At 49.2% G+C, this 141,953-nt stretch overlaps 3 protein-coding genes and 1 non-coding gene across 10 annotated transcripts in view; 2 read left to right on the top strand and 2 right to left on the bottom strand.

Annotated features, from left to right (window-relative positions):
* MAPK9 (mitogen-activated protein kinase 9) overlaps window positions 1-42,516 on the top strand; it is a 47,834-nt gene extending 5,318 nt beyond the window's left edge. Inside the window, exons 1-12 of one of the 5 annotated variants that reach the window (XM_027604802.1) lie at window positions 10,585-10,722; window positions 11,144-11,379; window positions 20,986-21,115; window positions 23,556-23,614; window positions 25,841-25,979; window positions 32,436-32,601; window positions 33,856-33,927; window positions 37,211-37,393; window positions 38,432-38,556; window positions 39,374-39,437; window positions 40,426-40,497; window positions 42,112-42,516. In XM_027604802.1, coding sequence (XP_027460603.1) covers window positions 25,851-25,979; window positions 32,436-32,601; window positions 33,856-33,927; window positions 37,211-37,393; window positions 38,432-38,556; window positions 39,374-39,437; window positions 40,426-40,497; window positions 42,112-42,254 — 954 coding nt within the window. In that variant the 5' untranslated portion in view covers window positions 10,585-10,722; window positions 11,144-11,379; window positions 20,986-21,115; window positions 23,556-23,614; window positions 25,841-25,850 and the 3' untranslated portion in view covers window positions 42,255-42,516. Of the gene's footprint in view, window positions 1-10,551; window positions 10,723-11,143; window positions 11,380-20,985; window positions 21,116-23,555; window positions 23,615-25,840; window positions 25,980-32,435; window positions 32,602-33,439; window positions 33,512-33,855; window positions 33,928-34,974; window positions 36,205-37,210; window positions 37,394-38,431; window positions 38,557-39,373; window positions 39,438-40,425; window positions 40,498-42,106 lie in introns of those variants that run through there. The other 4 variants (XM_027604801.2, XM_027604800.2, XM_027604799.2 and 1 more) reach the window with 4 other exon arrangements.
* Window positions 42,517-55,156: 12,640 nt separating this feature from the next.
* On the bottom strand, window positions 55,157-83,475 carry LOC113928649 (translation initiation factor IF-2-like). Its single transcript, XM_027604496.2, has 8 exons — window positions 83,395-83,475; window positions 82,958-83,008; window positions 82,679-82,855; window positions 81,245-81,322; window positions 58,370-59,293; window positions 56,454-56,585; window positions 55,779-55,925; window positions 55,157-55,204 (listed from the first exon to the last, which is right to left on the bottom strand). The coding sequence occupies exons 1-8, from the start codon at window positions 83,473-83,475 to the stop codon at window positions 55,157-55,159; spliced, it is 1,638 nt and encodes a 545-aa protein (XP_027460297.2).
* On the top strand, window positions 58,717-140,506 carry RASGEF1C (RasGEF domain family member 1C). Of its 3 annotated transcripts, none has more exons than XM_027605915.1 (14): window positions 58,717-58,848; window positions 106,584-106,766; window positions 106,923-107,045; window positions 108,230-108,367; window positions 114,283-114,483; window positions 115,569-115,643; window positions 124,605-124,694; window positions 126,223-126,325; window positions 126,807-126,886; window positions 126,969-127,064; window positions 131,723-131,818; window positions 133,596-133,719; window positions 139,247-139,319; window positions 139,828-140,506. In XM_027605915.1, the coding sequence occupies exons 2-14, from the start codon at window positions 106,590-106,592 to the stop codon at window positions 139,850-139,852; spliced, it is 1,401 nt and encodes a 466-aa protein (XP_027461716.1). In that variant the 5' UTR covers window positions 58,717-58,848; window positions 106,584-106,589; the 3' UTR covers window positions 139,853-140,506. The 3 variants fall into 3 exon arrangements, with proteins under 3 accessions (XP_027461716.1, XP_027461718.1, XP_027461717.1); XM_027605917.1 differs by lacking the exon at window positions 58,717-58,848 and adding an exon at window positions 59,182-59,278; XM_027605916.1 differs by lacking the exon at window positions 58,717-58,848 and adding an exon at window positions 85,973-86,074.
* LOC113930015 lies at window positions 63,397-63,500 on the bottom strand. The gene has a single exon (XR_003522400.1). It is a non-coding gene; the product is annotated as a U6 spliceosomal RNA (small nuclear RNA).
* Window positions 140,507-141,953: the final 1,447 nt, after the last annotated feature.

Genomic DNA, 141,953 nt, shown 5'->3' with positions numbered 1-141,953 from the left:
CCCTCTTTAATACCCACCACCAGGCTAACCCATCCCCCACCCCCTCCCCTCTAGAACCCTCAGTTTGTTTCTCAGAGTCCATCGTCTCATGGTTCCCTCCGATTTACCCCCCTTCATTTTTCCCTTCCTACTATCGTCTCTCTCTCTCTTTTTTTTAACATATAATGTATTACTTGTTTCAGAGGTACAGGTCTGTGATTCAACAGTCTTGCACAATTCACTGCGCTCACCATAGCACATACCCTCCCCAATGTCTATCACCCAGCCACCCCCTCCCTCCCGTCCCACCCCAACTCCAGCAGCCCTCAGTTTGTTTCCTGAGATTAAGAATTCCTCATATCAGTGAGATCATATGATACATGTCTTTCTCTGGTTGACTTATTTCGCTCAGCATAATACCCTGTAGTTCCATCCACGTCATTGCAAATGGCAAGATTTCATTTTTTTGATGGCTGCATAATATTCCATTGTGTGTGTGTGTGTGTGTGTGTGTGTGTGTATATATATATCACATTTTCTTTATCCATTCATCTGTGAATGGATATCTTGGCTCTTTCCATAGTTTGGGTATTGTGGACATTGCTGCTATAAACATTGGGGTGCACGTACCTCTTCAGATCACTGCATTTGTATCTTTGGGGTAAATACCCAGTAGCAACTGCATCTTCTTTATCCACTCACCCATTGATGGACACTAGGCATCTTGGCAGTTTTCTGCATCTTGGCAATTGTAAATAATGCTGCAGTGAACATGGGGGTGCAGGTATCTTTTCAAGTTAGTGTTTTTGTTTTCTTTGGATAAATATCCAGAAGCGGAATTGCTGGATCAAATGGTAGTTCTATTTTTAATTTTTTGAGAAAGCTCCATACTGTTTTCCATAGGAGCTGCCCCAGCTTGCATTCCCACCAACAGAGACAAGGGTTCCCTTTTCTCCACTTCCTCGCCAACACTTGTCATTTCTTGTCTTTTTGATATTATCCATTCTAGTGGGCCTGAGGTGATATCTCACTGTGATTTTGATTTGTGTTTCCCTGATGGTTAGTGATGTTGAGCATCTTTTATGTACCTGCTGGCCATCTGCATGTCTTCTTTGGAAAACTGTCTATTCAGATCTTCTGCCCATTTTTTAAGTCAGATTGTGTTTTTTTTATGTTTTTTTTTTAAAGGTTTATTTGAGAGAGAGCGCGTGAGCAAGGGTGGGAAGGAGGAGTCCGGGCGGGGCGGGGGGGGGGGGGGGCGGGAGAGGGAAAGAATCTCAAGCAGACTCCCTGCTGAGCATGGAGTCCTACTCGAGCTCAATCCCACGATCCTGAGATCAGGACTTGGGCCAAAACCAAGAGTCTGACATTCAACCCACTGAGTCAACCAGGTACCCTAGATTGTTTGTTTTTTGCCGTTGAGCTGTATGGGTTTCTTATATATTTTGGCTATTAGCCCCTTATCAGATACATGATTTGCAAATATTTTTTTCCCGTTCTGTAGGTTGCCTTTTATTTTGTTGATGGTTTCCTTTCCCGTGAGAAGCTTTCCAGTTTGATGTAGTTCCACTTGTTCATATTTGTTTTTGGTGCCAGATTAAAAAGATCATTGTCAAGATCAATGTCCAGAAGCTTACCATCTATGTTTCCTTCTAGGCGTTTTATGGTTTCAAGATTTATGCTCAAGTCTTTAATCAATCTTAAGTTAATTTTTGTGTATAGTGTAAGAGTGGCTGAGTTATTCTTTTGCATGTGGCTGTCCGGTTTTCCCAGCACATTTATGGAAGAGACTGTCCTTTCCCCATTGTATATCATCGGCTCCTTTTGTCGTAAATTAATCAACCATATATGTGTGGGTTTATTTCTGGGCTTTCTATTCGGTTCCATTGATCTGTGTGTCTGTTTTTATGCCAATACCATACTGTCTTAATTACTATAGCTTTGTAATACTTAATTACTGTAGCTCTGAAATCAGGGAGCATGATGCCTCCAGCTTTGTTTTTCTTTCTTAAAATTGCTGTGGCTCTTCAGAGTCTTCTGTAGTTCCATACAAATTTTAGGATTATTTGTTCTATTTCTGGTGGAAAATGCCACTGGAATTTTTTTTTAAAGATTTTATTTATTTATTTGACAGAGAGATGCAGCAAGAGAGGGGACACAAGCAGAGGGAGTGGGAGAGGGAGAAGCAGGCTTCCTGCTGAGCAGGGAGCCCCACGCGGGGCTCGATCCCAGGACCCTGGGATCATGACCTGAGCTGAGGGCAGACGCTTAGTGACTGGGCCACCCGGGCGCCCCGCCACTGGAATTTTGATAGGAATTGTATTGAATCTTTAAATTGCCTTGGGGAGTATGGACATTTTAACAATATTGATTTTTTTCTAATCCATAAATACAGAATATCTTTTCATTTATTTGTGTCTTTAATTTTTTCCATTAATGTCTTCTAGTTTTCAGTATAGAGATCTGTCACCTCCTTGTTTAAAGTTATTCCTGGGTATTCTATTCTTTCTGATGCAGTTGTGAAAGCATCATTTATTTATTTTTAAAGATTTTATTTATTCATTTGACAGAGAGAGAGAGCACAAGCAGGGAGAGAGGCAGAGGGAGAGGGAGAAGCAGACTCCCTGCTGAGCAGGGAGCCCGATGTGGGACTTGATCCCAGGACCCTGGAATCATGACCTGAGCTGAAGGCAGACACTTAACCGACTGAGCCACCCAAAGCATCATTTAATTTCTCTTTCTGAGAGTTCACCAGCATATAGAGACACCAAAGATGTTTGTGCATTGAATGTGTATCCTGCATCTTTACAGAATTTGTTTTATTCTAACAGTTTTTTAGTGGACTCTGCCCAGGAGCCTGCCCTCTGATTCCTGAGCCCCGATGCTAACCACGGCACCCACTGCCCTACCACGTTTCTTCTCCTGCTTAGTTTTGCCTTTAACAGACATTTACTGGACACCCATTGTGTAGTTAGTAGAGGTTTAGGAAGTGAATCAGACACATTTTCTGCCCTTAAGGAGGGCAGAAAGTGGAGATAGACATGCAGTGCAATATAAAAGGAATATAGGTTGTGGTGCCAGACATGGGGGCATGCCCAGCACCGTTGGAAGGGAGAGGCTGCAGAGGAAAGCTTGTGAGAGAAGCAGGCGCATGCACGAGACTTTGAAGGGGGATGAAGGTTGGCCAGGAGAACAGAATGGGGAGGGGAGTCGCTTCAGGCAGATGAAACAGCTCAGGAAGAGGCCCGAAGATGTGCAGGAGCCAGGGCGTCAGCAGGGTCTCAGGTGGTTCTGTATTGCCTGAGAGTGGGCCATGGGCCCTGTGAACTCCTCTGCTGCACTAAGGATTCAAGCTTTACTCTCCACGCAGTCGGTCACTACCAAAGGAATTTAAGCCAGAGAGCAGTATGATCACTGCGCATGTTCAACAAATCCCTCCCTCTCTCTTTTAGTTCCTTATTTTGAAATAATTCTAAGTTCATAAGGAATTGTAAAAATGGTAGAGAGTTCCCATGCATCCTTCACCCAGTTTCCCCCATTGGTTGTGTATTTCCACAACCGCAGCACAATAACAGGGCCAGGAACGTGGTATGGGTGGTGTGTGCGTACAGTGCTGAGGCATTTTATCACACGCAGAGTTTGGTACAAACACCACCACCGTAGTCAAGATACCGAACCGTTTCATCATGCCAGACATCTCCCTTGTGCTACCCGGTGCAGCCACACACACACCCCCAGTCCCCACCATCATAACCCCGGCAACCACTAATCTGGTCCACAGCTCTGTAATTCTGTCATTTCAAGAATGCTGTGTAAATGGGATTATACTGTATGGACCCTTGGAGATTGGCTTTTTCACTTAAGGATAATGCCCTTAAGATCCACCCGGGGTTGTTGAGGGTATCAGTGGTTGATTCATTTCTCTTGCTGACTGGTGTTCCATAGTATGGATGGACAGTACTTTGCTTAACCATTCACCCCCTGAAGGACACCTAGATTGTTTCCAGTGTTGAGCTGTTAAAAATGTAGGTGCTGTGAGCATCCATGTACAGTTTTTTGTTTTTTTTTTTAAGATTTTATTTATTTGGTAGCGAGCACGACAGGGGTGGGAGAGAGAGGGAGGAGATTCCCTGCTGAGCAGGGAGCCCAACTTGGGGCTCGATCCCAGGACCCCGGCATCATGACCTGAGCCGAAGGCAGACGCTTAACTGCCTCCCATGTAGTTTTTTATGCGGGCAGATCTCCCTTTCTAAATGGCGTGTGTACAGTGGTTTGGAGGTAGCAGGAATGGAGGCGGGGAAGGCACTTGGGCGGTTGCCATGGTGAGAGAGCACTGAGAACACCTTAACCAGAGCACGGGGAGGGGGCACGGACAGGCCTGGGCACCTGCAGGGGGCCTATGGGGAGGAGTCCTCAATGGACCCCTCCTCCGGATCCATCCGTGGGTGCTGTGATCACCCAACACGAGAGGTCATCCTCTGTCATGGTTTGTAGTGTATTTTGAGAACTGACGTCCAGAAGGATGACTCTGGGAGGCTGTAAGGCTCCTGAGTATCAAAGAAGGTGGAGTTGTTGTGCTATGCCGTTTTTGATAAGAATTAAAGGAGGAAAAAAGAACAATTTGATTGAAAACTTCAATAGCAAGTATTGAAACCAAGAGGATGACTGTAAAAATTTGCTTTTAATCACAGCAGTCAGTTAATTTAGATTTTGCATGTCCTGGGTATCCTGAACCATCGTGTGGTTGAAGGTTGGCCTGAGTCTGTGGGCGACTGACTCATCATCATCATCCAAAGAAAGTGTCTTGGTGGAGTGAAGCCAGCAGGACGAGATGTAAAGGCCTGTGTTTTTTCCTGGCCTGGGCCTGACCAGCCCTTGGCCACATCACTTCACTTTCTAAATACAGTGACAGATATTAGTTAGAATGGTGTATTGGGGAGGACATGAATAGTGTCGTCAGACACACCTAAATTGAGACCCGGGCCATGCCACCCTCCAGCTGGGGATCTGGGCAGCTCCCTGACTGTCTTCTAGCTCTTGTCCTCATCTGCAGTGTGGGGGCAGTACTGCTCCCCTGACGGGCTGTTAGGGGGGCGTTTATAACCCTGCAGCTCAGAGCCTGGCCCACCCTCCTGCCTCCAGTCTTGGCTGCCCCAAACCTTCCCTACAGTTAGGTCTCAGCTTTTCATTTACAAGGGTTTAATTTGGGTTTTTTTTTTTTAATGTGGAATATGTGCATGAGTAAAAAAAACTAACAAAGTTATAATGCGAAGAGTGAAAGTCTTATATCCCCCTACGTCTCTGCGCTTGCTAGCATATCGCGTGTGTGCGCGCGAGGGGCCCTTCCCATAAACTGACACTTACTACATGCTCTCTTCAACTTGCTTTATTGCCTTTATATATCTTAGACATCATTCCTTTTCAGTACACAAAGTCCCTGCATTATTTTTAATGGCTTTATTGTGCTTTTATGCCATAATTTATTCACTCATTCCAAGTGTACATTTTAGGTTATTTCTCATTTTGTTTTGCCAGTCACAAGTGCCACAAACATTCTTGCACAAATATCTTTGAGCATTTATACATATATGTTTGGCCGATACGTTTATAGAATGGTAGTTGCCAGGTTAGGAGTCATGTACCTTTAAATTTTTCATTAGATATTACGTAGTCTCCTCCCCAAAAATGTATTGCCAATTTACAGTGCTTGCCAGCATGAATGAGAAGGCCTGTTCCCGCACCCCTGGGTTGATATTGTGAACAAACTTGCACTCAGGTCTTGACTCCTGGAAACCTTCCTTTATATCCATGTCTCACTAGCACACGCCCTTCTCCTCCTTCACTGGCTCCCCCGCAACACACCACTGTGCTGGGCCCCTGCCCTTGGGCCCACGTCTACCCCTAGGACACTTCCTAGGCGGTGTGATGATTATGCTCTTGGCCGTTCAAGGGAAGGGACTATCTGGTTAGTGCCCTCTTGACACCCTTTACCTTGTGCTTGGTACACAGGAGGCCCTCATGAAATGTCAGGAGGTCTCAGCGAATGGTAGCTGATGTCCCCGTAGGCCTCGGACAGTAATATCATATTTACAGTAGTTGAATTGCTTGTATCTAGAAGAATACTAGAGTTAGAGAATTTTTTTTTTTAAGCATTTCCTATTCTAGGCTCTAAACAAATAGGAATGTTCTTCCTACCCAATGTTTATCTGTAGAGTGGGTCGATTTTACTCCAGAATTCCTAGAGGGGATTCTACAAGAGTCTTCAGTCTTAGACAAACAGGGATTTTAGATCAGAGCATTTCATTCAACAAGGATTCACTGAAGCAGCACGGTGAAGGGGGGAGGGCATGGACGTGAGCCAGACGCCTTTAGCAAGGCTGGGCCAACTCCTTCCCTTGAGGTGGCCGCCCAGCGCGTGCAGGTCTGAAGAACCCAGGGAGCAGGGTGTGTCCCCTTTGTCCCCCAAGGAGCTTTTTCAGTGGATCATTGTAGACATTGGACACTTCCTTAAATTTCTCGATGTGTGAGAGGGAAGACAGACCCTCCCTGCTTTTGATGTGTTCCCAGGCTGGGGGAAGGAGACACAGGCAGACCTGCAGAAACTGAGTGACCGTGCAGAAGCAGCGCAGGTGGGGATTGGGTCCCACTGCGGGGAGCCCAGGGGAGGAACCAGCACCCACTGGCGAGGGAAGTGAAGGCAGTGAGTGCACCTTCAGTGTGTTGATAATGTGGTTGTATGAAGAATTCGTGCACTTTCCAGTTTGTAAACTTTTTTTTTTTTAAGATTTTATTTATTTATTAATGAGAGACAGAGAGAGGGAGAAGCAGAGGGAGAAGGAGGCTCCCAAGCAGCAGGGAGCCCGATGCGGGACTCAATCCCAGGACTCCGGGATCATGACCTGAGCTGAAGGCAGATGCTTAACCATCTGAGCCACCCAGGCGCCCTGTAAACTGTCTTCTAAAACCCAGCTCACGTCCATTTTGTTGAAATACAATCTCAACCGAGTTGATTTCATTAATAGCTAAATGACCGGAGGTGCTTTCTAACGCTCACGAAGCCCAACGTTGACAGAGAAGGTGGCTTTGACAGCTTCTCTCTTAGGTGATTCTTTTTTTTTTCTTTCTTTTTGCCTACAAAGCACAACGTCCTTTAATTTAAAAATTATTTTAAATCTTGAGATGAAACTCTATCAGTTCTCGAACCGAATGACATGATGTTCTCCCCAAATCCACAAAAGCTAACCTAACAGTGTGGCAGTCAGAACACAGGTCCCAGCAACTGTAGCAGGGAGAGTTCAGGGTCGCTCAACGAGGGGGACGTTAGTTCGCACCAGCCTCCGTGTGGGCAGGTGGACCGCGGTGGGGGGCGGCTCTACCCTCTTCACGTGACTGCCATCTCTGGGTCTACGACAGCTGTCCCCCAGCCATCAGCGAGGGAGAAAGATGCTTTGGACAGCAAGCAGCTTTCTTTAAAAAAAAGAGAGAAAGAAAGAAGGAAAGGAAAGGAAAAATAAACTGCTGTTGAAGTAGCGTCCATCGCTCTGCTCACAGCTCAGCCGTCACAAGCTGGTCGTGTGACCCCACCTGGCTGCCAGGAACGCAGTCCGACGTCATCTCGGGCTGGGCAGCCATCTGTCCGGGCCTCACCTGAAGGACGGAGGAGTGGGTCCTGGAGCTCGGCGGCGGCCAGTGGCTGTACTGCCGGTCCCTCAGGCACCGCGGAGGCGCCCGTCCGAAGCCACACTCGCAGACTGCGCGTGCGTGCGGGCCCGCGGCCCAGCTGCTTCCCCAGATTTCCCCTCATGTTCTCCAGCTCGTGTATATGCTTCCTCCGAGCCGTGCATCCCCTTCTCGCCCACACCCGCCGTGCCCCTGCCCTGTTCTGCCAGGTCTCCCTGTCTTCAGTCCTGCCCGCCCCGAGCCATCCCTCTCTCAGCTTCCCGAATGACCACTCTGAACAGCACGTCGGAGCACGTGCCTCTCTGCCTCGATGGCTCGGCAGCCCCCAGGCCCGGGCTCAGACGGCTCCCGGCGGCTTCCAGGGCCCGTCGTGATCTGGCCTGCTTTTCTCTCTCCGGCTTCGTTCCCCCACTGCCCAGCAAAACTAAATCTCCGGTGACTGGTCACGCTCCGCCTCTCTGCACAGGCTTCCTCCCTTCCCCGCGGCCCAGGCCTTCTCTGTCGTCTGGGGCTGGGGGTCCCCTTGTGTCGGGGTTCTTCCTGAGCGGGCCCGCAGTGGCAGCTCACCGGGGGCAGGCACAGGACTGTGTCCACGGTGGTGTCAGGAAGTGCTTTTTGAATGACCAGTAGGGCTGAGAAACAGCAGGTTGTAGTGCTCCCTGCCTTTTCCCCGAGTCTGTCTCTGATCCTTTGCATTCGCCCCCCAATAGCCAATTTGAGCAAGTCACCAGGTCTGAGCACAGTCAGCTCGAGCTCTGTGCCTCTGCTGTCTGTCTCTGACACTAGTCCAGGGCAGATACCACCTCCTCCAGGAAGTTCTCCTTGTCTTCTGCACCCCCGCCAGTGCGTAGGGCCTCTGTTGCCTTTTGACTTGGTTTCCTTTTTGCTTATGCCCTTATGGTTCTGTAACGTGTGTTATAATATAGATAACAGACTCATTCCTCACACTTCTTCCCTCAACTAGTGAATTATATGTGGCTTTGAGACTAGCTGATTTTGGGGTGCTTGGGTGGCTCTGTCAGTTAAGCGTCCGACTCTGTTACCCGGAGCCCTATCGGGCTCCACACTCAGTGGGGGATCCGCTTGACATTGTCTCTTCCTCTTCCCCCTCCCCACACTTGCTCTCTCTCTCTCCCTCTCAAAATAAATAAAATCTTAAAAAAAAAAAGGTGATCTTCCCCTATCACCTATATTACTTAACACTGTCTTGTACGAAGGCACCCCGTAGGTGTTGAGTTGAATTGTCTCAGCCTCCTAAAAACTATAAAAAAATTAATCTTTAGAAATGGATATTCCTTCAGATGTCAGTAAAATGCAGCAGCATCATGAGGGAATCATCAGATACTGTCGGAGCAGTATCTTTATCTATTTATTTATCTATCAATAAACTTTTTGAATGCTTCTACTGTCGCCCCATCCCAGCAGTGTGAGATGCCACAGGAAGCAAGACAGACCGGTCCCCACCCTCCTGGAGCTTAGGGCCCCTTCCTCACCACAGCATGGCATGGCCAGGCCATAGCTCGAAGTGTACCAGGGGCTGGTAGTCCTGCTGTGGGTTGTCATGAGCCGTGGGTCGGTTCGTCTAGTGCAGGCCGGAGGTACTCCCCGCCTGGCCAGTGTGCAATGGGTCTCAGCCGCTGCCCTGAGAATTGGTGTAAAAAAAAAAAAAAAAAAAGCTGGGAGGGAGGAGTGAAGGAGTGGTCAGTTGGAGAAACTATTCACTTGATTTAAATTCTTTGTTTAGGCTTGTTATTAATCAACTTATCTCCATGTTTAATGGAAATTCCAGGCATCACTCTACCGAAATACAAATTATCACTCCAGAAAACTCAGCGGGTTGCCATCAAACATTAGACGGTAGAACAAACAAGAATTTGTGGGAGCTGGGCAATAAAATTTTAAATTCCCGGTTTTTAAACCGTATAGTGTTTACCTCTAGGATTTGATTGTTAGCTGTTCAATTTTTTTTAAAAAGAGCAAAATAAATAGCTTGCTGACTTTTAAATAAATGTCTTCAGCCAAGAGCCAGGGAACCCAGTCAGTGTAGCTGCCTGCTGATTTCTGTTTGCTCGTTTTCTGTATAAAATCACACAGGCTGCTGCAGGGTGGGCATCTCAGCCTACTGCCTAAACCACCAAAAGGCCGCTTGGGACTGCCAGTTTGAACTAATTTATCATGAATAAATGTCAGAGCATCCATGCCATTCACTGTAGGTTACCACGTTCTCTGTATTGAGCCTGAGAGGGATGTGGGGTTTGGGGAACGCAGGCCAGCTCCAGGACACGCACGGGCACACACACACACACACACACACACACACACACACACACACCCACCCCTACGTCACCAGGCCCAGCACCCTGTCGTTCTGTAACTTCCCCCGTTTGCGGTCACTTTGGCCTAGGACTTGCTTTCTGCTTCACTGCTTCACCTGAATTTGTGGACTTAGAAGAAGACTGGCCCTTTTGCGGTTTTAGCAGGAATCATAGACAGGATCCCTTTGAAACCTCTCCCGAGTGCCTTCATCCCTGAGACAGCCCAGCATACGTCTGTCCGACAGGAGGCCAGCTGAGGAGAGCCCCATAGTGACATAATCTAGTCCTGGCTGGCAAACTGCACAAGTACAAGAAAGGCTGTTATTTCTTGTCCGTTCCCTTAAAATGTGGTCATGCCGGGCCTCAGCGTTCCTTCCTTCCATGGTGGGCTCAGTACCTGTAAAATGTTGTTGCCTTTTTTTTTTCTTTAGCATGTTGCTGGAGTTCAGAACTTGGTGCAACCGAGTTTATCAGCTTACAGCCCCCTTGTCTCACACACCAGTCAATTTGCAACACTCTTGAGTGAGCCACGCACATGTAATCTCAGAATGCATGTTCATTCTGTTTTTCTTTTAAGGAACCCGACAACCATACCAACTCTCTGGAATATTCTATGATACTACATCATGAGTGACAGTAAATGTGACAGTCAGTTTTACAGTGTACAGGTGGCAGACTCAACCTTCACGGTCCTCAAACGATACCAGCAATTGAAGCCAATCGGCTCTGGAGCCCAAGGAATTGTTTGGTAAGTAGAGTTTGTTTCAATAGCGTGGATTGAGTTTTTGTCGTAATAAAAACTAAATTGTCAGAACTTAGAAACACTGATGATTAAAAAAAAAGAAAACTCTTTTCTTTGCAATAGGTTTTTGAACTAAATTGAGTCAACCTCTTGCTCTAGTTATATGTAGTCCTGTTGTAGGATACAAACCTAAATTCTTAGAATGCTGCATAAATGTAAATAGGTAGCAGCTTTTCTTTTTTTTTTTTCTTTGTTTCTTTTTTCTTTTCTTTTCTTTTTTTATTTTCCATTCCCTCCTGTCATTAGATACTAGAGTAATAGGTGTGACAGTGAGTTGTAACAGAAATTTGGAGTTTTATTCATTTCTTCATCCTGGCCACCTTTCCCCCTCCCCCTTTTACCCCCAATCACTCCTATTCATTTCTAGGCGCCGTCACTGCAGTGCCTTGCCCTTCGTTGGCAGGACGAGGCCAGTCAGTGTCATTATCACCCCATGGATTAACCAGGAAGGGATGCTGTGTGAGGGGTTGGGCTGGCCGTCTCTTCCTTGGTGTCTGACTTCAGCCATGTGTCCAGCCCGTCAGAACCGTTGGTCTGACCCTGAACCTTAGTCTCTTGCATGGTAAGACAGTCAGCTGCCGCGACATCACTGGCCAGCTAAAGGTAAAGTCTTTCACGTGTTTTCTAGACTACAGTTATCAGCACTTCCCAGACTTTTTCTCCCGCAGTTTCCCAGGGCAAGACTTTTATTTTTTCTTTTTCCTTTTTTCTTTCTTGGGTCAATAAAAACAAGATGGTCTCTGCCTCTGAAAGGAACTGTGATAAAGCAAAATACCCCGTGTTTACCCCTCATAGGCAGAGGGGATTCAAAAGCAAGAGACAACTCTTCTGGGATGGGAGCTTATGTTTTCAGTAGAGATTGTGAGTTTAGAGCCTCTGCACTGGTGGTTTGAAGGGGTCCTCGGTTTTAGAGACCTGCGATCAGGGAAGTCAGGTGTTTCCTTCAGCCTAGGCAGTTGGAGGCTCTGGGAGCTAAGAGGAGATTGCAATTCAGACCCTCGCAGAAAAACTAATGCAGGAGAAGGGGCTGTGTGGAAGGAATGCAGGCGTGTGTCTAAAATAATGGTGACCTCAATTTCCAGGTAGCACACTGTGTCGGTACTTAAATCTAGGGTACCAAGAGAAATTTGGATGGTCCGAATGAGGACACTTCGATACGTATAAAAAGTTCCAGACAATAAAACATTCTTTTGATTGGGAATTGGGTGGTCATTTGACACAGGTAATTTGGCAAGACTGTTATCAAGGACATTTAATGTAGTAACCGCAGTGAGCGGCTGACTGGAAGTTCATAAGTCATTGTAAAATGGAAGGTTTTATAAACGGTAGGCAGTTAAAATTAATGACTTCATTACAGCATGGTAAATAACAGTAAAATCACATGCTACCTGATAAAATACTCTTCTACAGAGATTGGTTTTGACTTCCAGGTCGCATGTGCTCCTTTTCATCTTTATTTTTTAAAGAGGTGTTTAATAATGAAATTATTCGTTATGGATGTGTATTTTTCATTAAAAACTTTTTAGTTTTGAAGCAAAAGTTCCTAGTATGCCATTATAAGCTAAACTTCCTCTGGGAAAAGCAGTGACAGAATTATAGGATGGAAAATTTGGAATTAAAAAAGTTTTTAAAAACTCAGAGTCCAGAAATAAACCCATACATTTATGGGCCGTTGATTTAGGAAAAGCATGCCAAGGTTATTCAACGGGGAAAGAACAGTGTTTTCAACAAATAGTGCTAGAACAGCTGGATATCCACATGCAGAAGGATGACGTTAGACCCTTACTTCACATCATGTAAAAAGTTACCTCAGAGTGGGTCATCAACCCAAATATAAGAGCTAAAAGCACAAAACTCTTAGAAGAAAACGGGGAAGTTTCATGACTTTGGATTCTTAGAAATGGACACCAAAAGCATGAGCAACAAAATTAAAAATTGGACTCCATCAAAATTAAAAACTTTGGTGCATCAAAGGACACTGTCAAGAGAGTGAAAAAAACAACCTGCAAAATGGGGAGATGTTCGCAAATCATATATCCGCTAAGAGTCTAGTATCCAGAATGTATAAAGAACTCTTACAACTGTAAAAAAGACAACCCAATTTTTTAGAAAACAGGCAAAGGACTTGAACAGACGTTTCCCCAAAGAAGATATGTAAATAGGTGATAGGCCCATGGAAGGGTGCTTATCATTCGCCATTAGGGAAATGAAAGTCAAAACCACAATGAGATACCGCTTAATACCCACTGGGATGCCCATGGTCAGCACAACAGGAGATAACTAATGTTGGCAAGGATGTGAAGAAATTGAACCTCATACATTGCTGGTGAAAATGTAAGATGGTGAGGCCACTTGTGGAAAACAATTTGATGGTTCCTCCACATAGAATTACCACGTGACCCAGGAAATACTCCTAGAAGTAAAGACAAATGTTCAGAGACTTGTACACAGATGTTCGTAGCAGCAGTATTCGCAGTAGCCAAAAGGTAGAAACAGCCCAAATGTCCATCCGTGGATGAATAGATGCACAAGTTGTGCTGGATGCATACACGGGATGGTACTCACAGAAAGGAACGGAGCTCTGGGACACGGGACAACATGGACGATCCTTAAGAACATGCTACATGAGAGAAGCCAGACGTTTACATGAAATATCCGAAGTAGGTAAATCCACAGAGGCAGAGGCAGATTGGTGCAGATTGGTGGTTAACAGAGGCAAGAGGGGTGGGGAGCAACTGCTTAGTGGGTTTGGGGTTTCCCTTTGTGATGATGAAAATCTTTTGGAATGATCTAGATACAGAGGTGGTGACTGCACGACATTATGAATGTACCAAACACCACTGAATTGTTCACTTTCAAATGCTTAATTTTATGTGTATGTGAATCTCACCTCAAAAACTTGTTTTTTTTTTTTTTAAGAAAACTGGACAGTGCTTTAAACCAAGGATCTTTGTCGTTAGTAATGGATATTTAACTCCTGATACTATAGTATCCTATATAATGACATTTTCGTGCTATATTATATATAAAATACATTGTCATTTTCTTGTAGTAGCTTAATTTATGTATTCACAGAATCTTAACGGTAATTTCACTTAACTCCTAATATTTTCCTTTACATGATTTTATGACAATTTTATTGATATTTGTAGGAGCAACTTTTATCTCACATGCAGAAAGGTAGGAAGAAAGAAGTATGTCGTGGCTAAAATTTTTTTTTTAAATATTTTATTTATTTGAGAGAGAGCACAAGCAGGGGGAGCAGCAAGGGGAGAGGGAGAAGCAGACTCCCGGCTGAGCAGGAAGCCGGATGCGGGGCTCGATCCCAGGACCTTGAGACCTGAGCCAAAGGCAGTCGCTTAACCAACTCAGCCATCCAGGCGCCTCTGGTGGCTAAAATTTTAACAACATTCTAAGTCTCATCTCTTTGATTCTAAGGAAAGATCAAAGACTGGGTTTCTGTTCTTTTCTGCTCAAGAAAGAAGTCATTACTTAGAACTGATTAAGTTTAATTAATTAATTAAAATTTAATGAGCCCATGCACAGCCAACAGTTTATTTCACCATCTTGGATGTCAGTATTCTCTTACCTTTGTAACCCAGCCAGTTAATCATTACCAAGTCAAAGCCTGTTAGCTGGGTTAACTTTACTGGAGGCATGGAAATGGGATTAGTTAACTTGGCTCAGATTATTGATGTTTTCTTTTAGAAATGTTTGTACAATTACGAAAATCATGCTTAGACTTCTGGGATGTTTCATTTTTCAGCCTTTAGATGAAGTGGGTATTTACTTATTTATTTAGATGAAGTGCCATCCAGGGAGTTGGGCGTACATGGCTGGAGACCTGGTTTCTGTGATTACTCCATGGCTCCTCTCTCCCAGAGCTGGTGCGACTTGCTGTCAGCCAGGTGCTCCTCACCTTCCTGCCGGGCTTGAGGCTTTGGGGTCCCATTGAGCCACAGCAGTGGTGATCCTTAAATTGAGAGGAGAGTACTTTTCCCATGAGACTTCCCCCATATCTTCTGGGGACTTTTTCCTGGCTCTGTTTTGCATAACATCTTGGATATTGGCATTTTGCTTTAAGGTCCTCAGAAGAAAAGTGGGTCTTACCCCATTCCATTGTTTGAATAGAGCAAGAAACTACTGATGATGCCAGAGAGACCCCTTTCTTCCCATCAGTGACAGAAGGGCCCGAGTATCCCCACCATCAAGCCCTAACTTCTAGATAACCAGTTCTTTCCAGTGCTTCTTTCCCTGCAGACATAGCAGGTTCTTTCCCATGGCCATCACTTTTGTCCCCACTGCATGTCCTGGTTGGATTGTCCTCAGAAACCCGCCAGTCTTTCAAGACACTATATCTTTCAAGACTGATCTCGTCCATGAAACGTCCCCAGGTAATCACAGCTCGTGTTTAGAATAGAGCCTCCTGTGGTGGCTGGGTGGCTCAGTCGGTTAAGGGTCTGCCTTCAGCTCAGGTCATGATCTTGGGGTCCTGGGATCAAGCCCCGCATCGGGCTCCCTGCTCAACGGGGAGTCTGCTTCTCCCTCTCCCTCTGTCCCTCCCCCTACTTGTTTCTCTCTCTCTTACTCACTTTCTCTCGAATAAATAAAATCTTTTAAAAAAATAGAATAGAGCCTCCTCTCTGATTGAACCAAATGCTTGATTGATGTGCATGTGGGTGCAGGTGCGTGCACGCGCGCGCGCGCGCACACACACACACACACACACACACACACACACTCACACACTCACACACTCACTCACCCTCTCTCTCTCTCTCTCTCTCTCTCATTCCAGAACTGTAAGGTAGCAAACCTGTGTTTTAAACTAGTAAATTTGTGGTAATTTCTTATAATAGCAATAGAAAACTAACACAGGGGGCATGCATGTTTTTACATTTTGAGAAATAAAATATAGTAGCAATAGTGTATGGTTTATAAAATTTGTTCATTGTCTGTTTAAACTAGAGCTTAATAAAGGGACCTAGTGCCTGGGGTGCAGGCAAGCAAGGTGCTGGTACTTACGGGATTAAATGGAAGAGCTGGGGTCAGAGTAAAATGTTCTGGCTCTTTAATTTTTAATTGTTTTTGCAACTGTGATTTGTTTCTATGTCTTTGCTGTTCATTAAAAATATTAGTAAAATAAATTAGGAAGTAAGTTTTAAAATGTTTATCACTTTGGATTATTCACAAGTATTTCGTAAAATTAAGTCATTGCAAGATTTCAAAGCTGTAGTGGGAATTGTGTGTACATTTCTTTCGTATCTATTCAGATTTTTCTTTCTCCTTCTAAAATCTCAAGTTGTTCAGCCAAAGTATTGAAAATTGTTTTATGGATAGTTGTATGAAGTGTCTAACTTAAAAAAAAAGTGTTTAATATTGGATCTGGCAGTCCCTAGAAGTGACCGTTAACAACCTGAGCATGAAGTGGTTCGTCTAGCTCTTACTTCTTTTTCTCTCTCTAGTTCCGTGCACCCGCTAATGTCGGCCTGCTCTTACACCAGTTTATTTTCTCTCTAGTGGTCTAAGTAAGTAAACGTATGACGTGTATAACAACATTTCTGCGATGAAGGAGGTCTGTAGCATAAAGTGCAGGAAGGCTGTGATTCGGGGGTACTGAGTTCTAAGGCCGGCTGTGATCCACATCGCAGGAGTTCTCCGTGACCTTGGGCAAATCCTTGTGTCTTTGGGGGTCTTAACAGTTTCACCTCTAAAATGAATGGTTTAGAGCTTCTGGATTAAGGTGATGGATCAGATACCTAACAGAACAGGAGGGCAGTAGTCAGTGCAGGAGAGCTTTTAACAAGTTTCTCTAATGTAAAAAGTAATTGGAAACTTGACGCAGATAAACAGAGCAGAGAAGATGAGAATAAGTAGACGAGACATTTGCAACAAGGAAGAGAACCTATCTATAGTAAAACCCCAAAGAGGCTGTGGGTATGGAGATAGAAATACAGAAAATGAAGATGACACGAGTGGCTAGGAATAGGGGTGTTAATTATGAAACAATTGTGCCAGTTGGCTCCTAGCATTCCCGCCCTCACCCATGTGCCCAGCATTTGCACCTAGAGTGCAAGTAGCTGAGTGAAGAATTACTAGGGCCAGGATCCAGGGAGGAGCAGAAGCCTGGAGGGGGGAGCCCAGGATTTGAGGCTCTTTCCTCGGAGGACATTTGACAGTTCTAGAGTGGGCAGCTGAGGGATTGAGTAATACTTTGGATTGCCTTGGGGGACTAGCAGACAGGGCCCTGTGGGTGGCCTGGTGAATGTCCTTAGCTTTGAGCTGGGGCCAGTAAAGGACTGCATCCAAGAGGTGAGAATGAACCAGAAAGAAACAGATCCTTGAAGGCACTGCCACTCAGCCTCAGATCATCTCAAGTTGCTGAACTTGAACTGAATTGAACCCAGATTGCTAGTGCCTCCCCCCACACACACACCAGGTATCCAGCAGAAGTGAATTTAAATTCTCCCTAGAGGAAGACAGCATCATACTGGATATCAAATTATTTCCAGATAGCAAGGAGTCTTGCAAGTGTGGGGTCCCATGCGTAATCACAAATAACTAGTCACAGAGGAGATAAGACAACATGCACACAACCCAACACAAACAGAAAAGAAACAGATGCACAGGGGAAATTGGCATTCTTGGATCCAGACTTCTAAATAGCTCTGATGTTATATCCAGGATGGGTGGGTTTGACGGCATATTAGATGTAACTGAAGAGAGATTTAGCGATCTGAAAGATGGGTCAGGAAAAAAATTCAGGATGAAGCCGGAAGAGACAGACGTGTAGAAAAATACAGGAGAGAGGATGTATTAGTTTTCTACTGCTACATAACAAATTACCACAAACTTGGTGTTTTAAAAAAACAAAACAAAACACCCATTTATAATTTCATAGTTCTGTAGGTCAAAAATCTGCACAGCCTTGCCCGGGTTCTTGCTCAGCATCTCACAAAGCTGAAATCAAGATGTTGGCTGGGCTGTGTTCTTATATGGAGGCTCTGGGAAAGAACATGCTTCCAAGCAGTCGCAAGACCCAATTCCTTGCAGCTGGAGGTCTGCGATCCTCATCCCTTGCTTTCTGTCAGCCAAGGGCCACTGAGCTCCGTGAGGCTCCCACATTCCTTCTCACATGTCCCCCTCCATCTTAAAGGCAGCAGTGGCATGTCTAATCCTTCTCAGGATAAAAATCTCTCGGACTTTCTCCCCTTCCCACCAGCCAGAACAAACTCAGCTTCTGAAGGGCTTTTGTGATTAGATTAGCCCCTCAGCTCCTGTTTGTTAATGAGTATGCTTTACCCTCATGTAGGACACAGGGTCAGTATACATAAAAATCAAATGCCTAGAAATTGGTAGAACAAACCACTTTGACAGTGGTTTGTCATTATCTGCTAAAATATGTGCAGTCCCACACTTAGCTATCTGCTCATCAGAAATGCATGCAGAGGGGACTCCAAGCCCTGTGTGAGAACATTTATGACTATGTTTTTTTGTAATCAATTGCAAACTGAAAACAGCCAAAGTGTCTATCAACATTATGTCATATAGTCATGCAAAGGAATATTATAGCAATGACACAGAATGAATCATAGCTACACACAATGACAGATGAGTCTCATAAATGTGATGTTGAGCGAAAGAAGTCAGACACAGCTGATTTCAAAAACCAGGCAAAAATAAACTGTGGGGGCTGTGGGGAGGGAGCTTGAAAATTCATGTTTTGCTGGTAAAAGCAAGGAAGTGATTATCATAAGAGAAGTAGTTATCATCTTTGGAGGACAGGAGGGATAGTGATTAGTAGGAGATGTTGGGGGGCCTGGGGGGATGCTGACAAAACATGGCTCTTTGTGATTAATCATTGAGCTGAGGAACAGGAAGGGAAGTCAGGGAATGAATATCAGACAGGCATTGCCTTCTCACCAATACTCCATGTTGGAAATCCATGGAGTTCTGAGAAAATTGAATTTGAAGTCAGAAGACAAACTATCAGTCGAGGCCAAGGGCAGAATGAGATCATTTATCTTCCATGCACTTTTTCTGAGGAAATTCCTTGAGGATGTACTCCACCAAGAAAGAGAATTCAAGAACATGTACGACCAAAAGCATGGAGGCCAGTGAAGAGAAATCCCAGGGTGGTAGCTGTGCAGCAGGCCTTGAAAGGAACTCCAAGAAAAAAATACCGTCAAAAAGAATGGAATAGACTCCAGACAATAATGTGAGCAAGAATGTAGGAAGTGTTGGGGGGAGGCTGCAGAAAGGGGTATTTTTCTTCTCTTCAGAAGAAAAATGCTTATTAGAAACTTACGGTGGAAAAGCTAGAAAAGTCACGGTCTAAGCGTCAAACAGCTTTAAAAGGACACGATGTTTGAGCAATTGATGGAATATAAGAGAAGAAAATCCATCTGACTTCGATGCTGGAAACAATCTTATTCTCTTGTGAGCAGCTACAAGGGTCACTGATCCTTAGAAAATGAAATGTCATCCCGGCTCTGCGATTACGAACACTGACCTGTATGCACACACGCACTCTCTGTGTCTTGGTTTTCAACGTTTAGACACGTCCGAAAGAAGAAACATGGAAGACTTAGCTGTAGCGGCCGCATAGATATGTCCTCTAGGTTGCCCATTGAGACAGAGTTTGGAGGAAGGGAAAATGAGTAGAGCACTGGAGGCCAAAGAGATGGAATGTGATGGTCTTGTCTTACATGCTGGGAGTCCGGAGGTTCCCTGGAAAGTTGATGGAACAAGAAGTTTAGGCACGTTGTTTAAAGTTACTAAGATAACCAAGGGAAAGGTTTAAAATAACACGAGAGCAAAAAACTGGGAGGAAAAAAAAAACTGGAGGAGTTGGGGGTTTCAATAAAGTGACTAAGTCTTCAGTTTTGGGGGAGTAGATAGGCAATTTCTGAAGTTGAGACATGAGGAAATAGTGATAGAGGTATATTCTTTGGAGTTGAGAAGGGACCACAAGAATTAAAACCAGAAATAATTGAAGGTGGTTGCTCCAAGGGTTGGAACTAGGAGTGGAAGTGTGTGCCTGCTCAGAGGCTCAGAATTAAGTCCATTTGGCTCAGTTTGGACAAAAACTTTTGAGATCAAAAAAGGTGTGTCTGTTTTCAAATTCTTAAGACTGAGAAATAAATGTAGGTACAAATACATGTGTGTATATTATTCGTTGCACAAATAGATTTATCTTTAACATTTTATAATTCATGTGACTGTTACATTTGCATATGGGCATGTGGATTTACATATGTGTATACATGTACACGTAATGTGACCTGAAGAAGTAATTACAAAATAACATGGGGTTTCTAGCCTTCAATCTAAAACAGATTGAATTAGGTGAGGCTTGTTGGCAAAAAAAAAGGAAAGAAAAATAATAGATGTGAATGAGTGGAAACAGTGTTACAAACAGAATAGAATAAATACATAGAAACAATATTTTAGATGGTGCTTGGGTTCTCAGGTGGTCCTTAGCAGCTTTTAACCTCTGGTGAGGAACCAAAGGGCAATAATAGCCCCAACAGTACCATTAGTACTGGTTTGTAAGAAATGCACAATCAGTCGGCTCAGTTTGTCCTGTCTGTTTTCTGGAGGAAAAAAGGAACAGTGAATTTCAGTTGGGAACTTGAGATGGCAGAAACGCAGCCTCTGCAAGATTTTTCTTCTTACTATAATAGTACAAGGAGTTATTTCTAGTCGAATTTTATATATAGCCATTGCTTACATTAGGGGTTTTGTGTCGGGGATTTACCATGAGCTGAGATCTTAGCCTTCTGTTTTCTTTTTTAGATTCTTTTGTCTGGGAAAAACACAATCAGAGCTTGTATTTGTTGTATCCATTTCTCATGAGCTCCACCATTTCCTCCACAGTGATATGCCAGATTATACTTATATTGTATTCTGTGATTTGTATTAAATTACTTGGTTCTGAATATAATAATCTCAGCTCACATAAGGAGAAGTCAGTGTGCATCCTAACTGCAGCTGCCGTCTTCGCACCTCTGCAGTCAGTCCCTCCCACACCCTTAGCCAACTTAACCTGGCTCTTCATGTGTAGAAGTACCTCGAGTGGAAACAAGCAGAAAGACATTTCCTTATTTGTTACTCATTTAAAAAGGGAATGCATTGAATGGACATTGTGCATTGCAGTCTTTTCCAGAATCATCCTAATGGGTCCCTTATTGTATTTCCTGATTGTAGTGCTGCTTTTGATACAGTTCTTGGGATAAATGTTGCAGTCAAGAAACTAAGCCGTCCTTTTCAGAATCAAACTCATGCAAAGAGAGCTTACCGTGAACTCGTCCTCTTAAAATGTGTCAATCATAAAAATGTAAGTTATGTCTATGTTTCCTCTATATAACGCAGTCCACGGTGTGGTCATCTTGTGGGTCTTTGGAAATACACTGAGTTCAGACCTCGGGTAAACTAGCTGTAACAGGAACTATTTAAGTGGTTCAAGTTTCTTGACAAAATTCTTAATAAGCATTGGGGAAATTGAAGTCAGCAAGAAGCATCATGGTCCAGTCTAGGTCTGACAGCAATATCCATTAACCCTGTAATCATTTGATTTTCACCATATCTGTTTCTATAAAATGGCAACGGTATTGACCTAAAAAAATGAGAAACAACTAGATAATTTTTTAGAAAAACATTGTTCTATGAAGTAGCTTTTTACCTTGTACACAACGGACATTTCAGTTCTAAGTAAATGTGATATGCAAGATGGCTGTGCTTGGCATCTCCACAGAAATCAAAGCACTGTGAATTTCAAGGAGAAATTGTATTTCTCCAGAAAATTTCTGGAGGCCCATTGTATGTCCACTACTGGTGTCTGAGCATGAACGTGAGCATGATTTTGATAATCTTGCCATGTTATAAAAAAATCATACAATGTTATGTCTGAAAGGGGCTTTGGAGATCACCCCTTGTGACCCCTTTTTTGTTGTGGGGGAGGAGTATTTAAGACTACACTCAACTCCACGTGGCTCCCTTTGTTTTAGCATTTTTGCTGGCTCTTTCTGGTGAAGGGATATTACATACAAAACTAAGATAGGTTTATTCTTTTGAGTCCATGGTTTGAGTTTGTTTTTAATTTCTCCAACGCATGCTTTATTTTACTTATACATTTAAATTTTTTTTCAGGTTACACAGAAGTATGGTTATTTTTTTTTTAATTCAAACAATATAAACAAGAAGGCAAAAATCCTTGAATCTCTCAGATCATTATCATTAACATTTTGGTGAGCATTCTTACACGTGCATGTACATACATACATGAACACGATCAGCTATGTTATCGTGCATCCTGCCTTCTCCCTCGTGGATTGTGTCTGGACCTCAAATACATTACATAGTATACATGCACAATAATTTATTTAACAGTCACCTGTTACTGGATATTTAGATTGCTTCCAGTTTTTGCTATTATAGCCAGTGCTGCAACAAACATCCTTGTACATGCATCTTTGCCCACCTGTCCAGGTGAACTTCTTAGCCAAAGCGTAAACTACACACTTCTGGCTTTAATACATGCTGACAAATTGACCTTAAGAAAAACTGTCAATTTTACACTTTCATTAAGACTATCTGAGGAAAAAAAAAAAAAAGAATGTCCAAGAATGTGTTTTATTTCAGAATCCCCCAGCACTATGTACATATTGTTGATTTTTTTTTGTTGTACTTTGCCAATCTGAGAGATGAAAAATGATATCTTATTCTCACTTGTGAGGTTCACTTCTTTCCATACTTTACTAGCCATGTATTTTTGAAGAATTTGTTTCCCATGGCCTTTGACCATTTTTCTCTTGGGCTGTCGGTCTCTTTTATGCATTTGTAGAGGATCTTTGTATATTAAAGCTATCAACCCTCACTTCTTTTCCATTTGACCTCATTTAGGTTACTTTTGCCATACTAGGTTTTTGTGTGTATGTGGTTTTGTTGTTGTTGTTGTTTGGTTTTTTGGTCTTGGTTTGGGTTTAACCATAACACATGTTCTAGGTTTCCTGTCATGCTTAGAAAAGGCTTTTCTACGCCAGGATTACATAAATGTTTATCCACATTTTAATTTTTGTGGTTTCATGGTTTACATTTAAATCTTTGTTCCACTTGGAGTTGATGTGAAGATTAAGTATGGATCCAGTTTTATTTTGTAGTTGGTTAGCCAGCCACCCCAATCCTATATTCTCACTCATCTTTTCCTTGGTCATTTGAAATAATTGAGGATGTGTGCTTGATGCTCAAGCGGTGGGAGTCATTGTTTAACTGTTGGGGTGCCAGGACCAAGGCCTTGCAGTAGAGGCCTTTCTAGAACCCTCTTAAAGTAAATACCTAACACTGTGAGGGGTTCATCTTCATCAAACTAGAAATATAAGTTTTGCCTTCATATTTCAACACTACAGAAATTTGTAGATCATATCTCAGTTTTCATAGTTAACATATTGCTTTGGTGTTTTTCTGCCCGTAATGTTCTACCTTTTTATGTTTAAAGCCCGAAAGACATTATGTGTTAAAGTTCTGTCATAATAAGTTACTAGAGACACATAAAATGTGATTTGGTTAAAAGTATATCTTATTTCCAAGGTGAGAATCCTAATCATTTAACTTTTCTCAAATACCATGTAATAGGATGTTTTGGTAAAACTAATAACAATAATAAATACTGAGCTCTGGTATGATTTTTCAGTTTTAATGCATTTTAATGTTAAACTTAATTTTTATAATTAAGTAGAGTTACCTGACTTGCTGAGGAATAATAAATCTTCTCTTTTCAGATAATTAGTTTGTTAAATGTATTTACACCACAAAAGACTCTAGAAGAATTTCAAGATGTGTAAGTATCACTTTTACTCAGTAATGCAGTATGTATCAAAGACTAAAAATTTAGAAAGGAAAAATTGCTTTTTTTACTTAGGAAATGTAGGTAGCAATATATTTAGCCACTTTTTTCTGTGGAGGAGAAATATTAAGGAAGATAGATAATAATATTCAACTATTTGTGCCTAGATATTATCATCTCCATAACCGATAAATGATGACTGAAAATAATTCTTCGGAGCAGATGGTGATCACTAATGTTGTTGAGTTGCTCTGCTGAAATATAAAATGTTGTTCTCCAGTCCCCCAGAAAGCCAGGATGATAGTGTTTATAATTATTATTTGAAATCATTATGACACTATATGTTGTGCGATTCCAAAATCTGAAATAGAATTTTCTTGTGGACAATAAACTATTAACTTACCATATTGAAATACAATGCCCAACTCATCCTAAATTGACTGGTGCATTCGTTCAACAAATATCTGATTGCCACTCATGTGCTAGGCACTCTCTGGGACTTGGCATACTTCAGTGACCCAAACAGGCAAAGATTCCTTTATGATTAAGAATTGCAGGTGGTCACACTCGCTCTTAGAGCTTTGTGAAAGCCAGAGAAGAGAAGATACGCGGTTAACATAAGTAAGGAAGTGCCGCCATCATAAGGATGTCGCAAGTGTTCTGGAAGAAGTGAGCTGGTTTAGGGAATCAGAAGTGCCAGGGGTTAGGGGACAGGCCTGGTGCATCCTAAGCAGGGTGGGTGGAGAAAGACCTCACTGGACCGGGGATGAAGAAAGCCTTGAAGGAGGCTCGGGGTTGGTCCTAAAGATATTTGAGGGAAGGTGGGATCGAGATAGAAAGGAGTGGAAGTGGGGCCATGCCCACTGTGCTCTGAGAGCCATAAATGGCCAGTGTGGCTGGAGAAGGGGAGCAGAGGAGAAAAGTGGGTGGGTTCCGAGAAGTGATGGGGCCAGGCCCTCCTGGGCCTCGAGGCCTTTTACTCCAGGGCAAGGCAGTAAGACTCAGCAGAGGAGTGAGCTTCCCTGACTTACATTTTCAAAGAATAACTTTAGTGGCTGTGTTGGGAACCCACCGTCAGGGGTGGAGACACAGAAGCCCCGTGAGGAGGCTGTTGCAGCAATGTAGGGGAGGGGTGATGGTGGTTGCATTTAGACCAGAGGGTACTAGTTAAAGGGAGAGACTAGAGGCCGAAACTGTCCTGAAGGGGGAGCCACTGTTAGAGGACTGCAGTGTGAGGAAGAACAAGCTGAGGGCGACGCCTGGTGCTGGCCTGAGTCCCAGCTGAGATGAGGAGGGCGACTGGAGGGGGAGATGGAATTGGGGGCTCAGTTTTGGATGTGGGCCTCGAGGTGCCTCTTGGATACCCAGGTAGGCCTGGGACGTGGACAGTTAGATACATGAGCCTGGCGTGCAGGAGAGAGGTCTGGGTGGGAGGTATGAATTTGAGAGTTGATGGTCTGCAGATGGTGTTTAAAGTGTTGAGACCGGAGACCAGAGGAGATCCCCAAGACTGTGATAGAGAAGAGAAGGAGGCCAAGGACCGGGCATTGGCACCCCCAACAGTAAGAAGTTGGGGAGAGGAGCAGGGCACAACCAGCCAGGACCGTAGAACAGGCCATTCGATTTAGCGACATGCAAGTAAGTCATCGGGGGCCTTGGCGAGGGCAGTGCAGAGTGGTGGGGCACAGGCCCCATGGAAGTGGGCTTCAGAGAAAATGGAAGAAGAATTGTAGATGCCAAGTATAGGCACCTCTTTGGGGAGTTTTGTTTGCAAAGAGAGCAAGAATATGGGGCATAGCTGGTGGGGGCAGAAGGTCAAACATTTTCTTAACATGAGAGGAGTAACAGCATGGTTTCTATATTGGTAAGTATGACCCAATAGCAAGAAAGAAAGAAAAAAAGAGAGAGGGAGGGAGGGAGATTTCAGAGAATTTGAATATTTGAGATTGTGTTTACTATGATATAAAAATTGTTTTAACTTGAAATACATCATGTTGATAGGGTTTTTTTGAAAACTTCTAAGTTCCATTATATGTTTGCTTTTTTTTTTACAAGATACCTTATAAATATTTAGAGAAAACAAGTTATCTTTTTTTTTATTTTAGCCAGTGCAGCAACTAAGTAGTAAGTTATACTGTTTCATATAAATGTAGAGTTTAGTAACCATAAAGGAATTTTGGGTGATTTTTATGTGTACATGATTGATCTTTTTTCCCCCAGGTATTTGGTTATGGAATTAATGGATGCTAACTTATGTCAGGTTATTCACATGGAGTTGGACCATGAAAGGATGTCCTACCTTCTGTACCAGATGCTCTGTGGTATTAAACATCTGCATTCAGCTGGTATCATTCATAGAGTAAGTAGTGACACCACGTCAGTTTTATTTTTAAAATCACAATCATTTTGTTATCATGATTCTCCAGGTACAGAAGAACTTAATATTTTTTAAACAGTTGCCAGTGTCAAGAATCCAAAGAAATGATGGGATCATGTTGAGTTCCCAAATACCACTGAGATTAGAAGACATTTGTGGAGCACCTCGTTTGCGCAAGCCCACACGAGCCACTCGGGATGCAGGCTTGAGCTGCTTGGTTTGATGCTGCAGAAGGAAACTTTTTTTTTTTAACCTTTCATTTTAAAGTAACTTAAAATTTAAAAGTTACAAGAATAGAACAGAGAACTCCCAAATATTATTTACCCAGAATCATCTATTTGTTAATTGTTAATGTATTTGCCATATTTGAAATCCCATTTTTAATGAGGCAGGAATTTAGGTTTGGGGTGGGGAAAAGTTAGAGGCTAAGTAGTAAGTGATACCGTTGCTTGAGAAATCATACATAAATTAGGCCCAAATATCTATTTCTTAGAATCATAGAAGTTGGCCACTCCAGCATCCCGGCCCCCCTGGTGGGAACTTTTGGAATGGCCCTGGGTGGGCATCTTGAGCCTAAACTTGGATTTGAATGACAAGAGTTGCCTGTACTCTGTCAGGAAGCAACATTTAAAAACCATTGAGATACAGTGTAATTCTCTAAGCTGGTTTTATGAGTTTTTATTTTTTTACTTGTATCACTGTGCAAGCAGAACGTCACGATAGAATTTTCTTTGACAACTAAAATGTTGAGTGAGATTACAGGCAGAGATAATAGAATTGTGTTGGAAACATTCTTAGCATTCCCTAAATTATTACCATACTAATTTTGTCGACAGACTGTCTTTAGATATTATAGTCCAACATCAAGAAGTTGTCATTTCTCTGAACCACAGTCTTTGTGGGCAGAAAGATAGTGAGACCAGAACAATGAAGCCTATTCATAGAGAAAAGAATAGAGAGATTTTCGATGGTGCAGTAGATCTGTTAGGTGCCAGGAAATGTTGGGCGCAACCGCACAGCCCGCCAATCCAGAGAGGACCCAGCTGCCCTTGCCCCTGGCCATGAGCCTCAGGTCTGGGACCCCAAAGCCCACAGGCCTGGGCGGCATACCTGGGGTCTTGCACACCAGTAAGCACCCAGCTCCTGATCCTGTGCGGTTACTTAAAATACGGCCTTTGCTGCCACCAGGTGTCTGGTTAAAATAATATAAATTCTGTTGACAAATTTGCTTTTAAAATTATACTGTTCATTTTTTTCTTTAGTTTTTATTTAAATTCCAGTTAGTTTGCATACAGTGTAATATTAGTTTCAGGCGTACAATCGTGATACGACACTTCCAGACACCACCCAGTGCTCATCACAGGTGCCCTCCTTCCTCCCCACCACCTGTTTCCCTCCACCACGTTTCCCGTTCTCTGACCTCCGGGTATTTGCAGTGTCATCAGGTTTGGACCAGTGTGGATGGTGTGTTGTCTATCATCATGACACCTAAACACTCTCTCCTGCACAGCCTTCTGTTTACACTATGATAGAATTTCTTTTCCCTTCAACTTTTTGTTCCTGGAGTTAATGCCACTTGTCATTTATTTGTTTGCATTGGTGCTCTTTGTTGTTTTGTTTTTCAAGGAGCGAGGAGTTTTCTCTGCTCTCCTTGCTGAGTTAACTCGAAGCTTTCTGCCAGGCATCTAGGTTTCCTCTCAGCGTGTCCAGGGATGCACTGTTTCCTCGTCGGTGGGATCTCGCTCTTGGAGCCTCAGCGCTGCTCCCCAGCGGGATTGGCCGCCTCGTACCTGATGCAGATGGGTTATCCTGGGCCCGGCCCTAGCATTTCCCTGCAGCTTTCCTTAACTTGCTTCCAGACCTCTTTCTGTCTTTCTCAGTTTACTCCCTTGTTTTGGTGGGACGCATCCTCCAGCAGCTTCCCCAGAAGTGGTGCATGGGAGGCAGACTTTTTTGCGGCCTTGGACAGCTGAAACTCTTTGTTCTGCCCTGCCTGTCACGTGATTCATAGTTTGGTTGGATATAGAATTCTTAGTTATATAAATCAGTTGCCCTACGAGTTGTAAGGGCAGTACCCTGTTTTAGTGGGGTGTAGTTTGGCTTTTGAGGTTTCTAATACCATTCTTATTCCTGATCCTTCGCAAGTACCCTGTTGTGTTTTATCTCTGGAATCTTGTAAAAATGGTTCTTTATTTCTTGCATTCTGAAATGTTATGAAGATATGCCTTGATATGGAAATTTTTTCATTAATTGTGGTGGGCACGTGATGCCCCTTCAGTCTGAAAGGCCATGGCATAGAGTTCTGGGAAATTTGTATTATTTCTTCCAGAATGCCCAGATTGCCTGGTGTCAGAGGCTGTATGGGGTGGGGTCGGGATGCAGCCCTCTGCCACAGAGCCCTGTCTTTAGCCTGGGCCCCTCACCCATGCCCTCCCTGTGCCTCATGCCAGCACATCTGTTGCTAATGTGCCTGAGGCCCAAGTCTAGAATCTCGATTTTAGTTTTTCTAGACTATGTGGGCCTGTAGGAATGAAGAAGGAGCCCAGCCAGGCCTTTCTTCTGGGGTGGAGCTGGAGAGGTCTGCCTTTACCTTTAGGTTGACCTTCCCAAACCTCCCTCAGTGTCCCACCCCTGCTTCACCCTGAGTGTTTCCTGGGCGTCATGGTTCCCCTTATCTTGCTTGGGCCACTTACCGAGGTTGGAATGTACTGCACTCAGCCAAGTCATTTCCTGCCTCTCTGCCACTCTTTGTCCCCAGAGAGTACGTGGGGCTTTTCATGGGCAGCATCGGCATGCCGGGATGGGGTTGGACGTGCGAGACCTGTACTGGGAGAAGGCCTGTGAGGAAGGACCGAGGAGAGGGCTGCAGGGGGTGGCGGGGCAGGGGGAAGGCAGCAGGGGTCTGAGCCCTTGGAGGGGCTGAGGGCAGAGCCGCAGGCTGTGGTACATCTCTCAGAGAGCCTGGCCCACTGCGCAGTCCATGAGCCGCCCACCAGTGGATGTCTCACAGGGATGGGCTCCTGCCCCACGCTGCCACTGACCAAGAGCCACACAGGTCGGGAGGAGCTCCCCGGTGCTCCCCGAGGGGAAACTGAGAAGAGGGAGGCCACACGCCATAGCTCCTGTCAATGCAGTTGCTCGCAGGGCCACAAAAGATGCTCACTTGCCCCTCTCCGCTCTCCGTGCCCTCGGCCATCACCTTGGCAGGTCTCCATGGCTTGCCTGCATGTGACCCAGACCTTCATATCTGAAGGGTCTAACTCTGGCGGCTCTGAGCGGGAACGGGGTCCACAGACCCAGTCATCTGGCAGTCATCTCCCCAGTCTCGCGAGCGTGTGACTGGAACGGGTACCTTTGGCAGTTGGAGTGACCCCTGCGCTGGTTCCTTGGCCTGCAAGCTAAGAGGGGTCACGATGGTGAAGGCCCCGAGGAACCATGAAACTGTGCCCTCAAGATAAGCCAGAAACATGATTGATCTCCGGGGAGGTGGCAAGGATAGAGGACTTAGTACCACCATTGAAACTCAAGGAGTGCAAGGACAGTGCTCCGTGCCGTAGTCCAGTTTGAGTCCCCAGTGCAGCACTGGAGGAACCTAGGTGGTCCTGGGGAATGCAGATGACCGAGGCCGAAGCGGCTAGTAGTCCTGGTTGCCACTGCTGTGCTGGTCACGGGAGAGCTGCTAGAGCGATTAACAGGGCCTCCGTGCGGCGTGAAGCCACTGACGGGGCAAATGCATTCTTCCGTTCTGGCTGGGAAAGAGGGTCAGAAACCGTTCACGCACAGGTGGGATGGACAGCAGTGGTATGGAGTTCCACAGTGTGCCCGGGCCTATGTCGTCGTCCCAGCTGGAATGATGGTGCTTTGGGTCGTCGAGTTTCAGGGTCCACTCAGAGCTTGGGTCCCATAGTCCTCCAGACGACTGCTTAGCCTCCTGTCGCAGGGTTCAGTCACCCAGGTGAGTGCCTGAGGCTACCTATAGGGCAGAAGCAGGGAAATCAAAGCAGCGGATGCTTGTCACCATGTGCAGGGTCCTCCTTGCTAGGACGCCGCCTCAGGCAGTGGGCCCTGATCTGAGAACTGACTGGGGCTCTGGGCCCCTGGCTCCTCTGCCCTGGCCCTGCTTTGGCTACAGAGGTGTCACACACCCTCCTTGTCCGTGCCAGGGACGCTGCACTCTCGTAGCCGTCCCCTCACTGTGTGGGTCAAGCCCGAAGGTCGCGTATCCTTTGTATTTTAACGTCTATTTCTTGTTTTCCTTGTTGGGGGTGTTCTTCAAGCATTGAAGGGGCAGAACTGTCTTTCCTCGGCCACCTTGAAACCCTAAGTCCAGTCTGTTTTGGAAAGCTGCCGGTGGCTGTGTGTGGAGGCTGAGGACAGAGTGCCGTGGAAGTGGGGAGCCCGCAGGAGCCCCGGGACCTTTTTCAGCCTCTCCTGTGGGCAGGCGCCCCGAGGCCAGCGCCTCTCCCAGGCCTGCCGGGGCCGGTCCACAGCGCAGACTGCCAGCTTTGCATTTTGTTATCACAGTTTTCCAGCAGATGGCAGTAAAGGGGGTTCTTCCCACCAAATCCAACCAAATCCAACCAAATCCGAGCAGGAGGAGAATTTTCAGACCGGTGGAAGGGGCTGGAGACAGGCATGTGTTCTACCTCACTCTGCGGTTCACTGAGCGGGCCGGGGGCAAGCTGCTCTACTAACCCTTATCCCTGTGGCTTTAGATCAAGGCCAGGGTGGATTTCAGGGGCTGCTGGCTGGCCAAGTAGAGACATTTCAAATTTTTAAGAAATCAGCTTCCTCAAAAGAAAGCACCTATTGACATCCCAGCCAACAGCGTCAGGAAGGCTCTGTGTTGGCCAGCCGGGGATGTTGTCATTCTTTTCCTCATTGCCACATGGGGGACCAAAAATAGTTCCTTGTCATTTGGACATTTAAAAAAAATTTTTCTTCACAAAGTTGAGCATTATTTCACCTGTTAGCAATCTGTATTCTAACATGCCTATTCTTGCCATAGTATTGGTTTTTAAAAAAGAAGCTAGAAACAAATTGGTTCTTTGCCTTAGCTGCATGACTGCTTCCTCACAGGGCAGGGTCACTGGTGTGCGTGAGGGGCTTACTGAGGAGTGGGGGCGCTCCCCCAGGTTCCCCCACATCAGGACACATGTCTGAGAGGGTGGTGGCCAGCGAGGCCAGGGCATCTGCATGGAAATTGGTGGGAATTTTCATTGCGTTTTTCACACCTTACATATTTCTACTGAATCCAGGAAGGTGAGAACATTCAACAGTAATGAAACATAACTTTAGCTGATGTAAGTTTTAACTGTCTGGAGGCACACCTGCGTGCGCCCTTGGAAAGCATTAGTCAGGTGCTGGGCCTGACACCTCACACTGAGTCCTCCCAGGTCCTCCTGTGCTCAGCGTGACTTGTGAAGACAATAGACAGGGGTCGCTGAGAAGGCAGTTTCCAGGGCGCGTGTGCAGGCTCCCGTCCCAGGTAGAAGTCAGATCCCTGTGGCCCGAGGAAGGGTCCGGGGACAAGAGGGTCACCGTGAAGAAAGGCCCAGGGTTGTCGGGGAGGAAACTGTGGAATTTGTGTTCACATGTCCAGGGTGCAGGGTCGAGGGGCTGGTGACAAGTGTGTTCATGCTGTATCAGGCTGGGCTCTGAGAGCTGGGAGCACAGCCAGGGTCTCTGGTCACGGAACTGGTGCTGGCAGGGGGATGTGGGGGTGCCTCCTGGGTGGTGTGTGCGGTGGGTGGGCTTGGTGACCATGGAATTCCTTCTCTGAGAGAAGAAGGCGCCCTTCGAAGATTGCCGAGTCGGAGAATTCTACCCCCGTGCTGAGCGGTATGGCGGCCACGAGCCACATAGGGCTGTCGAGCACTCAGAATGTGGCTCTGATTGTAAATACACAGTGGATTTCAAAGACACTACCAAAAAAAGAATGTGAACTATCTCATTAGTAAGTTCTCTGTGTTGCTTCACATTGTAAAATGATAGTGTTATGGATATATTGAGTTAAATAAGATTATGAAAATTCACCTAACCTGTTTGTATTCATCCTTCCTAAGATGGCTACTCGAAAATGTAAATGACGTGTGTGGCCGGCATTATATTCCTGTGGGACAGCTGAGGACTGAAGGATGCGCAGGTGTGGAGGAGGGATAGGTGGTTAGCTCCGAGGAGATTTTAAGCAAAGGGATGTCGTGAAGTTTCCCATGTGGGGATGAGGGCGACCATCTGGCTTCCTGAGGCTGATTTGTATTCGTTCCAATTTGAGAGAGTCGGGTTTTCCAAAATCCCAGTGTTCAGTTCTAACCTCCCTCGGTGTCCCAGGACACAGATACTTCCGCAGCCCCCGGCCTCACAAATCCCTACCAGTGCGAAGTTGTCCATTTAGCATGCTCTGTGTTGTCTCGCTCATTTAAACCATTTCTGCCCTAGGACTTGAAGCCTAGCAACATCGTAGTAAAATCAGACTGCACGCTTAAGATCCTTGACTTTGGCCTGGCCCGGACAGCATGCACCAACTTCATGATGACGCCATACGTGGTGACGCGCTATTACCGGGCGCCCGAAGTCATCCTGGGCATGGGCTACAAAGAGAACGGTGAGTGCAGGCGGCACTCCCACGTGGCCGCAGCTCCCCACTAGCGTTGTCCCCTGAGCCACAGGAAACACCATGTGGGGGCTGTGTCACACACAGGTCATCAGGGCCACAGACACGAACTCATTAATCTCATATCTCCACTGGCAGAAGTCACCCACTTATACAAATTCACTTTCAAAATGAATATTTTCGACCATCTCTTCAAGTTAAACATACATAGTTTGGGGAAGTGTGCAGACCCACCACACCAGCAGTACCGAAGACCTCCCCGGGCCCCCTCCTCGATCTCAGCCCCCAGAGGGAGCCATTATCCTGATTTCCGGTGCCAACACCTGGTTTTGCTTATTTTGGGACTTGGTAATAATTGAATAATACACGTTCTCTTTTGTGTAAAACTGGGTTTTTAACATCAAAACTTAACTTACTCTAACAATATCAGAGCCCTTTGTAACTTAGCCGCTGACAAATTTGTCGAAAAGAACTCAATCACAGTTAAGACTTGCTAAGAGTCTGAAAGTTTGCGCAGGTCATATGGAATGTAACCAGTGCCCCCACTCTGAGAGACGCCATTCTGTGGCTTCCTGCTGGCCCCATCAGCTCCTCCACCAGCACTAAGTATGGGCACAAAATAGCCCTCTGTCTGGCCATCGGGCCCCCCGGAAGCCCAGACCAGCACACCTGCCCTGTAAGGTCCTGCCGGCCTGGCAGTTTAGCAGAGGGTCGCTCAGCAAGCGTTGTGTCCATATTTTACGAAAGCTGGGTTTGTCTTTGTTGGGAGGGGGTTTGAGGAAGCTGCATGGGGGTCTCTGGCTGGTTTTAATCACCTGGTGTTTGGTAGTGGACATCTGGTCTGTCGGGTGCATCATGGCAGAAATGGTCCTCCATAAAGTCCTGTTCCCAGGAAGAGACTGTATCCTTCACAGGGAGAGCCCCCAGCACTGGCCATGGGGGAGGTGGTGGGGGTGGGCACGTGGCCTGCACACAGCTTTGTGGGGACAGGCACCTCTTCTTCCGGGGGGTTTGTTTGTTTCTCAAGCTGTAAAGTCCTGGACTCTTGGGCACTAAAGCCCAGATTGCTGGAAGCCGAAGGCCACAGCGGAGGCCAGCAACCACTCGCACCGTGGAAAGAGCTCACCCTTAGCTAGCAATTTATTTTTCCATATTTGTGTGTTTAGTACACTGTTAGAATTCCTTTTCCTCACCTTTGTTTTGTTCATGGCACTTCATAATTTTATCATTTCATTTTATTTTCAGTTGATATCTGGTCAGTGGGTTGCATCATGGGAGAGCTGGTGAAAGGTTGTGTGATTTTCCAAGGCACTGACCGTATCCTTCCCGGGACCTTCCCGGCCATGCTTTCCATAAATGCCAAAGACAGCAGGAGCTTGAAAGGAAAATGTTGCAATTCTAGACTGTGTGTCCTAAGGGGGTCTTTATTATGTTTGTTAAAGTAGTGTCACAAACCAAATGGTTCAGTTTTACGTTTTCTTTTTCACTTGACTACCTGCAGTGACTTTATTGAGGCTTAGAGTTACGTTAAACCAATGATATTAGTTCTTAATTTTATCAAAAATAGCTTAGAAATTGATTTACTCTTTGTCAAATGTATTCTGATATTTAAATGAAAACACTATTTAGTTCATTCAGTTAATTTAACAAGGAAAGTTTCTGTCTAAATTTAATAGGCTAGTATTGCTGTGTCATTCAATTAATATACCATTTTGTTAGCTGTCGGTATGATCTAAAATATTTTCCCCCAAAGCAAGAACTGAAGCACACTGCATAAGACCAAAGTAAAGAGGTGGAAAGGAAACGTTTGTGAGGAACAGTATATGTTAATTTTCTTGCCTGTTACTCTGCTGACATTTTGTAGAAATTTTTAAAAGATCCATCTAAAAGGTTCTTTTGTGACATACCTGGAGAAGTCTAAATAAATATAAAATGCAAAAGATTAACTTATACTGTCAGCAAATCACAATGACATACAGCATAAAGCAGAAGACAATATAATAGTTAAAATAGCTTTCTTTCATCGTGGTCCTCATATTCTTCCATCTTTAATATTTTTCACTCTAACATATTCCCTTTTTCATTTGTGTTCTAACCACTTACGATTTTCATTAGTCTTTGATTTTGTTTTTTTCCTTATGAAAGCTTAAAGTGGTCTCTGTTGGCAGATTGATGGTTATTTTTAAAGGAGTTCAAGCTGTGTAGTCAGTGTTTTGTATGTATTTTATTAAAGTTATTTTAGTTTTTTATAATTTTATGAGGGTGATTTTCTTGTAATACAAATTCTTTACAACACAAACATGGAATGAAAAGATTTTGTTCTTATCATTTTATTTGCCTTCCTTGACATTTTTCACATCACAGATTTTATGTGAAGTTAAATACAGCATTTTATTTTGTTCTAATAAATTTTCTAGCAGTTTTCCATAGCCTTTCCTTTGATTCACTTGTTCCAAACTATAAATAAGGAGGTCTTTATTTTGCAAACAGATTCAGCTTAAAAGGGAAAAGTTGATATAGTCTAAAGATAAATAATTTAGAAGGATCTACTTAACATTTCATTTGTCTCAATTCTTATTCATTTTGTGCCTTTCCTTTTTTGAATTAAGAAATGTTTTCTTCAGAAAGTACAAAAACTGTGGATACCTTCTGGTGCATTATGAAGTTAATTTAAAGTTCCTACCTTACATACTAACATCTTGCAATGTCAGTAACTAACAGTTTTATATATAAGGCCACCTGAGGTCATTCTCAAAATATAGACACAGAGCTAACATCATTTTTCAAAGGCAATTTTTGCCCCCTCTTGCAAACATTAGATTCAAAATTACTAGGATGGAAAAAGATTCTGGCAGCCAAACTGCAGTTCTCTGAGATGTGCTTCAGATCCGTGACCTGGGTAGAAGAGGGCCTCCTGTGCCCACAGCAGCCCATCAGAGACAGGGAGCTGCAGCCAGCCCTCCTCGGGCTCACAGGAGTCCGGGCCTCCCCGACCCTTAGTCCCCCTTCAGTACAGTTGAGAGGCCCGTGGGAGCCGAGAGACAGGGACGAGCGCACACACCCGGAGGCCAGCCAGGCCTGTTGGGGGTGACGTTCCCTTCCCACCCCCACCCCCCCGTTAGTCTACAGAAATGACCCTGTATCATGAACACACTAGACATTTACTGAGCACCCTCCCTTTTCTAGGCTCCTATCTGACTTACGTTGGGAAAGGTCGTCCCAGCTGCTGAGCCAAGGCAGACAGACTGTCATGGGCAAGAGCAGAAGCAGAGAGACGAGGGGCTGTTTCGGATGATCAGTGGGAAGCGAAGGTGGTGAGCAGGGCTTCCCGATCCTGCTTCGGCAGCACATTAGGAACGCAGGGGTGAGGGAGGAGAATATGCTAGTGACTCCAGTGGCCAGAACCTGTCTCCCGAGCCTGTTCAGCTCTCCCAGGTTCTTCCACAGTGATATGATTGCATTTTTCTAAGACAAACCTCCATTAGATTTTTTTTTAAAAAAATTTGAAAACTGCGCCTGGGTGGCTCAGTTGGTTAAGCGACTGCCTTAGGCTCGGGTCATGATCCTGCAGACCCGGGATCGAGTCCCGCATCGGGCTCCCTGCTCGGCGGGGAGTCTGCTTCTCCTTCTGACCCTCCCCCCTCTCATGTGCTCTCTCTCTCTCTCTCTCATTCTCGCTCTCTCAAATAAATAAAATCTTTAAAAAAAAAAAAAGAAAACTGTTTTCTAAACGTTGTTTACATGATTTTTTTTTCTGGCCTACATTCTCTTGTATAATTGTTTACGGTCTCAGAATCACTTTCCAGCTCATGATGCCAGTTTTTCCAAGCCCCCTGTAAACTATAAAGCTGGTATTTTCTGCATCTTACCAACAAGTAAGTTGAGAGCCAGGGGAGATTGAGTGCCCGGCACCTGCTGCATGGCTAGGAGCACAGTGGAGTCTGAAACCCAGGTCATAGACTTTGAAAGGAAGTAAGATGCGCTCCAGGGTACTGCAGTGATGGTCAGGGTCAGTGCCGAGTGAAAGAGAATGACCTCCCAAAGCTGTCAGTCTGAGCCCCATTTCAGGCAAGCCCATGGTCCCGTGGGAGGGGACGAGGCCTGGGCTCAGAGAGCCCCGAGCCCCGGCTCATGCACTGCACCCCGCGGGGCCTCTGCGTCCCCAGCTGTGAGCCCAGGACTCAGGTCTGTCTACTTCAGGGAGTTTACAAATCTAAGTCGCTTTGGTGTGAAAATTGATTTTGGTTTGCCTAAGTAATATTTATCTAATTTCATCTTCAATCACCTCTGTCATGTCATGGGTAGTCTTCAGTTCCAAGATAACGGTCTCTTGGTCTAGAAGTGGAAGGCATACATCCCTCAGTGTATTGATCTAATAAACTGCGATCAGGGTTTAGAAAGGCGCAGAGGTTTTAAAACTAGTCTCAACTTTGGAAACCCACGCCGTATTTACCTATCATTTCAAAACACCTGTGGGATGGCCTCGTTCATTACCTGTCAGTAGGTAGAAAGAGGATTTCAGTGCTGCTTTGAATGATGCTACTCCGTGTAACGTGACTGTAAGGCCCTTCAGTGGTATTTTCCTCAAGAGACTCCTTAGATATTGATCAGTGGAATAAAGTCATTGAGCAGCTAGGAACGCCGTCTGCGGATTTTATGAAGAAACTTCAGCCGACTGTGAGGAATTATGTAGAAAACAGACCGAAGTACCCCGGCATCAAGTTTGAAGAGCTCTTCCCAGATTGGATATTCCCATCAGAATCCGAACGAGACAAAATTAAAAGTAAGATGCCCTTTGTTTCCCTCATCCCTGTTTCCGCAGTCTAGACGCTGCTCTCAGCCTCTTCAGGTTCGCGTTCTGACACCGCTGGACGTGGGGAGATAAAATAGGGGAAACCCTCAAATAAAGTGAGGTACAGGCCAGCCTGAAGGCTTAGCGACCTGAAAGTTCTGTCCTCAACAGAAGGGCCGCACTGAAGCCTTTGGTCAAAATGAAAAGGTTTGCGTCAGTCTCAAAGACTCCTATGTTAATTATAGCTAATCGGGATTCACACAGTTTTCAGGTACACGGAACACTTGAATTAAGATTCTAGCCCATAGTTCGATTACAAAAAGCTCCTCCCCCCTTCTCCGGTGCCCGTCACTAGAACTGTGATTTAAGGAAAAGAATAGATTTCTCCCCACATCAGGGTAAACTTGTGCCTCCATCAGAAAAGCCCCATCTCTCCTTTGCCTACCCATGTGAACTTTAATTGCCAGAACCTAGGTGAGTCACTGAGCTTGTTGGGTTTTTTCCTAACAAGTGATCTCTAGATTTTTTTTTTTTAAGTGTATATTGCTAGCACTACTTGCAGGTAGGCATAGTAGAGGCATCTGTGAAGTGTTCGTGAGATTATTGTATGGCCGAAGAGGTCCGTTCTAATTTTGTTTGGATGGGACATCAAGAGAAGAGCCTGCCCGTGCTCTGTGCCTGCATTTCGGGCAGTGGTGGCCCTTAGCTCAGTTCCTGTGCCCTCCCTGGTGGCGGCTCTCCCTGGGCACTGTGTCAGCCTCCCTTTGGCCTGCGTCCACCTGCTACCCTTTCCCCAGGCCCTGTCCCTCCGCCTCCCGTCCCAGAGCCAGAGGCAAGACACCGAGGTTGAAAACCTGATTGATAGTGAAAGTGGCTTATTCTTAAAGAAAAAAGCCTCGATTGATCTGGAACCTGTCAAAAATTTCTCAAAGTTAAAACATCTGTGTTCTATCTGCACTGTCACATTTTCTCTCTGATGTTCTATGCCTCAGCATTAATTTATTCATCTAATATTTGTTTCCACCCTAGCAAGTCAAGCCAGAGATTTGTTATCGAAAATGTTAGTGATAGATCCCGACAAGCGAATCTCTGTCGACGAAGCTTTACGTCACCCTTATATTACCGTTTGGTACGACCCTACTGAAGCCGAGGCGGTAAGCGTCTGTTTTGGAAGGACTTGTGCCTAAGGGCAGGGCGTACATTTCCTTAGATCTTCCGTCCATCCTGGGGCTGTCGCTCAGTGTACCTCAGGAGTGTGCCCTGTGTTTTGCTTATAACACCCTGTTTTAGGCCACCCCATCAGAGAGGCTAAGAAACTTGCTGAAAATCCCAAGTTTATCTGTCCTTCCCCAGAGGCACCTGGGGAGTTCCCAAGGGGGTTCCACTTCTGAGTGCGGCGCTCAGATGCATTTTCCCTTAGCAACACTGGCATGGATGATCTCTGGCTATAAGACATAACCTCGTGGGGGCAGGTTCATTTTCGGACTGGCCTGTAGGTTTAACCACCACAGTGAACACTTTCATATGAAAGGAGTCCCATTTATCAACATGTGATTTTGAAGCAGATTTTTGGAAGAGACCGGTGTGAGTTGGGGATTGGGTATGGGGGCTTCAACATGAAGAACTACAAACCTGAGCCAGCACGGTCCTTGTCCAGGGCAGGTCTCTAGGAAGTGGCTTGTGATTACTATTTTACAGTTACATCTGGGCAGGTGCCCTGAGACTGTTTGGAGATTATGTAATTATTAAGAGGACCGTAATGGCTCCTTTTTTTTTTTTTTTGGTTAATTTCCCCCTAATTATTTGGATTCGGAAAGTGATGTAATGTCACACTTATGAAAAACCTTTAAGAAGCCATGTATTGAATGAAAGCCACATGATAAATAGATTAGAATCTCCCCAGTGATTTTACCGTCTTCATGCCTCGTTAACATTTTTAACTGTTGACTTCACATGTAATTTAATTTTCAGCCACCACCTCAGATTTATGACGCCCAATTGGAAGAAAGAGAACATGCAATTGAAGAGTGGAAAGGTAAAGACAGCTGATTTTGCCCCTTGCTCACTCGCGGCATGTCGCCTGTCAGCGGGAGTCTTTTTAGGGGAAAGGGCTAGAGGCCCTGCAGCCCCTTTAGCCCCTGTCTTCCCACTCCCTAGTAGAGAAGGAACTTGCAGATAACAGAATTAGAGAGGAGCAGGTATGAACCGCATGCTGTTTGCTTCTGAAGATTGTAAGATTCACCAAACAGCCCACAGCAAACTAAGCCTGTAACCAGGAGGTCGAAGAACAATTCTCCATTAAAAATCAGAATCGGTAGGAATTGAGAACCTCAGTGAGTGCAGGTCAAAGGTGGCAACGTGCTCTGCCCAAGCAGATTACATCTGCTCTCCCCGGGGCCCCGGAGAGCTGGGACCTGCGTGAACATGTGCTCAGCAGGGGGACGCATGCAGCCACACTCCGTGGCCAAGGAGATGCTCGCAGTGTTCTCATCTCGGTTCATGAATGCCGAAATTGTAGGAACCCCTAATGCTTCCTTAGGTTGTTAGTTTTACTTACAAGTCAGAATCAAGGAAACTAAGGTTGAAGGCAAGAAATGACTGAGGAATGTGGATTAATTTCTGGCCAGTCTGGAGGGGCTTCTCACCCACAGATGGATACCAGCTCCATTTGGAGAATCCCGAGTAATGAGAGAGAGAAACACATGCAAACAGTGCAGAAGCGTCTAGTACTTTAAAATGCTCCACGAGAGCCACTTTGCTGGTCCACTGCCCCTTGTAGAACCCCCTTGTGGGTTTAGAACTGCCTGGGGTTTCGGCCGCCCTCACACATTGGGTTAAGAAGAGTAATGGATCAAAAACATGGATGTTTTGGTCTAGGCAGATGGTATTATTGAATTAACCGTATATCACAGTTAAAGATAAGGCATCACAGTGCCCTTAGAGTGGTCCCGATTGATTAGGAAGCAGGGTTCAGAGATGCAGAGAAACTGATGGAGCCGCTTACCTTGCGTTTCTTTTTGAAGAGCTGATTTACAAAGAAGTGCTGGACTGGGAAGAGAGAAGCAAGAACGGTGTGGTCAAAGATCAGCCTTCAGGTTAGTGATTGCTTTAATAGCTTGATTACAATTTCCTTTTCCCCGTCCAACTTTCCTAAATGGTAGAGGGGCCTAAAGTACCAGCTCGACGGGCACTGGGTCCGAAAGCTCGTGCTGTAAGATCGGCTCCCTGTCTGGGGCATCGTGCTGGCGGCAGCCAGCAGGTTTCTGGTGCGTCGGGCGCTAAACTAACTGCGTCCGAGCCATCCTTGTCCCGTGCCTGCCTCTGCTCCTGCCAGCCCCACATGCAGATGACGGAGCCAAGTTTAAAACGTTGCCAAGGTGCGTGACCCTCTCTGGACTGGCCCCACCCGGTTACAGAGGAAAATCCGTGCAAATCTAAGTACAGTGGAATTTGGCTTCCTTTTGAGAAAGCTGTTCATAAAATTCTCCCACATTTGTACTTGGTCTGCCTGGTGGTCGGTTCCCCGGGCGACTGTTGGAGACATAACACGTGTGGTGTTCACTCAGGTCCGTAGGATCCCACCTGCATCCTGAGTGAAATCCTTCCAAGGTATATTTATTGGCTCGCCTCCTATCCCCCCAGAAGCCCGCACACATGCACACGGAGGTGCAGACTGCACCGCGTACTTTCTCTTGAATTTTATATTCAGCATGACGTATGTGTCAAGCATCTAGAGATTATGTAACTTCAGCACAGATTTAGGTGCCTGTGGTTAACGAGGCACATGTTTAAGACGGCAAGTACTGGCCTCTGGGAGCTCAGATGTTTTATTTTTGCTCAAGCCAGACTAAAATACGGACCATAGGAAACAGGGTAGTTTCGTGTACCTTAAAAAACCAAAATGTTAGTTTTCAGGATGTATAAAACAAAAATAAAATGAACAAGAGGCCACTAAACTTTTTCCTCTCTGTTTGTATACAGTCTTTATTTTAGCAGGGTTTTTTTTTTTAATTTAAATTCAGTTATACCATACATACATATAGTACATCATCAGTTTCAGATGTAGCACTCAGTGATTCATCAGGTGCGTATAACCCCCGGGCTCATCACATCATGTGCCCTTGTTAATGCCCATCACCCGGTTACCCCGTCCCCACATCCTCCAACCCCTCCAACAGCCCTCAGTTTGTTTCCTATGATTAATAAGAGCCTCTCATGGTTTGTCTCCCTCTCTCATTGTTTTCCATTCCGTTTTTATTACAAAAGAATTCTTCAAAGGTTGCTGCTTTTCTCCCTCGGACCAAGTGTTGATGATTATAGCTGAAATGTCTGGTGACCCTTGAACCCTATTTGGGCTTCAGCCTTTTGTGACACCGATAGATGTAGGATAAATTCAGCAGTTTTCTACAAATATCTTTTTTAAAGAGGCAGGTATTTTTCAACATGATTATACGCATGCACAGATAACGATGTTTAGCCACTGGGAAGAAAAGGAGAATGTTGTAGGGAAAGACCAGGAATGTTTGGGATCCTGGGCCCGGAGAAAGACTCCAGGAAAAGTCGGGCAGCCGACTCACTGCTTGTTCATACTGGTAGTGAGAGCAGAGAGCCACAGGAGCCGGAGCTGAGAGACGGCCCCAGGTCTCAGTGCCTGAACCCGCGGCACTGTCGTGCCTCAGATTTTATTCTGTTTGGTTTTCTTAGCACAGATGCAGCAGTAAGCAGCAACGTCACTCCTTCCCGGTCGTCATCCATCAATGACATCTCATCCATGTCCACTGAGCAGACGCTGGCCTCGGACACAGACAGCAGCCTCGATGCGTCGACGGGACCCCTCGATGGTTGCCGATGATAAGTCACGAGCGGCAAGCTCGCCATCAGTGAAGGAACTCCCGCTTCCATGAGCCTGAAAGGCTTGGGGGTTGATGGAACCAAATAGAAAAAAACTCCATGTTCTGCATGTAAGGAACACGATGCCTTGCCCCTGCTCAGTTCCAATAGGATTGCCTGCCTAGATTATACAATGAAGCAGACTATGTCTGAAGAACACAAGTGCAAGCCACACTCGTAGAGATTTTGTGCAAGGTCATTTCAGGTGAGCAATTAGAATAGATGATTTTTTTTTTTTTTAAGTTGTACGGTAATAGTAGTGACAATTTCTCATCCTCAGTAACTGTTGGGACATATATGCATGTGACCACATGTGCTTGCTCAGGCTTGCCATCTAGCACTTTGGAAATCAGTATTTAAATGCCAAATAATCTTCCAGGTAGTGCTGCTTCCAGAATTATCTCTTAATCCTCTTAAGTAATTTGGTGTCTGTCCAGGAAAAAATAGATTTATGTGTATTAATTGGCCACCATCATATTATCATATCTTACCGTCTTTTATGGTATGATTTATTCTATCTTTTGTATTTCAGAAGGAATATAATTAAATCTATTTAATAAATAAAAAATACAACTTTTCTTAAATTTGTCATGTTTTGGGCTGAGGATTATCACTGCTAAAACCAAGAGACCTATATGGACACTTTGTTTCTTCTAAATTGTCTCAGTCTGGGATGACTGTACGTTCAGCTTTATTGCATGATAAAATTTTAAGTTTTGTGCTGCTTAAGACATATATGCCTTTACAGTCCTAATCTGCCCTCACTCTTTTCTCCTGGTCTTCTGGACTCGTTAATTTAAAATGCCACCTAAAACTTCACCGTCTTTATAAGGCACCTAACACTCCATGTCAATAACACAATGGCAGATTCTCAAATCCATTAGAGGCAAGGGTAGAATTTGACAAAAACAGTCACTGAAGACAACGGCAGTGACTTCCTCCAAGCGCTTGCTTCCCCTGAGACTGGTCAGGGTCATTCCCGGGGGAGGCACCATCTCCCAGGGCAGCATTTCCGGTTTCCAACCTAACGTTCTTCCTCAATTTTCTTTCTTTGCTGAAAGAAACCCCATAAACCACCCCCCCCCCCACCCCCGTCTACTCCACTTGGATCTGTTTTAGGAAGGAAGGCGATTCAGGACGCCTCTGTGATGGTGGTGTTTTCCAGTTTGTGGAGCATTTCCTTTTCCTGAGGGAAACCCATGAATTTTCTGGGAAACCTCCTCACAGGGTTATGGAGGAAGCACCCTCAAGAGTAGTGATTAACTATTGAGTATTTTCTGATTTAAAACTGCTCACCTGAAATTGATGCTTTCAGACTTTCTGATGTGGAAATCAGAGTTCCCGAAGTTACTGAGTATTGAAGTGTCACTGCAGAAATGGGGTTACGATGGTCACATTTTGGCTTCCTGTGCTCATAATGCTTATCCCTTGAGCTTATTCTATTATAAATTCATATCTTGTGTTTAACTGTTTTGGAAGCTATTGGGTCAACATTCTATAGAATGTGTTTTAGAGGAGGAACTTTGACAAGAAAGTTTATTATAAATATTATCTAAAATATATGATTCTCTCTGCACCAGTTGTATCATTGGTTGGTCTTATCACTGGAAACTGGAACCCTTGATGAACAAAATTAGTATTGAAGTACTAGTTTTATATTGTGAGGTTTAGACGCATTCAAGTACAAGAGGAAATGCTGACTTGGATTGAAGCAGAAACACCTATGATATGGCTTAGGATGGTTTTGGAGGCCTGATGGTACAGTGAAGAAAGTTACCATTATACATATATAAACATCTTAAAACAGCCTTCTCTCTAATATACATTCTTTAACAAGACTTCACTAAATCTATCTTTAAAAAGAAAAAGGAGAATTTTCAAAATGCATCATCTGCCCTAGGCTTCTGTGAACACAGCACGGGGATGCTGAGGGCACATTAAGCTCCTGCTTGTGAGGTGCCCTTTGTGAGTGGAGCCGGGTGCCACTCGCAGTCTGGCTTTCTGCTCAGTTCTTCCTCCATGCATTCACGGGGGGAGCCTGTGTCGGTGTGGACGGGCTTCCTGCCATGCCCACCTTCCATCGGGGAGCAGTGAGCACACCTAGGACAGGCCACGGGGCTGCAGACAGCAGAACTCCGTAGAAATACCTCACCCCACGTCAGGGTCCTCCCTCCTGAGCTGAGATATGCCAAGGTCCTGGTGCAGTGTAGACAGTTTCAAACTGCTCTCGATGGGTGAATGCTGACGTTGGAAAAAGAACTAAAATGTGCTCAACTTTTTCATCTTTTCTATTTTATTTTTGTAATTTATATTGTACACAACCCTGGAAGTAACTATTTTGGACACATATTTTTATAAACCAGGTAATTTGTCATTAGCCTGGAATTTGGACTAGGTTTATTTTATCTGTTGGCTTCGTTTTCAGTCAAAAAGGAAATAACTGCCTCCCCTAGGTTGGGTCTTGACCTCAAGTGCAGGTTTTGGAGAGCAGATAGGGTCTCTCGGAGCAGGAGAACATTGTGGAAACACAGACTGCTCAGTATTGATCAGTCGTGGTCATGGAAACGGCAGCGGGGCTCTGTTCTCCTCTGTGGGACGCAAAACCCAGAGCCTCCGTGCTGGAAGGAGAAAAACCTTGGCAGGGCCCCCTTCTACACCCAGAGCCCCTGGTTGAACTGCTGGATGGGATCCCGGTGGAATCCAGATCTGATGCCTTGTAAGTCATGGTAACGATGTAGGAGTTCATCCGGTTGATTTCTAACGTCCTCCTCTGGTGTTTCATGCTGGTAGCAAATACAGGTGTGACCTTCAGATTGCAGATCTCAAAAGTAACATTGCCTAATGTTTTATAATAAAATATATTATGTGTGTTTTGATTGGTGAAAATAATACAGATACATTTTAAAAGAGAAGTGTATAGCATGTCCAGTTCTTTTGTGTTTTTAAGTGACGCTTGGCTATATTTCTACTTCACCATCTCTGATTACAGATTTAACATGAACACAGGTCGATGTTGGAGTGTCGTCATTTCCATCAATATTAGCAAATGTTTTTAATTGACAGGCAAAACATTTCTTTTACGTCTCTGAAGATGTTCTGCAAATTTCTGATTCTCAGTTTTCAAAAATACGCAAGTATACAAGATGGAATATTCCTAGTGTTGGTGTAAGCATTTTTCTCACAAGGCGTGGCCGATGGGTCTTTACTTGTCTTAGAATCGTTAACAGTGCCTGTGTGCTTGTGGTTTTGTGGATGGAATGAGCCACTTTGATTTCACTTCTGGGTACGAGGCACTTTAAGAAGTTCACTACTCAGGGGTGCCTGGGTGGCTCAGTCGGTCAGGCATCCGACTCTTGATCTCAGCTCAGGGCTTGATCTCAGTTCAGGCCCCACATTAGGCTCCACACTGGGTGTGGAGCCGACTTAAAAATAAGATGTTCACTATGTAAAACCACAGGACTGGAAGGGCCCTCAATGGCTCACTTTCTCTTCTCTGCTTCAAAGGGCTAGAATCATTCCAGATAGATGAGTATCAGTCTGATTTGTAAAGTTCTCTAGAGAAGGAAAACCTTCCTCTTGATACAGGTCTGGGTCCCGTTTCTCTATCTTACCCCCTTCATACATTCGATGCAGACAGTACTAAAATGCTTTTTATTTATTGACTGAAACGGTAAGTGTAGTGGGGTGGGGGCTTTTTGGTGGGGGGAAGGGTAATCTTTCAAAATAACCTAATATTGTCCTGATGTTCCTATGGCTGTTTGTATGAATTTAAGCATAAGGTTCCCTTTGGCAATAAGGCAGTTATTCAGTAGTCTGTTTTTATTTTTTTATTTTTTTTAAAGATTTTATTTATTTATTCATGAGAGAGAGAGAGAGAGAGAGGCAGAGGGAGAAGCAGGCTCCCAAGGAGCAGGGAGCCCGATGCGGGACTCGATCCCAGGACTCTGAGATCATGACCTGAGCCGAAGGCAGACGCTTAACCATCTGAGCCACCCAGGCGCCCTCAGTATTCTGTTTATAGATCAGGAAAACCGGTAACAAACTAAGAGTGGTCAGTCATGTCTCTTTGAGACCATCTGTGACCAGGATTTAGAAAGGATGTGCCTGTCATGGGCATGGGGAACTTAGCGTTCACGGCGTTCTCAAGGCCCTGGGCCACACACTCCTTCACGGTTTGAAAGAGTCAGGCTTTGGGGGCCCGGGATCTTTGTGAGCAAGGGTGTTTGCTACCCCCCTCTCTCTGCTGGTGCTTTAAAGTTGGAAGGGAAGTTCAGAATGAATTCTCGAACACAGCCCCAGGCCCGCACCACACTGAGGCAGAGGACGGATGGAGCTCAGGCTTGCGTCCTCACACTGCCTTGTGTTCCTGCAGGTGCACGACTCACTCTTCTTTAGTCATAAGCCCCACTGGGGGGGCTCTGAGGCAAACGGTGCCCCTCCCCAAAGAAAAATGCCATGAACACAAAATTCTGCCACACTTTTCGAGGAGTCCTGGCCCCTGGCAGATACTGTGTGAAGAGCCCCATTCTAGAAGCAGCTTCTAGATGCTTCATGTGCGTAGAGGGAGGCCGAGCCTGCAGAAGAAGCCTCTTCTGCTCTCACCAGCTGGAACACTTGCACACGGATGTTGGGGACGTCTTCACTCCAAGCCCCAGCACTAGTCAGTAGTCTCAAAAAGTAAAACAGAGGGGTTCAGGTCCAGTGAAAGGGATCATTTCTGTTGTTCCTTCCATGTGGAATTTAAGTGCAAGACTAAAAGGAGCTTATAATACAGACTTCATGGTGACATGGACAAAATTAAATCCATCTCTTCATTTTTCAAGAAGTAGTTCATGCTGCGGTTTGAAATAAACTCTGAACTTGCCCCTGAAATCCCTATTTTAAATTGTCGGTTCCCCAGTAATATTTTCTGCCCTTCTCCCAAAACTTCCCTGACTTTCTTAGAATTTCTATAAGCATGCTTTCACCTTAATTGCATTTACTCACTTCGCTTTCATAAAGCCTGATGATGGAGAGACCCTCGTTCAGGGCGGGAATGCACCTGAGGAGGCCGCCCAGCCTCTGCTCAGATGGCTTCAATGAAGGAAAGGCCCTCCCCTCAGAGTTCTGTGTAGTTTTGACCATCAGGAAGTTCTTCCTTACACAGAACTGAAACCTGTTCCCACAACTTCCACACCTGGGGCCCTCGGCCTTTCCCTCGGGTAAAATAGAGGGAGTCTGATCCATCTTGTGAGACAAGCTTTCCTCTGTTGGTTGAAAAGGTAAGCTGCAAGTCTTCCTTTTTCTAGCTTCAACTCAAAGTTCCTCCAGCCCTCTCCCACATGAAAAAGCCCCCAGAGCTTTTTCGTGCACCACCTTGGTGCACCCTATAAATGTGGGCCCGGGAGTGAGCGGAATATTCCAGATACAGCCTGAGCAGTGTGCCCGGCAAGCAAGGCCTCCCCAGCCAATTAACACCATCTCAGGGGCCTGAGCTTTCCCAGCCACGTCACCCCCGACGCCTGCAGTCCATCAGAGCCCCTGGATTCTGTGCTGTGGCACTTAATCCTGATTCTGTCAGCCTCCACGAGCGTTCCGTCTGCCAGCTTGTGACATCTGTCAGTTTTAGGAGCACATGTGTGCCTTCTGAAGATTCATCCAAGTGGTGATCAACAGCCTTGAGTGGCAGGACAGAGCCTCAAGGCGGACCCCGGCAGTCACAGAGAGGGGCCCGTGTGGCCGGCGCATCGTCCCCTCCTCAGCGGGGGCCCCTCCGCTCAACAGCAACGTTGTTCAGCTGGTGCGGCATGTTATCTTGCCAAGGAGGTCAGGAGGAAGCATCTGGATGGATGCCACACAGAAATCCTGAGAGCACTTTGGCAGCATCCTCCGAGCTACTTCCTCGTCACATCTCAAGAAGAGAAAGGAGTCTGTCACCACGCACTGGTGCTCAGAATATATGCCTTGGTTTTCTCTTGGGAGGAGCAGGTGGGGAGCGCGCCAGCTTCACCTTCTAGATCTACATTCTTGATAGCTTGTGGCCACTTAGAAGACATGGCCAGTTGTTGTCCACGTCTGCGGGTCAGGGAGTGGGTAGCGGAGCAGGGTGGAAACGCGTGTGGCCTTACTCTGTTTCTGTGTCCAGCCCCGACCCCAAGCTGCTCTCCCGTGGCCTGTCCACAACAGAGCCTGGCTCGAGCTGCGTACATCCTCAAAGGTTTATCACCTTGAGTAGGCCTGCCTTTTCGGAGAAGCTTCCTTTGTTTTCTTTTCAAGGAATAACCACCATGCTGCCCTCAAGAAGCTGTAAGAAATAAATACTGGAGCAGCAACACTCACCTGTGTTTATTCTCACGTCCCCTCAAAGGTGGCCCCCTCACCGGACGTGCTGGAAGGCCCACGCGGCCTGCCTCCCTGCCCTGCCAGACTGTCGCTCCCACAGGAGCTCGATGCTGTGTGGCCTCTCTCCGTCCCTCTGCTCGGTTCCCCCGCCTCTGCTCATAACCCGACATCACCCTCGAATCGCTCCCCTTTGCAACAGAAATCAAGAGCAGTCTATACTCACTTTCTCCACCTCCTTGCCTCCCATCTGCTCTCTATTTCTAAAAATGCAAAATATATATATTCTCTCTCTCTCCCTATATATATATATGTTAGAAAGAATAATCAAGGATGAGAAACTAAACATGCCATATTCCCCCCTTCAGAGATGACCACTGTTAATAACCTTATGATCTATCTTTCAGATGGTTTTCTATGGACATATGCACATCTAGATGGTTTTTTTTGCTTGTTTGGGGTTTTTTTGTTGGTTTTTGCCCAAATGAGGTCATACCATACGTGCTTTTATAACCTGCATGCTTCATTTACCGATCTGCAGCTGTGCATGTCTGTAAATTCTCATCTGGCCTAATAGCTAGGCCTTGGGATTTCCCCAGTGTCCCCAAAGTCTTTTACCGGTGTATCCGGCCCTTACGTTCCTGGTGCCCAATTTCTGGTTGTCATGTCCTTGAGAAACTTCTAATCCCCATGACCCCGGCCCGTGGTACCCGGCATGCTGTCCCCACGGATGTGGGCCCCCTCTAGCACCATGTGGCTGCTTCCATGGGGGTGCACTGACCGCGCTCCCCATCTCCAGCATTTGCTGGATCTGCAGGCTTTATCTAAAGGTTTAATAGATACACATACATCTTTTAGTTATAATACATTTAAGTGATATTTTGTCCTTTGTACAAACTCCCATCAGAAGATACTTCATTCTTTTTAACCCACTGTCAGTGATGCTAAAACTGCCCTGTGGATTCGGGGTCTCCGGCCCAGTCCTGCCTCATTACAGCCACGTATAGTCACAGTATTTCTCCCTCTGACCAGAAAGTCGGCATGGTGCCCCATCCACGACATACCATGTGCTAATCCTTGCTATGAGTAGGAGTCTCATGAGAGCTTAGGGGAGAGGGAGGTCATTCATTCTGCCATCCCCCCGATGCCATTTCTGGGACTGTGCTGTCGGGGAGCCTCGTGGCATCAGCCGGGGCTGCTTGGTGGCCCCCAGGTGAGGCCTGGCTGAAGGGGGACTCCACGCCGGTTCCTTCTCTTCAGCCACCAGTTTTCAGAGTGGGATGTGGCTTCAATCGCTGCCTCACGTGGTATCACAGGAGGATTTGTTTTCTCGTTAAGTATTCCAACCATTCTTTTTGAGACTTAACTTGTGGCCAGGGAAGCTCCTCAATTCCTGATTCCCACCAGTGCTCTGAGCTCATTAAGCTTTTAACTTTTTATTTTGGAGTAGTTTCAGAGTGGGCGCTCCTGGCTGGCTCAGTCGGTAGAGCGTGCGACTCTTGATCTCAGGGTTATGAGTTCAAGCCCCACATTGGGCTTGGAGCCTACTGAAAAAAAAAAATTGTACTAATGAAGTAGTTCCAGGGTGACAGAAAAGTTGCAAACATAGTTCAAAGGATTCCTAGATACCTTTCTTCACCTGGGTTCCCCGGATATTAACATTTTACCACATGCATGTTAGCCTTCTCCGTCTGTGTATGTACATACTTACATTTATGCATGTATATGTAGTCACAAATCTCTCCCTCCTGATTTTTACATATGAGCAACCAGACTTTTTAATGTCTACAAACTCATGCAGAATGCCTTGTAGACTAAAGCACAAGGACACATAGACACGTATGCACATAAGCACCTATATATCAAAAGCGGACATGTTCATAGTGTTTATAATAGGAGGTTCATGTGGGTAAATGCATCCACATGACTTGAGAAAAACCTAAAGAATCTGTGTGTGTGTGTGTGTGTGTGTGTGTGTGGAATGACTGACAGTACCACAGAGAGAATACAAAGTGGAGTTGGAATGCACTCCTCTCAGAAACTGACAGGTGAAGCAGGTGAAAAATGAGCAAAGATCTAGAAGATTGGAATGCCACAGTTATTTAATTTGGGCTCATACAGAATATTATACCCAATAGGCAAATTCCCTTTCATCATGCATAGAACTTAAAGGAAAACAGACTACGTACGAAGCCACAGAGGGCACCTCAGTAAATCCCGAAGTCCCTAATACACAACGGTTTTTCTATGATAATGCAATGAGATTCAAAATAAATTTGAAAAGATCGCCCACATCTGGGGACTATACAGTGCACCTAAGCAACCTACATGAAAGAAGAAATCTTAAGGAAAAATTGAGAAATTCCTAAAAGTGCACGGACCCTAAAAAACACGACATACCAATTTTGGTAGTCCCCAGCTAAGGCCTAAATACATGTATCAAAAACAAGACAAATTGTTAAAATTGAGTTCAGTATTCAACGCGGGGGATTGACAGAAGAGCAACAGATCAAGGCCAAAAGAACAAAAAAGAAGAATAAAAATAAGGACAAGAACAAGAAACTAGAAAATAAAGATGAGAGAAAAAACCAGCAAAACCAAAAAATTAATAAGGCAGACAAACCTCTGGCAATACTGGCCACGAATAAAAGAATATACAAGTAACAGCAAAGAGAAAAAGAGAAGTAATCATAGACGCGATATTTACAACATTCTAATGCACGTGATAATCTGCAAGAATCAGATCATTTTCAGTAGAAATAAAAAGGACTGAAAATGTCTCAAGAGTGATGACACTAAGTACATCGTACATGTGAATTTATCTAATCTTAACAGTCCCCGTGAGCTCAGCATGATTTTCTCCATTGTGAAGGTGGGGAAACAGAGGCAGGGAGACAGCTTGAGCTCCCCCAGCCAGTTTATGCGCAGACAGGGGCTGAGGCTGGACAGGCTGGTGATGGCCCCATGCGTGTTGCTACTGTGTGTTCAGAAAACTCCACTGGACCAGTGGCCATCAGAGAAAAGGAAGTGCCAACTGAAGGCCACCCCCAACCCCCAAAATCTCTCCAGGACAAATCAGTCTACGAGTCAGTTTTTACTAAACTTCCACACAACAGAAAAACCCTCTCTTAACCAAGATTTTCAAACCAACCCTGACTCCGTTTGGAAGGTTGGTAGAATCTTGATTTCAGAATTGGAAAAAGATCAAGATCACATGCCCTTTTCACAGATGCTAACTGAATCCGACATTGTATGGTTTCCAGAATGCAAGGGTGACTCAACACAACTGTTTCAATAAATAAGCTATTTTTGTTTTTAAAAAGACATGCTCAGAAAACTCTGAATAGAAAAGAGCTTCCTTTGGGGAGTGGCGGGGCTTATTCAGGGAAGAGCAGGAGGAAGCAGAAAATGTCAAACATCCTGAAGCCACAGCCTGAAGCCACCTCCCAATGGGGACTGGCAGGCGTGTGCCTGTGCGTGTGTGTGTGCGCGCACACGCATGCAAGCTGGCCAGCAGAAATGCACGGTGCACCAGTGAGGGACCACCTGGCACCCAACCAGGAGAAAGAGGTATTGGCTGCACCCACTAAGAGGACATAGACCAGGCCTCGCCCTGCTGAAGCTCGGTGCCTATGTCTCGTTAGCCTGCCGATCCTCCGCAGCGGAGTTGGGCACAGCCAGCCCAGCTGGAGGCAGAGAGCACGGATCCCCAGGCAAATCCTGCCGCCTCTGTGCAAATCAAAATGCATCCTTCCACAGGACCCCGCCCAGACTCCTCACCAGGGCCACCCTGCTTCCCGGGCTCCCCTTCCAGGCCCCCTCCCGTCCCCTCTCCTCCGCATCCAGCCACAGGCCGTTCCTTCATTCATTCCAACCAATGCTCGCTCCCCCAGCAGCTCATACATAACCGGACCATAAATCAGACGCACAAGCCCCTGCCTCTGGAGACTTGACTCCGTGGTTGCAATCACATACTTAATGCAGGTGAGCTGACAACTACAAGGAGAAGTTGCCTAGGGGAAGGAGGCTCTAACCCCTTTATCACCAAAAGGTAGGTCAGCTCTGCCCCCCCTGGTCCCGTCTCCACCACCACCCGACGGCAAACCAGCCCTTACGCACGGGGACAGCGGCTGTAGTGACCCAAGGGTCTCCTGGCTACCGCTCTCGTCCAGCTACCCCTGTCCTGCCCCCGACCCTGGAGCGAGCCTCCCGGGATGCCACTGTGACCACCGTGTCTCTGCCTCCGTGGCCACCTCCGCGGGTCCCAGCTGACCACGTGGCTGTTCTTCAAACTCAAGCTCCCACCACCACGGGCTCGCGCCACCTTTATATGTACATTATCAAGGTCACCAGCATCACGGTTAGGACAGATGGATGTCCGAAAACCACAATGTGTGCTTTTCCTGCTGGTCCACTGTGAACAACTGAAGGCCGGTAAACCATGTTTACCGGTGTGGTGATGGTACCGTTGCTGCAAGAGGCAGATTCCTGGGCCCACACTGACCCTCTGATCCTCAGGTCTTGGCAGGGTTTGGGGCCCCTGGGTGGTAAACGAGCTCTCAGGGCAGGCCGAGCACACGTCCACTCTGCACAGGCAAGCAGGGGCCCTGCGGACGGCAGTTCCCTGTCTCAGCCATGCTGCCCCCAGTACCCCACACAGGGCAGCCAGGGGAAAGCAGGGAGGGCTTGCGCGCTGGGTCTGCTGAGCCACCCGCACATGCCGCCTGCCCTCTCTGATCCTCTTTTGTGGACTGGTGTCTTAGTCTCCTATTGTTGCTGTCTCTAATTACCACAAACTTCATGGCTCACAACAACACAAGTGTATTATCTTGCAGTTCAAAAGGTCAGATGTCCCACACGGGTCTCAGGAGGCTTGAAGCAAGCTGTCCTCAGGGCCAGTTCCAGCTGCAGGCTAAGGGGAGGGCGGGGGTGGAGATTTGTTCCTTGCCTTTTCCAGCTTCCAGAGGCCGGCCACATTCCTTGGCTCATGGCCCCTTTACTCCATCTTCAAAGCCAGCAGCGGGCATCTCTCTGACCCTACTTCCATCCTCACATCTCTGCCCATCTCCCGCTTTTAAGCACCCATGTGATGACACTGGGCTCACCCAGATCATCCAGGGTAGTGTCCCCATCTCAGAGTCCTAACTGAATCACACCTGCTGTGAAACGATCACATATTCACAGGTTCCAGGGATTCGGATGCGAACATCTCGGGGGAGGGACCGTTATTCTGCCCCACAAAAGGGAGTGATCACATTACACCCCTTTCAGTCAGCATTTCTCAGAGTGTGCCCCATCTCCTGCTTGCACCTGCATCGCCTGGGGACTGGGGGACCACTCAACACCCAAACCGGAGTCTCAGTGGGGGTCTTGGGGTGCCACCTATCCTCTGGTTCCGGGTGATGCCTAATGCCCAGTGACATTGGACAGCTTGGAAAGGTGAAGTCTCTGGTGTGGCAGGTGCCCCCAGTGGCCACCTAGGCAGGTGGAAGGGCTGCCTGCAGGTGGGGAGACTCCGGGGGAGTGGCAGAGGAGGGGGGTGACCCTGTGAACTTAATTGGGGACGTGAGGGAATCTGAGTGTTCCAAGGGGCGGCACTGTTGCGTGCAAGCTTCGCACACTGTGCCAAGTCTCGCCCACCTCAGAGCTGGGTGGATGGCTCTGGGCACGTGTCAGGAGTGGCCTACCTCACACTCTGCTTTTCTGCCTCAGGAATTTTGCTTGAGTTGCCAAGCCTGCTCAGCCATCATGCAGGAGCCACCTGGAAGGATAGGGGACGTAAATAAGCTCTCTGCCCTGCAGGAGAAGCTGAGACACTTGCCACACAGCTCCCCAAAGTCTGAACCCATGCTGGCCAAGATGGTACCCATCCTCATAATGTACCCTTTGTAGGCTGTCCCCCCTTCCCTCTTTCAGTTTCTCTGTCTCCCTGGCTCCCTGGGATCCCCACCCACATAGACCACCTGTGCTAGAAACTCAGGCTCTGCTTCCGGGGGACTCCTGCCTCTGTCCTCACAGCAGCCCTGCTTGGAACATTGTGCTGGGGGACCCAGATGGGGATCAAATCCGCACTCACCAGCCCCCACGTGCATACCACATACACACACACACACATGCACCATGCACATACATGGAGCACACACCAGAAGTGCACACACATACATGCGCTCTCTTGCTCTCTCTCTCTCTCTCTCTCTCTCTCTCTCATCCTCACCCAATGGGAATCAGTGGGTAGTCAGCGCCCTGGTCTATAAACAAGAATCAAATGTGACTGTCTCTGTCCAATCAGGCCACTGGAGCAAAGCACCACAGACTGGGTGGCTCATAAACCACAGAAACTTATCTTTCCCAGTCCTGGGGGCTGGAGGTCCAAGATCAGGGTGCCGGCATCACTGAGTTCTGGTGGGGGTCCACCTCCTGGCTCATAGATGGACATCTTTGCCCTGTGTCCTCACATAGAAGGGGCAAAGGAGCTTTCTGGGGTCTCTTTTTTATAAGGGCACTGATCCCATTCATGAGGGCCCACCTGCTTGAAATAGTCACCCCCTAAGGCCCGCATCTTAATACCATCACCTTGGGGCTGAGGATTTCAACCTGTAAATGGGGGGGGGGGACACAATCAGTCCATACAGTGACCCTCGCTAGTGGCTGGCTCTCTGATGACTTCCTCCTGGAGCTTTGCCCTTATAGTTTAGCTCGCAGAGAGTTTTCACCAGACCCAGGAGCAGATGAGTTATGAGTTGCACTCATAAAATGCACTGGCCAGAGCCCAAAGTTCTGTTCTCACCATTCCCTGATGTTACTGGTGACACTGCGTGGCAGTCCCGCGTGGTGTCAGCTTCCTTCCTGAGTCCCCTGCCCTGGCTGGGCCAAGAGTTGGGACCGACGTGCCGCCAGGTCTCGCAGGCTCCTGGTGCCGAGTGTCTGCACCGACTGGAAGCCCAGTGTCTCCTTCCTTCACCCCCACGGCCCACACCAGGCCCTGCAACCCGAAGTCCAGCCACCTCCAGGCATCCTCCAAGTACCCTCCTGGCCCCACAGCTGCCACAGGCCCCCTGTGCACTCCGGCCAGGCCCTCCTCACACATCCGTCTCATCTTTCTGTCACCCAGTGGCTTCTCCCCCAGCAATAACCCTTGGGGCTGCCCCAGTCCCCTTCCCCTGCCCACCGCCCCCTCCCGCTCGTCCACCTTCAGGACAGCAGCCCCAGGAGCAGCCTCCTCAGGGGACGGGGACCCCAGTCCTGCCGTCCCAGTGCTAGGCTGCTGGAGCAAACTCAGGTCGCCTCGGAATCTCTTGTGTTGGGGAGGTACCATCTGGGCCACAGGCAACCAGGACAGGGGCCAGGGGTGCTGGGAAAGGGCTCGTGGGTGCCAAGAGCATATCCACTTCCCCTGGGCCCTACCCGGAGGACAGAGTCCCGGCTTCTCTCACCCCAGCGCCGCCTGACCCGACCTTGCCGCCGCCACCTGGGCTCCCGCGCTGTCCGTCCCCCTCCTCCTTCCTTCCTCACAAAGGTGTGAAGCACATGCTGTCCACAGGGCCTTTGCTTCTGCTAGCCCCTCTGCCCAGGATGCTCTTCCCACTGACCTTTGGGGCTGCTGGCTCCTCATTCAGATCTCAATCCAAATCCCACATGCACCGGGGAAGGGGGGTGCTTTCCCAGGCCTCCCATCCAAGCCCCAGCCACACTCCACCACCTCACCTGCCTTGGTTCATTTATAGCACTTAAGCGCTCTCCGAAAAGATTGCTTTTCTCATTCTTTTGTTTGTATGGTTAGTTTTCAGTGTCTCCTCTCTAAACCACGGGCTCTGAGGGGGCAGCAAGCCCAGATCCTGCTGACAGCTTCGTCTGCACCCGGCCTGGTTCGGCGGCACACGGAGGCCCTCAGGAAGTACCCGCTAGATATCTCGGGGTGGGCGCGGGAGGGGGGCCGGGTAGGCTGAGCTGACAGCTCCCAGGAGGGCCGCACACTCTGGGGAGGAGGCCCCAGGGGTGGGGGGGTGGGAAGGGAGGGGGCGGGGCAGGCTGAGAGGCAGGCTGGGGAGGGGCTGGGGAAACTGGTGGAGGCTGGGCCAGACCTCCCCGAGGGCCCAGACACAGCACCAGCAACCAGCGTCCCCCGCTCCCCAGGGTCGGCCCAGAGCGGAACCCCATGCTGGCCTCGGGACTCGGCCCAAGGGGCTGCTGGGCCCTGCGGCAGCTTCAGCCCCAGCCTGACCTCCCGTGCAGGGGGCGAGGACACAGCACACCTCAGGGGACACAGCCCCGCCTACTCATTCAACGGGCAAGGTTGCCCTCAGGTTCCCGCTGCTCCCCTAAGCACCGCCCCAGTCCCAGCTCCCCACCCTTCATTCAGCATGACAGTCATGCCTCAGTGGCCCGCAGGCTTTTGCCCCAAAAGAGGGGGCAGGGTGGGGAGAGACTGCCCTGCCTGAGCTACATTCAGTGGGGAGGTCCCGCATTCTGGTCCCGTCACGTCACAGGTGAGCGGGCCACAAGCTCTCACAGGTTCCCTCCTGCAACCTTCTCTGCCTAGAAACCGGCGCACCTCTGGGTAACGCGCTGGGCCAGCCCTAAGGACTCGGGCTGTGGGGTGGGAATTGGAGAAAGTACACCAGCCTAAGGATTGGCCCCAGCACCTACCCTCATCCCCTGCCTGCCTCTGTTTCCCCTCGCTTCTCCACCCCAGCCTGACCCTGGACATTGGTCTTGGGCGTCACCCTCGCTGGGGCCAGCCTCTGGTCTGGTCCTGTCCCAACGTCCTGTTGCCTCCCTGCCCAGTCCAACCAACCCACACTGGCCCTGTGTGTCCCAGGCAGACACCTGCTCACTCCAGGCCTCAGTTTCCCCAACTATGCAAGCCTCAGGCTGGACTCTGTGGTTTTCACTTGTCCAGTATTCTGCAAACAGCCCTCAGGGCGTGCTTGGAGCAGAGCCCTACTCCATCCATCCTCGGGGTTGACAAAGAGCTAACTTTTACCCGAGCTCCAGGGAGGCGACACCCAGGCCTGTAATCCTCACTGTCCAGGTCTGAGGAAATGGCCTGAGCCAGGCTCCTCAGAGCCTGTGTGTGGCAGCCCTAGGCTCTTGCCAGAACTATCAGGCAAGTGTGCTCTTTCTGAGGGTGTCAACCCAAGGCTGCTGGGGGCCGTTCTGGGGGATGGGGGAGGTAGATTCCCATTTATGTTGTTTCAGCACCTGGATCTAGCTATTCCTGAAAGCAGCATGCCTTGGCTTTTTTTTTTTTTTTAAATGCTTCATGAGCCAATGACTTATTTTTGCTTATGCTGTATGGGTTGGGTTTCCTGCCACATCTCACTGGTCAGGTTCTGACCCATGCCGAGGACTGATGTCCTGACCTCTATGCTGGGATGAACCAGGAAATTTTAAATGTCCAGGTGGAGCCAGTTGAGAAAGGGCACCGAATCTAGTTCAGGCTTCCTCCTCCATTCTAAAAGTGAAATAGCACAAGGTGATCCTTCTAGCACGCGGCGTCCTCAGAGTGGTGACCCACCCTCCCTGTGGGCCAGTTCCTGGGGCTGCCATCCCTCCCCGCACGGAGGGCAGTCGGGGTTGGGGGAGGGATGTCCTGCCTTCCCCGCCCCCTTGATGCCCACTCTGTGCCCACAGGACTCAGGGACCCTGACGAACCGCAGTTGAGTGGCCATCGCAGAAGGGGGAGAGGCCAGAGGCGCGACCAGGGCCCCACACTGAGGAAAGGGGTGAACCAGGGTCTTAGGGTTGCTAGGGGTTTGCCTGGTGAGAGAGCCGGTGGGGGTAGTTCCGGTACCGAGTCCCGTAGGAGCCACGCTCAGGGGAGCAGCCAATGACGCTCATAGTGGGTCCCAGCCACGGGGCCGGACGCTGAGCCGAAGCGGAGGGCCCTGCTCGGCCTTGACCCTGAGGTCTGGAGCGGAGGAGAGGCGCGTGGGCAGGGCCGCCCGCGCAACAGGAGGCCCCAGGAGAGGAGCGGGAAGGGCGCGCAGCGCGGCCAGAACGCCCGCAGCCCCACCCCGCGGCCCGCGCGCCCCGCGCTCCTCCGTGCGGCCGCGAGGGGGCGCCGCGCCGCGCCGCGCTGCTCCGGGGCCGGTCGCCAGCGCACGGCGGGCTGCGCCCGGGACCGCGCTGACAGCGGGCGGCGGGCAGCGCCCCGGGTCCAAGGCGCCGCGACTCGCAGCGGGCGCGGCGGGCGCTGCCCATGGGCCGGGCCCGGGGTCCGGGCGCGCCGGGAGCCGGTGAGTGGGGGCGCGGCCGCGCGGAACACGGGCGCTGCAGGCAAGGGCGCGAGGCTGCGGGCGCCGGGGAGGGGCTGCGGGCGGCGGCGGGGCGCCGGTGCCGGGGCGGGAGGTGCGGGACGGTGAGCCGGCGGGGACGGCGGGCGTCGGGGCCGCTGCGCGGGGGCGGGGGTGGGGGGACGCGGGCCCGACCCGGGGCACAGGTGCGCGCGCGGCTGACTGTGCGCGTGGGCGGCCGGCCGGCGGGCCGGGGAGACGCGGCGCGCGGGAGTGTGCGGCCGGCGCGGCGGAGGCGGGGGGCCGCGTGAGGGGGCTGCGGGTGCGTGCGCCGGGGTGGTGGCGGGGAGGCCACCGGCGGAGGGCACACCCCCCTGGCCGCCGCCAGAGCGAGACACAAGCCCTGCTGAGCGTCCCCCGCCACTCCACTCGGGTGAGTAGCAAGCTTCTGCGGCCACTCGAGGGGCAGGAAAAGCCCAGCCTGCACCCAAGCCCTCCCCACCCCGCACCGGACCTCAGTTTCCCGGTCTATGAAATGGGAACAGTTTGCTTGCTGGGTGCTTGGGAAGAAGGAGGGGTGTTGTCTCTGAAGCTGGGCTGGGACTGAGGAAAGAATGCCACCATCAGAGAGCCTGCAGGGACCGTGGGGTCAGCTCGGGGATCTGAGTGTGTGCCTCAGGCAGTGGCAGCGGACAGAGTCAGGGGACCCCTCGGCAACTCCTCTCTGAGTTCAGGGAGGGAAAGGCAAGCCTGGAGGGGAGGTGGTGAGGGGTGCTCCCAACCCTGCCGCATGCTGTGCGCCCGGGGCAGTGTGGAAAGGGCAGACGGGGCAGCTCGGGGAGGTGGAGGGGCTCACCCCAGCCCCTTCCCTCCTGCCTCCTGGGCCCCGGGAGGCAGATGTTCTGCTGAGCCTCAATACCCACAGAAGTGCCCTGGAAAATTTACCCGTGGGCAGGACCTGTGTCTCCATCTTTCAGTAGAAGTAACTGAGGCTTAGGGAGGTGACAGGACTTCTTCAAGGTCACAAGACCAGGAGGTGACAAAGCTGGGTTTCCCGCCGCGGTAGGACTGGCTCTACAAGCCATAACTCCAGCCATTGTGCCAGGTGCCCACTCACTCACCCAGAACATTCACGGAGCCGCAACTGTGTGCTCTCTGCTCCCAGCCCCAGGAAGTGCTTAGGGAAGCTGAACAAGAATCAAAGAACAACCCGAGCTCCTGGCAGAGGATACCTGCTAGGAAGAAAATAAAACAGGGTTACTGGGGGCAGAGGGAGACTGCGGTGGGGGCCTAGCCTTATCCTGGTCAGGGAGGGTCAGGGAGAGTCCCTGACCAGTGACCACTGGCTGGGATGCAGGCGCAAGGGCAGAGCCCACTGGAAATGTTTGAGGGAACAGCAGATGCGAGGCCCCTGAGGCAGACACAGGTGGTGGGTGGGAGGAGCTGGGGCAGAGCCAATGAGGAGTTCGGTGAAGTTTGGATTTTCCTCTGGGTGCCGTGTGGTTAGAGTTTGTGTGCAGAAAGGATTCCCCGGAGGTGGGTAGCGAGGACTCATGGGGCAGGACAGGGAGCAGGGAAGAGGCTGCTGGAGTCCGCTGGGGATCTTCAAGGAAGAGCCAACGCACCCGATGTGGAGTCACCCCCATCCCCGTGGGGCTGCAGCTGCCTGGAGGCTAACTTCCTCTTCACAGGGCCAGGAGGCTTGAGGAGGGTGGTGTGTTCTGCAGGTGGTGGGGTCGTCCGCTCTGGTGGACAAGAGAGCCTGGTTTGGGCTCCAGCATTCAGTGCCCCACTCCCTGCATGTCCCGAGTGGGTCCCTGTTGCTCTCAGACCTCCCTGTGCCCAGTGGGAGAGGGGCGCCCGCCCAGGGTTTGCAGAGATGGGACGGGATACTGCTGAATGTTTGGGCTGGGTGTGCAGGCTGCTCTCGGCGCCCATTTGACATGTCCCCAAAAGTCTTTGAGCAACGTTCCATCTCTCACTCGTATTTTGACCCAGATCTAGAGTCAGCTCCAAGAAGCCTCCACATGCCTTTTAGTGGGGGGTGGGTTTCAGAAACTACTATCTGGACGTTAGATGTGTTCACCTTGATGTCATTGTCTCTAGGCCATCTCAATGCACCGAGACAAGATATCTTTTTTTTAACTAAAAATTAATATTTTCATCTTCCTCCTACACTAAGAACCTGGTTCTCCCCAAACATCAATATATGTAATCATCTGCATGGTCTTAGAATACACCCCATAGAGTTTTAGAGTCACTACCTCCAAACCACTGCCTCCCCAAACCTACCTGGTCAAGTTCAGGATGTCTTTGGGTGCGTAGTCAGCACTGTGCCAGTGTGTTATCAATTTGATTATACCAATAGCTTCATCTGTTTCTGTCTGAGTGCAACTTGTTTTTTTTTTTCCTTTTAGTCTTTATGATACCATTTTATTTTTTGGGTGTGTAAAACATTTACATACTTTTTTGCTTTTTGCAATTAAAAATATCTCCTTCGCAGTCCATAGAGATTCTCCTTATTCTTTCAGAGAGCTACATCACACTTAACTCAGCCCGTGCTCCACGGAGGGACGTTTGGCCTTTTTCCAGGGTTTTGTTATTCCAAACAATAGGGGAAAGGATAGCCTTGCACATATGTTGTTTGCATTTGCGAAGGTGTATCTTTAATTCCTAGAAGTAGGAGTTAAGGGCGCCTGGGTGGCTCGTTATTAAGCGTCTGCCTTCGACTCAGGTCAGGATCCCAGCGTCCTGGGATCCAGCCCCGTGTCAGGCTCCCTGCTCAGCGGGGAGTCTGCTTCTCCCTCTCCCTTTGCCCCTCCCCTGCTCGTGCACGTGCTCGCTCGCGCTCTCTCAGATAAAAAAATAAAATCTTTTAAAAAGATAGAAGTAGGAGTTAATATGTATTTATTTGTTAGCTACTCCCAAATTCCCCTCCCCCCCCAGCAACCTATGACAGTGTGTGCTTCTCCCACAAACTGGCAATTCTCAGAGCCCTGGGAAATAGGATTTCAGTGCATTTTAATTTACATGTCTATAATGAGTTCCACTGGACATCTGGCATATGTGTTCGAGTCATTTGATCGTGTTTTTCTGCTAACTGACTGTCCATCTATTTTGCCTGCTTCCTATTGGATTTTGGGTCTCTTTCCCCCGCCCCGGATTTAAAAGTTTGTTTAAATACATATTAGGGAGATTCATGTTTTATCTTTATTATCATTGCAAATGTGTCTCCCAGGTTTTTAAAATTTTGTTTCTGATAGGTTTTGCCGTTAAAAGCTTTCTATTTTTAATCTATTTGATTTAATCTTTCTTTTATTGCATCTAGATTTTAAATCCTAGTTAGAAAGGCTGTTCTTACACCCAATGGTATGGAATCTCTAGTTTTTTGTTTTCCAGCGCTAGTTTGGTTTTGTACTCGGCTTATGGGTCCAATTGACTCTTTTTCCAAATGTCTCTCTCTCTATCCCGTCTTTTTGAAGAGGCCATCTTTTCCCCAGTGATCTAAAATGCACCTGTATCATATAATAAACCCGTGAATGCACTGGACCTATTCTGGGCTCTCAAGTCTGTCTCACTGCCTCTCTCTCTTCATGTGCTGGTCCCCCGTGGCAGAAATTGCAAAGGTGCATCGAGCGTGTGTGCACGTGTGTATGCATGTGTGTGCAAACCGCAAGGGAGGCTTTATCCACAGTTATTGCAATAGGAGGGAGAGATTGAACTCAACTCCCATTCCTGGGTTTGACTATCTGGTAGGGCTGGCTAGTGGTCCTTCCTCTCTGCTTTTGTGTCGGGGTACCCTAGCTATTCCTGCATGCGGACACTCTTTTTTTCTTGGGATCATATTGCATTTACAGATGCTCTTCAGGGTAATTGACACCGTTATCAAGTGGAGCCATCTTATCCATAACCAAGGAATATGTGTTTAAGACGACTTAGTCTTTTATTTGTTCAAGACCACCTCTGGGAGCATTTTGGAATTTTCCTCACTTTTTTTTTTTTTTGGTTAAGTTTATTCATGGGTACTTGGCTTTGTTTGTTGCTATTATAAATTTTTTCTTCTGTCATATCTTGAACAAGTCATTGTGTGTGTTGTTTTGTGTCCATCTACCCCATTTGTTGTTAGTTTCATCAGTTCTTCTAGAGAGTTTAGGTATGCTGTCATCTGAATATTGAAATAGTTTTACTTCTTTACTGATTTTTATGCATCTACTTGCTTTCTCTAATTAAATTGGCTAAATACCTCCAATTCAATATTGAATATTGAATATAAAGGAGCCTCCTTCCCTTGTTCCTGAGCTTAGTAAAAAGGCCTCTAGTCTTCCCCCATTAGGAGAGATGTTGACTTTAGGATAGGGAGATAGATGTATATGTGTATATATTTGGGAGTATACCTTAATTCCTATTTTATTGGGTGGCTTCTTAAAATCAGGAATGAATATTGATTTTCATTGAAGACATATATGGAGATAGTTATATGGTATTTTTCCTAGCACTATGAATGAGCTGAATCATATGTATTTTTAAAATATGGAATGCTTCAAAAATAAAATAAATAAGGAATGCTTCACAAATTTGCGTGTCATCCTTGTGCAGGAGCCATGCTGATCTCTTTATCGTTCCAACTTCAGTATATGTGCTGCCGACACGAGTACAATAAGATGAATCATATTAATGGATTTCCTAATTTTGGGTCCAGGATGAGAGGATAAGGCAAACAATAAGACACAACATTTATTAAATATGAACATTAAGCCATCTTTGCCTTCCTGAAATGGAAGCCACTTGGGCATGATATATGATGTTTTAATATGGTTATGTGAGCCATCCATTTGCTGTGTAATAAGTTACCATAAACTCAGTAGCTTAAAATAGCACACGTCCATTATCTCTTAGTTTCTGTGGACCCGAAGTCCACGCACAGCTTTGCTGGGTTCTTGCTGGTGTTGGCTAGGACTGGGTCCTCATCTAGAGGCTCAACTAGGAATGGATCTGCTTTTCTCTTCATGTGGTTGCCGGCAGCATTCACTTATTTCCACGTGCCTGACTGAGAGCTTAAATGTTTTGCTGGTGGTTGGCTGGAATCTGTCCTCAGCTTCTGGAAGCCTCCTGCAGTTACTAGGGACCACCTGTCGTTTCTTGCCCTGTGGGCTTCCTCGACACAGCCTCTTGCTCCATCAGGCCAGCAAAGAATCGCTAGAGTAAATCTAGCAAGACACAGTCTTATATAACAGAATCACAGAATTGACATTCCATTGTCTTTACCATATTCTGTTGGTTAGAGGAAAGGTTCCATCCAAACTCAAGGGCATAAATGCCAGGAGATAGGGTTAGTGGGTCCTTGAGAGTCTGTCCAGCACAATGGTGTTGGATTCGACTTGCTACTATTTATTTTCACTATAAATATTTTCACTATATATTTATTTTCACTATAAATATTCACTATTTTCCCAGTCATTCCTTGGTCTGATATAGCGTTGCTTTTGATGGCTTCTTCCAGAAGGACTCGTCAGTACACCATTCCCTGGTTTCTTTCATGTTAAAATGGTTTTCTGTACCCTTGGTAGCTGAAGGATAGTTTGGCTGGTTATAAAATCCCAGCTCATACTTGCTTTCCTTAATTCGTTATAATGTTGCTCTGGGTTGTATTGCTTACACGTTGTTAAGAAGTCTAATATAAACACACTCTCCTTCCTTTTATGAGAGACTTGATCATTTTCCCTGGAGCTCCAAAGGATTTTTTTTTCTTTACCTTTAAAGTCTAATCATTTCACTAAGAAATATCTTGGAGTTGCCCATTCAGTACCGATTTTGTGGTGCATTCAGGGGAGCAGTTGAATATGCAGATTCAAGTCTTTTTATTTCCAGAAAGTTTTCTTGGAAAATGATTATAATGTTAATTATGTTGTTTTTCTTCCAATGCTATGTCTGTACACTAGATCCCTTTTGCCCATCTTCTGTATCTATCACTTTCTACATAATCCTCTTCACTCCTGTCTTTATTTCATTTTGGTTTTGTGGTTGTTTCATTCCTCTCCTCAATGAGCTTTATTAAAATTTCAGTCAAATCTATTCTCCCTAAGAGAGCGTCTGGTTTAGTCTTCATTTCTGAGATGATGTTGTGTTTTTTAATTTCTCTCCTGAGTTTGGGCAATTCTGGTTTCATGTTTACCTTTTTTTCTGTGTGTGTGTTCATCTGTGTTTTGAGTTTTCAAATTTATGCTTAAGGTGTTTTGTCACGTCTCAGAATGCTTTCTTAAGGCTGCTCAAGTCAGGATGCTGTGCCACATTGTTCCCCTGTAAAGCGGTTTGTGGGGAGAATGATTGTCAGCTCCTTGTATTGCTTTTGTATGGATATTGTCTGTTACCTTTTGTTAACTTACAATTGTCTTTATGTTTGCAGGGACTGCTAATAATAGACAAACGTAGGCTGGCACTGGGTTTTGGGTAACGTCAGGTTTCTTAGTTCAGGAGTGCCCTCTTGTGTTGGTTTCAGGAACTGCATACCCTTATTTAGAGTGTTACGGGATGCAGGATGGTGAGCTGTCTGTGAATTTCCCATTTGCTTTTGCCTCTGTAGGCCCTTGAATTCCCCGTGCTACTCCCTCCTGTCCATTTACCACCAACCCTCTAAGGGCCTACACCTCTGAGCCACATCCTCAGAATCTGGGCGTTTCTGAGACAGCCAACACTGGTCCTACACACTTTCTGTCCCTTTTGAGCTCTAGGCCTGAGTGTGGCCCATTTTATTTGCTCTCCTGGTCGATCTGCATTTAGGTGGCTGCCATTATCTGCAGGGACCTGGAGATGTCCCCAAGCTTTTTACTCGGAAAGCTTCATGCAGAATGGTGCACCCCCCACCTAGATCCATTCCTCATTATCTCGGCGCTCACAACTTCTGCTGAACCGTGTGAGAGCAGGTATAGCAGCATCTCCTTAGAAGAAGGACGTTCTCCAGAACCTTAATTCAGGTATCACGCTCAAGAAACGATGTTAACACAGAAACCTTTCTCATATACAGTCCGTAGTCAGCTCTCACCAGGAATGTCCTTTGGGGCCTTATCTTTGCATCTGGGATCCAGTCGATGATCATGCATCACACGTGTTTGTGTGTTTACTAGAGTCTTTCCATCCACCACCGTCTCTCCATGTTGTCTTTCCTGATGCAGGTCTTCATATCAGTTTTCTCCCATAATCTGGATTTCCTCAAAACTCGATTCAGGCTCGGTGTTTTGAGTCGACGTTGTTTTAAAATTACAGACAGGGATGTGTATCTGGGAAGAGAAGCCCGCCTTCCACCAGCCCATCCTGTGCCCTCCTGGGGACCGGGCAACTGCCCGTGGTGGCATGGAGAGGGGCTGTGGGGAGAAGAGGCCGGGGCCCTGGGGCTGCAGGCTTTCCTGGGGTGTCCTATCTCAGTTTCCCCTCCCACCCTCCAGTCATCCCTCCTGGTCCCCTTCCTATCCCTGTCACTGTGCCCTCCCACTGCGCCCTGGGCTGCCTGGCCTGTGCATCTGGCTCTGCCTCAGGGGGGTGGCTTCTTTCAGTAAAGGTGCCCACCATGCCCCTTCCATGCAGAGCCCCCCAGAGATTCCTCAAGGAACCCAAGGTAGCAGAAGGCCTGGGATTGAACCCGCTGCTTCCTCGCTGGGGGATGCCTCTGGGTTCCAGACACCAATGGGGCCCATGATGCCAGTGTCTGGTACAGAGTAGGCATCCAGTGTGTGTGTGCATTTCCTTCGCTTCTTGGGGACCCAGCGTGCATCCCTCACTTTCAGTAATGATAGCAGGAGGGGGGCCTGGCCCTCCCTTGCCCAGCAGAGCTCCCTGGGCTCGGGCCCTGCCAAAGGGAGCCTTCTCATGCATGCCATATCTGCCTCCATGACTTCCTTAAGGCCTCACTACCCAAGCCACCACCACCAAGGATGCCCCACACCCCTGAGCCACATAAACTCCGCCAGGAAGAGTCTGATGGACTTGTCTGTGAAAGGCCCGTGACTGGGGATGGGGGCTGCCTCAGTTGTATTCATTTTGAAGAAAGCTACCACAAGCCCCAGCATTGCCAGTTAAAGGCCTTTCCATCCTGCCCCATGGGTCATCCTAATTGGTGAATCCCTGCTTTACGTGCACCAGATCTCCCCAAGGCGGGGGAAGGAGCACAGCCTCTAAAAATCAACGCAACATTGCCCCTGCAGCATAAAGATCTCCTTGATTTATTTGGTCAGCAAATGGTTCATTTGTTCCAAAGAGCATTCAAAAGCAACAGAGTTTGGCCAAATAATAATAATAATAATAATAATAAAATGAACACGTCTCTCTGATGGTTCAAGCACCTTTGTGTAGGGCCAGTAGCCTCAGGAACTTCTCCCAGCAACTTCCATCTCCTTTTCAGATGAGAAAACAGAGGGTCGGGGACGTAAGGGGACCTCACAGTGTCACCCAGCCCAGGTGGGCCTTGAGCTCAGTTGATGCTGTTTACAGTCAGGGCTGTCTTTGGTGGTGTCACCTGTCTGCTCCTTTTGTCTTTATGGGGCCCCACTCTCTGCTCGGCCATCCATCTGTCCATCCATCTGACCACTGGACGGACATGTGCTAAGCAGCCAGGAGGCCCTGCCTGTCTGAGTGCTTACTGTCTCTTTATACACATTATCTCACGAGAAAGGAAAAATAAGTAAAACCGAAAACAAGAGAGAAAAAAACCCTTTGAAAGAATTAATAACATTGATACATTCTTAGCAAGGATTAACTAGGAGAAAACACAAGCTACCAAAACCCTGCAGAGTTAAAGGGATAACAAGGGATTTTTATGGAGAACTTCAATACCCATACCTTTGATAAAAGGGACACATGCCTTGAAAGACATAAATTCCTGAAACCGACACAAGGAGAAATAGGAAATCTGAGCACGACTCTTTCTGTTAAAGGATTTTATCATTAAAAAGCCTTCCCAGATGGGGTGCCTGGGTGGCTCAGTTGTTAAGTGGCTGCCTTTGGCTCAGGTCATGATCCCGGGGTCCTGGGATCGAGCCCCGCATCGGGCTCCCTGCTCAGCAGGAAGCCTGCTTCTCCCTCCCCTCCCTGCTAGTGCTCTCTCTCTCACTATCTCTGTCTCTCTCTCAAATAAATAAACAAGATCTTTAAAAAAAAAAAACCCTGAGAAGCAAGCAAGCTATACAATAGATTGCTTAGGGAAACATACTTCTGAGATAATTTTTTTTCTTTAGGATCTACTCCCTTAATCACATCCAAATCTATAATACAGTGATACCGACTAGTCACCATGCTGTACATGACACCCCCAGGACTGACTTAGGTTATAACTGGAAGTCTATACCTTTTGGCCCCCTTCCCCCATTTCGCCAACCCCCAGCTCCCCTCTGGCCATCATCTACCTGTGCTCCGGATCTATGAGTTTGGTTTTCTCAGATTCCACATATAAGTGAGATGGTGTTTGACTTCCTCTGCCTGACTTATTTCACTTAGCATAATACCCTTGAAGTCCATCCACATTGTTGCAAATAGCAAGATTTCGTTATATGTTTATGGCTGAATACTACTCCATTGTCTACATATATAGACCACATCTTCTTTATTCACTCATCTATGGACACTTGGGTTGCTTCCATAATTTGGTAAATAATGCTGCTATAAACACAGGGGTGCGTGTATCCCTTCGATTTAGTGTTCTTGTATTCTTTGGGTAAATACCTAGTAGAGTGATTGCTGGATCATAGGGTAGTTCTGTTTTTAATTTTTTGAGGAACACTGTCTTTGAGGATACTTTTTTCACAGTGGCTTCATCAGTTTGCATTCCCACCAACAATGCACAAGGGCTCCTTTTCTCCACATCCTCGCCAGCACTTGAAGGTTCTTATCGTTTTGATTTTAGCCATTCTGACAGGTGTGAGGTGATATCTCATGGTGATTTGCATTTCCCTGATGACGCGTGATGTCAAGCATCTTTTCATGTGTCTGTTGGCCATCTGGATATCTTTTTTGGAGAAATGTCTGTTCTTGTCTTCTGTCCATTTTTAATTTGTTTTTGAGGTGTTGAGTTGTATCAGTTCTTTATATATTTTGGATACTAACCCTTTATCAGATGTGTCATTTGCAAATATCTTCTCCCATTTTGTAGATTGCCTTTTAGTTTTGTTTATTGTTTTCTTTGTTGTGCAGAAGCTTTTTATTTTGATGTAGTCCTAATGGTTTATTTTTGCTTTTGTTTCCCTTGCCTCAGGAGACATATCTAGAAAGAAATGGCTCTGGCTGATGTCAAAGAGGTTTCTGCCTGTGTTCTCTCCTGGGATTTTTATGGTTTCAGGTCTCACATTTAGGTCCTTAATCCATTTTGAGTTTATTTTTGTATATGGTATAAGACACTGGTCCGGTTTCCTTCTTTTGCATGTAGCTGTCCAGTTTTCCTAACACCGTTTGTTGAAGAGACTGTCTTTTTCCCTTGGCATACTCTCTCCTCCTTCGTCAAAGATTAATTGACCATATAATTATGGATTTATTTCTGGGCTTTCTATTCTGTTCCATTGATCTATGTGTCTATTTTAGTGCCCACACTATACTGTTTGGATTATTACAGCTTTGCAATATAACTTGAATATAACTGGGATTGTGATACCTCCCATTTGGGTTTTCTTTTTCAAGATTGCTTTGGTATTTAGGGTCTTTTATGATTCCATACAAATTTTAGGATTGTTTTTTCTAGCTCTGCGAAAAATGCTGTTGGTATTTTGGTAGGGATATTTAAATGTGTAGATCACTTTGGGTAGTATAGACATTTTAACAACATTTGTTCTTCCAATCCATGAACATGGAACATCTTTTCATTTCTTTGTGTTGTCTTCAATTTCTTTCATCACTGTTTTATATTTTTCAGAGTGCAGGTCTTTCACCTCTTTGGTTAAGTTTATTCTTAGGTATCTTATTATTTTTGGTGCAATTGTAAATGGGATTGTTTTCTTAATTTCTCTTATTGTTGCTTCATTATTAGCGTATAGAAATGCAATGGATCTGTACATTGATTTTATCCTGCGACCTTACTGAATTCATTTATCAGTTCTGGAATTTTTTTGGTGGAGTCTTCAGGGTTTTCTCTATACGGTATCATGTAATCTGCAAATAATGGAAGTTTTACTTCTTCCTTACTAATTTGGATGCTTTCTATTTCTTTCTCTTGTCTGATTGCTGTGGCTAGGACGTCCAGTATTATGTTAAATAACAGTGGTGAGAGTGGAGATCCCTGTCTTGTTCCTGACCTTAGGGGGGAAGCTCTCAGGTTTTCACCATTGAGGATGATTTTAGCTGTGGCACATCACATTTTCTTCATCCATTCATCCATCAGTGGACACTTAGGTTGTTTCCATATCTTGGCTGTTGTAAATAAGGATACAATGAACATGGGGGTGCAGATATCTTTTCAAGTTAGTGTTTTTGTTTCCTTTGGATAAATACCTAAAAGTGGAATTCCTGGATCATATGGTAGTTCTATTTTTAGTTTCTTTTTTTTTTTTTAAGATTTTGTTTATTTATTTGAGAGAGAGAGAGAGAGACCACATGAGAGGGGGGAGGGTCAGAGGGAGAAGCAGACTCCCTGCCGAGCAGGGAGCCCGATGCGGGACTCGATCCCGGGACTCCAGGATCATGACCTGAGCCGAAGGCAGTCGCTTAACCAACTGAGCCACCCAGGCGCCCTCTATTTTTAGTTTCTTGAGGAACCTCCATACTGTTTTCCACAGTATGGAAATTCTACCAATTCACATTCCCAACAGTGTAGGAGGGTTCCCCTTTCTCCACATCCTTGCCAACACTTGTTTCCTGTCTTGTTAATTTTGGCCATTCTGACTGGCGTAAAGTGGTATCTCGTCGTAGTTTTGATTTGTATTTCCCTGATGATCGGTGACGTTGACATCTTTTCATGTGTCTGTTGGCCATCTGGATGTCTTCTTTGAAGAAATATCTATTCAGATCCTCAACCCATTTTTTTTTAAGTCGAGGTATAATTAATTATTAACCATTAATTAATCATAATTAATGCATTTTAATTGGATTGTTTGGGGTTGTTTTTTTTTGTTATTGAGTTATATGAGTCAGATAAAATATTTTTAATGAATCTTTTGAAATTCCAGATAGTGGGAATGGTGAAAGTGGGGTGGGTAGGGAGGATAGCACAGGTGGAAGAAATGGAGGGCTGAAGATCTTTCACAGCCTGACCGGGTGGAGGGGCGCAGGCATCTAATTTGTCATCATGCTTCATAACTTATGTGTTACCAGTAACCTTTTCATGTGGCGAACATTACATAACAAAAGCACTTTCAGTGAAAGCTAAAATGTTACAAAGGAGGTCTCATATTTTCTTCCCACACTGCTCATGTTGGTCTGCACTCTGGGGACACACTGTCCCCTTGGAAGACCACGAAGTCCATCAAACTGCGGGGCACCAGGGCACTCCCCTGCAGCGGGCCCTGGTGTGGGGCCCAGGGTATCCCTGAGTTCATGCCTGAGTGAGGGAGGGCTGCAGCTGGGGTCAACTCAAGGGAGGCTCCCAGGAGGAGCCCATGCCCCTGCTGCTCTAGAAGAGTCAGTCAAGAGTTGTACAGAATGTGTGTGGTCAAGTAGAAGGGGAGGAAGGAGCAAGGGTCCAGGCCCCCCCACTCTCAGAGACCCTGGCAGCTCAGTGTCTGCTCTCTCCATCCTGGCTGTGAGCATGCTGAAATTGGTTACAGCGTCATAACCTAATTTGTCCCCCCTCCTTATGCTCGCTGTTTGCAAAATATAAGGGCAAGGGGGATTGTGGACAGGTCCTGGACCACTGTCACCGCCACAGGCTGGGCGTGCAGCATGGGGGTGGCCGGTGTATGGGAGTCCTCTGGGCCTTCTTCCCCTCTTAACCAGCAGACACAAACACAAGAGAAGCAGGCAGAGGGGCCAGGAGGGAGGAGCTGGGGCTCTAGACTGGGTCGCACGTCCAGACCCACCCTGGGCAAGTGACTCGGGGGGGAGAGGTGGCTGGTTCTGATCCTTGGAGAAGGCTAACCACGCATCGAAGCCCCTGCTGGGAGGCAAGATTGCATTGTGATATATCCCCAGGAAAATGGTGGAACTCCCCAGACCTTTGAGGCTTAGCAGTGGTGCCCATGAGTCCCCCAAGGGCGCCGTGTCTGGACCACACCGGGGGTGGTCACAGCTCGGCGGTTCTGACGCCGGGACTGTTCTGACAAGCCCCTTCAGGATAAGATATTGCACACTTGGCGGTTTGTGTGAGTGCGTGCAAGGGGGATTGTGGAAAGCGTTAAAGACCCCGAGACGACAGAGTGGCCCGCGGCTTGAAAAACAGATGTTTCTGTATGAACGCAGCCAAATTGTATTAGCACTTTGGATGATGAAAAGGGCTTTAAGTGTCTGCATGTTGCAGTTCTGAAATGTTTGCCGGGGAAAGTGCCCTTATATTTTGCAAACAGCGAGCGTAAGGAGGGGGGACAAATTAGGTTATGGCGCTGTAACCAATTTCGGGAGCGGCATCGTTGACAGATGCACATTGCGTGTAATAAACTGATCAGCGCAGTTGCCAGTCACCTTAATGAGGAAGCCTGCATCCCCTCCTGCTGCGTCTCATCCCCTGTGCAGCCAGGGAGGGCAGCCCAAGGTCACCCGGCACCCATACCCTGTGGGACTTTCAGGGAGAAAGTCACAGACTTTCCGTTTGTCCTTTTTTTCTTTTTTTAACTTTTTCTTACAGAAATTTTCAAAAGCTTAAACGTATAGAGAATAGGGCAGGGGCGCTTGGGTGGCTCAGTGTGACTCTTGATTTCAGCTCAGGTCATGATCTCAGGGTTGTGAGTTCAAGCCCCGTGTTGGGTTTCATACTGGATGCTGGGTGGGGAGCCTACGTAAATAATAATATTATTAATAATAATAATAATAATAATGTATAAAGAATAGGGCAAACATGAACCACCACCATGTCCCCAGCTCCCAGCTCCCCTACTATCAGCTCATGGCTCATCTTCCTCGTCTGTGCCCTCACCTTGTCACTTCCTGCCAGGACTCTGATATGGACTGCTTGTATTAGAAGCATCATGTCATTGATACACCTAATCATGAAATGGGTAACAGTTTCATAATGTTGTTGAATAGCCAGCCCATAATCAGATGCCTCAATTACTTCAAAGGTATCTTTTCACACTTGGGTTGTTCAGGTCAGGACCAAAGCAAGCTCCACACGTTGCATTTTCTTCTAGAATAGTCCTTCTTTCTTCCCCACTCCACTTTTTTGTTTGTTTGTTTGCTTGCTTTCCTTTGTTCTGTTTTGGTTTTTTGGGGTCTTCGATCCATTGATTTCCTAGAGAAACGGGGACATTTGTCCCACAGAGTCGCCCTCGTTCTGGATTTGGCTGTTTGTCTCCTTGTGGCATGTGGAACTTGTGGGTAGTCTGTTCTAGAACAGCGCTGCCCGGTAGAAATATCACAGAGCCCTGTGAGTAATTGGAAATTTTCTTGTGGTCACATTTTTGTAAAAAAAGGTAAAATTAAGATTAATAATCTATTTTATGGAACCCAGTATCTCCAGAATATTATCATTTCAACCTGTAATGAATATGAAACTTACTCATGACATATCCTTTTTCATGCTGTCTTCAAAATCAGATGTGCAGGGGTGACTGGGTGGCTTAGTTAGTGAAGCGTCTGCCTTCAGCTCAGGTCATGATCTCAGGGTCCTGGGATTGAGTCCGGCATCAGGCTCCTTGCTCAGTGGGGAGCCTGCTTCTCCTTCTCCCTTAGCCTGCCGCTTGTGTGTTCTCTCTCCCTCTCTCTCTCTGTCAATCTGACAAATAATTAAATAAAATCTTTTTAAAAAATCAGATGTGCATTTTGTGCTTACCACAAATCTGTTTCAATGTTAAGTTTTCATCAGAAATAACTGACCTGTATTTGAATTTCGTAAAAATTATAGTTGAAAAGTAAAAAAACATACTTTTCTGAGAGCTGTATCAAATATCAGAGGTTATAAAGTTAATTTTTAAACATCTGTATAATTGACATACAATAAGCACTCAGGAGTCACATATGTAAACATATGTAAACACTCATGAAACCATCACCACAATCAAAATAATAAATATATCTATCTAGCTACTTACACTCAGCATAGTTATTTTATTTATTTTTTTTATTTTTAGATTTTCTTTATTCACGAGAGACAGAGAGAGAGGAGTGGAGGCAGAGGGAGAGGGAGAAGCAGGCTTCCCGCTGAGCTGGGGGCCCGAGGCGGGGCTCGATCCCAGGACCCTGGGATCATGACCTGAGCCGAAGGCAGACGCTTAACTGACTGAGCCACCCAGGCACCCAGCATAGTTATTTTAAATTACATCCATGTTGTTGTGTGTATTGAAAGCTTTGTCCCTGTCACTGCTGAGTGAGATCCCTGTTGTATGGATATACCACAGTTTGTTTCTGTGGTGGCAGCATTCTAAGATGTCCCCCAGGATTTCTACCCGAGGTATACACACACTGGATAATCCCCACCCCTTGAGTGTAGGAGGGACCTTTGAATATGATGAGATTTTAGGTGATTAGTCAGTTGACTTTGAGTTACTGAAAAGGGAGATTCTTCTAGGTGAGCCTGACCAAATCAGGTGAACCTTATAAGGAGAACAGAGTCCTTCCTGAAATCAGACAGGTTTGTAGCCTGAGAGAGCTTGTTCTTTTGGCTTTAAAGAAACAGACTGTCATGGTGATTAGAAGGTGGGTGGCCTCTTAGAGCTGAGGGTCTCAGTCCTACAAGTGCAAATTCCTTGAGGGTAGAAGAGGATCCTGATACTCAGATAAGATGAGAGCCCCTGGTGAGTCCCGGAACAGAGGACTCAACCAAAATGTTCCAGAATCCTGACCCAGAGAAACTGGGAGATAGTAAGTTTATGTTTATTTAAGTGGTAATTGTAAACTAAATTTGTGGTATTTGTTACACAGCAATAAAAAACTAATACATGTATCCCTTGCACCTGCTGATGGACAGTTGGGTTGTTTATGCTTTGGGACTATTATAAATAAAGCTGCTATGAACATTTATATGCAAGTCTTTGTGTAGATATATGCTTTCATTTTTCTTGGGTAAATATCTGGGAGTGGTATGACTAGGTAATATGGTAGGTTCATGTTTATTTATAAGAAACTGCCAAATTCTTTTTCAAAGTGGTTGAATCATTATACATTTGCACTAGTGATGTATGGAAGTCCCACTTGGCTCCACATTCTGTAGCTTTGCAGTAAATTTTAAAATTGGGAATGTGAGTTGTCCAGGTTTGTTACTCATTTCAAGATTCTTTTGGCTCTTCAGGACCCCTTGCAATTCCATATGAATTTTAGAATGGGTTAGGATTTCTGTTAAAAAAAAAAAAAGTCGTTGGAATTTTGGTAAGGATTGCATTGTATATGTAGATTGCTTTGAGTAGTATTGTCATTTTTTAGGATATTAAGTTTTCTAATCCATGAACATGGGATTTTTTTTTTAATTCAGACTTCCTTTCATTTCTTTTAAACAATATTTTATAGTTCACAGGATATAAGTCTTCCACTTTCTTGGCTAAATTTATTCTCATATATTTTCTTCTTTTACGATGCTATTAAAAATGGCATTGTTTTCTTAATTTCATTTTCAGAGTGTTAATTTCTGGTGTATGGAAACACAACTGATTTCTGTGTCTTCATCTTGTACCCTGCAAATGTACTGATTTTGTTTATTAGCTCTAGTAGTTGTTGTTTTTTTTTATGGGTTCTTTGGAATTTTGTCTATATGGGATCATATCATTTGTGAGTAGAGATAGTTTTACTAAAACCTTTTATTTCTTTTTCTTGCCCAATTGCTCTGGCTAGAATTTCCAATAAAATGTTGACTAATAGTGATGACAGCAGGCATCCTTGTCCTATTCCTGATGGGAAGGTTTTTAACTACAATTTCCATTTCTTTGATAGATATAGGGCTATTCCAGTTATCTGTTTCTTGTTTCCTGGGATTGGGTAGTTTGTATCTTTCAAGAAAATTTCCCATGTCATCTAAATTGTCAGTTGATTGGCATGAAATTGTCCATGATATTTCCTTATTATTCTTTGGATATCTTTAGAACTTGTATTAACATCCCTCTCCTGTTTGTGATATTGGTAATTTGTGTATTCCCTCTTTTTTTTCCTGATTAGTCTGCCTAGAAGTTAATTAAATTTGCTGATCTTCTCAGAAAACCAGCTTTTTGTTTCATTGTTTTTCTCTATTGTTTTTCTGTTATATACATTGATTTCTGCTTTAAATATTATCAATTTCTTTCTTCTGCTTATTTGGGTTTCATTTGCTCTTGTTCTAGTTTCTTAAGGTAGAAGCTGAGGTCGTTGATGTGAGTCTATGATTTGAGGTCTATTTTTTCTAATATAGGCCTTTACTGCCGTAAAATTTCCTGTAAGTATCACTTTAGCTGCATCCCACATATTTTGACATGTTGTGTTTTCTTTTTCATTCAGATCAAAATATTTTTTAATTCCTTTATTAATTTTTCTGTTGCCCCAATAAGCTATTTAGAAGCATATTTTTTAGTCCAAAATGTTTATTAATGCTATCTAATTTAACTCCACACTGGCCAAAGAACATACTTTCTATGACTTGAATCCTTTTCAATTTACTGAGATTTGTTTTATGGTCCAGAATATGGTTTGTTTTGTTAAATATGCATGTGTATTCTGCTGTTGTTGTGTGAAGGGTTCTATAAGTATAAATCAGGTTAGGTTACTTGGTAATGTTGCAATGTTTAATATTCTTCCTGATTTTCTGTCTACTTCTTCTGTCCATTATTGAGTAAGGGGTGTAAAAATCTCAACTGCAGTTGTCATTATGAAATGACCCTCTTTATCTGTTATAATAGTCTGTGCTCTGAAATCTGTTTTGTCTGATGATAATGTAGACATACCAACTTTCCTTCCTTTTCTCATCTTTTTACTTTTAACCAATTGTGTCTTTATATTTAAAGGAGGGTTCTTGTAGACAGCATCTATGTGGTTCTTGCTTTCCTATCCAATCTGAAATTTTCTGGCTATTAATCAAGTTGTGTAGACCATTTACATTTAATGTGATCATTGACATTATTTCATTTAAATCACCTTGCTATTTATTTATTTTTATAAGATTTATTTGCCCATTTAAGACAGAGAGAATGAGCAGGGGAGGTGCAGAGGGAGAGAGAGAATCCCAAGCAAACTCCCTGCTGAGTGCAGAGCCTGACATGGGACTCGATCCCACAACCCCAAGATCATGACCACAGCCAAAACCAAGAGTTGAAAGCCCAACTGATGAAGCCACCCAGGTGCCTCGTATTTTTTGTTTGTTTCCTATGTTCTTTTTTTCCTTTTATCTTCTTTTTCTGACTTCTTTTAAATTAATTGGGTATTTTTAATAATCCCATTTTACCTCTTTTGTTGACTTATTAGTTATATTCCTTTGTTGGTATTATTTTAGTGCTTGATTTAGGTATCATAATATCCATTGTATTACTTTGCTGCTGCCGCCTGAAACATTAAACCAATCTGGGCAGCATCGACAATAAATATTTATTATTTTAGAGTTTCCATGAGGCAGGTTCCAAGGACAGCTGAGCTGGGTTATCTCCTCAGAATCTCACAAGTCTGAAGCTGGGGTCTCACCTGAGGCTAAGGGTCCCCTTCCAAGCTCATGAGGACGGTGAGAGAACTTATTTCACTGCAGCTATAGCTTCCATAGCAGCTCACCTCTTCAAGGACCCCAGGAGAGCTGTCTTAAAAACACCTTCTTTTAAGGAGCTCACCTGATTAGGTCAGGCTCACCAAGGGTAACCTTGATTTGTTCAAAGTCAACTGATTAAGGGCCTAGTTATCTGCAGAATTCCCTTTACCTCTGCCATGTGACATAAATCAGAGGAATGCCATCAATCACTTTCACACTCAAGGAGATGGGAGGGGTTATACCAGGGGGGTGGGGATTTGGGGGAGGAGTATGCATCTTAGAATTCTTGTCCCTGCAACAGTTTTAGCTTACCACAGTCTACCATCAAGTGATATTATACTCCTTCACACGTAGGATGAGGACCTTATGCCCGTATGCTTCCGTTCTCCCTCGGCCTCTGTGCTCACACTCGTGTAACAATGCACCACAAACTGCGATGGTTTAAAACCCCAGAAACTTCCTCTCTCATAAGGTAGAAGTCCAAAGCCAAGGTGCCCGAGGGCCATGCTTCCTCTGAAGCCAGGCCTTCCCTGCCCCCTCCTGGTTTTCTTGACCAGAAGTCTGACATTCCTCAGCTTGAAGCTCTTACTTGTATCTTCAAAGTCACCTGATGTTCTCCTGGTGTATCGGTGTCTTCAAATGGCCATCTTCTGAGAAGAACACCGGTCCTATTGGATTAGGGGCCCATCCTACTCTAGTATGACCTCATCTTAGCTAATGCCATCTGCAGAGACACTGTTTCCAAATAATGTCACATTCTGAGATACTGGAGGTTAGGACTTCAACATATTTTGACTAGGGGGGCAGTGGGGGAGGAAAGACACAGTTCAACCCATAACAGTGCTGTATTGTTGTTATATATTGTTGTCCACATATTTATAGACCCCCACACTACATTATTTTTGCTTTAAACAGTCATTTATATTTTAAGATATTTAAATGAAAAGAAAGTCTTTCTATTTACCCATGTGGTCCCACGTTCTTGATCCTTTGTGTAGATCTGGGTGGGGCTGAGGCTGACCACCAGCAATGGGAGGGATGGAGAGAAGCCCGAGCCCTGCGTGCAGCCCACTGCGGCCACACAGGGCCAGACATGCAGGGCCCCCCGGCTCATCTTCTTTCTCCTGCATTTACTGCAAGTGTCCCTCTGGGGGCTGCCTGTCTCAGGCTTTGGGTTTTTTAACAAGGATGGTGATCCCTCTTCCTTTTTGTGTCTTTCCAGATGAAATTGAGAATTAGTGAAATTAAGAGGCCCAGCCTGGGCTTCTGGGGAGCTGGAAGCATGCCGTTTCTCGACCTGGGTGCTGGTGGCATAGGTGTGTTTGCTTTGGGAGAACTCACCTGGCCACCCACCTCAAATGGGTGTTTATTTCAGGATGGCAGCTATACTTCAGTAAAAAGTTAAAAAAAAAAAAAACAAAAAAACAGGGGCATCTGGGTGGCTCAGTCAGTTAAGCGTCCGACTCTTGATATCAGCTCAGGTCATGATCTCAGGGTCCTGGGATTGAGCCCCACATCGGGGTCTGTGATCAGCAGGGAGTCTGTTGGAGGATTCTCTCTCCCTCTCCCTCTACCCCTCCCCTGCTCATGCTCACTCTCTCTCTCTCTAAAATAAATAAATACATCTTAAAAAAAAAAAAAAAGCAACTCACTAAGGCTGAAATAGAAGCCAAGGACCCCAGGGGCCCTGCTTGCGCAGGTGGACTTGGCTGTCCACTTGTGGCCAACGTGGGGCCAGCACGGGGCCGGGGCTTAGCTCCCTGAGCCTGTAGGCAGGGACCTAGGACCCAGGGGTGATGACATCTGTGAAAGGACTCTGCCAACTGTAAAGTGCTTGCACATGCCCATCTGAACCCCCAAATGGCAGGCCGTCTTCTGACCGCTTTGGGTCATGGAACTCATGTCCCAGAGCAGCGGCGGCAGCTCTGGTTTCAGAAAAGAGGTGACCTTGCAGCCGTGGTGTGTCTGGAAGCAGTAGCCAGGCCACCCTGGACACCAGCCTCTGCTTCGACATTTGTCAACTTGGAATCCGTCATCCCTGCCTTTCATTAAACTCAAATGCACCCTCCATGCTTCTGCATGTTATTATGTCCGCAAACTGACAAGCGGCTGGAGAGAGAGAGGAGACTGTGCATTGCCTTTCAGTGGACATGGCTGGCATGTCCCCAACAGCAGCCAGGTGCAGCTCTAGCAGGTGGCCTCCTTCCGGCCCCGCAGGGTGACCGCCGCCCCCGCCCACCTGAGGCGCTGCACTTCACACCCATCCTCGGTTTGCTCTCTCCTTTCTTTTGGGGGGAAAAAAAGTCAGAAATGCAGAAAGAGGTAAAGCAGAAACTAAAACCACTCACCTCCCATGACATGATTAAGAGAGTCCCTGTCATCATGAGACATACTAGGGCATTTTCTCTGGGCACGTGGAGGTATCATTTTCTTTTGCGAAGATCCATTCGTGCTAAGTAGAGCCTGAGTTAGAACTGGCTTTTCTCACTCCGTAGCTGGCAGACATGCTACTCGGAGTCTCTTGCCTTCCTTTGACAGCCGGGGGTATTCCCTTGAAGAGCGGCCCACACTTTGCTAACCAGCGCCCTGTTTCTAGGCGCTCCTGGTTGTCAGCCCAGGGTGCCTCTACTGATGCTTATACTGGCCCGGGACTGGGTCCCGAGTAACTGCTGGGTCTGAGGTCAACGGCGTTGATCCAGGCCGGCTTCGGCCTTCATGCCGTCCACCAGCTACTCTTGGGAGGGTCCTCAAAGCCTCAGGCACCACCCACGGGGTCACTGTCTTGTGCTTCTCTGCCAGTCTCAAGACCCTGGGCCCACTGATCAGCCCTTCCTTCCCGCACTGCCCCTCTCCAGGCCTCCAGGACCCCCTCCCCGTGCATTTGCCTGCTGTGCCCACCTCCCTCCACCCCTCCAATCTCTTCTCCCTACAATCTCCCTCATCCTCATTATGTCAACATAGCTCCTGCATGCTGATGATGGCATAGTCCAGATAGGCATATTCGGCCCCTGTCAAGAGTCTGGGGCACTATGATTCTTTGTACTGCATGTGCAGAAACTCAACTCATTCAGACTTAAGCTCAGAGGGAGCTCGTGTTTGTGTCTGTAAATCTAAAAGCCCAGGGGTGGATTTCAGGCATGGCTAGATCTAGGACACGGTCTCAGTCTCTCTTCCTCTTGGCTCTGCTCTCTCCATGTGGGTTCCTTTTACAAGGAGGCCCCAGCAGCTTCATACGTATTTCCTCTGCTTTCCTCAACCTGAGCAGAAAGACATGTTGCGATAATAAATGTTAATAAATGTTCCAAGAACCGAGTCTGGGTAACATGTCTAACATGAATCTGTTTCAAAGGCTAGAGGGATGGATTGCACTGAGTGGCCGGGCCTGGATTCCATGCTCATCTCAAACCATTGTAGGCCAAGGCTGTTCCTGGCCTGGGTGGCTGGCTACCAGGGCCATGGGCCCTTCTACCCCAGGCAAGAGACAGAGGACAAAATGGGTTTTGTTGACAGAAGAAGGAGGGACAGATGCTGGACAGGAAGAAGCCGCAGAGGCCCGGGTTGCCGGGCCAACCTTGGCTTGGAGCTCAGGGGCAAACCCGGTCTCCCTGTGGCACTCCAGCGCCAGCCGCACCCTGGCCTTGCTCGGCCTACCTGCTGCAGCTTGGCCAGGCGGATCATGCAGACACTCACCTGAGGGACCTCACGGGGGCTGCCGGAGCTGAGATGAGACTAACAATGGAGCCAATGAACAGCTTACTCCCTTGGGGAAGCTAAGTGAGCAGAGCCTGAGGCTTCAGTGCATTCAGCTTTAGTAATAAGGGACTCAGGCAGACCAGCCCCTGTGCCGGGTGGGAGGCAGGCCCCAAGAGGGAAGGGACTAGGGCTGCTGAGCCAGGGGTCCAATGAGGAGCTGGCCCCAAAGACATCCTTTCCCCTGGGTGGATGTTTCTGGAAGTAGCACCAGTCGCTCTGTGGCCCTTAGGCCAGCCTCCCCATCCCTGCCTCTCACCCAGCCCCTCCTTCTTATTTCAAGGGTCTCCCTGCCCCCTCGCCCCAGTCCCCCACATGCTGGCAAAGTTGCCATCCCTGGAAGCCCCTCTTGTCTGCAGCCCCCTCCTCCAGGAGGCCAGGTGGACCAAGGGGTGTCAGGAAGAGACGCAGGCAGGGCTGGCTTCTGCCAAGCCCCGAGAGCTGCCATTCCCAGAGCAGTCACATTTTCATAGTATCTGGGTGGCTGAATCTTTTCCAAAGACAAATGCGAGCCCGAGAAAGCCAGGGGCCCCTGTCCCCTGAGCAGCGGGACCCGTCTGTACCAGCAGCCATTCTTCCCTGGTGCAGCCAGACAGGGCCAGGAGGTGTGACATGTGACACCTCTCCTGGCCTGCAGCCTGGGCTGAGCCCTGATGACAGGACTGAGTCTTTGCAAGATTGAAGCAGACACTCAGCGTGGCTGGGTCATCAGTGCCCTCCCCGGCCTTCCATCTGCAGGAGTGCACAGGGAGCAGGGAGGGCTGCGGGGGGGGGGGGGGGGGGGGGGCGGAGCATGGCCTCGGCCTCAAGGGCCACCTGCTGCCTGAGGGTGTGACCCGCCGAGGCTCAGGCTTCCTTCAGGGCTCAGGCATGTGGAGGAGCCTGCTTGGTTTGCCTAAGAGACCCCGGGGTAGGAGGGCCCGAAATCTACCCCACCCTGCAGCCGTATGTCCTTGGGAGAACCAGCGATGCCGCCTCTTGGGTGGGACTGAGGACTAAACTCAGCCGTGTGTTCGCTCACTGTTCAGTCATTGTCACATGTGGATGCATTTAACACATTTTTAAAAGCATGCGGCCAGCACATTAGACCCATGAGGTCGGAGGTACTGTTGGCAAGGACGATGCTAATTTTGTAAGGGGAATTGATACGAGGGACTTGATTCCCTGAAGAGCTGCACAGGGAGCTGTGGGCCTGGAGACATCCCAAAAGTGACCCTGGAGTGCCTCATTCGACAGACGCTGACATGAAGGGTTTCTTGTCCCACAGGCCCCGAGCCTGAGGCTGGGCTCTTGCAGGGGCCCTGCGGGGCTGCCCGGGACAGGTGAAACACCCACCGTACCTGGCGTACAGGTGTCCCCAGTTCCCGGAAGGCTGCTCTTCCTGGGGGTGTCCTCGACCCTCCAGCACCCCTCAGGGGTCCCACAGGCTGACAGGTGTGGCCCGGGGCCCAGCAGGGAGGAGGTGGGGTGAGCTGGGCTCCCTCGGCAGGGGTGAGGCACCGCGGTTGTCACCTGGGAAATGGAGCACACAAGCAGCTGGGTGCAGGTGGGCAAGGATGGAGCGAGCCCAGACAGGGGACAGCCGAGCCCGGGGCCACACCAGGTGAAGCTCACGATTACCGCTCCCCTCCCTGACGACCGCTCCTGCTGGAAGGTCTGCTGAATCTGTGGGAGGGAGAACGCGCCGTCCGCTTTGCGCCGAGGCATTGCTGTGCTTTCTGATAGTCGCGTGTCCCTGTGTTAAGCATGTTCGGACTGGGAGTCTTGCTGGGGCACAGTGGCCGGTTCACCCCTGTACCCTCCTCCCCTCCACCTGCGTGAGGCAGCAGGCTGGTGTCCACGTGATCAGGAAGCTCTACGGGGTCTCCGGGGGTGCGGGGTGGCGGAGCAGGTCTTGGGTCCTCAAATCAGGGACTTCTCTGCAGGAAGGTTCCTGACAGCCCAAGCATGGGAGGGATGCGGGCGGACCAGGAGCCGGGGCATCTGTGAGCCCCGCCCCCTGCCCCCCGCATGCGGAGAGCAGGGGCAGATGTCCAGTGCCCACAGCTGACCAGCGGTGAGCAGTCCCGGCCTCCGAGAGGGGTGAGGGGGTTGGGGGTGGGGGGCTCGCTGGCTTCTGCAATGGTGCACATGGCTACATGGCCTTCTAGGCAGGACTCGGGTCCTAGCACCGTCGTCTCCTTGCCGGTCTTTCCGGGTGGTGGCTGGGGAGACTCTGCTCTGCCCCGGGCCTTGGGGTTGACCCTGCAGTGGGGCAGTGCCTAGGGTCTGGGGTCTGAGTAGCCCGCCATCCAGCCGGGGCCCCTGCCTACAGGAGCTGCCTGGGGTCTCCCTATAATGGAGACCCTCCCAAGTCAGAGCCAGTCCCTGCCTCCGGCGATTCTGGACCCACTTGCAGAAGACGGGAAAAGCTGGATGATCCATTTGAGACCCTGGAAGCGGTGGGGGCCCATTCTGTACCCCTGTCACCTTCCAGCTGGGTGACCCTAGCACAGGTCAGGTCCTCTCTCCGAGCCTCAGTTTCCCCTTCTGTGAAATGCAGATAAGGACAGAACCACTTTTTGGCCAAGTCTTGAGGGAAGCCGATTCACAGTGGTGCGTTTGTGCTCACGCAGCCCCAGTGTGGGCCGGGGATGAGGGCCCCAGTGTCCCAGAGGCTGCGGCCCAGGATGGGAACTGAACCCACAATCGTGAGCAGAGCCGCCAGGCTGGGGGGGTGGTTCAGACACACACATGCACACATCTTCCCAGCCTTTCCGACAACGGCCTTTTCTCTGTCTGCTGGATGCTTCTGAGAGGAGCCAGAGAGAAACAGTATGTTTCTTTGTTTTATTCTAACACTGATGACTTCATCTTCCCTTGTTCTTCCCAGAAAAGACGATGACGAATTTGTTAAAGTTCAGCCGTGAGAGCCCCCTCTTAGAGCAAGAATGAGAAGTATTTAAAGGCAGCTTCTTGCTTCTTGGAGTTATTTTCAGACGAGTGGCCCCACTCGGTGCCCCTCGGGCCCCACTCGGGCTCACGGTGGCTCCCCAGCTCCCGCGCTCCATGGGGAGGAAAACCAGGGGCACCTGTCCTGGTCCCTCGGCTCCTTGACTGGGACCACCCCACGCCCCGCCCCGTGTCCAGGCCCTGCACTTGTGTCCCAGTACAGGGCACCATGAACAAAAAGCTGGGCAGTTTCCAACTCATTCCCCCAGATTTCCAGATTCGGGGCAGAAATGAACTGATGTCTCTGTCCTATAAGATTTTCCGGACCCTTGACCGGCATCTCAGGCCAGAAGGAAATGAATGGCTCCAGGGAATGATGTCTGTGCAGCCTCCCCTCTGTGCTGACTGCTGGCACCCCTGCACCTCTGGGCCCCATGTCCTTAGCCACCTTGTAGTCCCCAGGTCCCTGACCAGGACAGCTCCAGGCGCATATGGCCAGGCTCCAGGAGAGGACAGAACAACACCAGTGGCGATGGAGGGCCAGGCAGCCTGAGCTGGGGCGCAAGTCCTGCCTGGGCTGGGGGGAAGGCAGGGGGAGCAGGCTGGGGCAACTGCCCAGCTGTCTGGGCATGATGGGCGCCTTGTCTCCCCTGTGATGGAGAAGGTGGGTCCCTGGTCCTCCTCAGCCCACCCTCAGGTGCAGCGGGGCAGGGTGGGGTGTGGTGGGCAGGACTCACGGGTGTGGTATGATGAACCCACTTTACAGATGTGGAAACTGAGGTTCAGCCAGTGAGGGCCCCCTACGCCCCCCCCAGCCAGTCTCGGCTGCACAGTCTTGCCTCCCCAGACCATTCTTTGAAACCACTCCCAGGAGCTGCAGGGAGAAAACAAAGCGTTTATTTTTGCCATCTGTTCCTCCTCCCTGAAGGCGCCTGAGAGGTGTTTGTCAGGAGGTGTGGGTGACTCATGCAGGCGCCCAGAGATGGAACTGGCTGTTTTTGCCCCAGACTCCGGCACGCCATGGGCAGCGTCCCCGTGGGGCACGCAGGTGGCCCAGGCTGACCCACCACGGGGAGCTGGGGCAGTGGGGTCCGTGGGCCCCAGGTTGTAAGCATTTCTGAAAACAAGCCCCCCAGGCCCAAAAAGTAGGCTCTGAGTTCACTGGGGGTGCTTGTCGACTCCAGGGTCTCCTGGCCTCCAGGGCTGGTGCTGGCTCCAGGCTGCGGGGAGGGAGGACTGTGACCCTGGTCGCCATCCCCATTCCTCCATTCTGCCATGTCTGAACTGCGTGACCCCGGACGGCCCACACTCTCTTCCAGATGGGCCTGAGCCTGGCCTTTGTGGGTGCAGCTGTGGAACCCGAAAGTCCCAGGCTCTTGGAGCTCAGGAGCCACAGGATGTGAGCTGAGAAGGGGTTTTCTGCCCTGGGCTCCACGGGGTGCTCCCTCCCTGAAGAGGGTAAGGGAGTGGGCATGCCTAGAATGGAAGGTCATGGCCAAGGTCTCAACAGTGGGGGGTCCCCACATACTGGAACCAGGGCCATGGCCTTCTGACCCAAGCTGTCCCCCACTTTCTGGGACTCATGGGCTTCTTTAATTTGGAGAGGCTCTGCGGTACTTCCAAGAGCCCCTTCCCTCCAGGCCCCCACCAGGCAGGAGTCACAGTGGGGGGTCATCCTGATTCTACCAGCAGGAGGGAGACACGCACCCTGAGGCTGGACCTGGGGACTGATCCCACAGCTAACAACACGTTGGAGACTCGGCCGTGAGGACGGGCGGAGCAGGAGAGGGTTGTGACCCGGTGAGCAGGTGCCACACAGAGAGGGGCTCAGAGCCAGAGGATGGAGGTGGCCTGTAGGGTAGGGCAGGGCGGGGTAGGGGGAGGTCTGGGTGGCCCCAGCACAGGATGGGGAGGAAGGACAGCACCAAAGGAGGGCTGAGGCCATAGGAGCCATCTGAAGGTTTGGCAGGAGAGGAAACTATGAGCAGCTGACCCCGGGTGCTCACAGGAGGATGGTGAGCCCAGCCAGGGCAGTGGTCCAGCGGGGAGGAGGCAGGCAGGGCTGGACCAGTGGCCTAGCTGGGGCCTCAGGGGAGCTGCAGGAGTCTCAGCGAGGAACAGTTCGTGCTTTCATCCCTGGTCCTCCCTTCACGCATCTCAGTGGCAAATGTGTTCTTCACACAGTCCAATATTCATTCTCCATGGTAAATAAGACACTTGTTTCCCCTACAAAAAACAGGGCCACGTTGCTCCCTGGCAGCTGCTGCCTGGCCAGCCAGGCCACCAAGCAGCCTGGTCACCACTGTCTGCCTTGACCGATGGCCAGACACAGCTGAGCACTTTCTCCACCTTCCTCCATGCTCCCATTGACTGTCATTCATTCAGCCATCTATCTATCCATCTATCCATCCATCCACCCATCCACCCACCCACCCACCCACCCATCCATCCATCCATCCATCCATCGATCCATCCATCCATCCACCCATCCACCCACCCACTCATCCATCCATCCACCCACCCACCCATCCACCCACCCGCCCACCCACCCATCCACCCATCCATCCATCCATCCATCCACCCAACCATCCACCCACCCATCCACCCATCCATCCATCCACCCACCCATCTACCCATCCATCCACCCATCCACCCATCCACCCACCCATCCATCCATCCACCCACCCATCCATCCATCCACCCACCCATCCACCCACCCACCCATCCACCCACACACCCATCCACCCACACACCCATCCACCCATCCAGCCATCCACCCATCCAGCCATCCACCCATCCATCCATCCACCCACCCATCCATCCACCCACCCATCCACCCACCCATCCATCCACCCATCCATCCGTCCACCCATCCATCCGTCCATCCATCCATCCGTCCATCCACCCATCCGTCCACCCACCCATCCGTCCACCCATCCATCCGTCCACCCATCCATCCACCCACCCATCCATCCATCCATCCATCCACCCACCCATCCATCCATCCATCCATCCACCCACCCATCCATCCATCCACCCATCCATCCACCCACCCATCCATCCATCCACCCATCCATCCACCCACCCATCCATCCATCCATCCATCCACCCACCCATCCATCCATCCACCCATCCATCCATCCACCCATCCATCCACCCACCCATCCATCCATCCATCCATCCATCCACCCACCCATCCATCCACCCAGCCAGCCAGCCAGCAAACCTTGATTGACTGAGCCCTGCTCCAGATGCTGGGGGCGCAGCTATGAGCAGGACTGACAAAGTTGTGCCCCAGAGAAGCTCACAGCCCCATGGGGACGATGGCAGATAAACAAGTAGCTAAAAGACACCATCACTACTCGGATAAGTGGCAACAACATGAAATGAGGCCCGGGGTGCCATGAGTGGGCAGCGGCCAGAGGAGGCTCTGCTGGGGGGTAACAGGGAGGCAACCAGGGGAAGGCCTGGAGGATGAGCATTCCCAGGGGGAGCACAGCAAGCACAGGGCTCCCCTGGGGTACAAGTGAGTGCAGTATGTGCAACAGGGGAGTGCGGGGAGAGTTGGAGACAAGATCAGAGAGGTCGTCTTGGAGCCCAGTCGGTGGGACCTCATGGGCCATGAGAAGGGCTTTAGGGAAGGGCCCGGACCTGTCATGGGATGCTGGGGACATTCATGCACAGCCTCTCCGGAGCTGACACGGGCTTGTTAGCCCCCTTGTGCATGGGGGGAAACTGAGGCTCAGGGAGGTGCCTGCACACTTCCTTGCCACTCACATCCACCTGCCACGGCTCCTCCTCTCCCAGCAGACCAACCCTCGGACATGTCCTGCTCTGGGATCCCAGTAGCTCTGCATCCTCCCAATGCATTGGCCCCAGCCCCCTGCCTGCTGCCATTTTGAAGGTCCCTCCCAGGAGAGGACCCTGTGGCTGGACCTCCAAGGGGAACAGGAGAAGAGTGTTCTAAAACAGAGGAGACAGTGAAAAGTCTGACTCAGAGGCATGTCTGGGGCACGGCAAGCAAGCAGATAGGTCTGGCGTCATCTTGCTATTTTTTTTGTTTTGGTAAAATCAACTCATTTATTAAAATGAATATATTTTGTGATGAAATTTTATGTTCCTACCTAAATCACCAGCATCACTTCCCATAAATAGAAAGTGACTGTTAAAATTCATGTAACAGGGACGCCTGGGTGGCTCAGTCAGTTAAGCGTCTGCCTTCAGCTCAGGTCATGATCCCAGGGTCCTGGGATGAAGTCCCACACTGGGCTCCTTGCTCAGTGGGGAGTCTGCTTCTCCCTCTCCCTCTACTGCTCCCCACCATGGGCTCATGCTCTCTCTCTCTAATAAATAAAATCTCTCAAAAATATTTTAAATTCATGTAACAAAAATGAGTATTAATTTTTAAAAAGAATAAAATTACAGAATAAAATATAAGCACCTGTGTTCTGGTTCTAGGACAGTTCTCTACCTCTCCCACTGAACACAGCTTAAAATCTGACAGAAGGCAGGGAGCAGCTATTTGGGGACTTGGGAAGCTAAGTCATTGCAGGCAACTGGGGAAGAAAAGCAGAATTTGAGGCACCACCAAACTGATAGTGGGCTTACCATTTTCCCTCTGTGGACGTCCCCCCACCCCCAGAAACCATGGAGGGACCTTTGCGCCATGAGAGAAATACAGGGCAGACTCTCTGGTTCTGGCTCAAAGAGCAGGAAAGGGGTCTCTTATTACTCAGAGTCTAAAATAATGCATTTTTAAACATCTTTCTCCCACTTTTTCAGACCCTAGCCCATACACATTCCCGGGAAGCCTTCCTGCGCTCTGCATGAGCCTCACCCCTAAATGAGGGGAACATTCTCTCTCTCAGTAGAGGAGCTGATGTCCCCCAGAAGGCATGAGGAACCCGCTGCTTTTCTCTCTCTCTCTGTCCTCCTACCACTGGATGTAGACATAGTCAGGGGGAGTGCACAGCAGAAGCGGGTGAATTAAGCCCTAGCTTTCTGGCTGGCCGACCCAAAAGGGGAGCCCCAGGAAACTGTAAAATGCCATAGAGATTTTAGAAAGGGGGGGTTCAGGAAAGCAAGGGCCTGACGTTTATGACCTCAAATCAGAAGGCAAAGATATATAAACAAGAATATATAATACATATTTAATCAAGAATATATAATTATATTTTATGTAACATATACATTTTTTAATCAAAACATATAAACAACAGAAGAATCTCCAGACACTTAGACATTAAGCAGCACATGTCTAAACAGTCCACAGAGAAGAGAGGAAGTAAGTTTCAGGGCGAATTTGAAAACATTTTGAACTGAATGAGAATGAAAACATTACATTTGAATGTGAGAATTTGTGGGATGGGCCTAAAACAGTCCTTAGAAGAAATTGATAGCATCCAATTCTCACATTAGAAGGGGAGAAAGGTCTTAAATGAATACTTACAAATTTCACCTTAAGAAGCTAGAAAAAAAGGAGCAAAATCGACCCAAGCAGGTGGAAGGAAGGAAATAATAAAGATAAATGTCAAAAATCAATGGCATTAAAAACATATCGTGGTCATGGGTTGGAACACTTTCAACTCTCCCCCAATTCATCTACACATTTACTGCAGTTCCGGTCCAAGTCCCAGAGGGGTTTTTTGTAGATACAGACAAGGTCATTCTGAATCGAATGTGAGAAAGGCAGAGGAATCAGAATAGCTTAAAACACCAACATGTGAGTAGCAATAAACATAAATCAGCTTGTGACCATACATGCCTATGAAAAAGTTCCTGAGTGCGACAGGAGGCATCGTGGATCAAACGTTGTCACTAATGAGAGGCCGTCTGGTTCTGTTGCCCAGGGTGGCACAGAGGGGAATCGAAGTTCAGACCAGGGTTCCGTCCTCTGGCGCCCTCTTGCGTCTGCTCTGCATGCTGGCACGTGGGCTGTGGACCCAGGGGCTGTGGAACCTCGGGGCTGGTGGCCAGTGTTTGGGCCTTGCTGGGCCTCCGTTTCTCCACCTGCTGGCCCCGCCGGATTGTCACCTGGCACTTGGAGAGACTCGGGGGTGAATGCCCAGCCTCTGCATGGGGCCTCCGTGACCAGGTGGCTACAGCAAGCACACACCGTCCCTTTTTTGAGAAAGCAGGCAGGGCCCGCCAGCGGGAAGCCAGGCTACGGTTGACTTTGGACAGTCCTCGTGCCCCTGGGCACACCAGAGCCAGACAGCGGCCCCCCGCCCTGGGATCTTCCCACCTCAGTCCTGCGAGGCCCAGAAAGGGAAAGCGAAATGTCCAAGGCCATACCGCAGTGACAGGCACTCACGGTCATGCACCGTGTGTATCCACTGCATGCACCCATTCCGACATGTTTCAGACGTGTTTTGGGGGACCCACCAAGCACAGTCCAGGCCCTGCGGAGGCTGCAGTGGGTACGATCCCGTGGGGAGACAGAAGGACGAAGTAAGCTAACAGACGTGTAAACCTCAGGAAGGGCAAGGAGTGAGAAGATCTCCGTGGTGATGTGATAACGAGGGGCCACCAAAGGTCAGTCTGCTGGACGTGAGCTGAAAGGGTCACTTCCCACGCCAGCTGGGCATCCACAGTGTAACTCGGCGCTGACACCATCTGCCTGGAGACCGGGTCAGACCCCAGGGGTTAGGGGCTCCCTGCGCCCCACAGGGCTTCCCCCAACACCCGCCACCCCGGTCACCACTCACAAGTCCGGTCTGTCACCCCTGCTTCCGATAGACTGACTATACATCAGAGGTTCCCCTGACACCCCGCTCGGGTTCAACTGATTTGTTAGATGGCGCCCAGAACCCAGAGAAACATTTACTTACATTTACCCGTTTATTTTAAGAGTATGGGGAAGGATGCTGATGAACAGCCAGATGAAGGGGGTACATAGGGCAAGGTCTGGGGAAATTCGCGCAGCTTCCTCGCTCTGTCCAAGTACGTGACTCTCCCAGCCTCTGCGCGTTCACCAGTCTGGAGGCTCTCTGAACTCCGTCCTTCTGGGCTTTTACCGGGGGCTTCATTACGTAGGGACGATGCATTGAATCACTGGCCGCGGGCACTTGGTTCAACCGCCAGACCCTCTCCTCTCCCCCGGAGGTCAGGGGGCGGGACTGAAGGTTCTAACCCTCCAATCACACGGTTGGCTCCGCCTGGTGAGCACCGCCCCCCACCTCCTTCAGCACTTTGCAAAAGTCATCTCGTTAACAGAAATCAGGTGCGATTCAAAGGGGTTTATTATGACTATCTCAACACCTGGATTGCTCTTACCGCTTAGGAAATTAAATGGTTTTAGGAGCACTGTGCCAGGAACAGGGACGAGTATATTGCTTATTAGAAATGACCAGATCACAGAGGTCCTCTCTGGCAGATGCATCCCAGCAAGCTCCGAATGATGGGGAGTCAGCCAGGTGACGTGAGGGAAGGGAGCTCCTGGCAGATAGTGTTCTGAGCTGAGTCGTGTGGAGGAGGCCAGACGGGATCTCCTTTACCTCCCTTGCCCTCCTGCTGTTTAGAGACCTGGCAATCCCTCACCCTCCTGGGAGCGCAGATCCTGGTCTGTACGGACCTCTGCCCTCCCGGGCTGCATCCAGGGCACTAAAGTGTGGGAAGCTAGGATTAAACACTTGGTGTCCCCATCCCTCAGACTGGGGATGCCCATGGCCCATCTGGGCAGCGCAGGTGAACCACGGTTCAGGCCCCACGGTTCTCTGCACCTCTCCCTCCCAGCCTCTCCCTGCAGCCCCTCCTTCTCCCCCAAGCCTGGGAGAGTCCTGTTTCTCTGCTTCTCTGCTCTTTGCTGCCGCTTCCTTCCTGGGGCTCCAGCAACAGGCTGGTGGGGGGGGGGAAGGGGACACTGTAGGGAAACTGGTTACTCTCTTAAGTGATGCCCCTCCTCCTTTCAGTATCCCCGACTTTCCAGGGGAGGGGGCCGAACTGGCAGGTCCTTAAGCTGTGGGTGGATTATCGCTGCCTTTCCAAAAGGAGATATTCTTCTCAATACCGCCCCCCCCGACTTTGTGCTCCTAGCTAGAGGTTAACTTTCTATTTGTCCGCTTTAAAGGCATTTTTACAAGCTTTCCTAACACTGTGTCATTGATGACAAGCATATTGTATATGGCTTATCTGCAGTAGGGAGCCAGGTTTTTTCTTCACAGAGACAAGGCTGACCTGGATGATGGGGATGATGCTGGAACTGTATTAGGATGGAAATCTGCCAGAGGGTCTTTCCCTGGAGGTTCTACTCCGGGGAGCCAGGTGGAGGGACCTGGGGGAGGGGCAGTGTAGGTCACCTACACAGAGGACATTCTTCCCAGCATGGGGCCCACCCCTTGCACAGCCTGGAGAAACAGGTCACGGTCCACAGAACAACATGCCCAGGTGCGTGGGAAGCAAGGGGTGTCCAGTGACATGGAAGGACGTGTGCCCTGATTGGACCCTGGAGCCCTCACTGACCCCTCTCTGCTCCTTGGGCCCAAGCAGCACCAAATGGCTCCTTGCAGGAGGGACCTGAGAGGGTTGCTGGACAGAGCCACCAGCAGCTAGGGGGAACCTACAGGAGGCACCTCCAAGTTAGCAAAGAGTTCCACTGGTACGTCCCTGTCCACCTTCAGTTGGGGAAAGAAGGCCACGGGTGGGCAGTCGTGAGCCCTGAAGGTAGGAGTATCCCTGGAGCAATTTTTTTTTTTTTTTTTTTTGGCATCAAGATTCTTTCCACTTCTGGGGACGCAGGTCACCCAGGTCAAATTGGCCAAAAAAAAAAAAAAAAAAAAAAAAAAAAACCACACCAGAAAACCAAAAATACAACAACAAAAATAAGAATTTACTGTTTCACATACAAAAAAGCCTACCAGTGGGGCTAACATTGGGCGCAGCTGGATCTCAAACACTGTGCTCAAGGCTTTTCCTCCTGCCCCCTCTCAGGCCTGCTTACTTGCAGGGGGCAGGAAGGAGGCTTCCCAGCAGCTCAGGCCTTCATCTGCTCCATCTCCATTCCAGCTGGAAAGAGAGCATCCCCCACACTGAGACCTCCACTAAAATACACTAATAGGACCCTTGCTAAACGCACACACATGGACAGGGAGATTAGGAGTAGCAACAGCAGCAAGAAACTTTAGGAAGCTGGACAGCAGGTTGGATAAGTAACCAAAGATAGAGCAGCCTGAGAAGTCAAACCACAGCCCGCAGATTAAGTAAGAGGGTGGGCTCCAGTCAGGAGTTAGGCCTACAGCTCCTCTTCCCAGCCTCCAGAACAGAGTTCCTCCCCCAGGCAGCCTACCCGGATTTCCCCCTCCACCAGCTACTCCACAAGCCCTGCCCTCTCCCTCAGAGTGTCCAACCAGCTTCTTAGTCTCTGAAGCCAAGGATTCCCAGACACCTGAGGAATCCTTCCAACAGGGCATGTGTTGACCAAGACAAATGAGGGGGAAAGGCAAATTGGGGGCAAACAAAGGCAATGCAGGAGAGAAGAAAATTTCTAATAAAACTAGGCTACTGATATCCTCAGAGAGGTAAGAGAAGATTTTACATCTACGAGAAAAGAACGGAGCTTCATACATTTAAAAAGGAACCTTCAAAGGAAAAATACCTCATAGAAATTAAAAACAGAACAACAGAAATAAACAACAGAAGGTTCGGAATACAAAATTGAAAAACTCAGAAAGTAGGGTGATATGTTTGTTGTTTTTTTTTTTAATGGAAAATAGGAGAGAAAGGACAAAAATTGGAGGACAAGCCCAGGAGGTCCAACGTGAGTACTAAGAGTCCCAAACAAAGAAAAGAGAGGAAGTCTTCAGTGAAATCACTTAATTAAATGTCCCAGCACTGAAGGGCATGACTTTCTTGCAGAAGAAGCTGGAAAGTGCTCCACACAAGGGAGGGAAATGACCTGTAGCAAGGGGCATCACTGTGAACGTTCAGAACACTTAGGACTGGGATGAACAACCATCTTGGTTTGCCTGGGGCTGCGGGGTTTCTTAGAATATGGATTTTCAGTGCTAACACGAGGATGGTCCTGGGAAACCCGGAATGACCAGTCACCCTACTGGGATCCAAAAAGTGTACAAATCTCAGAGAGAAGCCAGAAGACAATGGCTTCAAAATTCCAAAGAAAAATGATTTCTAATTTAGAATTCTATACCCTGCTGAGCTTTCAATCATACTATAGTGTGACGGTAAAGAGAACCTTTCCAGACATGTAAGGTCTCAAAATTTTTTTCCTAAGCATCTCTTTCCAAGGGGCTTTTGGAGGACGTGCTCCATCAAAATGAAAGCATAAACCAAGAAGGATGAGAAGACAAGGTACAGAAAGCAACCCAACACAAGAGATGGGGAGGGACTCCCTTGGAGGATGGTGGAGCGCTCCCAGGACGGCAGCTCTGCAGCAGATGTGGAGGGAGCTGAGCCATCCTGCAGTGGGGTGACTCCAGAGACAGCCGGGCATCACGAAGACCCCCCACTTCCATTGGGCCATCGTCTTAAACCAAGGACAGAACACCCAGGATGGTGTGGCCCAGATTCTCATCAGGACTTGGCTTGTCTTGACCATGTGCCCCCCAGGGTCTCTCCCCTGATGCTCTGCTGAGGGCACCCATATCCCCCATAGAAGTTCTCAGCTTTTCCCTGAGAGCAGGAGGCAGCCCCTTCCCTCTGGCCGTACTTCTGCCACATGTCCGGTGCCTGCTCCACACCTCAGTCTTGCTAAGCGCCCAAGTGTAAAGAGCCCCGTGTTTCCCAAGACTCACTCGTGACCTTGCTTGCAACTTCCCCAGAAGGGGCCTTGTCAACTCCCACAGAAGGAGAAGTCAGACCACGACCTGAAGACTTGTTTGTTCCATTCACCTCCTCCTAGAGCCTCTGTCCAGTGTGCCTGCCCTCTGTTTTTCAAGACTAGGTGGTATATTGTCTGGGATAGATATGCAGGTAGAACTATAATGAAAAGCAAGGAAACAATTAGCACAAAAGCATGGTCATCAGCTAGAGCTGAGGGTTGAGAAGTCTGCCTGATTTGGGAAGGTGCATAAGGGATTTTAAGGTACTGAAGATCCTTTTTGTATTAGCCTGGGTGTAGTTCACAGATGTTCATTTAGTTATAATAATAAAAAATTATTATTATTTAAATTGTAGATGTGTTTATAGACTCTTTTGTGTTTAATTTTTGTAGAGGTTTAGAGAGGAAAAAGTATCAAGGGAACATGTCTCTGGGGTGATCTCCCAACAAGGCCCAGGATTTACTCTAATTGGATATGCCGGGTCCCTGGTCAGGGGTGGGAGGGGGGGTTGCTGCGCTCTCACTGGCCAGGACTCAGCCCCTCACCCCCACTCTAACCAAGGTTCCAGCCAGTGGGGAGAAAGGGTTCTGGGAAGGAAGGAAGCATGATGGTTGGGAGCCTAAAACAAAACCTCTTCACTGTGATTCAGGGAAGCAGTTGGGAAGTATATTTTGATTCCCTTGAAAGGACTGGCATCCTTCAGCCCAATGCCTCTCCTTACAGAAGTCTGTCCTCAGGAAATAATTGAGGATAGAGACCAAGAGTGAGGGGTCACATGGGTTATGGAGCAGGAGAGAGGCCGACTTTTCCCTCTTTGAAAAGCTCTATGTTCAGTCACCGTCCTGTGGTGAGGCTTGGCGCTATCAACCTGCACTTGGCAGACTGGCTGTGAGTTGGGCCCTGAGCTCTCAAGAAACTGGAGCTTCCTGAGATCTAGAAGCAGCAGGCTCTGTCAGCAGGAGCTGAGGGCCATATGGTGTATAAAACTAACTCGGGCCAGTCCTTCGCTCCCTCCGTCAGACCAAATCTGTTGGATGCCTCCTGAAGGAAAGGCCAGGTGCATTCCCAGCCCAGGAAGCAGAAACCCTGGACTCAGGCCTGGGAGAGGCCCTGGTGCCTCCACAGCATCCTTGCAGACACCAGGGAACAGAGAGGAACCCTTCACAGGACCTGAATTGGAATGAGAAGAGTGTCTCAGCCCCAGGCTTTGTTGGGGAGGTAGAAGTGGAGAACCACAGCATTTTGGGGCCCTGGACAAGACGCTGCCCCTGCTCAGAGTAGCAGGGCATGAGTTGGCATGATTCAGGGCCCTACCTAGGGTGGCCTGTGAGAGTCAAGGAGAACTTGCTTATAAGCTGAGGTCTCCACTTCAGGGGCTGCTCAGCAGGTTCCCTGCCTCCTGAAATCCAGGGCATGTTGGGGTTCCTGGTATTCAGGTTGCCCTCCCCAAGCTCCTAGTCCCTGAGCCCAGCTCCTTTGATGAGTCTCCAGACCATATCTATCTCCCACTCAGCCTTTGCCAGTTTCTCCCTCTGAGGGCCAGGGCCAGGAGCTGGGTCTGGAGTCAGGAGCCCAAGGTTCTGGGGTACTAGTCGCCAGCTGCTAACCTTGCACACCCCACTTTACCTTTTAGGGTGCAGGTTTTCCCATCTATGGAGTGGTCAATCATTCCCATATGGTTGTGTTAAGAATTCAGTGATGTGTGAGAACAAAAGACACATAAAGATGACGCATGTTTTCTCTTGAACTGAAACCTCTGGGACATAGAAACTGTCTGGGTCAGGTGGCACACGCATTTCATCCAAGACCCTTGGAAAAGGCCCCAAGTTCAGCTCCCCACCCCACCCCCAAGGTCACAGGGACTGTCCCTGTTCCTGCAGAAGCAGTCCCAAGCAAAGATGCCCATTTGGCTCTCTAACAATGCCCTGATCTGGCTGAAGCTCCCAACTTCCTACCTGGGGAGAAGTCTGGTGTGGACCCTGCAAGGAAACCTGTAATTCAGGCTTCTTCTTGGAGCTCCTGCAGGCTCTGCACAGATTGCACAGATAAAAGCAAAACTGGACAAAGCTGAAACATGGGCCATGAGGAGAAGCAGCCAGACTGGAGTAGGCATTCATTCTCATGACAGGGAAAGGAAGAGACCTGGGGTTTTCAGGACACACACACAGAGCCGGGAGTTGTGTGGCCTCAGCTCCTCCCAAAACACTGCAGGAGGACTAGGAACATCACCCTAGAAGGGCTCTCAGCTCAACCCCCAGAGCACACCTGGCCCGGATAGAAAGATGGAACAGTGTCAGGTGCTTATTCTCGCCAGCATTATTCTCTTTGTTTGTCCTGGAAAGTTCTGTCCAATGCATTATGACAAGAAAAGTGTGTGAGGCTTAACCACCAGAAAGGAAGAGATTAAATCACCATGAATTGTAGACATAATTGTCTTCTGGAAAAACAAGGCTGTTAGAACTAATGAGATCTAAAAATCCACATATAAAATCTAATAGCAACATCCAGTTAAAGATACAATGGGGAGAGGAGAGTATTGGGAAAGACAGTGGAGCAAGAAGCACTAAGACTCCACCACCAGCTAGACAGCTGAACTGTCCGAATCCATCTGATATAACTGTCTTAGGACTCTGGAGCCTATTCTAAGACTTTCAGCTTCAGAGGAAGGCTTGGAAAGTTTCAGTTCATTTTGGTCAATTTAAGCTCTTAACACAGTAGCAGCTACCCATCCTCCACCAACCACCACCCCCCCCCCCGCCCCCGGCCTCTTGGTAGCAGCCTTGCACATATTCAGGGAGTAGCTTACCCACAGCTGCAGAAGCCAAGGTGGGCAAGAAGGGCCTTGTCCTGTAAATACTGGGGAATCTGTGTCCTGATGCTTATTGCTGTTTCTGATCACAGAGGTGCAGATACGGAGGCAGGCCATCATTACTGCGATCTGTACTGGCTGAAGAGGATTCCAGGGGATTTAAAGAGCCAGAGCCTGTTACTTTCCCCTGTTCATTCTTCCCTTTTCCCTCTTTTGGGAGCCAGACATTCAAGGATTAGGGTATTCAAAAGCAACCACGTATACAAAGGAATTTAAAAAGTTACTGCACATGTCCAGAGAAAGGTGTAGCCTCAGAGAAGACCCAAAAGGACCTTAAATTCATACCTCAGTCTGATCCAAGCACAGAGGCACCCTACAACAATTTAAAAAAGCAAACAAAACAGAAAGCCCTGCAGAAATCTGATTTCTAGGGTTACTACATTACAAGATTCAAACGTCCCATTTTCAACAACAACAACAACAGATCACAAGACCTACAAAGAAACGGGAAGGAAAGGACTATTAAGGGGGTGGGGGGAATTAGTCAGAGAAACCATCCCTAAGAAAGATGAGATGATGAACTGATTAGCAAACACTTCAAAACAACTGTCTCAAAGATGTTCAGAGAGCTAAAGTTAAAGGTGGATACTCAAGAAAACTATGTATGAACAAAACAGAAATATCAATAAAGAGATAAAGAAAGAAAAAGGAACCCAAAAGAAATTTTTAGAGCAGAAAAATACAATACCTGAAATGAGAAATTCACTAGAAGTTTCCAAAAGCAGATTTGAGCAGACAGAAAAATCAGTGACCTTAAAGATAGGACAATTGAAGTAATTGATTCTGAGGAACAGGGGGGGAAATGATTGAAGAAAAATGAACAGAACCCGAGGGATGTGTGGACACCATTAAGCAGACCGACATACATGTTGTGAGAGTCCCAGAAAGAGAACAGAGAGAAGGGGCAGAGGGGTTATTTGAAGAGAAAATGGCTGAAAACTTCCCAAAGTTGATAAAAGACATGAATATAAACATACAAGAAGGTCAACAAATTCCAAGTAGGATAAACTCAAAGAGACCCACACTGAAACACATTATAATCAAACTGTTGAAAGACAGAATCTTGAAAACAAAGAGAAAAGTGACTTGTCACATACAAGGAATCCTCAATAATATTACCAGCAGATTTATCAGAAACCTTGGGGGCCAGAAGGCAGTGGGTTAATATATTCAAAGTGTCAAAAGTAAAAAATTGTCAACCAAGAACCCTACATGCAGCAAAACTGTACTTCAAAAATGAGGGAGAAATTAAGACATTCTCAGATAGCATCATCCTCAATGATGGAAGACGGAAGGCTTTTCCACTAAGATCAGGAACGACACAAGGATGCTCACTTCTGCCACTGCTATTCCACAAAGTACAAGAAATTCTAGCCAGCACAAAGATAAATAAGGCCACTCAAATCAGAAAGGTGGAAGTAAAATTAGTTCTCATATGTAGAAAACCCTAAACACGCAGACTGTTACACACACATGGGCATGCGTGCGTGCGCACCTATTGGACAAATTAACATTCATTTAGCAAAATAACAGGATACAAAATCAACACCAAAAAAACAAAAACAAAAACAAAAACAGTTGTGTTTCTACACACTAACAACAATCAAAAAAGGAAATCAAGATGGGGTGCCTGGGTGGCTCAGTCCGTTAAGCGTCTTCCTTCAGCTCAGGTCATGATCCCAGGGTCCTGGGATCGAGCCCCGCATCGGGCTCCCTGCTCTGCGGGAAGCCTGCTTCTCCCTGTCCCACTCCCCCTGCTTGTGTTCCCTCTCTCGCTATCTCTCTCTCTCTCTGTCAAATAAATAAATAAAATCTTTTTTTAAAAAAAGAAATTAATAAAACAATCCCATTTACAATAGCATCACAAAGAATAGACTTAGGAGCTTATAGTTAGGAATCAACTCAGCCTGGGAAATGAAAAACTTATACAGTGAAAATTATAAAACGTGGCTGAAAGAAATGAGAGAAGACACAAATAAATGGAAAGGCACCCTGTATTCATGGATTGATATTGTTAAGAAGTCAGTTCTATCCAAAGCAATCTACAAATTTAATGCAATCTCTATCAAAATTCCAATGGTGTTGGGGTAGAGGGCCCTCCAAGCTTCAGCCAGCTTGGAAACCCTGGTAAATCGTGGGAGCCCAGTGGACAAGTCTTTTTGGCCCAGAGCACCATTAGCAGTTGGAATGACGACCCGTGTTATGGTTCCAGGCCCTGCAGGTGGCGCGGGCCCTTGGGGAGGACTGGTCTTGGCAGCCCTTTCTTCTCCATGGCAGGCACTGTGCTGGGTGCTTTGTGCACTTAATCTCGTGACTCCTCTCCATAAACTGAAGAGGAGGGATTCTTCTTCCCATTCTCAGCACATGAAGACACTTGAAAAGCCCAGGAGACTCTTCATGCTGCAAAGGGTCATCCTCTAGGGGCGTCCTTTGTCTCTGTCCCTTCAGCCAGGCCCGGCCCAGAGCCCAGCCAGGGACAGATGCCTGGGAACACATCTCTTCAGCCCCCAAGACACACTCTGCTGACCAGCCATGGGCTTTTCTTCCATAGGTTCTATGGCTTTCCATTCTTTGCAGATTTTTGAATGCCAACCAACAGAACCGGGGACTATGACAGCAGAGCGGGGCTTGGAAACTGCCCACCTGAGAGCTAGAGATGTTGTTTCTAAATATGCTTTTGTCCCACACTGTGGCCCCCATGGTGGCTTTTTTTTTTTTTTAATAAGTTGAATTGCCACCTTTAAAATCAGAGTAGCTGGGGCGCCTGGGTTGCTCAGTCGGTTGAGCTTCTGACTCTTGGTTTTGGCTCAGGGCATGATCTCAGGGTTGTGAGGTCAAGCTCTGCATCAGGCTCCTGGGCGTGGAGCCTGCTTGAGATTCTCTCTCTCCCTCTGATCCCCCTTCTAAGAAAAAGAAAAAGAAAAAATGAGGATACCAAGCATACAAGTCAGGAGTCCTGACATTTCTTAAACTTGGGAGGCGGTCTGAGCGTGTGGTCAGCCCCACAGGATCCCAGTGGAGCTGTGCTGTTTTTGTGGCCACACTCTAGACTCTCTCTATGGACCTCTCCTTGCGGGGAACCACAGGGCCCTTGCCAGCCTCTTGCTGGGTGTTTTTGTGTTGTCCAGTGAAGAGGAAGGTTAGATATTTGGGGAATGAGAGAAATGTTGGGGAATGAGAGAAGGGTTACCCTCTAGGTCTGTACCTTCCTGGGAATTCCATCTGGTCCAACACTTGTCCCTGTGTCACATACAGGAGTTAGGCTTAGGCCACACAGTCCCAAAAAGTTGTCCAGCACTAGATCCCAGCGGCAGGTGGGCTCTGGGTCTGACAGCGCAAAAACCCAGAATGAAGGGTGCCCACCTGCAGGATGGCTTTCGGGGGCAGGGTCCTCCCCGCAGATGCAACGGAGACTGGCTGCCTCGTAACTGTCAGGGAAGCCCCCAGGACCTCCAGATGCTGAGCCTGGAGACCTAAACACGCAGAGACAGATGTGCCTCATGGGTGGGGGCTGGGCAGCGGGAGTAGGGGATGTGAGCAGGGAAACCGAGGCAGAAGTGCACGCGTAGAAAGGGGGCAGCTGTGACTCAGAAGCCAAGCCCTCCGAGGCCGGCCTCTTCAGGTCAGGCCCCCTTCAAGTGCATTTTTCAGGGTGGCAGCGTCTGATCAGCCCGTGCTGGTGCCCTCCCCTTGGCCAGGTGTGGGCGGAGCCTCCCTGACGGTCTCAGCACCCCGGTCTGTGTTCATCAGAAGGCGTGGTTATTGCGGGAACACCCGTGAAGCCTGGTGTTCTGGCCACAAGGAAAGGAAATGGATGCCAAGGAGGCAGACCCAACAGATGGAGGCAGCAGGAGGGTGGACTTGGGTCCGGAGCCAGGGTCTGAGCTGGGAAGGAGACGTGGCACCTGGGACTGGTGCCCACAGGCCAGGCGCCATGTGGGCGAGGGCTGGCCTGTCCCCAGGAGGGGCTGAGGTGACCCCCACGGCCAGCCAGCACATGGTGCTCTCCTCACACCCTGGGCACTGCTGGTCACACTTCCGGAGTCTGCCCACGTCCCCTGGAGGCTGTGGTCTGGGGAACGCCAGCATCAGGGCCCAGCTGGGCTGGTGGACAGGAACGGAGCCTGGGACTCAGATCCACCTGTGCTCAAGTCCCACTCAGCCAGGTACTCATCGAGGGAGCTGGGCTCCCGCCTTTCTCTGCGAGCATTCATCTTCTCATCTGAACGATGGGAGGGCTGAGGGGTGAGCGAGCGGGGCCAGGCCCAGGGGCTTCTCCCTGCTCCTCCCTCCCGCTCATTCTCCCACTGGGAAGCCCGCATGTCAGCCGCATCCCCCCATGCCACTCTAATCTCAGGCTCCTCTGCTCTCACCTGTGCTGCTGAGTCACTTGAACACCGTGCACCTTGACCGAGCACCCACTATGTATGGGCCGGGGGCGGGGGGGGCGGGCGGACCCTGGAGTGCAGCAGTGAGCAAGCCAGGCCCCTCCTAGAGGACATGCAGCACAGGGAGACCCAGGCCAGCATGAGGCCTTGGGACTGGGAGGCCACAAGGCGGGCAGGTCCAGTGTGTGCCAAGGCCTGGTGAGTGGCTCGTCCTGGGCAAGAGGCCCTCACCTGGACAGGTCAGAGAGCAGCCTTCGCAGTTCCAGCTGCAGAGAGTGGCTTGGCCACTCTTGGTTGTATGCCAGCACAAGGCACTTGTGCCCCCTCAGTGGCCTCGACCCGGGGTGGACATGCCCCTGACCCACCACCCACTGCCGCCCTGGGATCTGTCCAGGTGTCCCTGGGGCCTGTCGTGCCCGAGGCTTTGTGTGATGACTGAACTGGAAGGAATGACACTGAATCACAGCAACGGGGACAGCAGGGTGGCGGGAGGCCCACCAGTGACACCTTTTTCAGTGCTGCAGCCTGATCGCATTGGTGGTTTAACAGTCTTGTTCGTGTCATGGGGGTAAAGGGGAAGCCTGCTGGGGTCATACCGTGCACGCGTCTGCTCACACACACGCGGAGCCCCATGCCCCCAGCACAGCAGAAAGAGCGAGAACTTGAAACTGCTCTTCAGAGGGCACAGGCAGAGCTGCCTGCTGGTCCCCCAGTGTCCCCAGCTGTGGTGAGCCCCTCGGGCTTGGACCCCGTCTAGGCCAGCCCCGGCCCCCAGCCCACCACACATGTACACCATGCAGGCTGTGTTAAAAAAAAAAAAAACACGGATTGGAAGGCCTACTGGTGATTTCAAGGACTTTCAAGGGAAATTGTGATGATAAACAATTTCCCCATCATCACTGGCTTTAAAAAAATAATTGTAAAATACACATAACATAAACTCTACCATTTTAGCCCTTTTTAAGCCATTTTTAAGGGGACAGTTCAGTGGTATTAAATGCATCCGTATTGTTGAGCAGCCATCCCCCTGACCCTTTACAGCTTGCGAAAGTGGAATTCTGTCCCTGTTAAACATGAACTCTCCCCCTCCCCCCAGCCTCTGGCAGCCACCATCCTCTGTCTACGAATGTGACTATTCTAGCACCTCCTGTAAGCGCAGTCACACAGTATTTGTCCTTCTGGGGCTGGCCGGTCTCCTTTAGCGTACTCCCCTCAAGCTTCACCCACCGTCAAGCCTATGTCAGCATTCCCTTCTTTTTTACAGCTGAATAATATTCCATTGTAGGGGTAGCCCACATTTCGTTTATCCGTTCACCCAGCAACGGGCACTTGAGTTGCTTCATCATTGGCTTTTAAAAATTACCCCTGGACAGCCAAATCATGGCCATTAAAAAAAAAAAAGAAGAACAAAGACATTCTGTCCTGCCATGGAAAGCTCTCCAAAATACATTGTTAGGGAAAAGAGCACAGGAGAATGTGCACGATGTGCTAATAAAGACAGAAAAGGGAGAGTATGTACTTCTATTTCTTTGTCCTTGCATAAAGGAGCTCTGAAAGATAGGAGACTAATAAAGAAGTTCCTTATGGGATGGGGGCGTATGGGGGGCTCTAACTTCACGTGGCTGTGTTTTTGCACAACGGGCATGCGATGACCCCACCACCCTGCACTCTCCCTGATCCCCTGCTTGGTCGATCATTACTATCTGTCCAGGACGCACAGCCTGGCTCCTGCCACCTAAGCACACACTCCCATGATCACAGCATGTTGCCCATTCCCCCCACCCCCACCCCGCAGCCACCCACAGCTTGGCTGAGCTTCTGCACACGCTGAGCCCCTTGGCCGCACAAGTGTCTAGGTAGACTGCCTCCTGCCCTCAGTCCTCCACACAGACCACAGCACCCCTCCTCCAGCTGGAGCCCCTGTGCCTCCAGGGGTCCTCACATGGAGGCCAGGGAGGGGCTCCCACAGCCCCATGCTAGCCAGCACACCTGCAGGAAGGGGCAGGAAGATGGGCGGGCCACCACCGCAACTCTGACTGCACCTACCCTCTCTCCTCGCCTGGGCACCCCCTGCAAAGCACCTGCCTCGGTGGCACAGTCTGTCTGCACATGTCAGCCTGCTTGTTGTCTGCATCCCACCACCAGCTCCAAGAGATCCCTCTCGGCCCACAGTACCTCGAACGGAGCCAGTAGTCACTCCTTGCAATAGCCCAGGGAGGGAGGTACCCAGAGACTGCAACAGGAGGACATCCACAGAGACCCGGCCCCGGGCCCAGCTGGGGACACCGTGGGTGGCTGGAGACCAGAGAGGGGTGACACCGGCAGCCTGCCCGCTCTTCGGGCATCCCTGTGGATGGTGATGGTTCTGGTCCCCAGCCTCACTCCAGCCTCCAGCGTGAACCTGTTGCTCCAGAGCAGAGCTGAGTCTGAGCCCACCCCCCTCCCCATGTGCCCAGCATCCCGCATCCAGACCCCAGTGGCAGGCCAGGCCCGGAGGCGTTCTGGAGGCCTCCCAGTTCATCTCTTGAAGCGGTAGCATCCTGGCCTCCCCAGAGAGGCTTCTCCCACACTGTCTGGTAGACCACCCTGCCCTGCAGAGAGGTTTCCAGAATCACCTCCACCCGAGCTACTGGCTCATCTTTGAGAAAATCCACCTAGGATCTGGGGCAGCCCAAATGCCACAGAGAGAAGGTGCCCAGCGTCCAGCAGGAGAGACCACACTTTGGCAGCCTCGCGTGTATTCTGTCTTGTGGTATTAGGCTCAGACTCTGCGCCCTGGGCATGAGGCAGAGCTGGCGTCCCCCCACAACCAGAGTTGCCCACCCCTCCCCAATGCGCACAGGCAGCCCCCCGCGTGCCCACATGCATGGCAGCCTCCCCACCAGGTTGGCAGAGGGTGGTTTGGTGACACTGTACAGTTTCATCAGTTGAGAATTGAACACTTCCAGCTTTGCCGGGAAGGGGAAATAGAGTTGCCGCCATCCCTGGGGCCAGGGCGGCTCAGGCTGCGGTCCACACCGGTTCCCATGCCGCCCCCCCCCCCATGCTGTGACCCGGTCCCTGTACACCCTCAGGACGGCCCTCCTGGGGACCCCCTCCAATCCCCAACATCAGCTCTGACTCTGCACATCCCCATCTCTACTTTGAGAGCCAGGGCACCCAGGGGTCAGAAAAGACAGAAATGGCCCGGGTCCCAGTCCCTGTCTGCCATGGGGTGGCACAGGCAGAGTGAGCGGGGTGATGGGGAGACCCTGTCCCCTGGAAGGTCCCTGTAGTGAGCCTGTGGGACTCCACAGTTAAGAATGTGGGGGTGACTTCAATGTCATGGGGAATGCTGGTTAGACGGACACGGGCTTAGCCAGGACTCACTGCCATGAGTGTCCTGAAGGCTTAGTTCTGGAAGACTTGCCCTTGGGGATATGTGGAAGAACCGGGGAGAGGAGACACAGGTCCACGGCCCATGCTTGCAGGCGCACCTGCTGTGGGCCAGACCCTTGACTCGGTGCTGCCCCGAGCGTGTGCCCCGAGCCCCGCCTAGAGGAGATTTGGGTGGAGAGGTCAGAATACAAACAGCCATAGGGGGCCTTCCTTTGCACCCGGCACCCAGCCTGGGGAGGAGGGTCACTGTAGGGAAGGAGGGAAGGTTTCACCGAGGAGGAGGCATTTTAGCCCTGTCCAGAGGGATGAGGGGTGAACACAGTGGGAGAGCCTTCCCGTGGGGAGAACAGCTGGATGGGTCAGTGAGTCAGAATCTCACAGAGCCTGGAATATCAGGCTACTGAGAGACCCGTGAGAGAACCCCAACTCACACAGCTTCCTGCAAGGCCTCACCCGACGAACTCAGGAATGGGCCCACTTCCCTGGCGCTTGGTGAGCCACGATGGTCCCAGCGGGGGGGCGGGGGGGAGAGCTTCTGAGCACCGCAGATGTTCTGGGATCCCACCTGAGCCCTCCAGTTTGGAGCAGGCCCATCCCTGAACTAATAGTCTTTGTGGCCACAGGCAGAGGCAATATGCAAATTGCGGTCTAAGCCGTGTCAAAAATAACCTTGCCTGGGGGTAGGAGCGGAAAGGGTCAGTCCCTAAGTGGCTTGGACCAAGAGTGGAGGAGGGTTGGTTCCTGAGGGATGCTGTGCTGGGGGGTAGGGATCCCTGGCAGCCCTCCCAGGAAGTGATGGGCACCGAAGTTCCTGGACGAGGCAGGGCCCACCCAGCCAGGCGCCCAGAGGACCGACGGGCCCCAGCCCAGGTGTGCCTCAACTACTCCTTTTACTGCAGATAGGCATGCCCCGGACACTGAGCGCCTCCGACATGGTCACCCCCGGCAGCCCTGGCACACCCCCCGCCGAGCCCACGGATGGCGAGCAGGCCGGGCAGCCCCTCCTGGATGGGGCTCCCTCGTCAGCCTCCCTGGACACCCTGATCCAGCACCTGGTGCCCACGACTGACTACTACCCCGAGGTGGGTGACCCACGCAGCGGGGAGGAGGGGCATCAGAGTGGGCTCTCTTCCCCCACGCATGGGGGACACACTAGGGCTGGGGCTGCTCTTGGATCTGAGGGCACAGCCCTGCCATGCCTTTGTGAGCACATGCTGCTTTTCTCTGTGTCCCGCCAGAAAGCCTACATCTTCACCTTCCTCCTGAGCGCCCGCCTCTTCATCGAGCCCCGGGAGCTCCTGGCCCGCGTCTGCCACCTGTGCATTGAGCAACAGCAACTGGACCAGCCCGTGCTGGACAAGGTGAGGGCCAGGGCAGGGGGCCTCCCAGGATACAGGCACTCCCCTGACATGCCCTTATGCGTTGACCTCTTGGAGTGGCGGTCACTGTCCCCCATGCTCCTGAGCCGAAACCCACAGGGGCTTTCTGACTTGTCTGAGGCCCAGAGCTAGAAGGGACAGAGTTGGAGCCTTTAACCAGGTGCTGTTTCCCACTGCCCTGTGGGAGGCCCTGAGCTCACAGCACGCCCAGACCCGGGCCCCCAGAGCCCCATCAGTAGGACTTGCCACCTGGGATGGCCCTGCGGCATCTGCTGGGCTTTCTGCCCTCAGCACACTCCGTCCCATCCTCCGCCTGTGGGGTCTGCTGATGGCTTAGCCTTCCTCCGTCCCCGGCCAGATTCCGCGGGCTGTGACTATTTATAGGTGTGTCCATCGGGCTCTGGCCCTATAGTGATAGAAGCCCAACTACAACTGGCCTAAGACAAAGGGACTTTGCTGGCTCATGCAACTGCGATGTCTCAAGTACCACTGGCTCCCGGGGCTCCAATGACCCCCATGGAAACGAGTTCTTTCTCCCTCTGACCCTCTGCTCCGTTTTCCTCGGGGCCAGCCCCACCCACACTCAGGCAGGGTCTCCCTGCCCAGTGACAGGTGGCCTTTGCCACTCCAGGCTCGCCATCTACTCTTCCCAATTCCAGTGGAAACAGCGAGCCGCGCTCTAAATGGGTCCCAAGGAAAGTCCCAATCTCATTGGCTTAGCTTAGGCGACAGGCCCATCTGTGAGCCAATCAGTGTGCATGATGGGGCTGTACCACGTTCTCATTGGCCAGCACTGATCTGGGCCCCTGCCAGGGGGCCTGAGGCGAGGTAAGCTACCTCTGAACCCCAAGGGCGAGGAATGAGGGAGATGGAAACCCCCAAAGCAAACTGAGATGTTATCACCACAGAGAGGGAGGTAGGATGCCCAACAGGCAAAAACAACAGAGGATCCTGCGCCACACGTGTGTCTGTCCCCCTCTGTTCCCCTGTGGTCAGCCCCCATCCCTATCACTTGACACAGGGAAGGCACGAGGCACACCACCCTTGGCCACCAGGGGCGCTGCCGGGGTAGCTCGACCCCAGCAGAGCATGCGCAGTGCGTGGCTGATGCAGCGGCTGATGGGGCCCCTTCACCTTGTGCAGACGCTCCTTGGTTTGCCTTGCAGGCCCGGGTCCGGAAGTTTGGCCCCAAACTGCTCCAGTTGTTGGCCGAATGGACGGAGACATTCCCGCGGGACTTCCAGGAGGAGTCGACCATCGGGCACCTGAAGGACGTGATGGGCCGCATTGCCCCCTGTGACGAGGTAGGCAAGCCGAACCCAAGTCCTACGCCCTGTCTGCACCCCTACACCCGGGACCTGAGCCTGTTCCTGGGGCCAACCTCAGGGCCCTCATCCCCCCATCTGTACACTGCAGCCCCTCTAAAATCAGCCCCTTTCTGCCCCATCGGGAAATCAGGCCCTGCAGAGCTGGCCGGGAAACCAGGCCTCTGGTTCCAGGTCCGGTCTCTTGACCTCTCTCCTGTCTTGCGTTCATATACGGCATCAGATGGCAGGTGAGGAGAGACCCCCTCACGGTCTCTTGCGACCAGGCCCTTGGTCAGTGACCCATTAGGCTGGCCTGGAGGGCCCTGGTTGGGGCAGAGGAGGAAGGAGGGCCCCCCTGTGGCTAAAACCACATCCCAAGGTAAAGGCAGCCCTTGTGGCTTGGAAGGCAGCCAGTGGGGTGGGCATCAGGCACCCCACACCCTGCTCTGTTCCCCCAGCTTCATTATTCTGGGGAAGACACTTAAAGGTAAAAGGGGGACAGAAATCCCCACCTCTCAGGATTAGGGTCAGAATACAGAGAAGGACCCTGCAAAGGGGAGGGAGGTCTCCTGGTACACTTGGAAGGGGCAGGCTCATCGGAGTCTCCAGAGTGATTCTGTGGCCAGCATGCTGCTGCTTTCCCTAGGAGAGAACGTTGGGGGGAATGCGGGTCAGTTGCCCTGGGAGGAGACTGCATGTGGCAAGCTGGTAGCTAGTCATGTGCCTCGAAGTGGGTCTGGACATGGCAGAGCCCAGTGCTTGTGAAACCAGTGAAAACTGCCAAGGCAGAATGGGCAATAGGGAGCCATAAAGCAGAGAGGGAGACCTTGCCTGTGGGCCGCGTCATATGGCAGACAAGTGACTTAGCCACTCTGAGGGCTCGGCGAGATGAGAGTCCTCTCCTCCTCCTCCTCTGCACCTCCTAATCCATCTGGGGATCCTGACACTTGGCTTAGGATGCAGCAGGAAGTGGGGTCAGAGAAGGCTCAACAATTGGATGAGTTAGGAGGGGTTGGTACAAGCTGGGAGGGAGATTCTGGCTGGCTTGATGGTTAGATAGTTGCTACCTTGATGGATGGGTGGAGGGGGTAAGATAAATGTTGGGTATTCTGATATGCAGATGGATTTTGAGTGTGAGTGAATGTGGACAGATTGATGGGTAGGTTGGGGGGTGGAAAGATGGATGTATGAGAGGATTTGAGGGTGGGTAGGTGGATGGATGAATGGATGGATGGATGGATGCAGTGGAGGGTATGCAGGGGGATGAGAGTCCAGTCTCCTGCTTCAGCCCCCTCTCCCGAGGAGGTCTTCAGCAGAATAAGATCTGAACCACTGACAAGACAGAATCATCCACCCTTGTCAGGCCTGCCTCTGGCATTGGTGCAGCCATTTCCAAGGCAGACCCTGTCCTTCCAGCTGCAGTGGGGGGATGGGTATAAGTCCTGGGCTGGTTTCCTAGGGAAACAGGGCTTCCTCCCCTGAGAAGCTGTCAGGCCTGCCACCAGGGCTGTGCTGGGAAATCTTTTCTAACCACCCCGTGGATGAGAAATGAGTGAGGCCTAAGAATGGCTGTCGAGAGCAGCCATCCACCAGGTGTAGGTTTTTGGGGCAGACATAATTCACCTGAGACATTCTCATTCCTTGCCTTGGGATCCAATTAGGTGTGGTGAGCAGTGTGGGCTGAAACGGGGGTGCTTCCTTGTGTCTTTGAGATCCAGAGTTGCCCTTGCCCAGAGAGCAGCCGCTCCAAAGGGCATGGCCTCTGGGTGCTGCCTCCCCTCCCCTGGAGGCTGCAGGTGGACCATGGGTTGCTTCCCCTCCCAGCACAGAGCACAAGGGCTTGGCCCAGAAAGGAGCTGGCGACCCGTCTGACCAGGCAGGGCCACGGTAGGACTCAGAGCATAGGGTCTGGATCAGACCGCCTGAGCCCACTCAGACCCTGGCTCAGAAACCACAGCTGTGTGACCTCGGGCAAGGTGCTTCACCTCTCTGAGCTTCAGTCTCTTTATCAGCAAAACAGAGGATAATCGTCACCCACCACACAAGTTTGCAGTGAAGAGTCCCTGAAGTCACGTGTGTTCTTATTTCGGCACTTGGTGAACTATGATGGGGAACGAATTATTTCCAAAATTCAGGGGATGTGGGGCTTATTTTTAACTTGTATGGAGTTTTTATTGTGGAACATTTCAAGCATACACAAACACAGAGAATAACCGCCCTGAGCTCCCATGTATTCATCACCTAGGCTCGACAATTATCAACATTTTGCCAAATTCACTTCTTCTCTCCCTCCACCCATTTCCCCCTCCCTCCAAATTATTTTTAACCATTATACCTGTAGCTCCAAGAATATTTCAGCATTTTCCTGTAAAAGGTTTCTCACACAGGGACCGAATCAAATGATGTAAAGTGTGGTGCCCAAGTCAGTGAAATGAACACGAGTGTTCTCAGAGCTGTGTGTCTTTGGGCCGGTTCCTTAACCTCTCTGAGCCCTCAATGTCTTTCTATAAAGAGGGAGGGTAATAAGGGCTGTGAGATAACAGTGTGGCTCAGGGAAGAAGAGGAAACAGCACAGGGCCAGGGCCAAGGGGGCTTCCCCATCAGAGGGCCGTGAAAGGGGACACTTCCTTTTACGTGCTGTTCCCTCTCCCGAACCCTCATGATGTCCCTGCACTGCCGGCCACCTCTCAGCATCTGGGAACAAAAGTCCAGAGAGGAGCTGGAAAGGCCCTTCTCCATGACTGCACGTGGCCACTGCATCAAGATACGTGCTTGGGGCCAGCTCGTGCTGGCCAGGGGACCCTGCCTGGGAGGGGCTACCCGTAGGTTGGACTCAGCAGTTTTGGCTCAGGAAGGCCAGTGCTGAGACTGAGGGGGAAGCCAGGGGAGGCCCAGAGGCCACAGCTCCAGTAAAGGAGAGAGGACAGGACACGTGTGCCCTGGCCACACCCACCAGGGCGGCTGCAGAGGAAGCTGATACCACGGGCCCTCCCGGGGATGGCCTTGCTTTCCCATTCCCATGACTATCTGCTGGGCTCACCCTGCTGCCCTCAGAGGCTCCCCCCACTCCCACCCCCCGCCCATGGGTGCAGGGAGTGGAAAGCTAACACAGAGAAAAAACTGGTGGCAGGTGCAGAGCCCCTGCCTCTGCAGGGTGGGCTGAGCCCATTGCAAGTCACCCTGGGCTGGCTCAGGTGGGATTTTTCAAGAAGTCTGAAGAACAGAGGCCCATGACTGTCCAGTCAGAGATGAGTTCTAACCATGAATGGCCAGGAGGCACCTGGAGAGCCACAACCTTCACCCTTGGACGACCTCTGTACTTGAAACTCGGGTCCATGTACACGGCAGGTGGCTCCGTGGAAATGGATGGCATCAGGCAGGCTATGAGGGGTGGAGCCCTCCGTGCTTGGAATGTGCCTTCCTGACAGGGACAAGGGACAGCCTCAACATTCTCAGAGCTGGGTCTCTGGGTCTGCTCAGACGTACCTATGTACAAGGGTGTAGGAATCATGAGAGAAGAACCAGCACACACCATCCCCCTATTCAGAGGGGTGCAGAAGATTCGGGAAAGAACCAACAGATGAACTTGAGGTTAACACCGCTGGGTGAATTCTTTTTTTTTTTTTTAAAGATTTTATTTCCTTGACAGAGACAGACACAGCAAGAGAGGGAACACAAGCAGGGGGAGTGGGAGAGGGAGAAGCAGACCCCCCGCCGAGCGAGGAGCCCGACGTGGGGCTCGATCCCAGGACCCTGGGATCATGACCTGAGCCAAAGGCAGACGCTTAACGACTGAGCCACCCAGGCGCCCCTGCTGGGTGAATTCTAAAGGAATTAGCAAGCAGAAAAGGATCATCACTGGGAGCGAATATATTGGTTCAGTAGAAACAAGTCTTGAGAAATCATCTGCATATTTTATAAAATAGCATAAGCCCATGGTTCTATCAAACTCTAGGCACAGACACGCTGAGCCCTTGGCCTCAGGAGGGCTCCGCAGTCTACACCGACGAGGCTGACCAGCAGCTAGAAGCAGGTGAAGGCCATGTTCCTCCAGTCGGCACATGTGTGTGAGCCCCTCCCGAGTCCTTCATGCTGGGGACGAGCAAAGAGTGATCCGATGTAATCTTCGTGGAGCTGGTAGTGCAGAGAGAGGAGATGCACAATCCCCCGATTGAGGCTTGGCCAAGGGTGTGAAGGAAGCCCGGTGCTCTGAGGTCACAAGCATGAGAAGAACGTGCAGGAGAGAGAAGGCTGCACAGGCCCTCCTGGGGTCTCGGGGTGAGGGGTGGGGAAGGGGCCAAAGGGGTGAAGGAGGGGGACAGGGGCCATGTGGAGGCCATCAAGTGTAGCCAGAGCTGACCTCAGGACCCCCAAGCCCCGCGGGGCTTCTGTCTTTGCAAAGGCACTGGGGCATTTTAAAGAAGGGGGATGCAGAGTTTAGATGTGCATTTTCAACAGACTGCAGAGTGGAGTGGAGAGAGGCCGGCGTGGATGCAGGGGGGCCCTCCAAGGACCTGCAGCACAGAGACAAAGCATGGAAATCGCAGAAAGCAAAATCGATGATGGCCAGGAGGGGTGTGCGGGAGAGGGGGGCTTGAGGATGGCCGCTGGCCTGTGCGCAGGACACAGGTGCTCCAGTGGCTGAGACAGGGATGCGGACAGAGAAGGCAGCTCTGGGCAAGGGGGGCGAGATGGCCACTCACACACATTGGGTCGAGGTGGCCCCTTGGCCATGTGGCTTTGCAGATCCAAGAAGAAGCTGCATGTGTAAGATGGATGTTGTCCACACAAACACTGAGTGACACTCTGGACAGGACCCAGCTTACCCAGGACCAAGGGACAGACTGAAGGGGAAGGGGGGGCCAGAGGAGATGGGAGGGATCTCCAGCACCCAGCACGGAAGGACGGTGTGGACGAGCCTGCCAAGAGCCCGAGGCAGGAGGAACCGGAGACAGACCCAGCCTGAGACATGGCCCCGGGCTTTCCTGACAGGCTGAGTGAGGAGAGAGATGGGGGGCCGGTGCAGGTGTCAGAGCTCACAGGATGGACCCAGCTCCCTAGTTTCCCAGCATGCAAGTGAAGACCTGACTGGCAGCGTGCCGACCACACTCTTGGACCCCACAGAGCTGAGAGGGGCTGTTCCTTCTGCAGGCAATGGACGGAAGAGTTGGACCTCAGTTTACCCACATACCGTCCTGCTCAGCAGTGGGCTTGGCCCCACGGCTCTGGGAGCAAGAGCTAGGGTTCGGGTTTGGGTAGGATTAGCAGTCTCCTGTCCTGATTCCCGTGTCCTGAGGCCTCTGCCCATGGCCACTTGAGAGAATAGCACTTTGAGCGGCAGGTGGATGCCGACTCGGTCACCAGAGCTCTGGGCACCAACAATGCTGGACCTCAACAGCCCCCAGGAGCCCTGTCAGACTTAAGGAAGTGTGAAGCCCCCTGTGCACACTCGGCCCGGCTAGCCAGATGCCCCACCTACAAAATGCTGCTGGATCTGTGTGTTTCAAAGTAGCATGAAGAGAGCACACATCTTCTATCTGACTACTGACCACCCAGCATCCTCCCAGGCCTCTGGGGCCGCAAGCACCCCACCCGCCTGCCTGATGGCTCATTGTTGCCTGCACGCCAGGTCCCAGACACCCACCCCTGCTCCGGGGCCAGCTCCCTCGGCTTGTGGGGCCTGAATCACCTTGGGGGGGGTGGGCATCATGACCTTTCTTCCCTGCACCCCATCCAGGGCAGCCCAAAGCAAGCATGCATCTGTCTGAGCTGCGCAGTGAGACACTTTGTCCATGTGCCCAGGGTGGGGACAGGGACGGGCACTGCCCGCCATCGCTCACACCCCGGCCGGCCCAGAGCCTCAGATGCTAGACACGCTCAGGCATGCGCTCCTCTCTTTCCGCCCCCTCCAGGCATACCGAAAGAGGATGCACCAGCTCCTGCAGGCTCTGCACCAGAAGCTGGCCGCTCAAGGCCAGGGCCCGGAAGGCCTGCTTGGTGCCGACAAGCCCATCTCCTACAGGACCAAGCCGCCGGCCTCCATCCACCGGGAGCTCCTCGGCGTCTGCAGTGACCCCTACACTCTGGCCCAGCAGCTGACCCACGTGGAGCTGGTGAGCAGGCCTGTGCCATCCTCTAGCCAGACCCAGAGCCGGGGAACAACTGAGAACCGGCCATCCCCGGCCCCCCGCCTTGTGTCTGCATCACCCAGGGCTCGAGCTTGTCCCAGCAGGGCCAGCCGGGCACCTCCAGGACGCCCTGGCTCTGGAACAGTCTCTCGCCATTCCAGCGGGAGGGCTGGACATGCTAGGCCTGCCCGGCTTGGACCCCTTGGCCTGCCTGAGAGTCTGGGCCCGGGACAGAGGAACTGGGTTCAAATGCTGGCTCTGGCACCACCTGCCGTGTGAGCTTCCTGCCACTAGTGCCTTCCCTGCCAGGGCCTCAGTTTCCCCGTCCAGGACTCACAGACACACTGCATCCACTATAGCCTTCCAGAGAAGTGCAGGTAGGCCTTCCTGCGTGTGAAGGGGACACCCCAGCCTAGCCTCCAGCATGTTGGGTTCCTTGTAGATGCAGACGGGCCAAGGGGCTGCCCCAGAGAGACGGGAGGTGGGGGAGTAGGTTTCTTCTCTTTTAAATCCTCCCCCATTTATGGCTCCCTTACTTTCTGGCACTATACTCAGAACTTAATGTGCACCATCTCATTCCATCTTCCCACACCCAGCCAGGGAGGTGCTATTATGATTCCCTTTGCACCAATGAGGAAACTAAGGTCCAGAGAGGCTAAGAGACTTGCCTGAAGTCACACAGCAGAAAGAACAGAGCCAGAATTTGATTCTGACTCAGACCTCCCCCGGAGGGAGCTGGTCATTTCAATGACCCAGTTTTGAGCCTGGTTTCCTGGGTATAACCCCTCCCAAGCACACCCTGTGGGGACCTTGCCTCCTGCCCCCCATGAACTTCGGCAGCCCCTGGGCATGGGAAAAGAGGGGTGCCTCCTTCAGGATGGTTTCAAGCTCTGTGACAATCCAGAATGGGGGTATGGAGCCCTAGTGAGAAGGGCAGGTGTCCAGAGACCGTCCTGGGGTGGGCTGAGAGGCAGGGAGCCCGCAGGAGCACCATGCCAGGTCCCGGGTGGGCACTGGCCCCGCCCGGCACCTGCCCCCTTTCCCAACTCCTCTTCTCCCTTCTGGTGCAGGAACGGCTGCGGCACATCGGGCCTGAGGAGTTTGTCCAGGCTTTTGTGAACAAGGACCCTTTGGCCAGCACAAAGGTAGAAGGCCCTTGGACAGGCTGTCCCATCCGCGACCCCCGCCCACTGGCCCCTCTGGGGAATTCGGAGGGGCCCGGAGCAGAGCAGATGGGCTTTCAGGGGCTGCGTCCACCCCGTACCCCTCCAGCCCAACAGCCCCGAGTCCTGGGGAAGCCGGCCGGTCACCCACCCAGCGAGGGCGGAGGGCGGGGCTGGGCGCGGAACAGAGGACCGGGGTGCGGAGGAGAGCGGAGCGCGCCCCAGGCGCTCTCCAAACCCCCAAGCTCTCCCAGAGCGTTTCGGTGGGCGCTGGTGCCCTCCAGCGGCCACCCGGGGTAGCGCGCGCGCTACTGCGCGCCGCCCAGGAAAGCTAAGGACGCACTCTTCCCCCTAACTGGTGCAGTGGCCCCCGGGCCACGGACTGTGGACCGGTCCACACACGGGATTTCGGGTTTGTCCCTCCTCTGTTAGAGCCCAACCAGTAGGGTGCCCGGTGCTTATCAGCCGGGTGCAATTCAAATCAGAACTGGAAACATTGTTGTCTTCTGCCCTCTGGCGTAATGAAATAAGAGCAACTAAATATGAGTGCATTTTCACCTCTCGGATAAGCCAAGATAGAGCATCGTGGGTGTGTAGGGAGAGACACACTTTCATACACGGCTGGTGGGGGGGATTGGCACGGCGGCTTTGGGGGGTGCAGTTCACAATAGCATCAACGCTTGAAATGTATACCCTTGACCTCAACTTTACCTGCCTAATAATTTATCCTGGGGATATACACACTCGTGTACACAAAGATGTATACATAGAGATATTTAGGATATACTGTGGCTATTATGGCCAAACGCTGGAAGCAACCTACCTTATCACCCACGGGGACTCAATTACAAATTACAGTACGTCCACACATGGAATGCTATGCATCTATTACAAAGAATAAGAGAGGCTAAAAAGTAGAGAATAATCACCCAGATCCATTATAGAGAGAAAAAAAAAATCTAGAGCGAAGAGCAGTGACGAAGAGGATATGGCCATTTGTGTAACAACAAAAGGAGGGAGCGTGATACCTGTTTGTGCAACGCATGCGTGTAGGCAATCTCTAGGAATACTGAGTACTCTTGGGAGCCCTGGCTTGAGGGCGGGGGTTGGAGTGGCAAGGAGACTCGGCCACTCTCAGCAAGTTGTTCTTATGTTTGGTTTTGGTTTTTGGCCATCTCCAAGGATTACTTTTTTATTGTGAAGTACATCGGAGATGACCCGTGACCTCTTTTCACCCACTCTACGGTCGATGAACATTTGTGGTTGTTTCCAGCCTCTTGTTATTATAGATGCTGCTACTATGAATATTCTTATACGTTTACATGTACATCGGTGTGTATTTTTCTAGGGCATCGGTTCTCAAATGATTTGGTCTCAGGACCTTTATACTCTTAAAAATTATCAAGGACCCCAAAGAACTTTTGGTTATGTAGATGGTATCTACCAACATCCATCATATTAGCCATTAAAACCATAACTTTTAAAGATATTTATTTATTCAAAATAGCAATAATAACCTATCACATGTTCACATTGGTAACATATTTTATGGAAATAACTAGATTTTCCAAAGTGAAAAAATTACTGGGAAGAGTGATACTGCTTTACTGTATTTTTACAAATCTCTTTAATGACCAATGTAACAAAAAGACAGCTGGATTCTCTTATCTGCTTCTGCATTCAATCTCTTGACATACATTATTTGGGTTGAAAAATCCAACCTCTCAGAAATATGTGGTTGGAAAAGAGAAGAGTATTTTACATTATTTTCGGATAAGTGAATATTTTTCTTTGATACTATGCTAAAACTCAGCAGGTGGTAGTGTTTTTTAAGATTAGTTGCAATTTGGAATCTGAAAATGTATCAGTGGACTTTCTGTACTCTGTTGCATTAAAATCTCTTGGTCCATCTTGCATCTTAATGGATCTTTTGCCCATGTGTGATTTTATAACATCATACGTTGGTCATTTGGAAAATATGAGTTCTCTGAACCAGGCAGATCTTCCAAATGTTGGTGCATTTCATTATATGATATTTTAAAACCATATCCACTAATATCACTACTGATCTCACCCTTCCAAAAAAGCCCTTGGGTATTGGGACACTGTCAAGGTCACAGATGGGGATACATGTCTTATAAGTTCCCAATTCTCTCTTGAAACCTTGGATTTTATCAGTGACAACAAATACTATCAATTACTTCCTTGAAGTGACAGGCTCATTTTGTTGATTTTCAAGAAAAAACCAACTGGGGTGCCTGGTGGCTCAGTCGGGTAAGTGTCTGACTTCAGCTCAGGTCATGGTCTCAGGATCCTGGGATGGAGCCCCATGTCGAGCTCTGCGCTCAGCTCTCCCTCTGCCCCTCCCCCTGTTCGTGCTCACTCCCTCTCTCATATAAATAAATAATTTAAAAAATATATCAACCAAATACTGAAGTCTGAAAAAACCATAGTTGGTCAGTCCTTCTTTCGAGTAGAAATGGTGTTCCATGAGAAAAGTGGCCAGTTCTGCTTACAAGTCACACTAATGTTTTTCCTCAAACCTGACTTCTGTATGCCCCAGAAATGCTTTTGTGTACTGCTCAATCCCACAGAATACCAAAAAGATATGTGCACAAGATTGAGATTCGTTTTTTTAAGATTTTTATTTATTTATTTGCCAGAGAGAGAGAGAGAGCACAAGCAGGGGGAGCAGCAGGCGGAGGGAGAGGGAGAAGCGGGCTTCCCACTGAGCAGGGAGCCCAATGCGGGACTCGATCCCAGGACCCTGGGATCATGACCTGAGCTGAAGGCAGACGCTTGACCGACTGAGCCACCCAGGCATCCCAAGAATGAGGTTCAATAAAATTGAAAAGTTCACCTCCTTGAGGACGTACTGAAGTCACACTCCACATTTTTCTTTGACTAGGAACGTGTAATAGTGAAGAACACAATGACCACGAGTATGGTTTGGTGACTCTGTTTGGGACTAAGGGGGGGGGCAGTTTCACCCACTAGTCTTTCACACATCAGTGCAAATGTCAACACAATGAAAAAACAATGACATTGTATGAACACGAAACTAGTTGTGCCCTTGGAGAACTGTCACTCTACAATACACCCAGGAGGGAAATGACTGTGTCAGGGGCGGGGCTGGTGAGGCTGCCCACAAGGAAGTAATCTTGCTCTGCATCCTAAGTGACACTTGAAATCATCAGACTTCCAAATGTGTCACACTGTTCAAGGGAGCATGTTCTCGTGTGTTTTGGACATTCCTACTTTCTCTTCTATGAAATTCCTGTCACCCGGTTTCCTATTGGTGGTTTGGCTTTTTCTTAAGGATTTTAAAGAGGTTTTTTGGTAAGCTTTAAAAAAAAATATGTACTAGATGACTATCCTTTGTCAGGTGAACTGCAAATTTTCTCCTTTTTTTTTTTTCTTTTTGCTTTTCATTCTCATTATTCTTTGGATGAGAAGGTGTTTTTAGTTTTAACCTAGTTGGAAAAAAAATTTTTTTTTAAAGATTTTATTTATTTATTTGACAGAGAGAGACACAGCGAGAGAGGGAACACAAGCAGGGGGAGCGAGAGAGGGAGAAGCAGGCTTCCCGTGGAGCAGGGAGCCCGATGTGGGGCTCGATCCCAGGACCCTGGGATCATGACCTGAGCCGAAGGCAGACGCTTAACGACTGAGCCACCCAGGCGCCCCTGGAAAAAAATTTTTTAGCCTAGTCAAATTTACTAACCTTTTCCTTTATTTTTTTAAATATTTCCTATATTTTTTATTTATTTTTTTTGCGGGGGGGGCGGGTTAAGAAATCCCTCCCTACTCCCTACCCAGGTCATAAAGATAATCTCTGATGTTTTCTTCGAGAAGTTTTAATATTTTGTCCTTCACATTTAAGCCTTGGATTTGAAATTCACTTTATGGCTATGGCTTGAGGTGGAGATCCATGTTCATGGTTTTCCCCACAAATAGCAGATGTTCCTGCACCATTATTTATATATTGTCTTGCCTGCCTATACGCCCTGACAGTTCCATCACTGTCATATGCCAGGTTTGATCTACACGTGTAGATGTCTGTTCTGTCCACTGGTCGGTTTTCCTATCTCTGCATCAGTATACATCGTCTTCATGATTATGCTTGTATACTCGGGATTTTCCTCCCTACCTGGTGAAACAAACCCTCCTGTTCTTTAGGAGTGGTTTGGCCATTCTTGGCCCTTTATTTTTCTATTTGAAATCTTATAACCCTTGCCAAATTCAGTGAAAACCCTACTGGGATTTTTGTTAGAATATATGAAACATGGACCAATTTGGGAAGAATTTTCATCTTCATGATACCAAGTCCCCCAACCCATACAAATGGTGTGTCCTGCCATTTACTTAGATCTACGTCATAATACCTTTCTAATGTTTTATAACTATCTCCATAAAAATATTACAGATTTAGTTAGATTTTTCATTCTCATGATTCTTTGGATGTGAAGGTGTTTTTAATTTTAACCTAGTTGGGAAAAAAAAATTAACCTAGTTAAATTTACTAACCTTTTCCTTTATGTTTTTTTGGGGAGGTGCGGGATGCATATTTTTGCTATTATTTATGGCATCTTCTATTGTACTTATTTCTGAACTGCTTGTGTAGCTTAAGGAATGTCTTTCACTTTTGCATATCAACTTTGTATCTGATGATATTGTACGTTCTTCTTAATTCTAATAGTTTCTCTGTGTTCCTTGGTGTTTTTCGTATAGACAGTTACATCATCTGGGAATAATGACAGTTTCGCTCCTTCCTTTCCAATCCTTATTCTTTTTTTAAAAGATTTTATTTATTTGAGAGGGGCGCCTGGGTGGCTCAGTTGGTTAAGCGACTGCCTTCGGCTCAGGTCATGATCCTGGAGTCCCGGGATCGAGTCCCACATCGGGCTCCCTGCTCAGCGGGGAGTCTGCTTCTCCCTCTGACCCTCTGACCCTCTTCCCTCTCGTGCTATCTCTCATTCTCTCTCTCTCAAATAAATAAATAAAATCTTTAAAAAAAAAGATTTTATTTATTTGAGAGAGAAAGAGAGAGAGCACAAGCAGGGTGAGGGGCAGAAGGAGAGGCAGACTCCCCTGAGCAGGGAGCCTGATGCGGGGCTCGATCCCAGGACTCCGGGATGATGACCTGGGCTGAAGGCAGATGCTTAGCCAACTGAGTCACTCAGGCACCCCTCCAGTCCTTATTCTTTTTATTTCTAGGGTAGTCATACAAAGAATCCTCCACTGATATGAGATGGACATGAATGACAGATGGGTCCTGTTTTTTAATTCTCTGAAATGTTGGGATTACTAGTTATTGCAGAGTAACCCCACTAAGTCTGACCAATAGGATTTCTTTTTCTTGCTTATTGTGCTAACTAGCACCTCTGGCAAAACGTTAAATAGAAGTGTTGCTAGCAGGCATTCTTCTTTTGTCCTGATTTTAAACAGAATGCTTTTAACATGTCATAATAGAGTATGATGTTTGCTATGAGTTTTTTTTTTTTTTTTTTAGATGCCCATTATCAGCTCAAGGAAGTCCCCTGGTCCTCCTTTGCTGAGAGTTCTTATCATAAATGGTTGTTGCATTTTATTGACTACTTTTTCTGGGTCTATTAACCTTATGTTCTCTTCCCTTTTAAACTGTTAAGTGATTACTTATCTTTTAAACTGTTAAGCGATTACTTATACAGTAGTCCCCCTCCTTATCTGTGGGGTATATGTTCCCAAATCCCCCAGTGGATGCCTGAAACCATGGATGGTACTGAACTCTGTATATACTACATTTTTTTCCTATACACACATACTTATGATAAAGTTTATAAATCAGGCATGGTAAGAGATTAACAACAATAACTCATAAGCAAATAGAACAATTACAACAATATGCTCTAATAAAAGTTATGTGTATGTGGCCTCTCTCTCTCAAAATATCTTATTACACTGTACTCACCCTTCTCCCTATGATGATAAGATGCCTATGGGATGAGATGAAGTGAGGTGAATGACATAGGCACCATGATGTAGCATCAGACTACCACTGATCATCTTACTTCTGGACCATGGTTGATGGCAGGTAATTGAAACCATGGACAACAAACCACAGATAAGGGGGGAATTATTGTATTCATCGGTTTCTTTCTTTTTCATTGTCAAGCCAACCTTGCATTTCTGGGATAAATGAAACTGGGTCATGATCCTTATCTTTTTTGTACATCCTTAGGCTCAGTTTGCTCTTGTTTTGTTTAGAATTTCTGTAACTATAATCATGCGATTGACTTGTCATTTTCCTTTCTGTCCCTGTTCTTGTCTCATCTTTGTTTTCTCTCTCCCTGCTTTCTGTTCTGTGTGAATGACCGAATTACTTGTTCCTGGACCGTTGGTAGAATTTGCTAGTGAAACCATCCGAGCCTGGTATTTCCTTTTAGGGAAGACTTTTATGTGCCCGTTCAAGATTTTCCTTGTTTTAGTAATTATAGGACTATTTAGGCTTTCTATTTCTTCTTTACTCTACTTTTTAATTTATATTTTTCCAGAAATTTGACTCAGTCCTATTTTCACATTTATAGACACAAAGTTATTCACAATACTCTCTAGGGCGCCTGGGTGGCTCAGTTGGTTAAGCGACTGCCTTCGGCTCAGGTCATGATCCTGGAGTCCCGGGATCGAGTCCCGCATCAGGCTCCCTGCTCAGCGGGGAGTCTGCTTCTCCCTCTGACCTCTTCCCTCTCGTGCTCTCTATCTCTCATTCTCTCTCTCTTAAATAAATAAATAAAATCTTTAAAAAAAAATACTCCCTAGTTATCTTTTCAGTTTTTTCACATTCATATTCACCTCTAATATTCTTTGTATTCACTTCTCTGTTTCTTCATCAATCTTGCTAAGCGTTCATCAGTTTTATTAGTCTTTTCAAATAAAGAGCTTCTGGCTTTGTTGATTCTATATGTTGCATCTTTCTTTACTATTTCATTTTTTTCTCTAATCTTTACTATTTCCCTCCATCTGCTTTCTTTGGATTCTTTCATTGTTATTCTTTTTCTAATTTTTTAAGTTGGATGTTCAGCCCGTTTTCATCCTTTCTTCCATCCTAATAAAAGTATAGTGCTCGTTTCAGCAGCACATATACCATCCTAATAAAAGTATGAAAGACTATTCATTTCTTTCTAAGTATATTTTTTATTTGCACCCTCAAACTTTTGTTTTTTGGTATTCTCATGATCATTTCCATGATGATTTCATCTTTGACCCATAGATTATTTTAAAATGTGTTTTTACATTTCTGACTATTTGAAAAGAATACACATTCTCATGATTGAGTGCAGGGAGGCTTCCATACTTGTCTGTTAATTCAACTATGTAAATTGTGTGCTGCTTAAATTTATATTTATACTGGTTTTTTAATCTCCACAGTCTATGAATTGCTGACCTTATGTTAAAATCTTCCACCATGGCAGTAAGATTTGATTTCTCCCTATAAAGGAGTTTACCTTTCTGACTATATTTGCCTCCATATTTTGAAGCTATGTTGTTAGGCACAGGCGAGTTTAGATTTGTGACATATTCACGATTAATCAAACCTTTTATCATGATGTGGTTCCCTTTGAATGTCCTCTGATGCTTTTTGCCTTAGAGTCCTTTTTTTTTTTTTTTTGCCTTAAAATCTATTTTGTCAGGGTGCCTGGATGGCTCAGTCATTAGGTGTCTGCCTTCAGCTCAGGTCATGATCCCAGGGTCCTGGGATCGAGCCCCACATTGGGCTCCCTGTTCAGCGGGAAGCCTGCTTCTCCCTCTCCCACTCCCCCTGCTTGTGTTCCCTCTCTCGCTGTCTGTCTCTCTGTCAAATAAATAAATAAAATCTTTTAAAAAATCTATTTTGTCTAATAATCGTACAGCTATGTGATATTCATCATATATATTTTTCAATTTTTTCACCTATATCTTTGGGTTTGGGGTGTGCCTCTTGAAAATAGCAAGTAGCTGGAGTTTTAAAATTACAGCAGTTGTAATTACCGACTTACATGGATTCTGTGCATCCTTCGCTTGTCTTCCCATGCCTTCCCTGTTTTTTCTCCTCCTTACTTTACTTCTTTTGGATTAATAGATCCCTTGTTCCATCTTCCCCTCTACTTACTGAAGGTCACACTGTCCATTTCAACATGGATATTTAAATTACCTTAAGTTTAATCTTTTAAACTCTCATGCATTTTATGCAGTTGAATATTCTACATCAATTGAAAAATAATTCTACATCAGTTGAAAAATTATTCTACATCAATTGGAAAATACAGCAATTGAAAAATTTCCAAAGGATATTTTATGGCATATGAAAAGGTTCATATGGAAAAACATGACTCCTGTCTAGGTGCAGCTTATCCAACCCATATTTTCTCCTTAGGGCACTTCACAGCCCTCGTGTGCTTAGGAACTACACTGCTGTGCTTGGAGCCGCTCTAAGCATGGGACTCACCATCACACTGAATAGACCACAAAAAAAGACAGTTGTTCACACAGTATGGGAGCTGAAACAAGAAGGCACGTTGTCACTTAGCTCAACCTCAGCTGGAAACACATGGGTGCTTTGGGTGACTCCAATTTTCTGCCACTCTGCACAGATCCATGAATGACAGTGAAAGAGACATGAGTAGTGATTTGGAGTTACAAATGCATTTTGAGGAAGCAGACAGATTCACAAATATAGAATCTATGAATAATGACAATCAACTATATGTGGGGGGGTGTGTACTTACATATATATATCATATTAAATGACATCTTTGAATGTATAGAAAAAAGACTGGAAGGATACACATCAAATCATGGGTATTTGTGGACAGTTTTGAGGTCTCAGCATTTTTCAGATGATCTATAAGAATGATCAATGAACTGACCTCATGTTCCCAAAGTTATTGACAGAGAGGCTGAGTGTGGTCCTTGTGTCTTTCCTAGCCTTGTTTCAGTGACAAGACTAACAATCTGGAGGCTTACGTGAAATGGTTCAACAGACTGTGCTACCTCGTGGCGACTGAGATCTGCATGGTGGGTAGAAAGCTGGGGAGCATGACCCGGTACGGCCAAAGGTGGCAGGGGTTGGGGAGAGCCCACCTGGGAGGGAACCAGAAGGGTATCTTGAGCCTGTCAGTATCCAAGCCCAGGATCAAGCTGGGCACCTCTCTGGGACAGCAGGTGTCACCCAGCTTGCCTGCAGTGACATTTCCCTCTGGGTAGAGCCTGGCACGGATCCACTGGACTCTGACATGGGGCATCAGAGACCACTTGCTGAAGGTGTGAGAGGCAGTTTGCTGCTCGGCCAGGTGGATCTGCTCCCTCCATCTGTGCCTGTCGGCCTTGGGTGCCCTGGCCTGCAGCCACACTGTGCTTGGCTCTCTCTGGATTTAGAGTAGAAATGACCCAACCTTTAAGAACTGGGAGATTATACATGCAAAGCCCAGGTCTCCAACTTCTTCCAGAAAGCAGGAAGACTTGTCAACACTGGGCCAGAGGCACATGTCACCAAGGCATGGTCCCTCCCTGTCTACCCTCTTCTCTTGGAGTGCAGGGAGCCTCATCAAAACCCCCTCCCACCGTCAGGTGAAGCCCTGGGGCCATTTGTGTCGGGGAAAGATTGGAGGCAACACAGGTGCTGGGTGGAGCTCTCCGGGAGCAAATGCTGAGACAGAAATTGGGATAAGAGAGAAAGGAGCAGAGGCAGGGCCACTCAGAAGGAGAAGCTGGTCTGCGATGCCTCAGCCTCGGGAGTGCTTCTGGCTGAGGGCCCACAGCGGGTGGAATGCTTGGCCTCTGTCCCCCTCCTTGCTCGGCCATCACTGTCACTGTGCAGGCTGCCCGGGAGGGACAGGAAGGACCTCAGGAGGGAGGCTTTCCTAAGGGGGTTTGGGCAGCATGTCTCACACTTCTTGGTAAAGACCACTGCTGCGCAGAAGTAAGCAAGCAAGATCTGTATGGGAAGAACGCAAGGCTTCCAGAGGCCCCACCTGCTTCCTGCATTTCCATCTCTGGCCTGGCAGCTCAGAGGGGGCTTTGCTTGGGCAAAGCTGGATTGAACCCTCCCGGGACTTGGGCAGTGCCTCAGTCCAGGACGGCCCAGGGGATGACCCAGTTTGTTTGGAGCCATCAGAGAAGTCACAGCCCCAAGCGTGTGGCCATAAGCTGGGGATGAGGTCATGCGGTCATTCAACAGAAAGCAAGGGAGGGGCTACTCCAGGGACAGGGCCTGGGTCAGTGTGTGGCCCCAGTGTGGGCAGAGCGAGCGTGGTGTGGGGGGACAGGCGAGGGAGCCAGACCAAGAGGGCGGATTGGTGTCTTGAGCACAGCAGCAGGCTCCTCTGCCCCATGGAGTCCTGCCAGGCCCCACCTGAGCCCTCCAGGGCGGTGGGCTTTGCTGGGCCTGCCCAGGACGCGCTGAGATCCTGAGCCCTCGGGCTGCTGACTGCCCCAGGATCAGGCATCTCGGCCATAAACGGGGCTGAGAGCATGTTGATGAGGGACTGGCCCCATGATGGGGTGGGGACGTGTTACCACTGAGGCTCAGGTGCTCTGTCCCCAGCCCGCCAAGAAGAAGCAGAGGGCCCAGGTGGTGGAGTTCTTCATCGATGTGGCCCGTGAGTGCTTCAACATTGGCAACTTCAACTCTCTGATGGCCATCATCTGTGAGTAGGCCGGTGGGCCCCGGGCCTCGCTGGGAGCGCCCCCAGAGAGGCTGGAGCGGGCACCCACGGTGGGTGGGCTACGAGCCAGGGTGCTCCTCGGAGCAGGGTGGGTGCTGCTGGGCCCGGAGGTCCTGGAGAGGTGCCCCCTTTGAGGCAAGCTTACCCTCCTCAGAGGGGCTTCATGAAGACTTGGCTGTGTATCCCCAGATCCAGGGAGAGCTGGGACCTAAAGCAGACCCTGGTCACTGTGGGGCCAGTGTGGTGGGGAGTGGGGCAGGGGCCTGCACACACAGCTGCCAGGCTCCCTGGGACACAGTGTCCACCAGCACCCACCCACCCATCCACCATCCAGCCGTCTGCAGCGGGCTCAGCCTCGGTAAGGTGTAGCCACCCCCAGGCGTCCTGCCCGAGGGAGTAAGCAGACTTTGTGGCCCGGAGATGCCCCCCCACCCCCCGCCCAGCTCGACCCTTCCTCTTGCAGCTGGCATGAACATGAGCCCCGTCTCCAGGCTGAAGAAGACCTGGGCCAAAGTGAAGACGGCCAAGTTTTTCATCCTCGAGGTGAGCAAGGCTGCTGGGCTGCCGGCTGGCCCTGGCCGACCCTGGGACACAGCTGTCCAAATGCCTCCCTATCTCCTTCTAGCACCAGATGGACCCAACAGGGAATTTCTGCAACTACAGGACAGCCCTGCGGGGGGCAGCCCATCGCTCCCTGACCGCCCACAGCAGCCGGGAGAAGGTAGGTCTGAGGTTTGCCTGGTCTTCAGAGCACCTCCCTACTCCGTACCTTGGCCCCGGGTGGGCTGTAGCAGAGAGCCAGGATGCAGACTCCAAGGTCACCTGGTCCAGCCCCCTGCCCTTCTGCAGCATCTGTATAGACAGCCATGCTCCTTGCATGCCTCCAAAATGGGGAACTCACCACCTCACAGGACATATCAGCCCATACTCACACAGCTTCCACTGGTAGGAAATGCTTCCTTATTGGACTGGGGTTGTCCTCTCTGGCTCTCTGGAGGGCCGTGCAGAGGGAGGCTGCTCCCTCTCTCTTTTTTTTTTTTAAGATTTTATTTATTTATTTATTTATTTATTTATTTATTTATTTATTTATTTATTCATTCATTCATTTATTCATTCATTGAGTGAGTGCGCGCAAGTGGGGAGGGACAGAGGGAGAGAGACAATCCCAAGCAGACTCCTCGCTGAGCATGGAGCCCAACGTAGGGCTCAATCACACCACCTTGAGACCATGCCCTGAGCCAAAATCCAGTCGGATGCTCAACTAGCTGAACTACCCAGCTCCTCACCCCCCCCCAGACTATTCCTTTAGCGCCCCCCAGGCCTCTCCTGCTTCCAAAGTCAACAGCCCAGGCTCCAGTCCCCTCCCCACTTGGATCTCTTTGGTCCCTGAACAGTTTGACTTGTCAGATCAAATTGTTTCAGATCAAATGGTCTCTAAGTGCTCAGAGTCTTCCATCACCTTACTCCAAATGCAAGACCTTCACTGATGGGGCCTCAGATCACAGTCACGTTTTTGACACTGAGTGAACCAAGCTTCTCACTCACTAAAACTGCCTTTTCACAGGCTCTGTTCTTCTACATTGCGGGGGGGGGGGGGAGGTGCCTTTGCTGACCCTGATCAATTGTATTGGTCTCCCAAATTCTCCTGGTGGCCTCCCACACCAGAAACTGCGCCTCGGGATTGCAGCAAGCCTCTGACTTAGGACCTATCACCAGCCTGGCAATTAGAGTGGTCATCTCCATGGGAAGAAACCACCAAGGCTTGCTGTGCCCTGTCTGCCTGGTCTCTGGGCAGGAATATTGGTGGAATTAGGTCTCTGCCATGGTTTGCGCAGGTCTGTTTCCAGCCCACGGGGTCGCAGAACAAGCTGCTTGTCTTGAAATTCAAAGTCACTCAGAATTGGACCGGATGGGCACCAGGGGTTAGTTCGGCTTGGGGAGCAGACTGAGACAGGCACACTTGTGCCCCCCGGGAGGCCTTCCAGCCCTGCACGCCCCGCCCAGCAGGGGGACTGCACACAGATCCTGGCCACACTGCTGGTCACATGCTATGCAGCTGGCCTTTCCTGGTCAGGCTGTGAGCCCCTCGGCAACTCTAGGTCTGAGGTGGGTTGCTGCCGGGGAGCAGCATTCAGAGAGGCAAGATCTCAAAATCCAGGGCAGGTGAGCCTGTCCCCCCGGGAGCCAGGAAGCTGGAAAGCCAGAGCGGCAGGGACAGCGACCTTGCTTTATTGAGCACCTGCTACCCGAGGGCCACTCGACTCTGTCACCGGCCCCGTTTAATTCTGACGACGACTGCTGGAGTCTAGCAGGGCCATTTCCCGGATGAGAAGACAGAGTCTCAGAGAGGAAATCTCACTGTCTAGTCACACAGCAAGTAGGCAGCAGGGCCAGGAATCAGACTCAGCCTCTCCGGCACACCACCGGGCTGCCTCCCGTTCCCAGGGCGCAGGTGCTGGGCAGCAATCGCAGAGCTGCTGACCTGTGGCCCAGGAGCGGGACTGCGGTGGGGGTGGCGGGGGGTGTATGCAGAGCTGACTGCAGCCTTTGGGCTGAGCTGTCAACTGCGGCAACTGGCTTTTCCTCCATCCGTGCTGGCCAGGTGGCCGTGGGGCAGACTGGGCTGCCCTGTACCTGCACGCTGAGCGCCCTTCCAGCTCGGGGGTGTGGGGATGCCGTGGTTTAGGTCTGGGGCTAGAGGTGGGTGATTTACGGAGCTGTGCATTCATTTCACTTCGCTGCATTCTCCTCTAACTTCCAAAGAGATACGGACCATCAGCTGGGCCCACGGGAGGTGCTTCATCAATGGGTGGGAGACTGGAGGATGGATGGTTGGGTGGATAGAAGGATAGAAAGATGGATGGAAGGAAAGGAAAGAAGGAAGGAAGGAGGGAAGGAAGGAGGGAGGGAGGGAGGGAGGGAGGGAAGGAAAGAAGGAAGGAAGGAAGGAAGGAAGGAAGGAAGGAAGGAGAGAGGGAGGGAGGGAGGGAAGGAAGGAAGGAGGGAGGGAGGGAGGGAGGGAGGGAAGAAGGAAGGAGGGAAGGAGGGAGGGAGGGAAGGAAGGAAGGAAAGAAGGAAGGAAGGAAGGAAGGAAGGAAGGAGAGAGGGAGGGAGGGAGGGAAGGAAGGAAGGAGGGAGGGAGGGAGGGAGGGAGGGAAGAAGGAAGGAGGGAAGGAGGGAGGGAGGGAAGGAAGGAAGGAAAGAAGGAAGGAGGGAAGGAGGGAGGGAGGGAAGGAAGGAAGGAAGGAAGGAAGGAAGTATGCTTGCAGATGTTCTCGCAATTCCCGGCTGCCCCAGCTGAAATCTGGAGACCAGGAGGCTCCAGTGGTCATGGCATTCTATGCTTTCTTCCTGCCTGCTCCCCTCCCCCCATCTTTGTGATGGGGCCCACTGCACACGGGCTTCTTCGGATGACCCCCAGATGGAACTGCTCAGCTCCAGAAAGCAAGGGCAGTGGGGTACAGTCCTGCCAGCCAGGATGCTAAAGCCTGATAGGATGGTAGCCTGGACCCACGTGGACAGGCAGAAATGGTGAGAAGTTCTCAGACATGGAGAACGCTGCCTCCCTGAGGACCAGCCCCAGTGCCCAGTGTCCAGCAGGCCTGCTCCGGGCCCCTGAGGAGCTGTGTCCACAGAGTCCCACTGCCCTTAAGCCCCTCCCTGTCTTGGCCCATGTCCCCATTCCAACCTAGTGCAACCATCATGCACTGACCCTGGGCCTGGGGCTCAGCACCAGCGGTGGGGTGTGGGGGAGATGCACAGAGACCACCCACCCTCCTGGCACAGGGAGGAAGCCAGCAAGACAGGGGCTCTGGAGCCAAGCCACCTGGTCCTAGTCCTGCCTCTGGTACTTATTGCTGTGTGAGCTTTTATGAGTTGCTTAACCTCTCTGGGTCTCGGCTTCTTGTCATAAGGTGGGGTAATAGAGCCCTGCTTCACAGAACTTGCTAGGAATGAAACTCTGATCCCCGTGCACAGAATATTTGGCACAGTGAAGTCCTCAGGCCCACCACCCCTCGGTCCTGGACGAACCAGGCAACTGGTCTCCCCGCTTAATCTGGCTCAGGTCCCAGCCCCAGTGTTCACTCACGGGGTGACCTTGGGCCAGGCCCTGCTGTTCTGTGGGCCTCAGTCTCCCATCTGCCCTGCCCCATCGAGCCGTCCATGCTTCTGTACTGAGCAGCATGGTCATGCCCAGCTCCTCACCTCAAAGCCCTTGTCAACTTGGATGGCGGGGGGGCGGGGGTGGGGGAGAGCCAGAAACATCGGGGCCTGGCGCCTGGTCCCAAAGGTGATGGGCTAGAGGCTGCTCCTGGCTGGCCTGGCAGCAGGTGCATAACTCTGGAGCCCTAGGGCAGAGCAGGTGTATTAGTCCCTTGGGGCCGACATACAAAGCACACCAACTGGGTGGCTTGGAACAACAGAAATGTATTATCTCCCGGTTCTGGAGGCCAGCTACCAAAATCAAGATTGTCAGGGCCATGCTCCCTCCAAAGGGTGTATCCTTCCTGGCCCCTTCCGGCTTCTGGTGGCCCCAGGTATTCCTTGGCCAGGGGCCAGTCCCTCCCGCCTCGGCCCCCGTCTTTGCATGGCTCTCTTTGCTGCGTATGCCCAAATTGCCTTCTTTCCTCAAGGACCTCAGTCCCTAGAGTGGAGCTCATCACGCCCGGTGTGACCTCACCTTAACTCAGTCCCATCTGCAGAGACTATCTATCTCCAAATAAGGTCCCGTTCACAGGCACTGGGGGTTAGGATTCGAACGTATCTTTTGGGGGGCCACAGTTCAACCCACAGCAGCCAGCTCCCTGAGGGTTGTCTGAGCTGTCAGCAGTGGGTGTCCCTTCTCTAGGGGTCAGCAGTTGGCTTTTGTGCAGAGCACGGAGAGAGAAGCAAGGCATCCAGCAGTGACACACAGAGACCCCCGCCCTTCTCAGGCTGAGCTCAGAAGTCAGTCCCCTCAGGCACCAGAACAGGGATGCAACAGGATCGGATCTCTAGCATCAGGCATAAAATGACAAATCCCTAAATATATATTTTTAAAAGTAGGCCACAGAACTGTGCAACAGATGGTTCACATTCCGTATGTATTTAATGGCGGCCTCCGCATGCACCTGTATTCCAACTGGAGCACTTGAACCATGGGGCCTAGAGCTGTGGATCCCTGGATTGTGGGGACAAACTGCCACAGCTTCTCCCAGCGGGCAGTGGAAGAAATGTTCAAGGGGCACTGGGACCGTGCATCTTTGATCCAGCCCCAACACAGGGGGAATGGCACTGTATACAGTAGGCGCTCAGTTGGCACTGGAGTCTGATGGGGCCTGGGAGGAAACAGTCTGGCCATTGCTGACTGAGGGCTGACCAGCATCCTCTCCCTTCCAGATCGTCATTCCCTTCTTCAGCCTGCTCATCAAAGACATCTACTTCCTGAACGAGGGCTGTGCCAACCGCCTCCCCAATGGACACGTCAACTTTGAGGTAGGGTCCAAGGGCCTCAGAGTGTCAAAGCCCCCAGGACAGGGGTACTGGACTAATGGGGACTTGAGGCAGAATGCCACAGTTTACAAGACATCGGGGCGGAATTACCAGGGTCCCCCCCCACCCCCCACTTCTCCCTTCCACAGGAGGAGACTGAGGCTCATTGATCCCCCACTGCCCACCCACAGGTGAGGCAGACTCATTTTCAGCCCTTGAAGAGCACCAGGCTGGGGAAAGCCCCACAGACCCACAGTGACAATGGGCGAGGTGCTAGGATGGGGCACAGGGCATGGGCCAGGGGAGGCCTCCCAAAGGAGGGCCCCTGAGCCCCCGAAGAGGTGGTCAGGCAGAGTGGGCAGAGGGAAAGAAGGATTTCTACTCCCTCTGAAGACACTCACTGACACCAGCTCGAGTGTCCCCTCCTCCAGGAAGCCCCCTTTGACCACCCAGACAGAGGGAGGCCTGTGCTCAGTGGGCTGTGCATTCCTCCCTCACAGCTCCTTAGAAACAAAGTTAGGCTGACCTCCCACATAGGACCACCCGGCACACATGTCTTGGAGTGGCCAGTGGGCTAGGCATGGTGGGGCCAAGGCCCAGGAGCCCTGAGAGCATTGGGCAGTGAGAGAAAGCGGTCACTGAGTCAGACAAGCATGCCATGCAGCGGTGGCATGCCCCAGTCTGCAGGAAGGACGAGGCTCTTCTCCACGGGGAGAAGGTGCACCCTAGCGCCGGCTCCACCCAGCCTCCAACACCATGGGGCAGTCAGTCTGGGCTGGCCCCTGCTCTCTGTGGGCCTCAGTCTCTCCCTCTGTAAAGCGGGGCTTCAACCACAGCTGCCCTGCAGGTGTCCCCGGCCGGGTGGGGGGCCCCCACCCAACACCTGGGCCCTTTGGCCTGGAACTGCGTGTGCTGTGGGGTCTCACACAGACACAGACCCCCCAGCAGATCTTCACGTGCCACAGGCAGGCCTGGCTACCCCTGAGGCAGCCTGGGCGCTGCATCCCTGGGGCAGTCTGGGCTGGAGGTGACATGGAGGAGGCTGGGCTTGGGTGAGACTGCAGGGGCCTGGGGGGGCTTGGATTGGACTGTCCAGGAGAGCCTACACATACCAGGTGTGGGAAGCCCTGTACTGGGCCCTTCTTGAACTGGTCCTCAAAACCAAGGCCAAGGGATCAAGGGATGAAAGGCAAGACTGCAAGGTGCTCGTGTGGCCCCAGATTTGGGGCCCAGGCAGTGGGGGCTGGAGCCGGCCACCAGGACTGATCAAAGGATGCCACAGAGGATAGTTCCCACCCAGGCATGACTTGGTGCTGCTATTTATTTAAAATCCTTCAAGTTAGCACCGTTTTTTTTTTAATTTAAATGAATTTACTTAAAGTTTACTTAAATAAAATTCTACTTAAATGGATTTACTTTAATCTTCCTTAAATATATTTATGTACATTTATTTGCCTCATTCTCTAAATAAACAAACTTGTAAGGATAATCACAAAAATTAATAGAAGTAAACTAGAGTAATATTTACATCTAGCCAAATGCACTGCCTGCTGCTGATGAGCCCTAGATGCTCTCTCCCCAGATTCCTCAGAGGGAATGAAGAGATACAGCAAACACCCACCATTCCCGTTGGGGGATTCTGTCATTTACTGCCTGGTGCTTTGCCCTGCCCTCCCCGGAGGTGGGCCTCCCTAGGAGAGATGGGTGGGGCTGGCCCACTCTTACAGGTGACCTCCAGGCACTGGGGTGCTCCCATTTTGTGTCTCTCTGACCCTGGCAGAAATTTCTGGAGCTGGCCAAGCAGGTTGGAGAGTTCATCACATGGAAACAAGTGGAGTGTCCCTTTGAGCAGGACCCCAGCATCACCCACTACCTGCACACCGCTCCCATCTTCAGCGAAGATGGTAAGGTGGTCCCATGGCCTCTGTCACCCCCAGATCTGGGACTCTCGGGTGGTCTCTTAGTCATATCTACATTTGGGGCCCCTGCTCTGAGCAGGGTGTACCATGCCCATGTTTCCTGGATCTGAGAGGGAGCAGAGAAGGCTGCATCCCCTGGCTGGATGGTTGCCACCCCCACAGCACAAGACAGGCGCCCAAGGAGCTGCAGGTTGGGACCTCAAGGGTCCCCAGGGCCAGGCTTCCCCTTGGACACAGCATGGGTGCTGTTGGGCATCATAAATCTAAACCATCTGTCTGACCCATTCTCCCTCATTGGTAAAGTTGGCATAATGATAAGAACTCCCCTCCCAGTGCTCACACAAGGAAGGTGGAGCCCTGGCTCACTGTGCGTCTTTCCACAGCTGGGTATGTGTACGTGTGTGTGTGTGTGTGTGTACGCACATATATGAGGCATCTTTTCTCCAGAGTGCCGTTCATGTCTATCCCCTCCAGTAAATCAGCATTCCCATCTGATCATTTATCAAATATGACAAATTTGCTTATGAATTTGCTAAGCAAGCTTACTCCAGGAGTCCCCTCCTTCAGGAAGAGAAAGTGCTGGAAGCAAGTGGTCATCTGGGCCTGAGTTGATCATCCCAGTGGAGGTGGTATGGTCCCATGGTTAGCTGCTTCCTGGATCCAAGACCTTCAACCCACCCTGAGAGGCCCCTGCTCAGCACAAAGGAGGCCTGGCTCCTCTTCACAGCAAGCATCTTATGAAGGGATTCCCCACTCATGCTCAGGAGAACATTTTCTGCCAAAAACAAAAACTTAGGGGAAGGATCTTTTAATGATTTTGCTTTTAAGTGTTAATACTTTCAAGTTTTTTCTTATGTTTTGGAGCCAGTAACTTTTTGGAGGGATCTCACCTGTAACTGGAAGCCCAGCAGCATGATGGATAAACCAGCCTGAGCTGTTCCCACCCCAGCAAGCTGTATGACCCTGGGCAGGTGCCTCACCCTCTCTAAGCCTCACCTGCTGCATCTATAAAGTGGGGTAATGAGAGAACCTACTTCAGAGGCCACAGTGAGAATTACTTGAGTTGGCACAGGCAAAGCCCATAGGACAGCCCTCCACTGATACTAGTTTGTGTTAGTTTCCTACTGGGCCTGTAACAAATCACCACAAACATGGTGGCTCAAAACAACTCTAATTTATCCTCTTTCCCTTATGGAGGTTATGGTCCAAAATCAGTTGCACTGGGCTGAAATCAAGGTGTCAGCAGAGCTGGTTATTTTGGGAGGCTCTGAGGGGAGGGTTGTTTCCTGGCCTGTAATGACTTGTATTTATGGCCACCCATATTCGTTGGCTAGTCACCCTTCCTACACCTTCAGATCACATCATTCCAACCTCTGCTTCCACCATTACATCATCTTCCCTCTCCTGTGGCCAAGTCTCCCTCTGTCTACCTCTTAGAAGGACACTTGCAGTGGCATTTAGGGTCCTGCTGGATAGTCCAGGAGAATCCCTCCATTTCCAGATCCTTAACTTAATCCCATCTGCAGAGTCCCTTTCGGCCATGGAAGGTAAATATTCACAGGCCCCAGGGATTAGGATCTGGATATCTCTGGGGACCATTATCCAACCTACAACACTGGTTACTGAGATGATTGCTAATAACAATTAGCCAATAGAGGTTGGGCAATAAAATGTGTCAAAGGCATATTAGGAGAGGGGTGGGGGGGCCTGGGGCAGGGAGAGGAGTGAGAGAAGGGCATTTCATTCCTTTCTTTAGCCAAGAGTATCTCTAGAGAGCCTACTATGTGCCAAGTGGCGATTTGGCTATGAACATACAAATCAAACCCTGGCCTTTCTGACCAGCACCTTCCAGTGACCTTTCTTCCTCCTCTCACTCCCCGTCCCCTGAAAAAAGTGGAGAAAGCAGGAGAAGGGACCTGAGCTGGGTTGAGCCCCAACTGGGTCAGTCACAGCCCCTGACAGAAATCCTGTCCTGCCCTCAGCTCTGGGCTCCCCGTGGCAGGACCCGCCTAGCAATCAGGTCAACCTTGAGGCTCCCTGAAATAAATGATAACATAGAAAGTATCAGCAAAGAAACAGAAGACATAAGGAAGAACCAAATGGAAATTATAGAACTGAAAAGTACAATAACTGAAATAAAAAACTGAGTGGATGGGCTCAGAAGCAGAATGGAGAGGACAAAGGAAAGAACTGGTGAGCTAGAAGACAGAACAATAGAAATTATACGATCTGAACAACAGAGCCTCAGGGACCTGTGAGGTCCCCAACAAAAGATCTAACACTCTTGTCATCAGAGTCTGGAAAGGAAGGGGACAAAACAGGCAGGGTTGAAAAAACTCATCCAAGAAGTAATGGCTGGAAAGTCCCCAGATTTGGAAAAGGTGTAAACCTAGAGATTCAAGAAGCTGAGTGAATCCCGAAGAGAATAAATCAAAAGAAACCCACACCAAGATACATCATAGTCAAACTTCTGAAAACCAAAGAAAAAGAAACAAATTTTAAAAGCACGGAGAGAAAAATGACACTTTACCTACAGGGTCAAAACTATTTGGATGACATTAGATTTCTCATCAGAAACTACGATGGCCAGAGGCAGTGGCATAGTTTTCAAGTGCTTCAAAAAAATAACTGCCGGGCGCCTGGGTGGCTCAGTTGGTTAAGCGACTGCCTTCGGCTCAGGTCATGATCCTGGAGTCCCAGGATCGAGTCCCGCATCAGGCTCCCTGCTCAGCAGGGAGTCTGCTTCTCCCTCTGACCCAACCCCCTCTCATGCTCTCTCTTTCTCTCTCTCTCATTCTCTCTCTCAAATAAATAAAATCTTAAAAAAAAATAAATAAATAACTGCCAACCCAGAATTCCATATCCAGTGAAACTATCCCTCAGGAATTTACTACAGATAAATCAAAATGGAATTCTAAACACTGTTCAGATAGCTCACAGGAAGCTGGTTCTTTGAAAAGAACTGTAAAATTGCCATCCTCCAGCAAAGAACCTCTTGACAAAGAAAATGTAGAAGACAGAAATTGCTAATATCAAGACTGAAATGGAGAATATCACCACAGACTCTGCCAACATTGAAGAGCTAGTAAGGAAATAATATGAACAACTCTACACACATTAATTTGACATGTTGGATGGAATGGACCAATTCCTTAAAAAACACAAACTACCACAAACTCAACACAAAGATCAGCTGAATAGCCCTATGACCATTAAGGAAATCTCATTTGTAATTCTAAAACAGCCCAGAAATGAAATCTCTGACTTCAGATGGTTACACTAGAGAATTCTATTAAACATTTGAGGAAGACTTAATACAAATCCTGCACAATCTTTTTCAAAAAACAGAAGAGGAGAGGACTTCCCAGTTCATTTTGTGAAGCCAGTATTGCCCTGATACCAAAACCAGACAAAGACAGTAAAGAAAAAGAGAGTAAAGACCAAGATCCCTTGTGAATATAGATGCAAAAATTTCTTAACAAAATTTAGCAAATAGAATTTGGCAATACCAAAAAATAATTACATACCATTACCAAATGAGTTTATTCCAGAGATACAAGGCTGTTCAATATTTGAAAATCAATCAGTGTGATCTATAATATTAACAAGCTAAAGGAGAAAAGTCACTTGATTATATCAATTGATACAGGAAAAGCATTTGACAAATTTCAACATGCAGGCATGGGAAAAACTCTCAGAAAAATAATAGAGGGGAATTTATCAACTTAATAAATTGCATCTACAAAAACTTTTCCACTAATATAATGTTTAATGGTGAAAGACGGAATGCTTTCTCAGTAAGAGCAGTAACAAGGCAAGAATATCTACTCTCACCATTTTTATTCAAGATAGTAATGGAGATCTAGTCCATGCAATAAGGCAAGAAAAGAAAATACAGATCAGAAAGGAAGACTTAACATTGTCCCTATTTGCGAAAATGTAAAAAGTCTCAAAGAATCTGCAAAACTCCTAGAATTAAGTGGTTAAGCACAAGTTGAAGAATACAAGATAAAGATGCAAAAATCTATTATATTTCTATGTGCTAACAATGAATATGTGGACACTGAAATTAAAAATACAATCCCATCACTCAGGATAGTCACTCAAAAACATGAAATACTTCGGTGTAAATCTAACAAAATATGTTCAAGGTTCGTATGCCAAAAACTGTTGATGACAGAAATCGAAGATCTAAGTAAACGGAGAGACAGGATGTTCATGAATGGGAAGGCTCACATAGCAAAGATACTAATTCTCCTCCCCAAATTTAAGTACAGGTTTAATGCAATTCCTATCAAAATCTCAACAGGACTTTTTTGCGGATAAAGGCACAATTGATCTAAAATGTATATGAAAAGACAAAGGAACTAGAAGAGCTGAAACAATTTTGAAAAAGAATAAGAGGGGAGGGATCACTCTACCAATAGTGAAGCTGATATAATACAGCTATGCTCCTCAAGGCCATGTAGTATTTGTGAGACAGATACATGGATCAATGCGACAGAATGAGGAACCCAAGAATAGACCCATGCAGATGTGCCCGATGATTGACAACAGAGAGAAAGCAATACAACGGAGGAAAGACAGATCTTGCCAAAACGGTGATGGTGCATTTGAACACCCATAAGCCAAAAAGTGAGCCTCGACCTCAACCTTACACCTTCTACAAAAAAATTAACTCCAAATGAATCACAGACCCGAATGCAAAATGTAAAACTATACAACTTTCAGGAAGAATAAAAACAACAGCAAATCTTCGGGATGTAGAACTAGTTAGAGTTTCTCATAAAACTAAATATGCAACTACCGTCTGACTCAGCAATTGCGCTCTCAGGCATTTATTTGTCCCAGAGAAACAAACCCTCATGTTCGCACAAAAACCCGCACTCCAGTGTTTATAGCAGCTTGATTCGTTGTAGCCAGACACTGGAAACAGGGCAGATATCCTCCAGTGGCTGAGTGGCTAAAGACACACTGTGGTATATCCGTGCTGTGGAGTCCTGTACAGCAGGAAAAGGGAGTGAAGGATGGATACACACTACAGCTTTGATGAACCCCGGAGAATTACTCCCAGTGAAGAACCCGTCCCAAATGTTACGTACTGATCCCACTCATATCACACTCACAGAATGACAAAATCTGGACATGGAGAACCTATTAGTGGTGGCCAGGGGCTGAGAAGGGGGTGGGATGGAGGGAAGTGGCTGGTCCTTACGAGGGCAGCCTGAGGGATCCCGGTGGTAATGTGGGTGTTCTGTGTCCCGATGGGTGCCGATGTCATCGTCCCGCTGGTGGTCCTGGGCTATAATTTTGCAAGTGCTTCCCATGGGGAGAAACTAGGGAAAGGGTACACTGACCTCTCTGTATTAATCGGTTCATAGGACTGCATGGGAGTCTACAGATTCCCTTGCAGCTAGTTTAATTTAGGAACCAAAAGCAGGTCAGACTCCGGTGTAGAACAGGTTATTATCACCAACCGTAACTGTGTAATTTCACCTTGCTTCCTGACTAGGTCTTTATTTGGCTTCTTATGAAAGTGAGAGCCCAGAGAACCAAACAGAAAAAGAGAGGTGGAAATCTCTAAGGTGAGTCTGTGAGCCAAGACAGAAGTGGGGACAGGCTGACGGGGTGGGGGGGGGTGTGGCAGGGAGAGGTATGGGTGCTTAGGGCCAGGCCAGGGCCCGGGGGCTTTGTGGATACCCAGGTCCCCGGGGACGGGGGCAGGTCAGGCCAGGCTCTTAGGGGTGGTGGCAGAACTCAGGCGCTGGGGTAGGAGGGAGGCTGGGATTGCAAACCATCCCCCAAAATCCATGGCTGCAGGCTGCCCCTGTGGGCTGTCAAGATGTGTGTCCAGGTCCAGGACCCCCCCCCGCCCCGGTCCATATTCTTATGCCAGAAAGTGAGGCAGTCCCCCTCCTGCTTCTTCAGCCTACAAATGCAGCCAAGTGGTGGTTCGTGGACCCACAGCAGTGGCCCCTGACAACTGAGCCAAGAGGGTTGTACAGAGCCCCTCCGGGGCGGGAGTTGCCTGCCTAGCAGGTGACACGCCGGATGGAAGTATAATCACCACCCCGAACATGTTTAAATCTGCAGATCTTCTATTTTGGGGAAGACGTGAGAAGCTGGAGGAGGAGGAAGGAGGAAGTCAGCAGAAGCCTTCCACAGCCCTGCCTTAGCCGGCCCGGCAGAAAATAAGAGGTGTTGGCACCTCACTGCTTTGCAAACCGTGACCCCACGGCCTGGCGCCCGCCCCAGCAACCACACGGCCCGGGAGACCTTTCTCCACCTTCTGTGGAACTTCAGCTCCGGGGAAGGGCCCAGGGCCTCCTGACCTGCGGGTAGCACGTGCCTCGGGGGCTCTGCCTTCAGGACGGTGGGGGTCACATTGCGGGCCAGTCGGTCCATCCTCAGCAAGGACGTGGCACCGCCCCCAGAGCGTTGGGTGACTGCGGTGTCACTCTGTTCCTGGGTGATGAGCAGCACTGAGGCTGACCCCCCGTCTGTCCCCAGGTGGCCTGGGAGCACCCACATCTCCAGCAGGCACCACCAGCGGCCCCTGTCGTTCTGCTGATGGACCCTACCCTGCACCCCCCAACCCTGGGATGGGCTGGTTTCTGCAGCCCAGTTCACCCCCTTTCCAGATCCTGCTGGTATCAGGGGACAGCTTTCTGGTGACAGCTGTGACGCAGGTCACAGGACAAATTTGAGTCACAAGAATGACAACATGTACAGGACACTGTAAACTTTAGAGTTGGTATAAACACGTGCGTACACCCTGTGTAGCCACGTCCACACTGCTTCTCACTCGTGGGCCTGGGAGGCGCTTCTGTTGGGAGGCGGGGGATGCTGTGGCCTCGGGTCCAGAGAGGGCCATGGTGGCCATTTCCACTCCATAGAGCCCATGTTGGGCTGACAGGGCCCGGCACATGGACACCCACAGCCCTGCATGTGGCCAGACACGTCTCTTCTTGGGGTGGGGTGGGGTTGAGGAGCCCCATTGTGGGTTCCCCCTTGGGTCCCCCCACCCCCAGACCCGCACACACTGAGTCAAGTTTCTGTGCCAGGGAGGAGATGGGCCATGGAGCTGCTGAACCCCCACCCGGCACGTGACCAGGTCCCCCAGCCAGGAAGGCAGGGAGTACGATGTGCACCCCCATATCCTCTCCCAGTCAGGGCCTGCTGGGCAGAGTGGGGGGGTGTGTGTTGGGGTGCACTAACCCACGCTGGCCAGCGCCTAGGCCCCCCTCAGTGCCAGACATGGCTGTCCTGGTGGCATGGACTTGGGTCCCCTCCGAGCGATAGACAAAGACAGAGCAGCCAACACATCCTGGTGCCTCCTCGGACTCGGGGAATTCTGCTCAGCAAACCCAGAATCTCGACAAGGCCCCAGAAGGCATGAGAACGTTCTTTGCCCAGACCAGACCACCCCCTTTGCATCTGAGACCCCAGAGCGGGGGGATAGGCACTGGACTCCAGCCAGCCTCAGGCTCCCGCCCTGCCCTACACCACACCCAGCTCCTGGTGGGGCCCCACGAGCTGCCTAGAAGCCCCTCCTCATCGCATCCCTCGCTCCCTGGCACCCCTCGCTCCCTGGCATCCCTTGGGCAACATTGGGCAACATTATGACAGGACCCTCTGCAGACAGCAGCGGCCACTGTCCCCGCCTCCTGGTCACCCTGAGTACGGCCCGTCCGAGGCGGGGAGCAAGGTCACAGGGGTCTGCGGTCTTGGAGACACATGACGGCCAGTCCGGGGCCGATGCCGATGGAGAGCTCAGGGAGGCCTGCTCAGAGTCCAGTGTCCACCAGAGGATGCTGTCTCCTACCCCAGCCCCAGGGAGACAGGACACTCCAGAGCAGGCTCCCCACTCACCCCCAAGGGCCCAGCTTTGCCACTCACTTGGCTCCATGTCCATCTCCCGATTCCCAAGCGACCTGGTGCAGGAAACCCCAGGACCCGAGAGGAAACCCCAGAGTGCTAAACTTTGGGAGGGACCCGGGGGGCAGCAGGCCACGGTGACTCCCCTGCCTCCTACAATCCCTCACCCAGGCCCAGGGTACCAGCTCATTCTCCAAAGCCAAGCCCCCAAATGCCCCCCCCGCAACAGCCATGCCTCCCTATAGCCAAGGCCCAGCTCAGTCCCTGCTCTCTCCCGCTCAGAGATGGCAGCAACCTCCCCCCAGGCTGTGGGGAGCATGAGGAAAGCCTATTGGAGAGAG

This window comes from Zalophus californianus, chromosome 5, assembly GCF_009762305.2.
Source record: "Zalophus californianus isolate mZalCal1 chromosome 5, mZalCal1.pri.v2, whole genome shotgun sequence".
Classification (NCBI taxonomy): domain Eukaryota; kingdom Metazoa; phylum Chordata; class Mammalia; order Carnivora; family Otariidae; genus Zalophus; species Zalophus californianus.
Note: the sequence above shows the minus strand (reverse complement) of the source record. Positions and strands in the feature narration are given on the sequence as shown.

Excerpts from the sequence above, each read along its gene's own strand:
- LOC113928649 (XM_027604496.2), bottom strand. The coding sequence starts at position 83,475 with ATGTGCACCATTGCAGAAGCCAGCGAGCCCCCCACCCCCAACCCCCTC. Across the intron at positions 82,856-82,957 it reads CAGGGAGGGGAGCGGTAATC|GTGACAACCGCGGTGCCTCA; the intron begins GTGAGCTTCACC and ends TCCATTTCCCAG. Across the intron at positions 55,205-55,778 it reads TGGACGAGCGGGAGGGGGCG|GTTGAAATCCTCAGCCCCAA; the intron begins GTGGGCAGGGGA and ends CCCCATTTACAG.
- RASGEF1C (XM_027605915.1), top strand. The coding sequence starts at position 106,590 with ATGCCCCGGACACTGAGCGCCTCCGACATGGTCACCCCCGGCAGCCCT. Across the intron at positions 114,484-115,568 it reads AGCTGACCCACGTGGAGCTG|GAACGGCTGCGGCACATCGG; the intron begins GTGAGCAGGCCT and ends CTTCTGGTGCAG. Across the intron at positions 126,887-126,968 it reads CCAAGTTTTTCATCCTCGAG|CACCAGATGGACCCAACAGG; the intron begins GTGAGCAAGGCT and ends ATCTCCTTCTAG.